The sequence below is a fragment of the Argiope bruennichi genome, chromosome 2 (assembly GCF_947563725.1).
Source record: "Argiope bruennichi chromosome 2, qqArgBrue1.1, whole genome shotgun sequence".
NCBI lineage: Eukaryota > Metazoa > Arthropoda > Arachnida > Araneae > Araneidae > Argiope > Argiope bruennichi.
Window position 1 is genome coordinate 1,548,625 of NC_079152.1, and position 144,179 is coordinate 1,692,803.

Here is a 144,179-nt window from a genome sequence, read left to right on the forward strand (position 1 = left end):
ACTGTATATCAAATTGGATCCATCTAGCTGAAAGCGTTTTTGGGTTATTTTTGTCTCAGACAGGCATTTTCCAAAAATGTATTTTTCGAACTGAGGGAGATCTAAAACTTGGAGATTCGTCAATCCGAATTTTTTGGCAGTTACAATATTTTCTTTAGACTTCGTATAAGAGAAAGAAAAAAAGTTTTAATTTTCTATATAAAAAGATTTATATGATGAAAAGAAACTCCGCTGATAAAGGCCTTAATATATGCATATTCCATATTAAATTTTCTAGTTAAGTGAATGTCACTGTGTCTTTAGATTAGTTTTCCATTTACAAAATTGTTGAAACTGGCAAATTTGACTAATGTTTAAGAAGAAATATTCAAAAGCTGCGATATACCACAAATGGAATGAGAACTTTGCGCCATTACATCAGAATGAGATAAATTTAAATACAGCTTTTCGTTTCACATTAGAAAAGAAAGAAAGAAACTTAATTTTCGAAAAAGAAAAGGTTTTAAATTAATAAAAGAAAAAGATCCGTGTTCCACTGCCGTAAAATATCAAATGAATACAAGATCATAAAATCTTTTGAATTGTAACATCAATGGATACTAAGCTATATTGTCAATAAGTACTATTTCATTCGAATCTTCAATAAGATTTCTATTTTTTTTTATGTGATTCGATTTTACTGCCAAATTAAATCTGTCATGCGATTTAGTTGAGTAAAGCATTTATAACGTGTCCATTGCCAAGTTTTTCCCTCCGTGGTTCATTCTGCCACCGAAAGTTTATGAACTGTCTATGAGTAATTGTGAACTAAAAGAATATCACTCGACTAATTTTTTTTTATTCATGCTTCAATAGAAGGTAGTATAAGTGTTCCGATATTGTTTCCTCTATCGATAATCTTACTACTGCAACTTTTAATTAACAAAACTAAGCGAGTCGTTATAATACCGTGAAACTTGCATGAACAGGACGTTTATGTTCTTAATAGTTCTGTGATTTCATTGGATGGGTCTCCATTAGAAAGGTTCATGGTCCCGAAATACAGAACTCAAGTAAGGCAATTAAAATAACACGGCTGTAATGTCAGACAGTTTGACGGAATCAGGAGCAAGGAGATTACACAATACTTTGCGAACCAACTGGTCGCCTGAAGGGACTAGTAAAGAATAAGAAAGTGAAATTCAGCATTGCGAAAGAGATGAACCGTACAATTAAGTTTTAAAATTATGCGAATCCATTAGGATTGTTAATACATTGAATAGAATACGTGTAACGCCAAAAAGTAATGCGGCTTTCATGTATGCCACGATTTAATGCTTTAAAATGTTTTTGGGGTTCAAGTCATGAACATCTAACTACTGTTCGCTTCAGTATCTTGAGATGACCACTTTGAGAAAAGCTGTGCACATTTTCGAAATTTACTTTATTGTTAAATGAAAACATCTCCTCTTTTCATCTTTTCTCTCATCCCTATTTTGTGGAATTAAACCCATCTTAAAGCATGCGCAAAAGCGCGAAGGGTTTTAGAATCCGTTGTTAAGCAATAATAAGCATAAGAGATTTAATTGAAAGCAAAATATTCTGGGCGAACTGTTTTTTTGTCTCGAAAGACGATTGTATATGTTTGTAAAAGAAGCGAAAGGAAGATTCTCCCAAGAGAAAAATATAAAAGAAGGCGATATATTATTTTACATGATAAAGCCGAAGGGAGACAATTCCTTCGGGTTTCTTCTTGGTAGATGCCCAATTGATTCCGAAATTAAAACACAATGTGATATTAGGGTGTCCCAAAAGTTTCTTTCTAATCGCTCTATGAATGGTCTTATCTGGCTCTGCTTGTGCAAACATTCAGGCTGTCTATTTGTCGTACCAGAGCTCAACTACATCCCAAGCCAGGACTACACCCCAAAAAAGGCGCAATTTTCTACGAGCTCCTTCCTCGAGGGGAAATATAAATTCTACGAAATACTGTCATAAACGGGATCAATTTAAAGCTGTCATAGCAAAAAAAAAAAAAAAAAAAAAAAGCCAGAATTAATGAACCGATGAGGCGTTGTTTTTCATCATGACAACGCGAGACCACATCATTAGTTTACGAGAGAAGCTCCTACAGTTTGAGTGGTATGTTTTACCGCATCCTGCATATTCCCCAGATCTCGCTCCATCTGATTATTACTTCTTTCTGTCCTTAAAAAAATTATCTTCGCGATTAGCGCTTTAAATCCATCAGCAAACTAAAAGCGCACCTAGAGGATTATTTCTTGTCCAAAACACAACAATTTTGGAAAGAAAGCATGCTGCGGCTTCCTGAGAGATGGAAGAAGGCAATAGAGTAAAAAGGTTCGTATATAACAAAATAAATAATATCTTAAGCTGTAAAAATTGTGTATTCATTTCATATTAGAAATAGGAAAGAAACTTATGGGACATCCTAATATAAATCTACGAATAGGGAACTTTATAATTCTTTGAAAAATTGCAGTCTTTAGTATTTACTTCATTTCCAGATTATTCCATGCTAACAAAATAAAAATTTCAATGTTAACTCTAAAGAGCTGATTCGTATTTTCCCCTCTTCATTTTTTATTCATCTCCATGGATTTGCAGCAGAGGTCACCGCGCGATTGTTGAACGCGTCCTTACCTTCCTGCCGGTCGTAAACTCAGTCGGAAATGCCGAAATGGACGAATGGGGGGGGGGGGGAGACTACAATGACCATTCGGTGCCGGGAACATTTCCCTGCCCCTTCCTGTTTTTGAATGTATATGCTGTGGAAAACTGCTTTTGAAATCGAAAGGCGTACTGGTGGATTTCTGATTTTTCAAAAGAGGTGGCTATTAGTTTATTAACCCTTTTACTACATGAATTTGTATTCGCAGTTAAAGCAGCCAAAATAAGTAAAGAAAATAACGCCACCTTGAACCCCACCCCTTTTTTTTTTTTTTTGCTTTCTCGTATTTGAAGTATAGAGAATATATTGTAATCGTCAAAAAACTCGGGATTTTGACGCATCTCAACGTTTTAAACCTCCATGAGTACGAAAAACACGTTTTTGGAAAATGTCCGTCCGTCTGTCTGTGACAAAGATAACTAGAAACGCTTTGTGATAGACGGATGAAATTTGGTATACGGTCTTTACATGAAACTTTTAGATTTTTATCAAATTTTGGAAAAAATTCGTTCAGAGCAACTGTTGTCTGTCCTGCTGTTCGAATATAAGTTAATACGATAACAACAAAACGAAGAGAGCTAGACGAATAAAATTTGGTAAACAGGTTTACTGTAGTACAAAATTTCGGACCAGATTCAAGGTGGGATTTGATGTCTGTCCATTTGTATTTTCAGAAACATGTAAAAATGTAACTCAAAACCGCTGTATCGCTTCTCGCAAAACCGCTGATTTAAATGTATCGAATTTGGTATGTGAGTTCTTGATTACAAGTGTAGTTCTGTAGCAATTTTTTAGAGGTAAGAAAAAAGGCGTCTAAAATACAAATTCGATTTTCGAATGCTATTAACTACATGTCAGGGATTAATGGCCAAAAAAAATCTCTAAAAGTCACATGATAGATTCAGTGAAAATTCAATTAAGTTTTCTTGGGTTTCGGCAACTTTTTTTTTTTTTTGCTTTTACTTTATTTTCAACAATAAATTACATTGTTGCAATAAGATTTAAATCATCTTTATTGTTTCATCGAATATTTAATCGTGATTAAATATAATGGCGACAGGATTTTCTAACTCGTTTAAATGCTAAGAAAGCAGATTTCTATTTAATATCTGTGAAGTTAGAAATGAGTCACGTGTCCTTCTATTACGTTTACTTGTCATTGTTTTTAATAGTCTACGATCTCATGGACAGTGAATCGATTAAGTTGTTTTATATGCAGAATGAACAAAATAAGTAATGCTATTAAAATAAACGACTTTAATTGTCACATTTTGATACTTAACACTTTCACTGCCATGAGCATAACCCATGGTTTACACCTACTTTCTAATTGTGCCAAACCATGTGTGTCATTAGATGACACCTTCTTTTTTATTTCTTAATTATAGTAGAGAAGTAATAATATAATTGGATAGATGGTCCAATGGCTTGAGCCACGGAAATAAATGTATTAAAAATATTTTCTAGAGAGAATCACAAGAATGAGATTATGCCTAAGGTATTTAATTTACATTAAATACAAGCAATATTCTTAGGTAACCAGCTGGTCTCAAAGACTATTAATTTATGCTAATAATAAAGATGAATGTATGCGCGTGTGTGTTGGTACTCTACAGGCCAGACCGTGTGACCAATTGCTACCAAATTTGGCACATGTTTGGAGGTCGAGAATGTGAATTTCAGGGTGAGTTTTTCAAAATTTTAATTAACTAAAAAATAGTTGAATTTTGATGTTTTTTTTCACAAGTTTTCAAAAATATTATCACAAAAAAGTAAATTTTACATTTTTTTTTTAAGATTTAAAAACGATACAATTTTTATGAAATCAATTTAATAATTGTGCAAATTTTCCAGAATTTTGGCAATTTTTAAAAAAATATTTTTTTTTGCTTCTGATTTTCAACAATAGATTATATTGTTGACCTGAAGCTCAAACTGTCTTCACTTTTTCAACTCGTTTCTGACCGTATGATTTTTTAAATTCTTGAAAACTAAAGAACAAAGTTTATGTTTAATGTCTGTGTAGTTTAAAGAGAAGTATAAAAAAAATAAAGTTATAATCTCGCTAAATTTAGAAAGCTAAAACGGATATTTATGTTTCTAATAGCAACATCATAGGACTGACCTCTGATACAAATATGCATGTACTGAATAAACACAGCATATGTAAGAAACAATTAAAATAACACGGCTTAATGTCTGATAATTTAGCAGAATCGTGAGCTTGAACTTATATTTTCACGATTTAAAGAAAATTCAATACAACCAATATTCCCAGCAAACCGGCTGGTCGCCATAGGCAAATAGTATTCAATAAAAATAAAAATAAAAAGGTTTACTCTATTATGACTAAAAATGAACCAGTGATGAAAATTTGAATATTACTATTTTATTGAAAAGCAGGATTTTAGATGACTCAGCAACCGTCTCAAAGAAGATTACGATACCACGCCAATCAGTGCCCTGTTTCCCCACGACTGTTTGCCTTAAGATTACGAAAATGTCATTTATTCTAAAGCTGCAATATTCAGAACTTCATAAATCGGTCAGATTAGATTGTAGAAGATAAAAAAGCTTATTTATATTTGAAAGTGTGAATGTCAATATTTCGCAGAATATGATTTTTTAGCACCAAAGGACTGTATCAAATTTATATTTTATAATTTCTTGGAAGTATATTTAAAGACCAAAACAAAACGCAATATTATTATTTGCATCATTTAAGTTTAAACTAGAAACTGAATTTTATAATGAATCAAAGAAGTTTTTAGTGAAGTAGAGAATTTTAGAGATATTACATAAATCGCTAAAATTATTCTGTAGTGCACATAAAATTTCATTGCCAAACGATTATATTTTCTGAACTCTTATTTTTCAAAAAAAAAAAAAAAAAGAAAAGAAAATGCTTGGCTTAAGCAAAAAATATTTTTTTATTAATTGTAGTTTATTTATTCCAATTTAATTTAAAATTCAAATTTGTCAAGAATTGACAGAAAATTAAAAAGATACATAGCATAATGAACCAAGAGTCTTAAAGGGTCTATAATAATCTGAGTTATATGACTATCCAAATTTAAACATATTTTGCTGAAAAACTATTAAGACACCAAGTTACATAAAATATTTGATTAAAAATTTTGGCGAGCATTCATCCCGACGAACCATCTGGTCGCCATAGGCGGCTAGTGATACATAAAAGTAATAACAGAAATTTGAATGGCTATTACTGTTTTGCTCGAGGTGAAACAATTTATGATTCAATCAATCATTGCTCTGCATTTGCGATAGAAAAGGAAAGTCTTAAAACAAATTCCTATTAAGATACGTTTTAAACCAACCACTGCATGTTCTGATAATAAGAATGACCTTCCGAAAAATAAGGTTCATAGCCAGGTTTATTTCGTTTCAATTTTTGAAAAATTCTGAATCATACATAGAACATTCATTTCTGGTAATTTAATGAGATAAATAAGTAATCAGTCAAAAAATGGTACACGAAAAAAATAAAATCAGTCGAAAATTCTTGATTATTCCAAGCAATATTTGAATACATTTTCCAGTTTTTTTTTTTTTCTTTTTCTGAGAATTTTTTTTTTCTTTTTTGTTTTTAACAACCATTTCGGGAGATCTGCTGATTTGCAGAAATGAATAGTTGCTAAAAATTTCAATCAAATAATTTCTGAATTTAGTTCCAGTGATTTCTTTAGCAAAGAATTTTTAAATTTCTATAAATATATAAAATAAATTAATACATTTTGATCGATACACAACTCGTAATATTTTAGAATCTTATATCATTCCGTTCATTATGCTATACCACTCCCTCATTTTTTGTCTTCTCACCTAAAATTTAAACTCTAATTTGAAAAGGAAATAATTAAACTTTAATCTTCTAAGTTTCTTGCTTAAACTAAACATGGCACAATAATAATATAAGCATGGAAAGTAGAATAGTTCAGTATTGGAATTCTGCATGTACTGATTACATAATTTATCAGTACATACATTAAAAATTTGCAATCATTGCATAAAATCAGTACGTTTAATAAAAAATTGTCTGATTCAACAAAAAAAAAATCAGTGTACTTAAAAAAATAATTTTGCACTTAAAAACTTGTATATCTTTATACATCAATTAGATTGCAGAAATGAGCAGTAGAGTTTAAAATGAGTTGGAATTTTTTTTAAAAAAATTCATCACTGTTTACTTGGGAAGTTAAAATTGAATGAAAACAAAATTTCAACAAATATATTAAAAGCATACTTTAAACAGAAAAGTACTTGAACAAAGAAAACGATTTCAGTTTCATTTTAATAGTGAAATATATTGCTGTAAAATAAGCTTAAAAATATTTTTACAAAATAATTAAAAATAGTCAAAACGCTTTATTGCAATCCATTTCATATTATTTAAAAGATACTGCTTTGGATTTTAAGATGGCGTTAAACTCGTTTCTGTGTTATATTTCCAATAATTGCCGGCGGAGTATGATGAAATGTCGCTGAATTTTTATTAGTTAAAATCTCAAAAGATCTCTCGGAGGTGTACATTTCCAAAGTCCATCTGTGGGAAATTTTTAACTCTAGATCTCATGATCTGTTTGATAGAAATCATGACACACCCACGCACAACTTTGCTGTAAGTAACCATATAGTTTTAAGCTTTTCAGATCTTCATAAAATAAACATAATTGCTCGAATTCTCTAAATGTAACACAGAAGCATTGTTCCATTAAAGGAAGCAGAAGCAATAAAAATGGCAATAACCTTCCACAACCGATCATCATTTGATGTAGTTTATTCTGTTTCATATTTACAAATTCCAATACTAACCGTGATTTAAACCAGAAATTTACAAGATTTCACTAAAATCTCTAATACCCAGAAACCTAGTTCCATTAGCACACAAAAGGAACGAAAATGGTAATTGAGTAATTGATAAGCGATTCTTTGATGCTGTCGGATGCTGATTAGTGAATTGATGACGGTGTAAAATGGTTAGGTTTTCTGACCTTCGATAGGATTAGTTGCTGACCTAGAGGTAGCTTTTGAATTTTCTGTCATAACTGATTAATTAAAACTTTGTCTCAGTTCAGTAGCTTGAAACACAACAATAATAACTCGCATCTGCAGAGGAAATGTGGGAAAAAAATACCACAAAAACTTGGCAAGTTGTCAATCGTTCTGATCTATTGAAAAATGGATGCAAAGGGTCTCATGTTCTGACCGGAATGTAGCTGCACAATCTCCGGGAAATGGTGCTCCATACAATTGGAATATCCATTTTGTTCCAAGCTGTCTGACCTAATAGTCACGCCGGAAGTTGCCAGGTTCACAGTTCTTTATTCTTTGCTTTATTTATTTTGCCTATTTTTTCGGTTTGGTGACTCTGTAACAAAACAAAAGCTTTTTACAGCGATGTTAGCACAGGTTTCACCATTGCCTCGAGTGGACCATAGAGTTATCGGACAGTGCTCTTTTTGGAAAGAATCTGGCAGCATGTTTGCGAGTTTTGTGTCAGCTCTGTGATTGGGACAGTTTTCGTAGCGACATGAAGGTAAGAAATACGATTGCATGCTGTATTAATCAGTGAACAAGGTTAAGGTTCCGATTTCATGTCAGTGAGAAAAATGACTTTATTAGAATTAACTTTTATTTTCTCTTCCATTTCTTAACCTTATTTCTTTTAAATTTTCGATTCCTTTTTTTCTTTTCTTTTGGTTAATTTTAACCTCTTATGCACTTTCAAAATGAACTGAACTCAGTTGAACTAAACAAAATTTGTGCGGCATTTTCCTAAAACATAATGATGGGAAATAATAAATGTTCTCTAACTTTGATGAAAAATAAAAAATTTAATTAAATTTTGCGTATGATGCAGTTTTATTTTTCCTATTTAACTCTGATAGTAATTTTATAAGCAAGTTAGTAAATTTATCAAGTTAGTAAGCAGGTTATTATAAGTTTATTATTTATATTATAAGCAAGTTTTAGAAATGCAGCACTTTGTTACGTAAATTTTAAATTTCAAAATTTTAGAAAAATCCTAAATATTGCTATTTTATTCTGATGTTTTATTTATTGATTTATATTAAATATTTTTCGAAAATTTTTTAATAGAAGTGTGAGGTTTTTTTTTTTTCAAATTTTTTTTTCTACTTGCTCGAATTTGAAATTATAACTAATTTATCACTTTTGATCTCCACCTTGTTTACGCGGAATATTGATTTTTCTTGGTCATCCAATTGCATTCACTTAAAATTCATCTCGTTATTTGAAAAATATGAATTCATTGAAATCGATCAGCTACTGCTTACTGTGCGTGCAAAATGAAAAGGGCAGGAAATGATGCTAAAAAATTCATGATGCAAACTTGGAGGGCAGGTAGAAAACAAAGATACGAATACTACTTATATAGGAAAACCAAGTAGCAATTCATTTCTTCAGTCATAAATACAGGGCGTCTCAATTTAACGGAAACAAGATATTTTGATTCTGGCTTTTGTACCCATTTATCTGAAAGTCAATTTCGGGATATGATGGACTGGGCGCGTTGAACCATTCCCTTGGCCATTCTCATCTCTCAATTTATCGGACATCGACTACTTTTTCCGGGATACCTGAAGAGTCTTGTTTATAAAACTCCAGTTGAATCAGCTGAAATCTCGTTCTCGTAGCTGCTGCATGTGTAAACACCTGGCATCTTTGGCAATGTGCACCAGTCGCTCTGAACATCTCGTTTCAGTTGAATTGAGATACTCAAGATTTAGAACTAAAGAAATGGAACTGTGAACTGGGTTTTCTATGCGAATGTTATTCTTATTTCTTTCCTCTACCTTCCCTCCAAGACTGTATCATGAATTTAGAATCTGTATATACACTAAAACCCCCTGTATATACACTAAAAATAAAAGTGAAAATTTACTTCAGAGTTATATCCCAAAGATAGCACTTTTTTCTGTAGTTTTGGCATTGGCAAAATGAATTATTGAATGGTATAATTCTATTCTATGCTAATTTCATTCCATTCTTATTCTATTTCATTGTTCTATCTGATCATTCAATCGCAACAGCGATTGAATAGTTTGATGGAACAAAGTTTGAATATATATATATATATATTGCATACAAGAAAGCAAAAACATAGGTACCTTTTCATCACATTCATAACATGAAAAAAATATGCGCTCAAAAATATAAAAATGCCAGTTTTAGATACTTTATTAGATTTACATATGATCATATAGCTGAAGTGTAAGAAAATCTATTTGCTTATCTATTAGTCTGGAATAAAAAAAACAACATCTGAATAGATTTGAAAACAAATTATAATTATTTCTGTAAAGGAAAATATTAAATATATTATTTTAAGTCTAGAAGGTTTTGTAGAAGTAATAGGATATGAGAGATGCTTAATTTATTGCTGTGCAGCAAAGTTAGTCCACATATTTTAGAAATCCTTATTTTTTTGTGATAAATGCTAAATGATGCGATACCAATAAAGTCATTATCGTTTAAATATGCAATAATTCATTGTTTTTGTTTAAGAATTGAGAGGAATTTGAAAACAATAACTGAGATGATAAAGAATTTACCTTTGCCTTCAAATTTGCCCAGAAGAATTTTTTTAAAAATTTTATTTCTCATGTAAGTTATGCTGATAAATAGCAGAATCCTTCTAACTTGGTTGACACCAATGAATCACGCGACTAAATATCTGATGAAATAACGAGAACGATTTGAATTTCAATTCAACAAATGAAACCTATTGCTAAAAAATGGTAAAAAATTTTTTAGTTGTCGAAATTTCAAGAAAAAAATGAATATGATGTTGAAAAATATAAATTCCCATGATAATTGAAAAATATGAAATTTAATTTCCAATGATATGAATGAATACAATTAATAATATTATTGAAAATTATAATTTTTAAAAACTTTCAAATGGTATAATTATGCGTCATTTTATTTATGGAAATTATATAATTGCACAGTTTTATTTATGGAAGTTATATAATTGCGCAATTATATTTATTGCGTTACCACATGCACTATTATATTTATGGAAGTTACCACGAAAAAAATGCTCAAGATCTCGAGAACTTTTCAATAATTAAAAGTTCTAATTCAAATAAATTTTAAAAAAATCCCTCTCAGGTGCACATTCTGATCCTGTAATGAATATTTGTACCAAATTTGGCAACTCTTCATGAAACAGATTGTCCTAACCATTATTTCCACTATAGAAGAATTTTAACTTTAATCATTGTAATTTATCATTTTCTATTAAATTGATTTCTTGATAAGAAATAATAAAATAATTTTGAAAAAAAAAATTCCTTTATGTGTTTTATGATTTTGATTAGATATCGGTTAGTTTCAAAAACGAGTTGGAACCGCACCCGGACTCCATTTGTTAGGCCATACTATTCTTTTTTTGTACCACATTTCATATGAAAACCCCAAATACGCACAGTAGAGGTTATTTTGAATTATTTTCTCATTTATTAAAGGAATTAATTTTATGCCACTACTTTACTTTTTACATAATTTTTCTAAATTTCACCGTTTTTTGTTATTGTTTTTTCCCCCTACCATATCATTCTGTTTTTCTTTTTAAAAAAAGTGTGATTTTTTTAAATATGTTATAATATTATTTTAAATATGTAACTAATATTTTTAGAATTGTGAATTTTTAAATTTCACAACCTTCTAAAGGGGTAAATTCAGTTTAAAAATTTATACTCCCCCCCCCCATACTTATGAATAACTCACTACATTCGAAATAAGTTCACAAATTAATTTTACAGCAATCCCAATTTCCATATCGTACTTTTTTGTGTAATTTTTTATCGTTTTTTTTCAAACATAATTTTTATTAAATCCATTTTTTTGCTCAAATTAGAAGGTTATTTCATCGTTTAATCACGTATGTCAGTCGCCTCGCTGCTGCTACTATTTTCTGCAGATATTTTCATTTTTACTTTGAATACATAGAGCAAAGGTGGGTTTACACTCGGCCAGTTATAAGACAGCCAGTAAGACAACGCATGCGTAGAAAAGGACTGATTTATGTTTCCAGAATGACATAAAACAGATTCAGGCATTCCATACTTGATTATAAATTGCTCTTTTGGCGTCCCTGAAGTTTTCTTCCTCACTGCGAATCTTATTAAAATGATGGATATTTACACAAAGAAACACGGCAAAAATAAAAAGGTCAACATACCTAAATATAGAAAACTATAGAAAAAAAATAACAAAATGAAATACACACACACACAGACACACACGCATGTACACACACAACCTCGCGTTAGAAAGAACAAAGAGCAAAAAATGTCTATGTTATAATTTTTTTCCCGCCAAAAAAGAAATGGAAAACAAAAAACAACCCAAAGTCTACAAACGCATGCGCAGTAAGAAAATATACAATACAGCGACATATTGTCCCGTAGGGACAAGTAGTTGCCATGGACCGAACAGCATTTTTCAGCCTTTCTACGCATGCGCTGTCTACTAACCGTCTTATAACTGGCCGAGTGTGAATTCACCTTAAGAGCAAAAATTTCTGCACATGCAATAATTAAGTTGTCTTTTAAAATTTGTTGCAGTTTCTTTACCTACTTGGCATAATTTTGTCTCATACTTCGGCTCTTTTAAAAGTTCTGAGTTCGTGGAATAAGATTTTATTTCACTTGTTAAGCTTCTCAGTTTTTATTGCATTGTTATGTGTCAGGGGGCGAAACTAAAACTGCCTTTTTCTAGAAAGCTTTTGAGTAGTCATTAATTAACTATCATGAATTAGGATTAAGGATTCTAACACGTTTAAAATAGTTGATTGCAAGAATTCGAAATCTGTTACACATATTTTTTTTAAGAACAAATGAACGGACTCCTGGGTACTGAGCCTAGTATTAAATAAGATAATGGTACATTTATTCAATAAATATATACATGATGTGATCTGTCTCAGAAATTCAGGTTATCATTACGATACCAACTGTCTACGTGGAAAATGGCATTTTCCGACCCTGTAGGGCAAAAAAAAAAAAAAAAAAAAAAAAAAAAAAAAAAAAATATTGCATTTAATTTCTTTTGCCGCTGGATTTCTACATACGCATGTTACAACTATGTTAAATGCATTTGTGTGCGTGTGCTCGTTATCAATGCTAAAATCAAGAGTTAATTTTTAAAAATAACATAAAGATAGACGAATCGAGCCTATTACTTTCTGTGCCACATTGTTTCGAACTAGAGGTTTGAATTTCCTTAAGCATTTTGCTACAATAAAAGCTATATATCAAAATGTCTATTTTACAGTTCTTCACTAGAGATCTTAATACAATTTATTAATATGTCGTTTATTCAAAATCGGATATTCACTTTTACAAAACTTTGATGAATATTAAAACATCTGTTGTTATTCTTCCTGATAATTCTTTAAAAATGAGCTTTCTTTCTGAAGTTTTCTTTTAACATTCTGTTCTTTCTCTCGCACAGTGCTAGGAACAAATGAGAAAGATATCGAATATTCGCGGAATGTGGTTAAGTTTCAAGTCGCACCGCAATGTTATGCATTGCGCAATGTTGTGGTAAACCACCAAAAGGAATGCGCTACATTTCGAAAATTAATATTTTCTTCTCCTCTTTTAAAATTATGCTATATTGAAAAAAAAAAATGATGACATCTTAACTTCCATAGTATTGACAAAAAAAAGTGGATTATTAATATTTTGAAAGTCAAACATGATAAAGACTACACATAATCTTAATATGAATGAAAATTATTGTGAATATGTATGTATGAATGTGTGTTCCACATCTACTCCGGAACGTGCAAAAATTAATTAAATATTTATTTTATTAGAAATGAACCGAAATTTTGCTGTTTCTTCCTGTGGAACTTCGAATTAAATTAATAGAAAAGAAAATTTTTAATACCACCTTGAAATTCAAAATTGTGCTTCTTAAATAATACCAGTTTGATTTCACTATAATTTGCCTTCAATTTTTAATATCTTTGCAGAATTTAATGAATGATTGAATAGACGCAAGCAATTTTGAAATATGAAAATTTGTAAAAATTCTGTTGCTAATCAACATTCAAACTTGAAATTTTTCTACCTTTACTTTTTTTGTTGTTGTTGTTTGTTTGTTTTGTTTTAAAAATATTTTTCAATGTTTTATATTAATTGGTTTTGAAAGAATGCAAAAGTTTGTTTGCTAAAAATAAAATAGAAAGATTTTGTGTTCTATAATATTTGAATTAAAATATTATAGAACACTTTTGTATTAAAAACAAATTATTTAAAAAGCGTTTATTTATGGACATGTTGGGATTTATGGACGTGTTAAAATTTAACTGGGAAATATTGAAATATAAGCTAGATTTTAATGAAATTTTTAAGATAATAAACTGAGTCGTTAAATTTTTTTATTAATAAAAAAACATGGAAATTTCCCATCCAGCAGTTTGAATATTTTACTATAATATCAATAAAGGTAATACTCCAATATATCGCGAGTTTTTTTCAAACTGTAATTATCTCAATTTTAAATTTATTTCATCAAAATTTTCCTTTCCTTCATTTAATCTTTTAGAAAAGAGGTGGGTTTAATTTTTTGAGGGGGGGGGGATTTTTTTTTCCTTTTCTGTAAATTCTACATAAAGAGGTATAAGACATTCAAGAAAAATCATCCAAATGTTTAATTTTGAGATTTATCTAAAATTAGAATTAATTGAAAATATAATTTTTTAATTGCAGATTGCATAATATTTCCATAATAATTTTCTTCTGCAAGTAAAAAATAAGTATATGAACTTAATGATTTCATAAATTAATTATAAAATTTAGTGAAAATGGTAAAATAGTATTGTAAGTATAAATCATTATTTTTTAAAGAGTGAAAAGTGTTGAACAATTTATGTTTTGAATAGATAAGTGAGAAATGGGAAAGAATGTTCTGTTTTATTTCCTTTCTTTTTCTTTTTTTTAAAATTTAGTTGTTGAATGTTCCATAGATGTGTTTCACTGATTTGAGATAAAATTTTCTCATATACTTATTGTTGAAGAAATTGAATGGATTATGGTGTATATCATATTTTTGTTTACTTACAGTGGGGTTTTTTTTCTTAATTAAACCAAGTATCTTTCTTTTTTTATCGTTAGTGTTTGTTCAAGAACTTACGAATGAGCATGAATAGTGCTAAAAGAAAAATGGAATGTTCCGCTGAATTTTTTCTTTAAAATAATTAACAAATAGAAGGAAAAGCAAAATAATAATAATAATTAACGCATTTTTTTAGCAATTTTCAAGTGATATGTCTTCCCTACATGTATAAATTCCAAAAATGAATTGCGAGGTACTGCTAAGCCTAAACTATCTACTTTTTAAAAATAAATTCAAAATGTATATTACAGAAAATATTCGTCTGACGTATAAAAATTTATATGTAAAAATGAATTTTCATTAGATATTCAGCTTTTTTTTTTCTTTTAATCTATTCAAATGAAGTATTATTGGGCAAAGAAAAGGAATATTTTCTTAATATTAAAGAAGCATAAATGACAAAAATCATGAATTTTTGATAATGAATATCCATTTCTCGCAAATTTTAAAGATATGATTGTAATCTATACTTATAATAAAGCTCAATGTGTGTGTGTGTGTGTGTGTGTTGGCGCTCTACAGGCCAGACCGTTTGACCTACAGCTACCAAATTTGGTACATGTATACCTTGGAGGTTGGGAATGTGCACCTGGGGTTTCTTTTTTCGAATTTTTAATTAGAATTTTAATTATTAATTAAAAACTAACTTTCCCGCCAAAAAAGTCTTCCATTTTCCCCAACGCCAACTTTTCCGCCAAAAAAATCTTCCATTATCCCCAGCGCCAAACGAGAAAGGCTTCAGTTTTTTTTTTCTCCCAACAGTAATGAGGCTAGGGTTAAACTTTTTCGTCGGATTATTTCAATCGGTTCTGTTTATTTTCTTAATGTTTGATGCATTTAAAATTAAACATTGTTAATGAATCAATCTTTCAGATTCATTCTGAAGTACTTTTGAATTAAAAAAAAACAGAATAAAGGAAATTAAAAATTTCTAATACGCATAGCGTTACCCCAACTGGCGTAGAAAAAATCACGTATTTGCGTTACGTAACCGGCGAAGAAAATTCACGCATGCGCATTCTGTTCTGATTGTTGACATGACAACGTTATCAATGGATGATTTAAATTATTTTTGGGTTAGTTGCATGCTTTTGTAAGTAAATTGTATTTATGTTAGTTATATATTTTTTGTATATGCTTATAGTTTTAAGTACATTGTTTTTTAAGTAGTTTTTTTAAAACCTGTTTTCAACAGTTTATTTTAAACGATTCGTTTTATTTTCTTAGTGTTTGATGCATTTAAATTTAAACATTGTTAATTAATCGATCTGCTCATAATGAATCTAAGAAAATTTTGTTGACCAACTCTTGAGATATTACATAAATTTAAAAAGATATTCTTTAGTGCCCATAAAGTTTAAACGCTGAGTGACTCTATTTTCAGTAATCAGATTATAAAAAAATGCTTTGTTTCAGTAAAAAATATTATTATATTAATTGAAGATAAATTCTTTCCACTTTAATTTAAAGCATAAATTCTACGGGTGCTAACAGAAAATGAGAGAGATACATATTACGTTATGACTGAAGGCCTTTATAATATTATGAATGAATTATATGATAATCAAAATTTGAAGTTTTAAAATATTTTGATGAAGAAGCTATTAAAGTAGAAATTGCATAAAATATTTAATTATTAAAATTTTAACGAACATTAAGATTGGCGAACCGGCTGGTCGCCAAAGGCGGCTAGTACAGAAATAAAAGTGCAATGAATAGATGGCATTTTTAACATTCAAAATAACTTTGCGTTTAATGAAAAAAAAAAAAAAATGGGGTAAATATTTAATGGAATAACCTGGAAAATAATATATGTTTATCATGCCTTTTGCAAATATGGCATTACATGATGCAACAAAATAATCAAAAAAGTGGCGAGTATATATTTAAAAAACTGTTGAAGAAAATCAATTTTTTTCAATGTATTATGCTATAAAAAAAGGGGAAAACAATATTATAATAAGTAGTCCAAATTCTTATCAATTCCTTATCGAGGAAATCCTTTTCATTTTTAATAACATGTCAAAATCAAAGCATAGACATTCATATGTTTTGCTTATTTCTATAAAAAAATTATTTGATTTAAAAAAAATAATCTTCATTCTAAAATTCTCTACTGAAAATGGTCAAATTTGTAAAATAATGATTATTACTTTTATTACTTTTTAAATATTCACACAAGAATAATTTTGGATGCTGCCAGGCTTTGTATAATTTTTAACAGTCTCTAACCTTTCACTAAACTGAATAAAACATTCGTATTAAATCGAAAACACAAAAAAACTTTACAGAAGTTTTCCATTTTTTGAATGCTCACACATATAAAGCCTATGATTTCCGTTACATTATTTTAATAAAATCATTACACATTTCCTATTTTATTAAATTCTTTTATAATTGCGATATAAAAGTTTGATTTGATTTTATTTATTTATAGCTTTAAAAAGACCTATTTCACCGTTCTTCGATGTAGAAATTGTAGAATTCAAGTTATATAGCAACAGTCAATGCATTCGCCATATTATATATATATATATATATATATATATATATATATATATATATACGTACGAACATTTCCCATTGGATTAAAATGCATGCTGTTAAATTATTTAATCAAAAAAGTCTTTATAACTTTTTAATACAACCTACATGGGATGCAAACCATTTTTCAAAGGATGTGTCTTTTTTTTATTCCCATTTTTATATTCTATATCAAATAATTATAATAAAATAATTACAAATTTACCCTAAGAATTAAAAGAAATTAAACTAAAAAACTGTACTTCATGCTTAATTTATAAATTTTTATGAGACAGCTATTCTCCTCCCCCCTTGCAATATTCACCTTGTCTTATCGCCTTCATTCAAATTCAGTATTCAAAAATTGCCATCTAAGCAGACGCCATTTGTTCCAAACGCGCGTAATAAAATTGCTTGGTTTCTCACTTTCATATTTATATTACTCAAGCAAAACAAGCAGGTGTTTAAATAAAAAAAGAGTTAAAAATCGATTTGCAGCTAGCAGTGTTCCTTTGAGTGAGAGCAGAGCTCAATTCGTAATGAAATTTCATGTAGTTATAAAATCGTTTGCTGGAAGAGGGGGAAAAAAATCGATAAATGCATGTGCACACACACACACACGCATGTGAGTACTCAAAAACTAACTTTCGTTTTAAAACCATTTAATAATTATATGGCCTCCATTCTACAATACAGCGCCTGAGAAAAGGCTGTTCCTCTTGTTCTAAAAATAGAAACAAAGAACACATTTTATTCATCAGCGCATTCGACTCATCACCGTTGAAGTTCTCTTCTATTGAGTGAGAGGGGTGGGCAGAAGGATGTATGTCATCTCTTCCCCGGAATAGGTCACAATAATCAATACGCGCTGGGGAGGGGGATTTAGGACGGGGGGGGGGAGTGACGCATTGCTTTTAAATGAGAAACCCGTCTGCGAAGAAAAACAGAAAAATGGAATATTTCTCGCTCTGATGGGATCGCGTTGATTGCAAAGATGGAAGAGCCATTCATCATTATTTTACGCATCGAACTTGGAATGGCAGCGCTTTTCAAAGCGCTTGGAACGATGTTTCTGCTGGAGTAAACAAATCTCCAATAACGAAAAGCCTACATTTAAAATGTGTTGTTGTTTTTTTCAGGAAAGAATTTGAAAAAATGATTCTTTTTCTCATATTTCCTCCCCTGTTCTGTTTACGTTTATGAAATGCAGAAATTCAACGATAGCTTCTTTCTTTATATATGAATGTTTCCTATTTATATACCTAACCTTTTTAATACCATTAAATCGGGCTATTATATACCTATTATTATTATTATTTTGTCATAATTTGTTGATTTTATCTCCGTTTTGTAATACAGGAAGTAAAGGGAATCATGGATTGCACGAAGGAACCAACATATTAAATTAATTCGCAGCTCCAATCATTCATAACATTTATTTATTTTTATTTTTAATAATTAGAGTCATTCACACGATATAAGATTTTGTATGCAAATATTTCTTTTACAATATTTGAGTCTTCTAGATTATATACTTTTCTGTAAACCAACAATTCTCTCCAAAATCTTGACACTTTTCGATTATTTTAAATTTGTCACCTGTGTTGATGAGTTGATTTGCTAGGAATATTGGTAGTGTGTTTGATTTCAATTAAATCTCTTAGGCAAAATTTGGTGTTCATGATTCTCTTCATAAAAAAATCAAGTATCAAGCTGTAAAGATATAAATGTCGCGTTCTTTTAAAAATTTTATAACACTTATTTTCGAACAGCTGCTTATTTTCTAAATGAAATCATGTCTTAGGTCATCAAAGTACCAATAATAACTTCAGTGTCGGCATTTTTTTTTTTTTTTTCAAACTGCTTGTTGCTTTTTGTGTAATATAATTTTATTTTATGATTATTTATTTAAATTGTAAGAAAGAATGTAAGCTGAAACTGCCTTTCTTAGTTTTAAACAATGGGAGAAATTCACACCATCAAATATTTGTCGAAACAATGAAAAAAAGTTTGAAATTCACTGGAACTATGAAATCTGATGTGTTCGAAATTATGTGTTTTTGAAAAAGTTCTGACAAAAATTTAAAGATCGACGAAATATAGAAAAAACTAACTAAACTGGTAAAGAGACATTTTTTAAAAATTCAGATGGTGCAAAAATTCGTTTTGGGCCCGAATATTGATTTATGATATATATACATAGATATAAAAAAAAATCATTCTTCATCTCTCTTCATTCAAAATCTCGTTCCATTTTTAATTAGATAAAATTTTAGTTAAATTTCCAAAAATAGCGCAATTCTGATATTTTCACACGTGTTGACTTAGGTAAGGGAAAGTTAAATATATTTTAAAAAGATGCGTAGGTAAGGATATTTTTTCCTTTCCCTCCCGTCACGGGAATAAATGGAATCAATAATTTTGTTAAACGTGTGTTGGAAATAATTAAATAAATAAGTGGGAATTGGATCAGGGAAAAAAAAAAACCATTTTGGAATGAAGTTAACGTAGGCTAATTGAAGATAAAAATTAGGAATTTAATTAGAAATAAAATTTATATATATATTTTTTTTTTATTTCTTGCACAATTCCCCTGATTTATTTAACACTAGCCGCCTTTGGCGACCAGCCGGTTCGCCAATCTTAATGTTCGTTAAAATTTTCATAATTAAATATTTTATGCAATTCCTACTTTAATAGCTTCTTCATCAAAATATTTTTAAACTTCAAATTTTGATATGCATATAATTCACTCATAATATTATAAAGGCCTTCAGTCATAACGTAATATGTATCTCTCTCATTTTCTGTTGGCTCCCATAGAATTTATACTTTAAATTAAAGTGGAAAGGATTAATCTGCAATTAATATAATAATATTTTTTACTGAAACAAAGTATTTTTTTTTGTAATTTGATTATTGAAAACAGTCACTGAGTGTTTAAACTTTATGGGCACTAAAGAATATCTTTCTTAATTTATGTAATATTTCAAAAATTTGTCAACAAAATTTTCTCAGATTCATCATGACCAGAGTGATTAATTAACAATGTTTAATTTTAAATGCATCAAACACTAAAAAAACAAACAACCCAATCGTTTAAAATAATCGGTTGAAAAAAACTACTTAAAAGACGATGGTCTTAAAACTATAAGCATACACAAAAAATATATAACTAACATAAATACACTTTAATTACAAAAGCATGCAACTAATCTAAAAATAATTTAAATCGTCCGTTGATATTTGTTGCCATGTCAACAATCAGAACACAATGTGCATGCGTGAATTTACAAAGCTAGTTACGATAACGCAAATGCGTGAGTTTTTCTAAGCCAGTTGGGGTAACGCTATGCAGATTAGACATTTTTATTTCCTTTATTCTGTTTTATTTTAATTCAAAAGTATTGCAGAATTAATCTGAAAGATCGATTAATTAACAATGTTTAATTTTAAATGCACCAAACATTACGAAAATAAAACAGAATCCTTTGAAATAATCAGCCGAAAAATCTTAGACCTAGCCTCATTACTGTCGGGGGAAAAAACTGAACTCTTACTCATTTCGTGGTAGGGAAAATGAATAATTTTTTGTCGAGAAAGTTAGCTTTTAATTAATAATTAAAATTCTAATTAAAAATTCAAAAAAAGGGACCCCAGGTGCACATTCCCGACCTCTAAGGTATACATGTACCAAATTTGGTAGCTGTAGGTCAAATGGTCTTTTCTGAGGAGCGCCAACACACACAAACACACACACATTGAACTTTATATATAAGTATAGATGTTTTTTTAAAGCAAGCGAAGAGGGGAAAATAACTATTCTAAAAAATTGGGTAAAGCAGGTGTTCTTATTAAATAAGTAATTTTAAAAAAAAAATGAAACGAAAAAGGGGAAAAGTTATTCTATAAAATTGTGTAAAGCAGATGTTCTGTATTAGAAACTTCTTTTCCCTTTGCAGCTGTGTTGCTATAGAAACCGGCGCACAGCTGTTTACACGTTTATGTTTATCTATTCAGATTTTGTAACATCTAATCAGAGTAACGGTGAATATCAGTGTGTCCGTGTTCGTCAATAAATGTTAATTTTTTTAATAACATGATTAACGAAAACAGAGTCACTGAGCATTTAAACCTTATGGGAACTAAAAAATATCTTTCTTAATTTATGTAATATCTCAAGAATTTGTCGACCAGCCGGTTCGCCAATCTTAATGTTCATTAAAATTTTTATATTTAAATATTTTATGCAATTCCTACTTTAATAGCTTCTTCATCAAAATATTTTAAAACTTCAAATTTTGATAGTCATACAATTCACTCATAATATTATAAAGGCCTTCAGTCATAACGTAATATGTATCTCTCTAATTTTCTGTTAGCACCCGTAGAATTTATGCTTTAAATTAAAGTGGAAAGAATTAATCTTCAATTAATATAATAATATTTTTTTACTGAAACAAAGCATTTTTTTTATAATCTGATTACTGAAAATAGAGTCACACAGCGTTTAAACTTTATGGGCACTAAAGAATATCTTTTTCAATTTACGTATTATCTCAAGAATTTGTCAACAAAATTTTCTTAGATTCATCATGAGCAGATCGATTCATTAACAATGTTTACTTTTAAATGCATCAAACACTAAGAAAATGAAACGAATCGTTTAAAATAGACGGTTTAAAACAGGTTTTAAAAAAACTACTTAAAAAACGATGCACTTAAAACTATAAGCATATACAAAAAATATATAACTAACATAAATACATTTTAATTACAAAAGCATGCAAAGAACCTAAAAAAAATTTAAATCCAGTCCGCATCAGTTGATAATAATTCGTCAACACAATGCGGAATTCAGAACACAAAGCGCATGCGTGAATTTTCAACGCCAGTTACGTAAAGCAAATACGTGATTTTTTTTTTTCTACGCCAGTTGGGGTAACGCTATGCGGATTAGAAATTTTTAATTTCATTTATTCTGTTTTATTTTAATTCAAAAGTACTTCAGAATGAATCTGAAGGATCGATTAATTAACAATGTTTAATTTTAAATGCATCAAACATTAAGAAAATAAGCAGAATCGTTTGAAATAATCCGCCGAAAAATACTAACCCTAGCCTCATTACTGTTGGGAGAAAAAAAACACGGAAGCCTTACTCGTTTGGCGGTGGCGAAAATGGAAGATTTTTTTGGCGGAAAAGTTGGCGGTGGGGAAAATGGAAGATTTTTTTGGCGGGAAAGTTAGTTTTTAATTAATAATTAAAATTCTAGTTAAAATTTCAAAAAAAGGGACCCCAGGTGCACATTCCCGACCTCTAAGGTATACATGTACCAAATTTGATAGCTGTATGTTAAATGACCTGGCCTGTAGAGCGCCAACACACACACACACACACACATTGAGCTTTATTATAAGTATAGATATAGATTAACCGCCTTTGGAGACCAACTGATTTACCAGAAGTAATTGTTATATTTGATTTAAATCTTTTATACATAATAGTGATGAATACCTCCTCACAGCAGTTTCAAGCATCGGTTAAAAAAGGCATTCTTTTAACAGTTTTACAATTATTCTGTTTATTACGCACATGAATCTTTAATCGAATCGAGTGACTAATCTACATCAAATTGTGTGTCATCTCCTGCAGTACTGTAGTTAATTCTATAGACAACCGCGAACACTTTAGCTTCCTTGGCTTTTAACAATGGAAGAAAATCACGAGAGTAAATATTTCATGAAACGATGAAAACGGTTTGGAATTTCATAACAAAGTTGAAACCCATTGTTGAAAATTAAGAAAATAAGATTAAAATCAATAGTTAAAATTCAGGAAAGAAATTGCATGGAAATAAAATGAGTGTCATTAAAAACACAATTGTTTTTAAAAATTAAATTGATGTAAAAATTTATTTTGTGCTATACTATTTTCATTGCGGGAGAATGTCAGATTCTCTCTTAATTTTTAAATAACTGTAATTTATTTTTCAAAAATGTGACTTCAAAATGCACCTTCCCACCATTTAAAGTATATATGCGCCAAATAGGATCAAACAGTCATACAGCTCTAATGCACACACATTCCTTCTCTTCCATTATTAGCAGAGATTGTTTTCTTTTTACAATGGAATCATTACTGTTTGTTAACATTATTAGAATAATTCTATCGAAGTCACCGGATTGAGATATTTGAGTTAATAACATATTTAGGTCATTTTACTCAATTTGCTTATTAAATAACTTTTAATAAATTAATTATTGTATATATTAAGCATCCACTGCACTCATATTTCTAAGATGTACCATATGGCCCTGGGGCACAGTAGCAGTCAGATTTGGAACCAGACCGAAAGACTGTCTTGTAATCATTTCTGGTGCACGTCAAATGTATCAAGAGCAAATTTTCACCCGATGAAGTGAACATTTTGAAAGATGAGTGTCCGTTCCTAAATAACCAGCAAATGACCAACATTTCAAACTCCAGCTTTATTTTTTGAATAAATTTACAAAAGTTATTTGCTAATTTCATTTCTCCTTCTGTAACTACTGAAGGGGAAAAAAAAAAAAAAAAAAACGTAGAAAGACACAGTTTACTTATATGTTTAAATTTTTAAAATAAATTTTTGCTTAAAATTTATGTAGGAATTTCATCAGTGTTTAGAATTATTTAATGACATCTTTTAACTACAAACAAATAATCGAAGATTATAGATTCCCCCCCCCCCAGAAACTATCCGCCTTTGGCGCTCAAACGATTCCATTGGATGAATGGTTGCTAAGAATTTCAATTAAATATTAGTCTTCTCGGCCAACTATTTTTTAATTTCAACTTTTGACCGTTATAACTGCTACTGTTTTAGAAGCCTGCACCTCTCCGTTGATTGTTTGATGAATTTCCCCAGTTTTCTGTCCATACACTCAATTAGGTTGCGTGGCCAGAGCGGACGTGGCTAGAGCGGACGTGGCTAGAGCGGACGTGGCTAGAGCGGACACATAAGATTTCGTGGTTAGAGCGGACACATTTCCCCCCCCCCATCTTAGAACAGATAAAGGGTGCAGATAAATAAGTAAATAAATACTTTTAAAAATCACAAATATAATTTTAAACAGTATTTTAAGTGGCAAATCTCTTTCACGTGGGATAACATTTTTTTTACCGAAATTTTCGGTTTTTGCACTCGATTATCAAATTACAAGGATAAATACATTTTTGCCAATCAAATTTGATTATTTATATTATATTTTAGTGCGAATGCATTTTAAACATTAAAAATTAATAGTAAGTAACATTATAATGAAGGGTATGAACGAATTTCAGGGATTTTGTGAAAAACTGTAATTTAGAGTCAAATAAATATTAGAACAGGTGCAATTGCCATAAAATTAATTAGTTTCATTAATGTAAGTAAAAATAAATACTAGAAGTAAAATATATAAAACAGATACAAGTATATTAAAAAAATACAAGTAAATAAATACTAACTAATCTTTATTATAAAGGCATAAATATCATTTACCATTGGATTTAGTCCAACCTAGTTACAAAACTTTCTAATTGTTTATTGTGACATTTTTCTAAATTGTTTGATGTTTCGAATTCTTTTAGGATGTTTTCAATTCTTTCATTCAATTTTACATATGCTTTTTTCCTTTTTATTCCAGGGTCGCCTAATTCTCAGGATTTCAAATTAAAAAACACTTTTTGTGTTTCTTCTTTTAGTCTATATGAATCATTTCCACTTTGCTTTTTATGAAAGATGGATTGCTCTTCAATGTATTTATTCAAAAATGTATGATAAAAATCATTAAGGAATGATATTTCTTCTCATATAAATAGCGTATGCACTTCGAAATAATAATAATTTCTTCTAGTTTTTAGATATAAAGGCATTACTTTACATAAATATAACGTTTTGCATTAAACGAAAGAGTTTGCGTTTCAGTTTTTGCTTTATTTCTTCTTGCTTCGTTTATTTATTTCAATAATTTCGAACATTAAAATATATGTTATTTAAATATAGGCACTTAAAAAAAGTTGTTTATTAAATTTAAAGTACAATTAAATGAGGTTAGGGGTATTGGAATGATTTGTAAGGAGGGAAAAGTTGCAAAAGCAATTCTTGAAATGCCGTAAATAGCAAGAAAAGCTTCCAACTTCGGATGTTAAGTTTCCATGCTATATCAGTTTTTTTAAAAATTCAGTTTCGAGAGTAGAACTTACAAATTTAAATTTTTCTATTTATCGTCTTAGATTTAATTTAAATGTTGTTACATTTTTTTAAAAAAATCTGTACTCTGATAAATTATTTGTTCATTACATGACTTTGCATTTTGTATATGAAATATTGTAAGTATACGGTGCATAAAATAAACAGCGTACTAAATCAGAAGTATATTAATATTTTGCTAACTGATCATTTGTATCTGTGAAAATTTGTAGGAGATATTAGTTGAATTCAAATTTAATTTTCTTCTAGTTGCACTTTTATTAAACCAAAATCCAAATACACTGTTAAAAAATAAAATAGAATTGAGAAAAATGAATTTTACATTAATATATGTAATATATGTTCTTCAGAAACTTTAATTTTATTGAAGATCGTTTTTATATGTACAATAAATCATAAAAAATAGTGTTGAATGAAGTTCTAGTAATACACTCTTCAACAATATACATCTACACCTTTATTGAAATGTTTACTGATTAGCTATGCGTTTTTTCCATATTTTAAACAATGTAATTATTTCTAATTTCAGAAGAATTCATGGCCATTTTAAACCTACCAGGGGCTCTGGGATAATGCAAATCTCAAAACCCCATTTTCTATCCAAATTTTTTTTATTGATTTTAATTTAATTTTTATTTGGCAATTTTAATAGTAAATTTTGAAAACTGAAATCGCAAGTCCCTTTCTAAAAAGTCCATTTCAATGTTGTACAAATAAAAAAGTGCACAGTCAAAACGTAAAATTAATTTTAAGCAAAATATCGAAAACAAAAGACAACTTTCTATAACACTCTAAACAATATTGTAAAAGGGGGGGAATATATTTTTTTAAACTGTAAAGCTCCAAATGTTTTAGAATTATAAAATAGCATAACGAATAGCTTGTAAATGGTAATTAGGAATATTATTAGAATGAAGTTGCAAAATTAATTTAATCAATACTTGATTATGACTTGAATAAATTTGACTGCAGGGTTCTCTGTCATTAACTGAAAGTATAAAACTAAATACCTTTCTATTCTAAAAATTATCAAGAGCTGAGGGTATTTTTCTTTTTTTAACTTATCACTCTTTGTTAAGTCCTTTTCATTATTTTAAGATTATTTTCTCGCCAAATACAATTGCCAACAGATAACATATGTTTTAGCAAACCTAAACGAATCACTCTCTATCCCCTTTTTTATAAAGAGCTACGCAAGATTTATTGGCCTTTTATGACCTGTACGCAAATGTTCGTATGCATTTCTCCCGACTGATTAGGGAAACAACACAATAGCTGCAAGAATGTCCGCTCTGCCCACCCAGCTCCTCTCACGTGTCCGCTGTAGCCACTGTCCGCTCTGACCCTTTATCTGTTCTAAAATGGGGGGGGGGGGGGAAATGTGTCCGCTCTAACCACGATGAGTTTCGGAGTGTCCGCTCTGACCACGAAATCTTCTGTGTCCGCTCTAGCCACGCCACCCTCAATTATATCACAGGAAAAAGCGGCAATATTTATAAATGTGTTCACTTCGAAAATATTTCACCGTTACAGGATTATAACATTACACCTTCATTTTAAGTATAACAAAATTTCAAACATTTTATTAAAATCCCACTTTGTACACCACGCGAAAAAGTAAGCCAAATCCTTAAATCTTGGATCTCACCATTAGTAATCTGATCATTCTTGTTAATTGCATTGTGTCAATACAAATTTTTTAGATATCTCTCCTCCCTCAAATAATTTATTTATTACAAGATTATTTTATCTCTTTAAGAATTTTAAAAACTTAGTACAACTCTATCGTTAGAGGTTTCTAGACCTTTATTTTATAAAAGAAAATAAATTTATTTACTACGAGCCGCCTTTAGCGACCAGCTGGTTCGAGAGAATATAAGTTGTGTTTAATGACCGCCGAATCTCTTTTGCATACATTTGGTATTCAAAATTCTTCCAAGAGAGCATTTTTAAGTATGGAATGATGACAGACATTATAGTCATATTATTTTAATAGCCTTACACTTGTTATATACATTGTGTATATGAACCAAACTAATAAAGTCAAGCCCCATGATATATTAGTGCTATGCAACTGTTTGGATAATATATTTTCGAACTTTTACGATACTGTAATGTCAATTCCTCATTCGTCCTGTAAACTATGCGGATATTAAACAAAATCCTCAGCTTTCAAGAGTGGGGGGGGAGATCCTATTTAATAAAAGATGTTTGATGTTTAATAAAAGAATAGAAACGGTTTAAATATTAGCATAGCAAAATATTTTTTAAAAGTAGACAAGAGTTTGCTCTTCTTTTTAATTGGTATCATAGATAAAAAATATTTTTTTAGTTAAACAGTGTCACTATTCATTCAATTTTATTTAATTAACTAATTAATCATTCAATTTTATTTAATTAGCTTTGTACAATAATATTTTCAAGAACTATCGCGGAAATGTACTAAAATTTTGCTTCATTTTTATTATTTAAAATTTCCAAAATATTTCTCTGAGGTTCACGTTTTCACTTTCCTAAGTATATCTGAACCAAATTTGGTAGGTATGCATCAAACAATCTGTCCTGTGGAAAATTCACCCTCGCACCCTTTTATTATAGCTGAGATTAAATGAAAGTTCAAAAGAAAAACGTTATACAAAACACAAGGGAGAAAATTTCTAAACTACGAATAAAACTTTTTATAATTTGTACAGAAATATATAAAATTTATCTTAATTTTATTCCTCACTAAATATGCATCGCGGAAATATTTAAAATGATTAATTCTCGCCGCCCTTTTGAGTACAGAAATGATGTGGAGTCAACTACCCCTAATGATGGGAGGGGCCTTCTATTGGAGAGGTAATACCGTGGCCGGTGATGGGCCTTAAGACTCAGCCTTAGCTCCCGCCTATGCTGTCACGGCTTCCTATCATTTAGATTTTTCCGTATACTTTTGGACGAGTCGGAGCATCTGTCTATGACTTTTTCTTCTATACTACAAACAATTCACATTTTTATATGTCACTTATTTTATGTAATATCTATTTAGGTTTCATTTTTACGAGCTACAACACAGTAAAATAAGGAAGGTGAATTAAAAAATTAATTGCACGCAAAGTGATCCAAGGTACAAGGCAGTCTTGTACTTTGGATAATACCATTTTATACCTGGGATCCTATTAACGTCTACACAGATGTTAGTTCGAATTCGAGATGCGAAAAAGAGGAGAAAAAGGCTTAACCTCAACTTCAGTTTTCGAGATTTTAAAAGAAGATTTACCTGTTGGTTGGGTTACCGCAAAGAGAAGCAACCTTCAACCTGCTATCTCGACAGCACTCATTTTTCCACAACACATTTCACGACATAATGATCAAAACATTCGCCAACCAACCATCAGAATCTCCTCTTTTTAAAAATCCTAAGCATCAAAACAACCTTGACTTCTCCTTGTCATCTTTAAATTCCTTTTTCTTCTCCTTGTAATCTTTATGCGGGAATTATGGTTGAGTCCTACTGGCTATCACCTGCCTGGTGTCGGGGGCAAATCTCGCCATTGGAGTTATGGTGATTCAACCTCACACTTTGATTTGCCCACCAAGGAAGAAAAAACCCCAGCCAGCATTTCCCTTGGTAGGTTGAAAGCTGTTGCTCCTGATAAACTTGCCTTTTCTGGCTTTTTAATGGATTATTTTACAACGTATTTTGTCTTAAACAGTCTCAACCATTTTTCTCATCTGCTCCCCCCCCCTCACACACACACATACTTCATTGCTCTTGAGGGCTGATTTTTATTATTAGCCTCAGCAATAGTAATTAAATCTCCATTCTTCGCCAATCCGTAGTTCATATTTACCATTTTATTTTTGTATTGCCTCCAGCACAGCATTGCTTTTTCAGAAATTTACTTTTCTTGTGTCATATTGAGCATCCTATTTTAATTTATCTTTACCGGGCTTCTTAAAAAGCGCCAAATGCTGCATGAATGTTACAAATTTGACGTTGAATACTTTACATGCTTCTCTAATTAAAATTTCCTTCTTCTTTCAATACACATAGTTTCATTTTTTTTGGGGGGGGGAGGGGGAATCAACATTTTTACGCTTTGCTGCAAGACCTGCATTCTCGCGCCTTGCTCTGTGGCACATCACTTATCTTAAATAAGTGCTGCATGATGTAGAGTGTGTTTATGATCCAAACACACAGTATGCCTACAGTTCCAACGTATGGCAACTGGCTGTGTTTGAACTTATAAATAATATTTAGTTTTTGCTTATCTAATTATACGTACGGAATGAATGTCGGGGAAGTTTTCCATCAATTCTTGAAGCTTGCTAATATAAAGAATTTAATTCTTCAAACATTTCGGTTTTTGAGCAGGAAAAGTAATTTAATAACTACATTCTTAAACGAGATCTAAATGGTAAGAGATTAATATTTTTCTACTCAATACTAGTGAGTGTTGCTTCAGGTGTTCAGTTTTTCATGGCGGAATGACAGCACATATTTCCTAAGTTTGGATGTGATAAATCTGTCAGGATACACTTTGGAATGTTTTTGCTATTTTTCAACAATGAACTCGTCTTCCTTAAAAATTTCACATCAGTCTTTTTTTTTATTTTTAATTTTTTTATATATAAACCACTTTGCCACTCCGTTCTTTTAGGTTATTTTTCTGATTATAAATGATATTTGAAATTTTCTTGTAAATATTATTAATTAATTTTGTTAGTCTCGCATTTCTGGAACATTCTTCGCATGTTCAGATCTATGAAATATCGAATTTCATACATCTAGTTCTTTCCGTTTTGTGTTTATCATTTTAACTTATGTTTTGAAATAGCCGGACAAACAGACTTTTTCTGATTGGATTTTACTTAAAATTTGACAGAATACGAATTTGGTGTAAAGACCGTGTGCTACATTTTATGCATCTAGCTGAAAGCGTTTTAGAATCATCTTTGTCACAGACAGACATTTTCCATAAAAGTGTTTTTCAAACTTAAGGAGATCTAAAAGTAGAGATTCGTCAAGTTCGAACTTTTTACTGATTACAATGCTTTCTCTATATTTCGTATGCGATGTACGAAAACGTAAAAAGTTAATAGAGAAGAAATAGTGCGAATTCTCGCCCACCGAATTCGCTGCAGAAGAATTAAAATGATTGACTAAATTCATTAGTAAGCCTAAGTAGTTTCTTAAAAAATTCGAAATTGACCTCACATACCACAAAACTAAAAACCAAATTTAGTTGCATTCATTTGTCTAATTGTTTGTTTGCATCACTAATAATACTAATATGGTATATTAATAACAGTATCAATTGGCTATTTTTGTATGATATATGTTGGTCTTTATTTTATATAATTAAATGTTCAATCTCGAATAAAAAGTTTATTTATTCAGATATTTGAGATTTTTTAAATTAATATTTTCCATAGATGTATAATATGTACAAATTTACCATTGTCAAAATTTGGTCATAAAATGTGAGATATTTTATGCGATATCGTATATATGTTATGCACTCAAGACATTTTTTTGTTTCCATGAATACGACATTCTCTTAGATATATTTCAGCGAATAAAAAGGTTTCTATTGTTATACCCGAAACGGCAATAATAAATACAAAAAAAAGCATACATGAGAGTATTAATTCCAATTTATTATAAAGGAACAAAAGAATATAAACGGAATCGGAAAAAATGTGTTTTTTCCACCCAAATATTCATTGAATTCCCCAACGGCAGAATGTTTTAGTAATTACATTTATGAATAATTTATTGTAGAAATTAGAGTTAAAATTTTTCTGTTGCTAGCTTCTTATTTCGGATCATGTTTTTACTTATCGTCTTGAAAATTAAAATTCCAATCCAAAAAAAGAATTGCATTTGAAGTTTTGAGTTACTGATTCCAAAAATGTATCAAAATGAAAGATAGCTGCCACAACCATTAAACTAATCTCTTCATTCGCATTCCGATATTTCATCAAATCGTCTGCACACAGACGTGGAATGAATTCCGAACTAATTATTCATTTCGGTAGATTCCATGTCATTCTGTGGTCGTTAAATGAGCGGAAAGCATTCGCTGCCTCCATCCGGCGGGAGTGAATGCCATTGAGTCCTGACCATCAGTTCTGCTCTGTTGGGCCTGTCATTCCCCGATTCAATGCAAGGTCCCTTTTTTCCACGTAGTCATGGCTGTCCGATTCAGATGGCGAACACGAAGAGGAACTGAGAACAAAACGGCCACTCTCACTTTGGAAAGATCATAAATAAAAAACGACGGTGTGAAAAGAAAACATGCGAGTTGTAAATTTAGCCATCAAAGGTAATTTTTGAGCGAAACTTCAACTGCAATCAGTTGGTCTATCTATAAAAGCTCGAAATATGAAACGCCTGATGAAAGGTCTTCGACCTGGACGCAAACTTCTATAAAAGAATATAAAATAAAGTACTTAATCTATATTTTATCGAAAGTTCATCTGATATAAGAATAAGCTATATTAATATATGAATAACGACACTTTATTCTACTAAAAGGCACGAATCACAGGTAGAATAGAACGTAACAGAAATCAATAACACTCATATAAATAGCAAACCGTTATTAAACAACAACAACGTCACAATTTTGCTCTGAATGCAGCTAGAGGGCTTGCTCTACGGTTAAAGAGAGAATTCATTGTATACATTCTATAACATTCTCACGTTTGTATAGGTTTCCTGACAATGCTTAGGATTTTCTAGAAGAATTTTCAAAGCTGGATTCCTAATATTGCTATGCAAAAATTCCTACATTTTTTAGAACCTTCAATTATGTAACTAACGACAACAAATGATCTTCAAATTTTCCCCAAAAGTGGAAATGGGTTAGAGCAGGGGATCATAAATGATGTATCCTTAACTGTCCTATAAAATAAAAATTGCCGAAATATGTACACTAGTTCTAGCTATAGCACTGCTTCTTTGTTTTTGTCAATTATTTTAAACATAAAGAATGCTCAACTAATAGCTCGTCGCATGAAGAGGCTATTCTATATATTAAAAACTAGCTGCCTTTGGAGACCAGCTGGTGGCCAAGATGAATGAGCGCTAAAATTTTCAATTAAATACTTAAGTACCTTGGTCTCCAAATACTTTTTGCAGCAAAATATTTTCAAGATACAAAATTTGATAGTCACATAATTCATATTATTGTAGAAAATTTAACCCATTCTGTTCATTATTCTGTATATCACTCATTTTCTGTCAGTTCTCGTAAAATTTGAACTTTAAATTAAAGTGGAAATGATTAAACTTCAATCAATATTAAAAAAAATTTGCTGAAACCAAACATGTATTTTTTTTTATAAATATGAGAACATGAATGAAAGTCTCTTATGTGCACTACAAAATAAATTTCAGAATTTATGCAAAATTTCAACTACCGGTTCAATAATAAATTTCAGAATTTATGCAAAATTTCAACTACCGGTTCAATAAAAAATTCTCTAAACTATGCAATTTTTTTTCGCTTTACTTTCAAAGGGATTTAAGGTATTTAAATAATAATATTTTATTCGCTTCGGTCCATAAATATACTTTAAAAATGATGAAATCTGAATTTTATAGAGTCCTTTGAACCTAAGGAATCATAGTGAAATATTCTTGACACTCCAACTTTTAAATAAATAAACGATTTTATCTTATGCGATCACATCTGACCGAATTTTGAATATTAAAATCTTAGAAAAATCAGCATTTCATAATCTTAGGCCAATCAGCCTTAGGAAAACTGTGGGTGCTGATGGGCGTATCTTCTTTGAGATGGTCGAAGGAGTGGTTTAAAATCTCGCATTTTTATATAAGATTTTTATATAAGTTTTTTTTTCTTTATTACATTGTTAATGAGTGCAAAACTTATGAAATGATGGCGATTTCTTTGAAATGGGGATTGTGTTGATTGATAATGAGATGAAAATGATTAAAATGTTTGCCATATTTCATATTCCGAAAGCTTACTTTCTTTTCCTTCATGCAGGTGTTTATGGATGCGAAACTGAAGTTTGCAGCTCTGGTCCTTGTGCTTTTAATAAGTGAAATCGGAGGACAAAGTTCTTTCGATAACTATTTCGAAGGTAAGAGTTTTTATGTTGGAATTTTTCATTATTAGTTCACTTCCGGTTCCAATCCATTTAAAGAAAAGTGAAGTAATTCCATTTTTTAAGCTATTTATATTTGTATTCTCTTACAATTATATTTAATGTAAGTGAACTTTATGTTTAGGAACTATTATTTTTATGATAGTTTCGTCATGCCGAAAGACTGAATTTAATTTCATCAGTCGGCTCAAATGACTATGTATGCAAATTAAAAAGTATGCATATTGTGAAATCAAAGCGGATGTGAAAAATCCTGCTTCGGAGTTATGATTCAATGAAAGCACTTTCTTTTTTTTTTTTTTTTTTTTTAACAATGGCAAAATAGCGCAAAGGAATATTTTGTATGAGGAATTTAAATTTCTGCAAAACATTAAACACATCATTATAGTTTGTTTATTAAATGAAAATTTAAAGACGTTAAAATAAAGAAAAAACGTGCGAAAATGGCATGGATATCATTAAAAACGTCCTTTTTCACAGATTTTTGATGCAAAACAACTTTTTGTGAGATAATACTTTTGGAAGACATGGCATCCATTGTCATAGGGATGAGTCATTTCGCGCTCGATTCATCTTTCTGATCCATGCCTATTTCTTGATTTCTATTACATTTTCTTTGCTTCGACTAAATGGAATTTTTCGGGGAATAGAAAGGATCACCTTCAAAGCATATCTAATGACATTTTGCAGCTCCATTGATTTGCGAAGCACTGAATGAAGTGCAGCTGTAAAAACTGTTCATTAAAACAATCTGAAACGTTCGTCTAGAGATTTGTTTACATTTTACTGTTGCCATTCTGCAAAAAGTAATTATAACGACTTCTATACCATGTACCTTAGTGTTTTATATACATCGATAAATATTGTATGGGGGCTGTAACTTTGCAGCCCTAGTGAATTAACTACTCATTTATGTAACTCGATTATCGTAAATCATGTTAGATGTTTAAAAGATTATCAAACATCTTAAAAAAAGAAGGATTACTATATATATTTTATAGTGCCTTAGAATAAAATGATCTTTCAATGTGCTATTCTTCAGGGGTGGAAGACCTTGTATCTGAAACCGAATTTCGATCTGTGAAGTTACAGTGGCGTTACCCATCGAACAAAGAACCGATAGGATTCATCATCACTCTATGCGAAGTGACCACTTGGTCCAAGTCCGACAAAGACTGCTTCGAACGCCACCTGCTTCTGGGAAAGCGCAGCGCACTGAACGGGTATGACTCGCTGAAGACGGATGGCCAAGGTATCTATCAGGCCACACTGTTTGGTCTCCGGATGTTGACCAATTACAGTGTGTCCGTGCAAGCGATGGACGACCAAAATCAAGTGGGCGCTTCGAACACAGACGGCCGACGAGCCAATTTCCAGGATAATGAAAGGATTCTTGTAAGGACTAAAGGATGTAAGTATACACAGAATTTTCTTTCATCTTCTTCGGGAACAATACCAATAACGTAGCTTCAAAGTCTCACACTTTCTTGCATAGCTTCAAAGTCTCACACTTTCTTGCATAGCTTCAAAGCCGATATATATCTCACACATGACTGTTGTGGTTTATCCCACCTGGTCGACAGTGACATCAAACCAGGTCCATGAGCGCGAACGCCTTCAAACAATGTAGCACAGCCTCGCAGTGTGCTCATTGTCTCTTAATCGACGGGTCATGAGAAAAGGGCTTAAAATGCAGCTTCAAGAGGTCAAGGACCCAGAGGTACCAAAGGCTGAAGTCTGACTTTGCCTCATGCTTGCATTGCATTTAGCTGAGCATAATGGAATGGCCTTCACGCTTTGGGTGACCCTACCAGGAGAATACTCTCCTGACGTACTTCGCCCATTCCGCCCAGGACCCCCCCCCCCCCGCCGCTATGAGGCAGCAATGCAGGACTTTAGGGGAGTACAGATGACTGAGGCGTTGCATCTGACGCTTCTGAGCAAAGGAAATTCTCGCATTCCTTATGAATGAGGATTTAAATATTCTGAAGCATATCCTATAAATAATAACTCACTTTTGCACACACATTTATGTGCGCGTGTGTATGTGTGTGTTGGCACACTACATGCCAGACGGTTTGACCTACCAAATTTGGTATATATAGAGCTCGGAGGGTTGGAATGTCTACAATGAAGCGATGTTTTTGAAATTTTAATCATCATTTTCATTCATTTAAATTCCAAAGAAATTTCAGCGGTTTCTCCCGATAATTTCGGAAAATATTATAACACAAAATGAACTTCTCACCATTTCAAAATTAAAAAAAAAAAAAAAAAAAAAATGTCTTTTAATCACATCAGTTTAACAGGCTTGGAGAATTTTTCTGAATTTAGTCAGTTTTTGCAGTTTTAGTTTCTGAATTTTTGTGCTTAAATTCAAACCTTTCTCATTATTTCATCAAATATTTAATTGCTGGATTTTCTTCCGCTTTTGAAAGCAAAGGATGTTCTGTTTGGCATTTGTATAGTTAAAATCAGGAATAAGGAAGTGAGGCTAAAATACTGTGAAAATTTGAAAATAGATTATCACGACAGTTATGTCTTTAATAGGGCTATAATGTAATGGAATTTGACATTATTAGGATGTTTCTTGTGTACACTGAACTTGTTTTGCACTTGTTTGTTTGCACTTGTTTCTTGTGTACACTGATTATTATTTGTCACAGCTTAAAAATATTTTCATGAAGGAATCATGAACTTCAGATTATGAGTAGGAAATTTAATTGAAAGTAAACATTACCAATATTCTCGGTGAATCAAATAGTCGCCAAAGGCGGACAAATATAAAAACGTTTTTGTTATTTCTTTTTCTTTCAATATCCCTGCCATTGCAAATCATCTTAAATTCGTAGATTTTCTTTTTGTGTGTGTGTTCAGTTTCGATGTCATCTACAACTGTTATCGATGTCATCATTTTGTCGCCAATCCTCTCTTTCAGTTTCAGCGTACGCCACCAACTGTCTCGCCAACTCCTCCGACATCGTCGTGCATACGGGGCCCTACTTCGGAGGAAAGATCGCAGTGGAGGGATCTTCGGATGACCGATGCTGCCTCTTCGGAAATCGAAGCAGCTCCCAGGACACCTACACGCTCAAAATTGACCATCAGATCTGTGGGAGTAAGACTGTGGTGAGTGACGAATTTGAACGTTTTTGATGAGGGTTTTGGAAAAATTCTGTCACCCGAATGTCAGTAAAGTATATTATTTTATACTTTTATATTATACATTATTTTATATTTTTCAAAGCGAAGTCAGAGCATTTAGCACTCTTAAAATAAGGTGACGGCAAAACTCGTGCTATAATATGAAAGTTAGGAGTGTTTGATAAAAACCGTGTTGACAAAATATCTTTGGAAAGCCATAGTATTCAAGGTGGCTTCTACGAAGGGAATGGGGAACTTGCGCTCAATAAATGATCCCCCACCTTTGTCTTTACCGTTTGCATTGTAGGTATACTGGGATTGGGACCTTTGGCAAGAAAACTTGGCGTGCATCTAGAAGGGTGACGGTTTATTCCTAAACCCAGTTTTGCATATTTAGCTGCATTTCCGATCGGGCTAATGGATGATAATGGAATTTCAGAAGTAAAATGCACAGCATCCTGTGAAAATATGACTCCAAAGGAATCAAAGCTAAAAAATTTCCATTTTGGAAATTAAATAAAGGTAGAAATACAAAAATAAATAAAAATCACAAATATTATTTTCAAGTGCAGGGCCAGAGAAAAAATTAGAAAACACAATAATAATGTTTTCGTAGCTTTTTCCCCTCTGGATAGATATTTTTATAACTGTATTTTTTGAATATATATATAATTCAGAAATCGATGCTATTTTGTCTGAAAACTGGTTCCTCCCCGCCCCTTCTTTTCTTTCTTTTATTTTCTACAAGTTTCGATGCATCATAAAAAAAAAAAAAAAGGCAAACCAACAAAAGAATTTTTTACCGAAAATTCCGTTGGACTATAAATTAAATTTTGGACATAATCACCTCGAAATTCATGTATTTGTCATATCGATGAACCAGGTTTCTGATCCCTTCTTCGAAGAATGTTCCCTCCAATTTTATGAGATGGGCCTAAACTTTCCTCTGAAGCTTCTCATTAGTTCAGAAGTTTTTGCCTCTTAGCCATTTTTCAGTTAAAGAATAAAATTTTTAAAAATTAAAAAAAATTTAACTCGGCTCTATGCCACGTTCTCGATTTAGAGAGACAAGAAAACATACAAGACGCAACGGCATATCTTATTTAACAAGTTTATCAAGTATTTGAAAAAAAACCGAGGATGCTACAATTTTATACAATGAGCTGGTGAACCAGAAGTAGAATAGGTTTCTTATTAAACTGCCCATCTTTTAAGTTCAGTTAACACGTTTGTCACAACGCAACACTTTGTCTATCGAGGTGATCATATGGTTGAAAAAACAAACAAACAAACAAAAAAACTGAAAATGTGAAAATCCTTTGCAACGAACTGGTCGACCATCGGGGCATAGTTCCAGATTTAAAGGACGATGTTCCTACTCCACGTGCTTTCCTTAAAAGAACTTTTGAAGACTTCTTGATTAATGAGGAGCTTCAAAAGATCGTTAAGATCTCTCTCACACTGCTGGTGACAACATTCTTCGCAGAAGGGATGAGAAACACGGTCTGTTGATATGAAAAATCTTCGCGACGATTGTATTGAAAAGTAATCATGCTTACTTAGCATTTTATAAAAATTTCATTTTTGTTCTCTACATTTGTCTTTTCGTGTATTTGTTCCATCGGAAACTGCCCATGTAAAAACGTGAATCTGAATCAAAGATCCAAATATTTAATCATTTTATTTACAGATATAAAATAGAAAAGGATAAACATGCCGTTATGATGATTATCTTAAATGAAACTGTATTTTGGAATAATTTTATTGGAATCGGAAGTCAACTACCAAATATAATCTCTTACCCTATTATCCGATTGTGGCGAATTATCTTAAAGAGATAATTTGCCTCATTCATTCAAATTCTGCTTTATTTAGCATTTAATTTAGATTCTAAATATGCCCCTTGCAATGCATAGATCCGATCGAAAAAGTGAACCATCCTTTTGCTAGATGAAAGGGGTACAAATGTCACACAAGCAAGTCTATTTTGATTTGAATCGGTTGAAATGGTGAAGAATCTTGCTGAAAAATCCAATTCTTTTTGGGAATATCAGCATCTGGCAATAAATACATATCCATTAAGTCCTGTTAATAATATTCTATATTGAATTTACTATTTTTTTTTTATCTCAGCATCCCAAATTATAACAAAATTCTTGTTCTGAAGGTGCTTAATAGTATCAACAATTTTTTGGGTATATTTTAGAAGTTTACTGAAAATGTGACATTATTTTTAGCATCACAGGAATACGTAAGGCATCATAATTTCTCAATGGAAAATATTATTCTACCGACACTTTTTTACCATGCCAGTTCAGCAATTCTTTTTTATTATTATTATTTTTCTGATATAATGATAATTTGTGCGGCAATCAATCCTTGAATTGTTTGGGTTTACCTACGCCTGACTTTATGATAATTTACATGGTTCTGTACATCATGCCCCTTTTTTACATCCATTTTATTTTTAAATCTTTGTAAATTTCAGCACATTTATTTACGAATTCGTTTTTACATACTATCAAAACATATTTAAAGATAATTTATTAAAAATAAGGCATTTTAATTGCTTAAATGTGCTAAAAAAGAAGCACGAAAATCTTCTAATTTAAAAGTTTATCTAATGGCATCACCAAAATATTTCATAAATGAAATAGATTACATTTTTCCTGAACTAAGCTGCATTTCTGTCCAATCTCGAAATACTTGAGTTTCATGATAAATGACACGACATTTTCAATTTTTACAATTTGAACCAACTGTACATTTTTTTGATTAACAGACGGGTTGCTCTATACTTGAAGAACTGAAAACATATTGAAAAATTATTATGCAAATCTGAACAAAAAAAAAATCTGTGTTACAGTTTTATTTTTAAGGAAGATTTTGCCAATATTTAAATTTGATAAACAGCGTTGAAAGAGGAAAATATTCGATGCATCTAAAATGAATACATCTTTCGAAAAACAATTATTTGGTTATAAAATGAAATGTCATCTCCCAATGTATAACTTTAAAAAAAATTTAAATGCTTTTATTAAGAACTCTTATCTATAAATAAAGAATGTTGAATTAACCCTTTCTAGGGCCGTGGGAAGTATGCTTCCCACCAAATTTATCAATCTTTGTATGAAATTACGTAGGTTGGCATAAGTTCTGACACATTTTTTTAGTAAGTCAGAAACTTAGATGCTTCAGTTCTTTATTTCAGACAAAATGATGTGTCTTGATTTGTTACTTAATTATTAATTAACCAAATTAATGAATGAATCAAATTTAAAAATTTCTAATAAGCTAAATGAATCCCTTTTCTTATTCTAATGTCAAGCCCAAAAATATTTTAACATAATATGACTAGAAAAAAATGGCCCTTTAAAGGGTTCAAGAAATATTTTAGACAAAAGCAACTTTTTAATGATGTCACCGACATTTCCCCATGAAAAGATATTTCATAAAAACAATTCGATATTTTTTCAATAGGAAGGTGTTGAATGGTTCATTAGAGATAATTCCTTCTTCAATGTTGCTTGGAAGTAATATTAGGCTAAAAATACAAATAGTTCATAATATTTCGCGCAAAAGTTTCTCTTCCATTCAATTTCAAATAACTATACAGATTTTATTTTTTATTTTTAGAATGATTCCAGGATAGATACCGTTGTGGTTGTGCATGAAAGTAGCTCGGTGGTTACTCACAACTCAAGAAGATTTCTGGTACAATGCACTTTCTTGCCGGAAACGTTTACCATCAAAGCAGCGTAAGTAGCGCCATGAAAATGACAAATTTGACGCATTGCAAATAGACATCGAGTACAAAATATCATATTTAGCAAGAAAAACGAATGAACTTCATCAATGCCAACAAATTTTAATGAAAGTGTAAAATAAAACAAAATGCACTATGTGATGATATAGTACCTTAAGTAATGCCTCATTATTTAAATTCCTGTTTCTACTAATAATAAAAAGGAATGTACGTGTGTTGACAAACTATCTGAGTTACCGCTGGACCTATCAAATTTGTCTCAGAAATACTTTGGTGTTATTTCGCCAGTTCTACGCACACATTTAATGTAATTCACAACACAAAGCAGATGGCAGAGACTTTAGAACAACTCCATTTTATTCGCGTGCTTTCCACACTTTCTCTCTCTCTCTACACAGCCACTCTCGCGTTACAGAATTATTTTCGCTTCACTTCGGGGGCGCCACCATACAATCATTTCACAACACCGAACATCCACCCCCGGGTTGAATGATACATTCAAAAACTTAAAAGTAAACAACAACAATACAAATGAACACATACCACTTAATACAATAAACAGTATACAACATTGCAAAAACAAGAAATACTCAATTTATCAAATATACACAGTTGAATTCACACAAAAGGTAACAAGTATAATACTCAAAAACAACCAGTGATCATAACACAAAGAGAAATTTTCGCACAAATTATTCATTTGGGATGGGTAAAATACAAATTTTAGTAATAGGACGTTTAAAAACTCCATTTTTAGTTTTCACTAACACTACTCTGATTTTATTATCTTTACCATAATACACTTCAAGAATTCGACCAAGAGGCCAGTTACACACAGACAAATTTTCTTCTTTCAAAATTACCATATCATTTATTTTTACATTATTTTTCTCAAAAAAACATTTATTTCGATTTTGAAGTGTACTTAGGTAGTTGTTTGACCAACGTTTCCAAATCTGTTGTACAATTTTTGTTAGTTTTTGCCATACCTTTAACCTGTTATCAGGCAGTTCAGTTAAACTCGGTTCAACAATTGCTGAAATCGGACGACCAACAAGAAAATGACCAGAAGTCAAAACATCAAAATCGTTAGGGTCACATGATAAAGGGTAGAGGGGTTGAGTTGAGAATTCCCTCAACCTGGTTAAGAATCGTTAAAAATTCTTCATAAGTGAATTTTAAATTACCCATAATTCGCTTTATATGATATTTGACGGCCTTGACTCCAGCCTCCCAGAGGCCTCCATGATTTGGTGCTCTTGGTGGAATGAAACTCCACTCAACACGTTCATCACACAAAAATTTACTCATATTATTGTTACTATTACTCAGAATTTTTCTCAGTCTCTTTAACTCTAATTGTGTGCCTACAAAGTTGGAAGCATTGTCTGAAAATATACGTTCAGATTTTCCTCTTCTACTAAAAAATCGTTTTTAAGCCGCAATGAAGGCTTCGCTAGTTAGATCTGAAACTAATTCAAGGTGACATGCTTTTGTGACCATGCACACGAAAACACACACGTAAACTTTATTGAAAACACCTTTTCTCTGATTAGGATATTTAATCCAGAAATGCCCACAGAAATCTACTCCCACTTTGTTAAAAGGAAAATTTTGAGAAATTCTCTCGGTTGGCAATTGACCCATAATTTGTGAACAAGTAACGGGTTTTGCTTTAAAACAAATTGTACAGTTATTAACTAATTTCCTGCACATATTACGACCATTTAAGGGCCAGAATCTCTGTCTAACAATTAACAATAAAGTTTGTGGACCTACATGCAATTGTCTCTTGTGAGTCAATTCAAGAATCAAATTAGTTAACTTGTGATTCTTAGGAAGAATTATTTGGTGTTTTTTGTCATAATTTAAATTACTATATGCCAGTCTACCTCCTACTCTTAGTACCTTTTCAGAGTCTAGAAATGGAGAGAGATTTTTTATCTTACTTTGAGGGCTAACCATACCCTTAGTGGACAAGTCCTTTAATTCTGATTCAAATTCTACCTGTTGCACCAACTTCACAAGCGTAGTTTCCGCTCGTTGGACTTCGGATATCTTCAATGGTCCAATTTGTTTGTTAAATGGTTGCTTACAATTATCGATGAACCTGTAAATATAACTAAGAACACATAAAATTTTTTGGAAATTATTAGATACAGAAAGAATTTTGTTCAAAAAACTATTGTCCAAAGTCACAGCCAAAGTTTTTCTCTCAGACGATTTTAGTTCTTCCTGACACACACTGTCATCACTAAGTATCACGTCATCATTTTTAGGGAAAATGTTTTCTTCATGTAGGAAACTCGGTCCTTTCCACCACTTCTCCCAGTTCAACAGTGAGTCGGCGCTGATGCCTCTCGTAAGAAGATCAGATGGATTGTCCTTTCCAGGACAATGGTGCCACGTATCTTTGTTTGTCAAGGATTGTATTTCCTTCACACGGTTGGCGACAAAGACTTTCCATCTGCTGCTGGAACCTTGAATCCAACTCAAGGCTATAGTGGAATCTGTCCAAAAGTGGTTGGTTGCTGGTATTTTCTCACTGAGGACTCTTGATACTTCTTTTGCCAATCTCGCAGCAAGTAACGCACCCATTAATTCCAAACGTGGAAGGGATAATGGCTTTAGAGGAGCCACACGGCATTTTGAAGCTAAAATATGCACACAAATTTTGTTAGGAGTTTTCAGTCTTAAATATGAGACAGCTCCATACGCTTTAATGCTAGAATCGGAAAATGTGTGTATTTCACTCTCTGGGGGACTCTCACTATCACACTCAAGGACATATCTAGGAATCTGAAGTTTACCTAAGAAAGACGCTTCTGAACACCACTGTTCAAACTTCTCATTAACATCTGGCAGTAACTCTTCGTCCCAGTCTGTTTTACTTTGCCAGATTTCTTGAAATAAGATTTTAAATCTTATAGTGAAGGGGGATACAAATCCAATTTGATCAAATATTCTGCCTGCGGCCATCAACAAGAATCGTTTAGTATTTTTCCTTTTCAGAAGGAAGTGCAATAGACCTTTTAAATTAAGACTAATATAGACATTTTGAGGACTCCACGAAAGTCCCAAAACACGATGTGGTTGGTTCACGAAATCGTTAATATTTAAATGGTCGAAATGTTCTGTCTGCCATTGTTTCATTAAATCACAGTCATTTGAAATCCACTTCCGCAAATTCATCCCTGCATCATCCCTGATTTTTGCTGCTGTGTTTGACAAGTCAAATGCTGATGATACGTCGTCTTCACCAGCGACGAGATCGTCCACGTAAAAACAACTATCGAGTGTCCGCACAGTAACGGGATATTGTTCCTTATATTTCTCAATATGGGTTTTTATAGTTGCGGCCAATAGAAATGGAGACGAGTTCACACCAAAAAGATCTCGATTGAATCTATACACTTGAACATCGTTTTCACTGTTAGCCACAAGAAACCTAACTGCGTCTTTATCTTTTGGAGTCAAAGAAATCTGGAGAAAGGCTTTTTCCATATCAGCTAAAATGGCTATTTTGTTCAAGCGAAAGGATATCAACAAATCAAAAATGTTTGGATTTAAATTAACTCCTTGATGGAAACAATCGTTCAGCGATAATTGTCCTATTTCATGTGCACTAGCATCAAAAACTATTCGTAATTTTGTTGTTAGAGATTCATTTTTTATTATCACTTGGTGAGGAAGATAAAACACTGGGTTATTTGTTGAAGCAAACGGATTTGTTACCCTCTCAATTATCCCCTCATCTAGGTAACCCTTTAAAACTTTACAATACTCAGAATACAACACCTTATCATTTTGCATTTTTCTCAAAAGACTGCTGAGTCGTCTTTTTGCTAAATCAAAATTATCGCTCAACTCATTACTATCTCTTTTCCACGGGAGTCCCACCTCATACCTACCATTTTTAAAACATATATTTTCCTTAAACAATTCTAAATTCACGTCCTCCTCACTAGTAATACCCTCGTCCTTGACACCTATTGATTCTAACTCCCAAAAGGTCTTTTAATGTTGTATTTAAATCACTATCTCGAATTAAACCACAGTGCATTTTGTTATTCACCTCCTCATCTACACTTCCGCTAGCGACATATCCGAACACTGTATTTTGCAAAAGTATTCGATAATCTCCTGTATAAATTTGACCTGGCCTAAGCAATTCATAAAATATTTCGGCGCCTAATAAAACATCAATTTTTCCAGGAATATTAAATTTGTAGTCTGCCAGCTCAATATCGTTAGGTAAATCAATTGAAACATTAATCATTCTTGACGGAATTAAATCGGTTATTTTTTTGACAACTAGCAAATTAAGCTCTTTTTTAAAACTCATATCAAGATTATTTATGGTTGCCATAACACACCCATTAACCGTCATTGATGAATCATTTAAACAAGATACAAGATAATTAATTTTCTCATTCCTCAACTGCAATCTATCCGCACAATCCTTCGTTATAAAATTTGACTCGCTTCCTCCGTCTAGAAGGCACCTCACTTCATGTCTCGCGCCGTATCTGTCTCGTATTAAGCATCGCACGGTACTCAATAAAACTGTTTTTGTTTTGTTTTGCAAAAAACTCGTAGCCACTACTGATGCATTTATCTCGCTCTCAATTTGGGGGAAGGCAATATTTGCTGACCCTCCCTGACTCTGACTGACGTAAGCATGTGCATTTGGATTCAATGGCGTCGAATCATTGGCTCCTGTTGCAGTTTGTGTCTGGGCGGAAGAGTTATCTCTTTTGGGATAATGAATTAATCTATTGTGCGGTTTCCCACAAAAACAATTTTTAGCTCTACACGGCTTCTTAACGAAACAATTTGAGGAAAAACATATATAACATAAGCAATTAGTTTTCACGATATCTATACTTTCGTCAATGCTAAGAGATTTGAACACAGGACACAAATACAGCGGCTGGGATTCTTTTGTTTTACAACTATTTACAATGCATTTCGCATTTTTAACGGAAGACAGATAAACACTTGAAGTATTTTTTGACCCACGACTATTATTTTGATTACTGACATCATAACGCCGCGGTTCATATTTAGATTTATAATTAGGTATTAAACTTTGTTCTTTAATTTTTCCCTTCGACGATATGAAAATATCGCATTCTCGGCCTAACTCATGTGGTTTAAACCACGTCTCTCCTTGTTTTACGCCAATATGAGTAGTTAATTCTCTATCCAACGTCTCGATTATTTTATCTGACACTATTAATTCACAAATTGATTTTAAGTCTCTTACCTCCCGTAACTGACAATAGTATTCAAAGGTTGCACTCAATCTAGATGCGAACTGCACATAACTTTCATTGGGTAACCTTTGCGCCTTTTTAAAGTGATTTAGACATTCTTGGGGTGTTGGTTGAAACTCCTTTAACACTATGGCTTTAAGTTTATCATAATTACTCAAATCTTCTTCTCGAAGATAAACCATTAAATTACACGCTTTCTCTCCAAGGATATTTAAAAGAATTTCGGGTTTTAATTTCTCGGGAACATCTTTGGTTTTAAATGCCTTCTCGATCGACTGAAAAAATAAATTAAATGACTCGGCTCTCTGAGGAATCGGAATAGTTAGAGTTTTAATACTCTTAATCAAACTCTACATTACACTCTGTTCCGATTGTTTTAATGTCATTTTGTGATGGCTCACTCTTTCGAGATTGTTCACGCAATTTTGCAATTTCTAATTCCCTTTCTAACTGGGACAGTTTAATTCTCTCAAATTCTAGTCGATTTTCGTTTTCTAATTTTTCCCGCTCAAGTCGATTTTTGTTTTCTAATTTTTCCCGCTCAAGTCGATTTTCGTTTTCTAATTTTTCTCGCTCAAGTTTATCTTTTCTCTCGTTTATTTCCTCAAGTACACAGTCAACAATGGTTTGATACGATTCTTTATCTGTTTTATAAATCTTACTCTCCTGTATTAACTCTCTTAAATCTAGAACTTTAGCATTATCAGGTATAGGTAATTTTAACTCCTCGGCAATAGCCTTTAACTCCTCTTTTTTAAACTTAGTAATACTCATTTTCACAAAAATTAACTCAATCACAAATGAAATTAATAAAACACAAATTAATTACGTCTTAAAACACTAGATATAACAATATCAATATCATAAAATTTGAATAACTAACCTCTCACCAAGTAACAATAACAACTGAATCTCCGTGAAACCCAAACTTGAACTCTGAACAACACAAGACTATCGCTTTCGTTTTCAATTAATTTTCGATGCACTATTTTCAAAATTTTTTTTCTTCGGTCCCAGCCACCTCCGGGTCGACGGACCATGTTATTTCGCCAGTTCTACGCACACATTTAATGTAATTCACAACACAAAGCAGATGGCAGAGACTTTAGAACAACTCCATTTTATTCGCGTGCTTTCCACACTCTCTCTCTCTCTCTCTACACAGCCACTCTCGCGTTACAGAATTATTTTCGCTTCACTTCGGGGCCGCCACCATACAATCATTTCACAACACCGAACATTTGGATGATAGTAGAAATGCGCACTTTATACTGATTTGTTTGAAATTTTAATCAATATGAATTAAGTGAAATTTTGATATATTTTTTTACCGCAACTCCTGTAAATAATACAGTACAAGAATGATTTTTACACTATCTTAAAGTATCCGAAAAGTTGCGGAGGCGAATTTTTATAAAATAATACATACATTTTTTTATTGTACCAAATAGTTAAAACATACTTGAAAAGTCACTATTAGAAGAAAAAAATACACTCATTGCCTTTAGTTTTTGGGAAGAAAAAAATACACTCATTGCCTTTAGTTTTTGGGAAGAAAAAAAACCCCTACTTATTTAACGAAAATTTAGCAAAATTTTCAATGCAAGGAGACACATAGTAAATTAAAAAAATAATGGAAATATTTAATTTTTATTTCATCTATATATATCTGAAGCTACGTAAAACGTAACAAACCACAAAATAAGAATTGGTTTAATAAATAAACATTTTTATGAGCATTTGAAGTTGCAGTTAATGAATTTTTGTCACCATTTGTCTATGTTTTGAACTTAAAGTGTGTGTAAAACATTCCTTAAATCCGTAGTACACCACACTCTCAAAGGTATTGGATACATGCATACCCAATTTCAGGAAATTTTATTGCATTGATTTTGAGATATCATGTTTTCAGCAAACCAATCACTGCGAAATATTCATTCTTAAGAAAATGCGTTTAGATATTGTAATTGCAAATTAGTTCATTTCAATGCGCGAGAAACAAATATAGTTTTCACGCTTTTTCAATAAAAGTGCCAAAAATAAGCAAAAACGGTTGTTGAATAGGTAGAGTGAATAAAAACATATCAAATATTATTTTGGAGAATTTTAAGGGTAAAACTAAAATAAATCACTTCATTTCGGTTAAAAGTACCACTGTTTCCGATTTCATTCATTTGTTGTGTTTTATTGAAACGACTGTTTTTATAATTCTATATTACATATATTAAAAGCAAAATTTGATTTAGAATATACGAATTTTGCACTTTATTTTCAGATCATAAAAATCACATTTTTCTGGAAAACGCGTCTTTTTAACATCGTCGGAGGCCTTAAGATCCAAAAAAATCTTTTCAACGAACCCATTTTATTGTCGTAAAATTTTGTGCATGTTTTTTTATGAATTTTTATAACTATTTTTAAGGTTATTTTTAAACAATATTTTTCACCGCTGAAATAAAACTCAGATCATTTTTGTTGTTGCAACAAATATCTGAACTCGAATTTTTCTTCGAATGTTTTGTTCGTGAAGATATTTTTTTTTTTACCATGTGCGATACAATTTTTGTTTAAAGCTTCATTTTAATAAATTTTCGGAATTTGATTATGCGGTGGAGCCTCGTTGAACGAGCATCATTCTTTTTTTCGTGATCCGAAACATTTTTTTTTCTTCATAGGAATGTCCTTGTAGAATAGTATAATGTGTTCCATTCCGAAAAACAAAAAAATACTCAAACACATTTATAATAATTCAATTATGCATGTTTCTTTTTTGTAAGAAAATTGTCTAAGGACATTCGTCTTTGACTATGTTTCACAGTTTGAGGAAAATTAGACTCAATATAATCCTAAATGAATTTGTAGCGTACGCAGCTACTCTCTTTTCAGGGTGGTGCTTCTCAACATACGATGCAACAACTCCCTTATTTCACTGGAAGATGGTTGCTCTGTTGCGCCTAATATTTCTTCCTTTTCTGACCTAATCTCCTCCGCAGTTTTCATCTTGGCACAGAATGCAGCTGCATAAGCTAGCTGTTTGATAGTTGACTATGCTCTTCCAATACCTCATCGATGGCATTCTTCTAGCCCCATATTCTTGGCCGGAGACAAAAATCTCGTCAAGTAAGGCTCCACAGACACTTGTTCCAACCCTTCGTTTGACAGCGCAATCCTGTCAAGACTTCTTCCATGTAAATATAAGGCTTCCAACGAGCATTCAGTACAAAGTGTTACAAGCCCATTCAACATGAGACCAAAGTATCTCTTTCTGCGACAGAAAATGAGAGCTAACACTCTGTGCCCTATTTTGTTTAATGAATAGAACTGCATCAGGCTTCATAAACTGTGCCAGTTCCATGTCTTTCAAAATTTGAAATTTAAAAATATTTCGCTGGCTAGTTTAAGTTTCAAAATAGAAATGGCATGAAAATGAAAAATAACAAAAGTAATAGTTATTAAATTTTGTCCAAAATTTCATTTCAGAAGATATCACTGCAATGAATCCCATCAGTATACTTCAAACGCAACTTTCATATAGAAACGGATGGATGTAAATCTGTATAAAATTTTGCTATCTGGACTGAGAGCTAAGCCTAAATTTCTACTGATCATAAAGGTGAACTCATTTTGACGGCTTATTTGCAAGACCGTTTGACCTAGAGATGCCAAATTTGGCATACATATAAATACTTTGGAAGCTACAAATGTGCACAATGGAGCATTTTTTTTTTGAAATTTTAAATAGAATTCAACTAAATTAAAAATGAAGTTGATTCGTGTTTTCCCGAACTCCTTAAAATATATTTTGCACAAAACTAACTTTTATAGCATTTCAAAATTTAAGAAATTTTCATTTTAATGATACTTATTTATGGAAGAACAAAGTTTCCTTGAAATTATGAAAATTTTTGCAAAATTTCCTTTTTTTTTTGAATAATTATTAATAATTGTCGCCAAAAAATTCAAATTATTTCATTGTTTCTTAAATAGAATTCAAATTAATTAAAAACTAAATTGATTGGTGTTTTACCGATACTCTTGACTGGATAATTTTTAATAATTGTCGCCAAAAAATTCAAAGTAGTTTCTTTGTTTCTTAAATATTTAAGCCATTAACTGCTAAGATTTTTTTAAATTTTTGGCCGAATAAACTATATGTACACAAAAATTGTGCAACACTATAATTATATTCAAATTACATTATGTTTCGAAAATATTTGATGTTCTTAAAAAAGGGTATCATTATAAAGGGTATGTATGACCAATAAAATCATTTTTATATAAAAAAATAGATTAAGTAACAGATCGCTACTATAACTTCTAAATTACGTATTTATGTACGGTATTTCATCATAATATAAAAACCGAACCGAAAATATTATGCTTCAAATATGACAGCTCCGTTCCGTTCAACTTCAAGACGAATTTCAAATTTGTTTGCTCATTGTAAAAAACGAAGCACAAAATACACACACACTATTGATTTATGTATATATATATATATATATATATATATATATATATATATATATATATACATATAAATAAAACTAATAACTGATTACTAACCATATTTTTGGCGTAAAGAGATGTACGTCAAATTCAAAATTCCCAAATAGGGATCGTAGCAGCTAACAGGTTGATAAAAAAATGTTGAATTTACATTAAAATTTATTTTCTTTCAAAATTTCATCTTGGTAGTTCAAGCAATGCTAATAAGTTCTATTAGAGTTACATAACGTTTCATTTCGTTAATAAATGAAAAAAAAAATCTGCTTTTATTCTGGGATTTATTCCTATTTCTATTTCTATTTTTCTATTAAATAATTCTATTTTGGGAAAAGTTTTATGTCAAAGCGAAATTCAATAAAGATGAAGTTTTTTACTAATTACTATAAGCTTTAGCAGAAGTTTTTGTAAACTTTTTACGATTTCTTTGTTTGAATTACTATTCTTACTATTACTACTCTTTATTTGAATAATATTTTAATTGATAAAATCACATTATATACGCGATTATATGCAAGAAATCTAAAATAAAGATGCAGTTTAAACATGAAGAATGCTAATTCAGAATGACTCTTGTGTACTTTAAAAATAATTGAATCCTTAGAAAAGGAAGTTTTGCGCAATAACGAGAAAGCTGTACATTTTTTAAAAAATTCGAAATTTAAATTGAATATTTTGTGTTTCAAGATATACAATAATTTCATCCCTTTTCAAAGTTAATCGTTAGTTTTGTAGCTTCGATAATCATCACAAAATTAAATTTCTATATTCGTTTGTTAAAGAACTTATTGGACACTTCAAAAAGAGGTAGCAGCCTTTGGCGAAAAGCTTATTCGCCCAGATTATTATTTTTTTAGATCGTTATGCAACTCATACTGAATGCCTCTTTTTTTAAAATTTCATTTTATTATTTGATAATACGAAAAGATGCGACTTTAATTAAATCAGTCTACTATGAATGACTCTGGGTGAAAATTAAAAAGTGTGTATGGAACGAAATAAAAGCAAAGGAAAAAATTCTATTTCGGTATGGATGTCCAAAGGAAACAATGTTTTAAATATTAATTTTAACATTGGCGAAAGCATGCGATTGAGTTTTTTGATGGATGAGATGGAAGCATCATAACATTAAAAACAGATTGCACACCAAATACAGAAAATCAGTTGTTGATACTTAAAAATAATTTATGCTTGCTTAAATATATTAAGAATCCTTAAGACTATTTAATCGCACACATTGATGCATGGCATACTTTTTTCAACTATCAATTGGAATTGTAGTAGTATTTAATGAATGAAAATTTTGCTGAAAAAAAATTGAGGAATAATATTATTATGAATCTGTAATGCCGTTTTTCTGCGGTCTTATTTTTATGGTGGGAGAAAAAGATTTACAAATAAATTTAATGGATGCCAAATCAATGACCTTTGATCTTCGCGATTCACTTGGCTAGCTAGTATTTGGAGAATTTGGGGACGTAGATGTAGGTTCTGGAAAATGCAAAACATCATGGCTGCATCTTAATAAGACATCAAGATTTGAAAAAATTTCCATCGGACTTAACATTTTGTCAGAAAACGTATATAAAGACAAAATACTAAAGCAAATATTATTATTATTATCTTTCTGCAATTCATTCTGAATTGTGAGTAGGTAAGCTACAGACACCGAGTGCTTTTGATCGTACTGTTGCTATTAATTGATAATGTATTGTCATCTGCTTGTGGTTGGTGGTTTCTAAAAGTGTTAACATCTTCGCTCCATCTTTATTATAAGCACTTCGTGTTTTCTGGAAAGTTCCTGAAATGAGACGTCACTTTCCTTTATCCAACTTGTCTCCATACAATCACTGACTATTTTCTTAATTTTTATCTATTTTTCAGAAACAAATTATTAACATTCAGCTTAAATTCCACGAATTTATCGTTCCGTTCTTCCCGACTTTTCAGGTTTAACGTTCCACAGGAGGCCGAGGCAGAGAAGAAGAACTTCAACTACAAACAGTTGGAGGAGGCTCTCAGAAACTTGGACTCGAACGACATCTACACTTATGACCACTACAAAGAGAACCACGTCAAGGACTCGAGGATGTCTTCTGAGCAGGCGCAATCGGTCCTGCAAGGCAGCCTACCCGGATATGGTAAGCGGATCAAAGAAAGGAGATTTTAGTATGTTGGCTGCCGCCTGAGTCGCCTGTGATGATTCGCACTTACATTTCAATTAGAGGACTCTTTCTTTGTTACAACTAAGCGCTAATAACCAACGTGGGTGGTCTCCCCAAAACTTTCTCGTATATTCTTTAATACAGGTGTTATTCAGAGAACGCCTTGCATGGTATTGGCGTATCACCATTACGAAATATTAATCTTTGGCATAAATTTATTAAATCTATCATATGATCCTCGGGGATTTTTTGGGAGTGATTAATTCTTAGAATGGGGTTAATTGCATACGAAAATAGAATTTGCGTTTAAGATGCCTTTTTCTCAAACGATTAAAATCAAAATTCGACACGAAACTGCTCTTGTAGTCACAAAATTGATATACCAAATTTGAAATATTTGTCGTTATATTTTTTATTACATACTTCTGAAAACATATTCAACTGCTTGTTGGATTTGGTTCAAAATTTGATAGGTGCCTTGGTATAAAAACCGTATGCCAAATTACATTCATCTAGCACAAAGTGTTTCTGAGTTATCTTTGCCACAGACAGCCAGACATAATGCTAAAAATGAATGTTTCGATCTCAGAGAAGTCTGAAACGTGGTGATTCGACAAAGTCTCGCATTCGAATTTTTTGACGATTACAACACTTTTACTGTGCTTCGTATACGAAAAAGTAAAATATAGTGACATTTTCTATTTAAATATCTCGAAATTATTGAAACTGATAAGAACATTTTCTTATGAACAGAAATTATATTTCTGACGATCGCAAGACATCATCTGTCATATACAGAAATGAGACATTTTTAAAAACTGGGATTTCTAAGATAGATTTTTTTCTTCTTTTTTTACATATATATTTTCCTATTTATATTATATATATATATATATATATATATATATATATATATTGTCTATCCCAGATATTTTGCATCTGTCTTATGCAGATGCAAAGTCAAGTTTCTGGACCCAAATTTATGAAATGCTTTTTTAAACATTGTCTCCATTTATGTCGGTTCTCTATTTCTAGACAACATATTGTTTTTATGCCTGCTTTTGTTCTTTCTCTTTGTCACTTTTTTCTACCATTGTTTTATTAATTCTATTTTTGTAATTAGTTTAATTTCAATTTTATATTTGAGCTTATTCTATAAACAAGATTTGCCTATTGGCTTTTATATTTATTTTCCCTTTTTATATACGTAGTATAGAGAAAGGACTGCGATCCTCAAACGCGAGATTTTAATGAATCTCCCCGATTTTAACCTCAATGAATCTGAAAAACACATCTTGGCAGCATAAATTCACAGATGCAAATTTGTTTTATGGCTCTTTCATAGCCAATGTCTTAAATTTTCTCTAGGCTGTACACTGTGATGTATGTCTAATAGATTTTGAGACATGAGGCGAGTTCCTCTAGCGCCTCACCCCAATATATTGTTTTAGAATTTTTGAAAGGATTCTTCGATCTTCACCTTTTGAAATTAGAAATTTGCCTTTAGGAAGACATTATAAATTCCTCAATCCACGCAACCTTTTTGATTTTAAATTATTGCTAAAAGAAAGTCAAACATCTTCTTATTGAGGGTATTTTAATAACAAAAACTACAAAAAAGGGGCATTTTTCGTTGTAAATAAGGTCTTTCCTAGCGTCTCTTTACTTTCTTTCATCGGCGCCCCAATGATAATCACAATCAACCAACAGTCAGTGGGCCCTTTGAGGGATTTCGACCAAGATCAGATATATTTCTACATTTCGGATCATAAAACTACATTCGAAGATCTATTTATTTAAATCGCTGTACGTTTTATTTATTATCCTCATATGTATATGGGCGAAAGGACGTACAGACTTCCTTGAAAATTTATCAGAATTGATAAGATGATTTTGAGAATTTTAACGTAAAGACCGAATTTTATTATGTTTTAACTGGAAAAGATTTACTAGTGGCAGTTAGGACTGGGGAGCAACACGATTAGCAGATGATAGAAGCCTCGACGGTTTTGTTAAAATAAAGAGGAAGATCCTGATCATTTAATGGTTTAACTTTTATACTAACTCCGAAGCAAATCTAAAATTTCTAATAATATAGCATCTTTACAACTCCTAAGGGAGAGATTAAGCGACTAACGAGTTTTCTTGTCGGCGACCTGGCCTAGGGGTAGCGCGTCTTTCCCGTGCTCTGGGCGTCCCTGGTTCGGGCATGGATGTTCTCTTCCCTGTGTGTGAAAGAACCCCTCCCCCCTTGTAAAAAGGGGTTGCGCAAGCGGTTGCGTGAGTGTCATCTTCATATGGGCTAGAAGTCAGACTTCTGCCCTTGGGTGCTCAGGGACTACTGCACACTCGGCTTATATCACTGACAGCTTGTCAGTGGACAACAACAACAATATTAGTGTTCTTATACACGAAACTTGTAGCCGTAGCCTTCTATTATATATTCTACGAAAGAATACTATCTGATATTTTCCAACGAATTTTATTCTCACAAAAAAGCTAAATCAACGAGATTGGTCAACTCGAAATATTTTTGTACACTCTCTAATACAGATATTATCTCCCATTTACCCCACATTTTAGTTGAGGAAATCGGGAATAAACCGTAAATGCCCAGATAGCCGTCATACTCGGATTTTTATAATCCTGGAAATCAGAGTCTGGAGCAAGGTGGAAAGGTTACAAATACAAAGTGTCTTCCTCTGACTTTTTACTCGCTTTTAGAATAACAGAATTTTCAGCATGAGCTTTGTATTTCGTATTCTAACACTGAACTTTGTACAGTTTTGTACTTTGAAGTATAGTAAAGAAAACTATGCATTTCTGGACGTCTTATTTCCAAATGATTGAAGCCGAAGAGGACACAGAAGAGTAATTAAGTACAATTTTAATAACAAGACTACGCGGCAATTTCATTTTACTAAATCATTTTTGTTTTTTTGAGTTACCGTGCTTATATGCGCTCTAATATGCAGACCAACAGTCAATGAAACGTGTGATGGATTGAATCCAAAATTTACCGCAATTTTAGATTTCTATTGATAAAACTGTGAACTAAATTTTGTTCATCTAGCTCTTTGCGTTTTGAATCATCGAGTTCGTATAAACTCGGCTAGATAGACGAACAAAAAGCAAACTTCCTTGGAACGGATTTCGAAAAGAATTTAATAGCAATCTACGAATTTGATATAAAAGTCACGCACCAAATTTCAATCGTCTAGCTCAAAACGCGTCTATTTATTAAATTCATAGACTGGCAGAAGGAATCTGAAAAAAGTGTTTCATAAGACGGTGAGCCCTGAAAAGTAAATTCATCAAAATCTCGATTACTTTGATGATTACAATTTTTTTTTCTGTTTACTTTGAATTCGAGAAAGAAAATAGTTCCGAATCATAACATAGTGCAATGCAATTTGAAAGTTTATGACTATCTGCACTATCCAACCTTATCACTTTTACATAATCTTCATGAAAATTTTGAAAGAACCTGTGATAACATATATTTCTGTGAATTGTTTTCGCGTTTTTTGCCACAATCATGCCTTTCTCTTTCTTTTCAGAATCGCAAATGCTGAGTTTATTGATTGTCATCATCGTTTTAATCATCGTCATCGTAGTGGTGATCGGCTTCAGCTTGTGGTGCTACATTCATAGCCACCGGCGGCGATCGGACAGCGCGGACATTGAGACGCTTTCCACTTCTGGCTCTTCCTTCATGGCGTATCACGTCGGCGACAACGATGCCCTGGTGCGGCAGGCACCTTGCGGGGACGACGGCATGCCCGTTGCCATCAATGAAAGCATCTACGGTCCGACATTCCCTCGCACAGTGAACCCTTTTCTTGGAAATCAAGTTGCACTGGTGTCTCTGAAGCCTGTGAAAGAATTGTACTGATTTTGTTGCTAGAGTTATCCATTAATGAACATCTTACTGTAAGGGACTGAATTAGTTATTTAAAAGCGCTCATTTAAAATTTCTAATTGAAAAAAGAATTCATTGGCAGATGTATCTTTTCCCAGTAAAAATATCTCGGTATGCTAATGTTTTGTAATGAATTGTACATAAGTTGCTTTTTCTTTTCTTTTTTTTTATTCAATGGAAACTTAGTAGTCTCAAAAAAAAAAAAAAACACTTTAATTTAATTGGATCTTTTATGTATCAAAAAACAGTCTCTTTAACTTTACTTGATTACATTTTCCTTATACTATAATAAGAATAATTTGTGGGTTATTTATGGTGATCATAAAAATACTAACTTCAGGTATTCAGTTTTTTTAAAAAATAATTTACATAATATAATTAAATAGACAATAATATTGTTAAAAATATGCGTTATAATATTCTTGTAACAAAAGAATGACATTTTATTATTTTATTGAAACGAAATTTGGGACTGAATCCAAACTTCCTGTTGTACATCTTATTTGTGTATCTTTGTTGCTTCTTACAAAGATTTTTATTCCATTTATTTTGGCATTAAAAATACTTGATATATTTTTTGGAGTTGGAAATATTTAGTTATAAGATTTATGTGCTATTCATTTGAATGTTCTTTCCAACATCTTAGACTACGGCTTTCGATGTTTTTGATAATAAATTTCTCAGCAAATACCATTACCCATACTTGAATCTTTAATCCGTATCATAATAGTTTCCCCTCAAAATTTCAGAATAAGATTCATTTGCACGAGTTAAAAAGTATCATCATTAACTCTAATCTGTATTTTCACATACAGCGAAATATTTATTAATAGTTGCCAAAAAAATCTTTACTGTGTAAGGGCTCTACATGTGTTTTTACTCTAATTCCTCTTACGGGACATATATTTCAAGCATTTATTTTTTAGCCTAGACTAGGGGCGGCCTTTTCGGATATTTTCTACAAACTATAATCAATAATTGAAGTTTGTACAAACGTTGATGGAATTTCTTTTGCTATCGTATCTTTATCTTATGAAGCGACATTTGCTGTACTGGATTTCAAACAATTCAAATGTTTTATTTCCCTAAGATCTTTATTCGTTAAATCTGCGTTTTTAGAAAAAGAAATATTTCAAATTTGCTCTCCGTTTTTTTCATTTTTTTCTGTATTCTAGGAACAAATGATTATAGGTCTACGTACGATTCATGGTCATTTTCGTCATTTATAATCATTATACATGTTAAATGCTTGCTAGCATATTCAAGAATCTGCTAAGAAACTTCTAACACAAATTCTTTTAAGAACACAGCTTGAAACTTTTCCTTCTTTGAATACCTTAAAGTGGGCATTTCTTTTTCCATTTTATAATTCTCCATTTTATCCAATTAATTTCAAAATTTTAAGATTTCAAAATTTAAATGAATGTATTAAATTGGCACTTGTCTTTAAATGCCACAATTTAAAAAAATCAGAATATGGAACTCAAATGCAATAGAAGATACTTACTTTCAATAAATGTTTTATTTTTCAATTTATTAGCAATTGTGTGTTCAACCCTCGGTTCGCAAAATAAAACAACCCATTTTTAGAATTGGTACACACGATATGACAACTTCAAACATGAGTTTTTCAAAATTTATATTATCTATACAATGTTAACAAGTTCATTGTGCTCTATAATATACAAATGAAATATATTTACATTACACCAAATTCGTCATTTAACTAAAAATGAATACAAAACTATTTACAATTATTAGTTACAATTACTATTTAGAATTTAGTTTTATTAAAAAACAGAAATCACTTTTTGGAACAAAACATTTTTCAAACTTCAGTACATCTTTTTTAATCAAAAGCTTTCTATTTAAAAAAATTAATCTTATTTTTCTATGAACTCGTCGTAGTTTTTAACTCGTATTAAACATTTTCTTTCGCAAACTTAGCGTCGCACCGCGCTCACTTTTAATAATTTTTAGGCTTTAAGTTCAGATTCCTATTAGACATTTCCGTGCTTTATATTCACCATTCCTTTTCAAATCATGGCTTTTGGGATATATTTCTGACATTTTTAATCCTTAAAATATAAAGGCTTGGGAAACACACATCGAGAACATTTTTTAATGCAAGTTGAGAAATGTTAATACTCAATGTGGAAAATGGATGCAATTTGCTTTATAAATTAAAGTAAGTGTCTTAAATTGTTATGCCACAGTTAAAAAATTCGGAAAATGCAACTCATATACATTAGAAGATACTCGCTTTAGAGTAATACTCCATTTTAAAATTCGCTCAGAATTGCATGTTCATTACTGGGTTCACAAAATAAAACAACTTATTCTGAAAATTTATACACTCGGGATGAAATTTTTAAACGTGAATTTTCAAAGTAAATAACATTTACTTGTACAAATATAACATGTGAATTTGAACACTACAACATACAATTCAAACATATTTCCATATTTTATGCTCATCGATTCATTAAAAACTAATACAAAACTATTTACAATGAACTTTTTGGCATATTACACCAACAGACAATATCACTTTTCAGAACAAAACATTTATCGAACTTCATTTCAACATTTTTTTTTTAATCTACAGCTAGAAATTTCAAAACAAATTTTATTATTATATACAAAAGCGATTTTTTTAAAACTGATACTAGACATTTTCACTCACAATTTAGCATTTTCGAATTCAGTAATTATTATTTTTCAAACTTACCTTGTATTCCTGTGGGACATTTTCGTTCTTCATACTCATCATGCATTTTAAATAGATGATTTCAGGGCGCTGTTCGAACCATTTCAATCATTGAAGCAGAAAGACTTGTGAATTATATGTCGAAAATATTCCTTGAACACAAGTTGACCAATATTCGATGATCAAAGTGGAAAAGCTTTGATGAACATTATTTGAGCACTTTATTCTGGCAATTGTTTTTCTAGAAACTATTTATAATCAATTTTCAAGGAAATTAATCTTGACCTGTCAAACTTCAGTCAAATGATTCATACCTTGAAATGGACGTTTACGAACATAATTTTAACATTCTTTAAAATTATAATATTTTTTAAATCATGTCAGATAATTGAAATCTCAAATTTGGTATTTCCACTCCTCTCAATTTCAATATTCTTTATACTAATCTTATATTTTAAATCTATGGTAGAAAAGTTTAGGCCTCTATTAGGACAATTTATTCATTCAAGGAACTAATAATTAAGGAACCATGTAAAACATGTTGTCATGTGAAAATGCAGTTTAATGTCTTACAGTACTTAATTTGAGAACAAAATCGTCCTGCTCCCATGTATGTTACCTTTTCATAGGTTACCTTTTTTTGAATAATTAAACATGAACTGGACTTTTTTGACGATTTAATGGAGCACTTTTAATTTTCAAGCTTGTTTGCCCAACTCAATTTGTGCATCTATTTAACACATAATAGTCTTTGAATTTATGTGATGTCTTTTCCTCAATTCGATAGCATCATTTTAATCACTCAAGTAGAAATTTTTTAAAGATACAAATTTAGAAATTTTCTTGATGCTGAGTTGGTCACTATTTGATGTCATTTAAAAATGCACAAGTTTTTAGATAACTTTATCCTTACATACTATATTCTGCTATAGAAGGCACATTCTTAGCATTCTTCATTCTGCTACTAATATGAACGAAATTCCCGAGAATGAACAAAGTCATAATTTTTGAAGTATTCGGCCTTAGACTGACTGAAAAGTCACATTTTGGAATTTTAAAATGAACACTTGATTTCAGATTTGCCATTTCCAATCGCAATTTTATATTATATTTTAAAAGCATACCATTGTGAAGAACGAAAAAGCTTTTCATATATTTAAAACCCTTTTTAAATATTTTTGAAATTTGATGAGGATAGTTTTATTCATTCAATCAGGAAGTGTTTCAGAGAACATGCGAAAACCTGTCCCTAGCATGCAACTCATAAGAGTGGAATTCGCTTTCGATATTCACAGCGAGGTTTTTTTCGTACTTTAAAAATAATAATATATTTTTTTTATTATTATCATTTTGTTATCAATGCCAACAATTTTCTCAAGTACAAGGAAATTATTAATTATTATTATTATTAATTATTATTCAAACATTATTTATAGGTGCGTGTGAAAGATGTTTGTCAATTCGGCTAGAATATTTTTTTCCCCCTAAAAACTCTTGTTCAAAGGAACACTTACTGACTTGGGTCCTTTTAATAGCCTAACCGATTCTACGTAGCTTTCTTAGAAAGGAAAGCAGAAAAAATACCCTTTTCTGAGTCATCTTATCTTCAACACTTTAATATAAAATAATTTACTAATTTTTAAAAAGTTGCTTCCTTTATCTAGAGATACAAAAATGAAATTCATTTTATATTTCTGTTCATGGTTTATCCAAACATTTCAGCTAAAAACAAAATACAGATTTCATTTTAGTTATAAAATCATTATATTACAAGAACAAATATCAGTAAAATCAGTCTTTATTATAATAATCATTTTGATTCTAATCAAATATTCTGCTATTATCAGGAAATACTATTTATATATTGTAATTTTTGAATATATCTGATAATGAACAATTCAAATGACTCTACACTTTCACAAAGAAATTTAAGTTTTCTTTTAGAAGCACAAATGACGAGATCTTAAATTTAAAAATTATGATCTGAATGTTTCTTTTTTCAGATGGCGCATTGGCAGCTAAAATTTTTTTATTAAAAAAATAGAAAAAGAAATTTCCTTACAGATCAAAACTAAATTAATGTCATAATTTTGATACTCCAATAACATTTATATGAAAAAACCCAACAAAATTATATATATATATATATATATATATATATATATATACTTTAGAAATACAATTTAGTAGTGGTGTAAATGCTTTCTTTTTTTGGCTTCTAAAAATGCAGTACACATTTCAGTAATTACAATTAAAACAATATTAGAAAACTGTCCCCGATATTCTTTAAAAATATATTTAAAAATTAGAAAGTAAAACGATACTGAAAAGAATTTGTTTTCTGTAAAACCTTTCACTTTTTCCAAAAATTCTCAGTTTTCAGAAGTTTTAAATTTTTTTTCTTCGCCACATTTTCTTTAAGCCGAGACTTTCTTATGATAAATCATAAGCACATATTTTTACGATGTACACTATTTTTGGAACAAAAATTTTCCATGAAAATTTCCTTTACACAACTTGGAAAATAAACATCTAGTTGGGTTTGTATTTCGATACAAATAATAAGTGTGAAATTTTATCTTTTTAAGTAAATTTGAAAATATGAAAATCTATTATTTATTTCTGGTCATCCTACAGTTGCCTTCAACACACGTTTGAACAGATCGACCATTTCAAGTCTTTTCCGAAATATTGTAGGTTATTTTATGTTAAAGCTTTCGTGAAATAAATATTAGAATTTTGCTTTTCTAGCGAAATAAGTATTAGAATGATAAATACACTTTCCTTTATAAGTGAAATATTTAATCATTTATACCAAGGAGTGAACAAAATTTACATAGAATGAAACTACATTCAAATGAACCTTTAAAAGGTTTTTTTTTTTAATTAACAGTTTTTTAACTAAACATTCGACCTCTATAACAATACATAGTAGAAAAACTTTAATGCTTCTTAATATTACGCCGCTTAGACATAAGGTTTGAAATAATTTTAACGGGTGTTGACCTATCTGAATTTCGACTGAGTTTAAAAAAATATATATTATGCGCATCTAATAAATTGCAACTATATTTGGCTGATACTTTTTCATTATGAATGAACTGTAGCAACTGAAAAAGGAATTTGCATCGAATATTGGTTATTTTTGATTCCTTACATGAAGTTTATGGGAAACATGTATTATGCTGCTTTGTCTCCAATTCATTCTCATTATGCCGTGGGATAAAGGACGGAAAAAATGTGAATGGAGATATGAAACCTTTAGAGTCGCTCAACTGATGCGTCATTTCCTGTCATTTGCATTTGCTGATTCCACATATTTTGTTAAAATATCTTTAAAACATAATTTCTTTATATTAAAGCATTTTCCAAATAAAACTGATCATGGAAATGATATTTAATCTAATGTCTGTATTCCAGATAATGGTTAAAACTTCATAACTTTTCTAATTATTTAGCAAGAAAAAAAATCACTTATTGGAATGATTCATGAGAAATTCCACGGAAAGACTTTCGTAACTTTTAAAAACATTCATTTCATTGATTGAGAACTAAAGGTTCACTTTTACCGTTCCTAATTCTATTTCGTTTAATATTTATTTAAATATTTCTCATATTTTAAAAAATATTTAGCTATTAAAAGCATGAAAACATTTCTACCGAATCTCTACTAACTTTCTACTACTTTCGTGCCCATGTTTACGGCTTGAATTGAATGATATTTATAAATCAAATTTACAAATTTGAAAGCATGTTTAAAGAACGAATCATTTAGACAAAATTTATTTAGGCATTAATAACTTAATTTTTTTAAATAACGCCATTAACATGTTTGAAATCCTTCTCATTTAATCCTTCTGTTTTTATTTGTTCATATATTTTCTTTTATCAGTTATTGTCAATTATCTATGCTTATTACATTTGTTTTAATCATTTCACAATTTAAATCAATTATCTTTTACTTAATGCAATTTATTAAACCTCTCGGATCATTGACCTTGACTCTGAATGCGAGTCAACAATCATTTAAGATGAAATGCACTTAATGGCTTCTCAAGCAACAAAAGGGATGAAACGATACGATTCGTCGAAATATTAGCTATGTAAAAAATTCATTTTAAAGTTAAAGATAAGGCATATTTAATCGATTCATTCTATCCATTCTTCCCGACTTCAGAAAGAAAGGAAAAGTGGAAACAAAAATCTCTCTTATATTATATATTACTTGTGTCATAAAATTCTCTTGCATACCTTAAAAGATGTCGGATCAATGCATTAAAATCTGCTCGCAACATTTTTAATTACGAAATTTCGAGAAATTTAACTTCGGTAAATTAACTCATTTACTGAAACATACTATTCCAAATCGTGAAAAAAAATGTATATCTTTGAAATATCATATAAAAAGTGTTCCAGGTAACTGCCGAAACATGCCATTGCAGATTCATTTGAAAAATATATATTTTTTTTATTTTCTATTTATAAACTGCTTCTAATTTTGAAAGCGCAAGAGTTTTCAGCAACCTGCCTTGGCATATGGGTTGACCAAAAACGGCATTTAACAAGACAAGGGATTTAACAAGGGAAAGCGCGATAGCCCGCTTCCCTTATGACATGGCCTATGAGACTGACTTTCTCTAAAAATCTAAACAAAGCCCTTTGAACATGAACACATGGTCCATTCAATCCATCTTAAAATGTTCAAAAGCATACTCGAATGCCACTTACAATTTATTTTGTGGTATAAAGTTGCAATGAATATAAATGGTTTGCAGTCTAGAAAATAAATAATTTCTGAACTCCCCCCACAAGATTCATCTAAAGCTATCTCATTTATCCACTCAGATTTTATCCTCTAATGAAGAATGCTCGTTAGCATATCAACAAAAGAAATTGCTTGAAAGAACTGTAAAATAAATACATCATTTTCTAAATTCTATTTATTTTTTTAGATTTTATGGATCTAACATTTTATCTAAGAAATATATCTTTGATAAACTATTGAAAAAATAAAGATAGTTTACTGTGTTGAGAGTTTTACGATATTATCAGTCTCTTAATGCTCCTAACAAAATGATTCAATTTATTTTGCAATTTGTTTTTATCTACTTGAAGTTACTAATATTTAGTTAGTTATTCAAATTTATAACTAAACCTAATGCTAATACCTAACTAATTATTAATAATTAATTGTAATACCCTAACTAAATATGAATAAATAAACTAATTGTAATACCTAACTAAATATTAATAACTAAACTAATTGTAATATCTAACCAAATATTAATAACTAAACTAATTGTAATATCTAACCAAATATTAATAACTAAACTAATTGTAATATCTAACCAAATATTAATAACTTTAATAAATATAATTTTTTTTTAAATGTTTATTTCTTTTATGATTTGAAATTATTATAACCAGTTGAATCAATTACAACATTTTATATTTTTTTATGAAAGTTAATAATACCTACATACGCCATCAATGGCCCCCTGCTCTAAAACCCCGATCATTTTCGAGGAAAATCTCAAAATATGTTTCTCTGGGCATTTTTTGAAGGGGAAACTCTTGAAAAAATCCTCTAGTCCCAGCCATTAAATAAAATATCTCGATTTCATCAGTTTTTATTTCATAGGAAATGTCATGATTCCTAGATACGTCATCAAGGATCATGTGCACTCTCCGCTCCATTTTAAGAGAGTTGTCGCAATATAAAGCAAAAATCTCAACATCATTCAGAGGATAGGTTTTACCAATTTTCGTCGCCAATTATTAGTTTCAAAGAATATATAAGATACCTAAATACTCTATTAATGTTAATTTTAAATACCATTTGCTTTAAAAACACGTATTTCATTAAATTTTGTGGGCAAAACTATATTAATGTATTCATTTACATCGGGAATGAGGTATTCAGATTTTTTAAGCAAAGAAAACAACAAAAGTGAGAGGCAACATTTCCCAAAATGTTATGTTATCCGCTCCATAAAAAATGAAATGGGCAAATGATTGGAAATGAAATTTGAAAATTTGTTGAAGAGTGAATGATAATTTGTTGAAGAGCACCTTCAATTGCATTCACATGATGATCACTTGAAGAGTTTTTTTATTGAATTAAATGGATCTAAAGTTAGGATTTTTTAATGTGGAAAAAGTATACTGAGCGACTGTACTATACTATACTATACAACTGCGATACGCTAAAAAAAAAAAAAAATCAAAATCTAATTTTTGTGAGTCAAGTTAACAGCTTGGAAATTTAGAACAAAATTCTTAATTGCAAAATTCAGAACCAGCAGAAAAATGTCCCAGAAAAAGAAGGCGAAGAGGAAACGCAATGAATATTGATTGAAAACGAATGACCAGATGGCCAGAAAAGTGAATCAAGAAAGATCTGCGGGAACAAGGTAGAGTGACTGAAGGGGTGTCTATCTGAATCCCTCGGTATCTTCCCATTATCTAGAATATCCCAGCTTTTCGGCTTGCTCGCAACTGAAGATTTTTTCCCTTCTTTGACGAAGACGGAGATCCTGACAAATAGTTCAAGGAATACGAAAATATGACACGATTTAACCAATGGTATTATATGATGTTTCTTTTACCTGGCCTGCACACTTGTCAGTTATATAAAAATACCAAACTCGAAATAGTTATATGGGATTGGTTTACAAATGGTTTAAAAGCAACTATGGCAATTGAAAAAAATGAGAAGAGGATAAACTAAAACATGGAACGCAACGGCCAGGAGAGACATCTCAATCCTACATACAGGACATTCTGGGACTTTGCCACCATGTTCACTCCATCATCAAGAAGATGACAAAGTATATCGTGTATTAGTAGCAAACACGATTGCGACAATAAAAGATATTATTACGTGATGCATGCACATAGAAATGCTCCAACAAAGAACAATGACTCGCAACCTTTTACCAGGCTCTCTAACGTCACGGCAGTGGACATATCAGCGAACAAAATGATCCTGCAACACTCGTCCGGCATATCTTAAGAGAAAAAATTCAAAAGATTCGTTATACTTCATTTTCAATCATTCAACCGCAGAGCTTGGAATCAATCCCTCGGGACGAAGTAGTGCGTTCCCCAAACTCCCATTTAATAAGCGTCCTCTGACATCTCTGAAGAAGCGTCTATCCAAAGTTATGCCGCTGTAATTGAAAAAAACTCCGAGATATTCACAATCATCATAATGCCGCCATCAGCAAGATGGATCATACGATGCACATTCAACATCAGTTAATATTTCTCATCAAAAGACATATGTGGAGAACAAGTGGTAACAAACCAGTGCGTTTCCAGTGCAGATGACTAGGACATGTCATGCATTACTGGGCAACAGGTATTTCAAGAATGCAGGATGGATCACACAAACAGGTAATAGCAGACGAACACTAGAATCTCATCACCTAGTCTACCTCCAAGAAGCCCTCTCATCTAATCCTAGAAATCGTTCGCTAACTCTTCGTGAATCATCATCATCATTCCGACAATCAAAGAAAACAGGCTAGTTCTACAGACGATATATAACGATATATTCTGAGCTTTACTCTCCCCACCAACTCCTTTACATTTATTTTTCGAAGTTCCAATAAAATCAATCGAATGAGATGTCATAAAAATTGTAATATCGAAAAAAAATATGAGAGCTATTCAAGATGGTAGAAGATGGAGACGTCACGATTGCCGAATGTCCAATGAAGGCATGGCATCTCAATGTGTAACGAAATTTTACAAAGGCATTATGTGAGTGAACAGAAATACAAACATTATATAATACAATATGAGGGCGGATTACAATTTCAATAAAATGTTATAAACGCGTTTCAGTCTTTCCAGTTGTACGATATATATATATATTTTATGAAAAGCTTATTTTCTTTCAAATAGATTATTCAAATAAAGGTAGCCATTTTCCTTCATAGCATATAATAGGTATTAAAGTAAACTATAAAAGATAAATAAATTTTAATCTTTTTTTTCTCGTTTTTTATTCTTCTATTTAACGAGTTTTCTTTATAAGAAATGTTTTCTGTAAAATGACGAGACTACATCAAACTGGACGGATAATGATTTTATTGAAGTGAATCTGCATAAACGCCCTCCTATGTATGGAAGTTGGCGACTATGAACTTAGCAATTACACCTTTTCATGCCAAAGATCTAATCAGCTCTTATGCTTCACCAAATGAATAATATTCTTTATAATATCTGAACTCATCACCAAAGACTCAAAGAGTAGCACCAAATGGAAAGCCTCAGAATCGTTCCTCGCAAGTTCACGTGAAATAGAATACACATTTTCGATTCTCTGGGGTTTTTTTTTTTTTTTTTCCTTTTTCTTTCTCACAGTGCTTTGAGGAACTGACCATAACCTCTCAGAATTAGCAGCCTGTCTACAAATGAATTTGATAAATTTAATTAACGTTTTCTCACAACTTTACGAAACGAGTTTCTAGAGATTGATAATTTTACTATGTCCTTGAAATACTTTTTTTGCGCTTTTTAATGGCTTTAATGATTAAATGTTTACAACTTTTGAATTCTTTTGAATTTATTCCAAACAGTACTTAAGCCGGAAATTTTGTTGCGTAGATTTTTTTAAAATGCGGACTCTAAAAATAATTGCGAAATTTTCGCCTGAATACGATATGATCACTGAAATGCAATTTTATCTCGAATCCAATAATAATGAATGACAAATGGAATAATAAGAATAAGTCAATTATTCTATTCGTCAAACCACAAGACGAAATAATTGAAACTGCAAAGTTTCATTCGCTTTTAATACCAAAATAATAAGATGCTCTAGAAATATTGCATAAAGATATAATTTGTAAAAACGTTAAAACAAGCTATTAAAAATCAGAAACTCATTTGCTAAAAGTGAGTTATTTTGCAAAAGGAAATTGTTTGAAAAGAGTTCGGATCAATGGATTCAGATTAGTTTACGATTCTATTATGTTCGTTTTCAGTCCACTGAAAAAATTTAAAGCTTCAAGATGCATGCGAATCGGACTTAGAGAATAAGAAATGTCTTTCAAAATATTTTCCTTGGCCACATTTTGTGCAATTTTTTTAAATGTCCAAGAATGAAGAAGAGGAAGAAGAAATAAAGAAAAAAAAATTCAATGGTACACTTTCAAAACTGAAAACAAATGCGTCTCTCTCATATTCATGGAGCTCTTGCTGCAAAAACTACCAAGTCCCGCCTTCAGAATTTATGTTTTAACGAATTGTTCGAGTGCCATTTCATTTTCAGGTAAAGAGCAAACAGTTTATTAGCTTAGAAAATATTCACGTTACAAATGTAACGACTGGATAAAATCCTGCAGGCCAAACTTATTTAGCTTCAAAGCAACCTGTCATTTTGTTCACGGGATTGATATAAAAACGGACAATTCTTATCGAGCAGTGGAATTTTTTAAAATCTCATATTTATTAACATTCATTTTGGTTTTTAAGGAAAGTCTTCTATATTTCTATGATCACTAAAATAAAAATTCAGTTTTATTTTTCTCTCCATTTTAATTATGGAAGAGATGATTGCTTCTTTGTGAAAACTCAAAAGTTACGTTTGCTGTGGCAAAGCGAATAAAACTGAAATGTAACATGCCTTTATCTTTTCTAAAAGTTATTATGCTTTTTCTTTTATTACCATAGCCTTTACGAATTACATTGCATTGTGAGCCAAACAAAATACAACTGCGAAAGAATGCAGTCTTTTACTAACTAGGAATCTTCATTCATTTTGGAAAATCAATTGAGTCGCCTAAAAATGTCGGGTAGTAAACATTCAGACTAAATGAAATTTTTCATTCTCATTTTAATCTTGAGGTAAACAAGGTAATGGTATGAAATGTCGCTGGATGCGCGCGATCTGACAGATGATTACTAATTATTTTACTGAGAAACATTTACTATTTCAATAGTTTCAGAAATAGAGCCCTTTCTCAATAGAAAAAAAAATATTTTTCTACCTCTGTCTCTATAATGTAGGACTCATCTATAAAAGAGACATCCATATGTCTTATTCAAGTAGTCTTCAATCCTTTCAAAAATGCATATAATATATTATATGTAAATGCATATAATAATAATTTTCATAATTACAGCACGATTTAGACGAAATAAATATGCAGCGCTTCAATCACAACCACCACATCAGACACTTTGATTATCCATTACTCTGGTTCAATCACGCGTTTATGATTGCGCCACACCCATCTCTTTTTTATTTTTGGATATTACAAGTATATATTCTCATCGCTGCTTCCATATGAGTTGAGTAGAATTAAAAAAAAAATTATCTTTCAAAAATTCGATCCCATAAATAACTCGGCGATGCGTTACTCTGCAAAAACAACCTTAAAACAAAAACTGCATGAAAACTTGCCTATTTTATATATGATAAAACAATACTTTTTAATGTGCATGGTATACAGGATTAAAAGCAGAAAAAGAAATTCCTTAACGCATTTGTAATCTTAATTGCATATATATTCTTAAATTAATTGCATATATATTTTCACTTATTCTAAAAGTAAGAGAGTAAGTAATAAGTTGTATTCCAAAGTTAGAGAAAAATAACTTGGAATATCTTTAAATCTGATTCAAATATATTCTCAATTTTATATTATTATTATTGTTATAGAATATTAGAGTAAATGTTCACACTGACCGGAACATATGCTCAGATGTTTCAAATTAATTTGTAAGAATTTCAGACTGCTTCAAAAAGTATTAGAAGAAACCACGAGATTTTCTGAAACCAAATGATAGAGTCAAAGCTATCGTATACAACCCGTTCTTTATGCAAAAGAAATTAAATTTATTTCTCATTTTAAAAAATTATCTCTTAGTCAAAATGACTCTAGAAATACAATTGATATTCGAGGGTACTCAGCATTTTCTTTCGGATTATCTCATTTCACCATTGGTCAACATAGATACAAAATTTTTAATATCAAATTTTATTTGTTTCAAAGAAAAAATATCAATAAATTATTCAATCAAAAACAGACTGAAAATTTTACATAAGAACAAATCAAAATTTCAATCCTACGACCGTAATGCGGAGTCAGTCATCTGCCAATGAATCATGGAATTGTTAATATAATTTATCAGTCATTAATATTTTTAAATCCGTTTTCATTGATATAAAATAACGTCACTTTCATGAAACTGTTAACTGCAATGACTCTGAACAAGCTTTATATTGAAGGGATAAAAAGAAAATTAGACACCATAAATGTACTAAAGACATCTGACAAAGAATTGGAATCTAAGAAAATTATCAACATATTTACAACAGAGCACTTCATTTTGTGTACGCCATGTGAAGGGGAAAATATATACAGCGCTATAAATAGATAATGCAAAATGTCGAATTTGCAACCGATGAGCTTTCAAACGAAAACGCAACAGCTCATTTCATCATCGTATGGAATGGGACACTGGTCAGTTCTTTGAAAGCAGATTCATATTCAATAAAAAAAAAAAAAAAATGAAATGCATTCTTCTCCCTTTTTTGCGATAACTAATTTTACTTCAGTACAAATTAAAATGGAATGAACAAAAACTCATTAAACGAATTTTGCACAACAAGCCAGCTTTGAACGTTGATTCAGTTTAATGTGAATAAAATTACTATGCTGAAAAACAGAATGTGAAAAATACAAAAGGGTGAAGAGCTTTTAGATCTAAATTGTCTTTCCTTTACGTTGCATTTTACGCTGAAAAATATCGGATCAGTTTTATATAAAATTTTCTTGTCATTCCACGATCCTTCGCTGATAGAGATCCTTTAATTTAGACAATATTCAATTTTACTATTTGACAAATCGTGCAGTGAACTGTATTTGAAAGGGCAAGGAATCAAAGGACTTGGGAGAATATTTATGATTTGTAAATGTTAATTAGCAAGCATGCATTCATTGGATGTCCGATGCTTCTACATAAAAAAAAAAACTGTCAGAGTAAATTAAAAAAAATAAAAGATGAGAAACACCGTTCAAGTTTCAAAATGATTTCTGCTATTACCACTACTTTTTGATTCCAGATATTTTTTATTCGAAGACACAAGGCATCGTAGTACAAAGTTGTGATTACAGCATTTTAGAAAATATGATTTCGGCAAATGCGTCTTGTTTACAATTATTGGATGAAGAACATACACAAAAAGTAATTTAGAAAAAGAATAAGGTTGCTCAAGTAGTCAGTTCTGACTTTTAAAACTATAGATTATAATTATGAAGTAAATAAGTATTTTAGAAAATTTAATAATAGTTTAGTGTTACAAAATAATTATTTTATCCACTTTAATGCAATATTCATAATAAAATAAATCATTTTTCAATTCAATCATTTCATATTTTTTTCTCAGAAATTGTATAAATTCCATTTTATTCAACTTCATGTAACAAGCAATTGCATCTTTATCGATATAAAGTAGCTTTGAAAACTTTGTTTCTATTTTGTTGTTTAGGAAAAACTTAACATTTTTAAATGCAATCAAATAAAAATAGCATAATATCTATTTAAAGTTTATCGTTATTCTCTTATTAATAATTTTTTAAATAAATATATTTTTTAAGTATTAGTAAATAAAGATTCCAAAATGTTTTCTCAAAAGAAAAAAAATCGTCTGCCATTATACTAAAATCTAAGGGTGATGACATTTTAAAATTATTAATTTCTTCAAGATCTAGTGATAGTACACTATATCCTGCATATTAAAATAGGAAAATTAAAAACACTATAAATATCATAAGTACGTATAATCACGAAATGATAATGATTAATATAATTCAACATGCAGCACAAAAATATTACCCAACTATAGCAATGTATTCGTAATTTTTAACAAGGTTAAATGTGCGGTTTTTTTTTCTTTTTAGCTACTATTTAGCTTGCTTGACTAGAAATTAAGGTAACTTAATACTTATTATGTTGTATCTTCTTGAAAATTTTTATGGCAGGCAATTTTTTTTTTCTTTAACCTGTTAAAAGGGTAATATAACCTTATGTTCAATTCGTTTTGCATTGCCAGTTAAGACCCAGACCAGTCAGACCCAGTTAACAGATTAAGGATTTATACATATATATATTTAATAAAACATATACATACACTTTTTTTCTAATATAACACATCTAAATTATACCATTTAAAAATCACAAAATTGATAAAACATATCAAAATAATTGCAAAAAATTTCATATCACTTAAAGGGAGTGCTTTAATTTTTTTTTTCTCATTTTTTTTTTCTTTTGCATTTTTTCAATTTTTTTTTAATATTTCTTTTTTTTCTTTCTTTTGTATTTTTTCAATTTTTTTTATATTTCTTTTTTTTTAAAATCTTTTTTATTTCTTTTACTTTTTTGTATTTATTCTCTTTTTTATTTCTTTTTCTTACTTTCTTTATTTTTTTAATATCTTTTTTCTTCCCATTATAGTAGACGAAACAATGACACTTTGAAAATTTGAACAATGAAATCTGACAAAATTTTACACTTTATAAATTTCTTTATATTACACTATGCTTATAATAAATTGAATCACATAAAAACAATTAATATCTTAATTTAAAATCACAACGAGAATGCTTTAAACAGTTCCACAACAAAAATATAAATTTTTTACTAGAACTGCATGGGTTTCAGTTTTTAATTTGTCATATGCACAAAATGAGAATTCTATGCACAGTCGACACATTTTAAAATACTAAAAATATTTAAAATTAAATGTGACTTATAAAAGTTGATAGAAATAAGACATTCTATTAATTATCTTTATATAGAATATTTCTGGATTGAAAGATTGTACAATTTCGAAATGATATCCCAGCATGCCCAGAAGTTACTTTCAGAGCAGCTTGGCCCATGCATTCCTATCACAGATTAAATTCAGGAATTCTTTTATTTATTAAGAATTCGAAAATATAATTACAGAACTGGGATACCAAAATGAAAAGTATTTCAATTAAACAAATTTGTAAACGTTTCAGTAAAAAAGTATCCTTAAATTAAAAGAAGAAATAAGCTTTTTTTTAAAGTCGGAAATGCTTATTCTACTTACTTTAGAATCGAATTACAAATTCATTATTATTTTTTTATTGAAACGCTTTGTTTTCTTGTGAGAGTTTAAATAAAATTTCAGTATTTCTATTGTTTCACTGAAGAAAAATCAATATTAATATTTTAAATCGCGCATAAAAATGACACGAGTTCGTTTAAAATTATACATATTATTAAAGGAATTTTTTTGCGCCAATGTATGTTACAGTATTCAAATACAAAATTTTTACTACACGTATGATTACACCTGGAAAAGACGCTCCATTTTTAGGATAAATATTCTTGGATTTTTTTTCCCGCTTATTAATTCATAAAAGTTAATATGTTGCTTGGTGTTAAATACTATATTCTGAAAATCCAATTATTAATACTACCATTTTTGAAAACTGCACCACCAAAGTCATTGCACTATAGAGAATATTTACAACGAAAATCTTTATACATTCATACTAATTATTTCAGTATCTTCAAAACAATTTCCAATGCCAGTTGTTGGTCATAACAGCACGGAACTTGAAGGTTATTGATGCGTTTAAATAACAGCTTCTCATTATAGGGAATAAATGGATATCCATGTGAAAGTTCCTATAGAAGTTTATTCACATCAGTCGTCAAATGAACTGAGAGGTGGATGTTTAATAATTTGCAGACGAATACACTGAAATAAGAAGTATTTGTTGAGTTGGCAACAAGAAATGTCAATGAAGATTTTTTTAAAAAATCTTTTCAACAGTCTTGACGTGGCAAATATCTTTCTGCTGCCCATTTCTTACGACATTGCTACCACATTCTATGACCTCCTCCTTAGCCCAGAGAGGGTGGGAGGAGGGGGTTCACTGTTTACAAACTGAGTACACCGGCAAAGATCAGTGCACAATCAAGCTAAGCATGCGATTTATTTATTTCCAGCTAAATACATAATGCAGGCACAATGACCTCATTTTGTCTCATTTCCAACGACTATTAGAACTGCCTTTGCTATGCTCTCAAAGACAGGTAATAAAAGTCATTTGATCTGCATGTGCTGAGTAGGTAACAGCTTGAAGAGACCCTTTCGATCGGCAACATTGATTTTGTTGGTTTACGAGAAGTTCCGATATATTGAATGCAGATTGCTGGATAATATTTGGCACAATATATCTTTGTACAGAAGGTTGAAGAGGTTCTGCAAGGACAGCAGAGATTCGTTAAGGTGCAATTCCATGATACATACGCAGATAGATACCTTTATCCAAAGTCATCTCGTACTTTCCAGCAGCTTTTGCAACCACTGATGTTTCAGTTCAAGTCTCATATCGGACAATAAAGCTTCTTATGTGTCTCGCACATTTTCCAAGAAAGGCTGCTATTTGGCACAAGCTACGCTATTATCAGAAAGATACATGTTGGCTTCATAGTCTGTCAGTCAGTTGAGGCACGGTTTTTTTTTTTCTTTTCGTAGCTAGAACACGAATCTTGGACTAAGGTGTTACAAATTTATAAGGACATGTAGATAGCCGACAACAAGTCTTTATACAGAAAAATGTCTTTGGCATAGCATGTTTCTCTCTGTATTATGTCCAAAGAGGTCCTGTGAGAACAGGAGAGATTCACCACGGCACTCCTCGATAGATACATTGGTAGGCAGATCTCTTTATCCAAAGGCTTCAGCAGTATATGAAAACAAAGTCAAAGAAACAGATCTATAGATCTCCTTCTAAATTCTGCAACCTTTCCGTGAAAGAGTGCTGCTTGATATTAGTAGCTATGCCGTCATTAGAATGATGCCTATTGGTTTTATAGAGCTTCACAGTTGGTTCAGGGATTTTTTTCCCGTCTCCTGAACACGAATCTTGGACATAATATTCGTCTTTAAGTGGTTATGAAGGACATTTTCTAGTCCGGGATCTTATCGTCCAGTTGTTTCAGTTCGATTAGCACACCAAGTAAATCTCGATGAAAGGTTCCAGTAAAAATGTTCAAGTGACAGTGTACACAGTGTAATATCTTTAGTTCCTGAGCAGTAGTCATTCAGTTTTCCAATAGTTCCAACACTAATTCAAAAGTATTTTAACACAGTGCATGGACTACATCAGCAGACACCGTCCTCTGTATTTTGTAACATTTTTCAGGCCATCAAATAATTTATGATGTTGCAGTTTTCGAAAAAAAGTAGTATTCATATTTTAAATGCATCCATTTTTAAAATTCTAGAAGATATATTTTGACAAACACTAGTGTCAGCGAATGAAGATTTATTTTATCAATATACAAATTATTTTTACTATAAATTTTAAACAACGATTCAAAAGATTTTAAAATTTACAAAAATATTTTAAAAATCATATTTTTTTTTCATAGTTACGATTGTAATTGAAATGTATAACTAACATTTCAAATACTCTCAAAATAAAATATCTATAGTATGTGAATGCGATACAAACGGATGCATGCAAATAAATGTAAAAAGAAAATAGTGTTTAAACACAATGCATATCGTTCAATTTTAAAACATGATTTTGAACAGAATACTTTTTTTGAAGCAACACTTAAGAAGCAGCAGTATTACAAATTGAATGATTGCAGTCAATTTGAGCGTTTCTGAAATATTTCATGCAAATACTAAGCACTTTAAAAAAAAAAAATTCGAGCTCTCTAGCTTTTTTTTTAAAATTTCGAGCTCTCTAGCTTTTTTTAAAAATTTCGAGCTCTCTAGTTTTTTTTTTTTTAAATTTAAAGCTTTTTTTTTAACTTCAAAGCTTGTTTTATTTTGTAAACGCCAAGCTTACCTTTCTATTTTAAAGAGCTTTGTTAAGAGTTTAAATTCTTCAGATATATAATGCTATTTTTATAATTTCACAGAATCAATCATTTCAGTGGCACAAAAGTTATAAAACTCTAATAAGAAAATTTATAAGATACATTGTCGCAAAAAATCAGATTCATTTAAAAAATTCTATATCTTACATTTTGGTAACCCAGCCTTTTTAGGTAAATAATCACACTCGCATTATATTAATGAGCATTTTTATAAAATTTTGGAATCATAACATCATAATTAAAAATTTTTGGAACATTTAAAAATTCTTAAAACAATGTTCTGAGTTTCAAATAGTTTTATATAATCTACTTTACTTTTTAATCTAGAATTTTAATGATAAAGATGCAAAATAAACTATGCTTATTACACAAATATTTTATTATTGTCTATTAAAAAGTCTAATTCTTAAAATGATAAAAATATAAAATTAAAATTAAACACAAAACTATCTTTGGAACTATCAAATTGAACCTTATTATCAGATTTGTAAATTTAAATGAATGTTTGCGAACTGATGCAAATGCGTAAATCTGAAGCAAAGGCCCACTATTTTCTTCACCTACGCCGTTGCAAAACTAAATGAGCAACCTAGTTGTACATTTATTGTACAAAGCCAACCTTAATAATGATAACATACAGTATAATCATGCCACTCATGTTGTCACATGTTATACAGTCCGATTTTCCAGTACTTTGCTAATACAGCCAGTCGCTTTAGAAAATGAATTACCAGTTCATAGACAACTACATCTTTTTAATAGATTCCATAGGGAAGATAAATATTTTCAAACAAATTTTTCAAAGTTTTTTATAGGAAAAAAAACTGCTATTTTTGAATTCAGCGATGTTATATCACTAAATGATATATTGATATAATTATCAGTAATTTTAAAACCTAAAATTTGAAGAAAGATTTTAATGGCAGTAAACAAAAATGACAGATTTTAAAATCGCATTTAAAAAGTATTCTCGTAATATTTGTTTGTTAATATTAATGGAGACATTTTTCTCCGAAAATAAAAGAATTAAAAGAGCAGTATCGCATTGAAGGAGTTTAAAAGGATACGTGTTCCCGGATAGGTCGAATATTAAGTGGATCTTCGTCCTGGGAAAAGTTCAGAATTTTCTTTAAAATATGGTTTAATTTAATTTTAAATTCAAATACAGTTCACTGCAAAATCGTTCGAAGTATAGTATACAACATAAACAACTTCAAATTGCGTAATTTTTATTAAATTTTTACGATACCGGTAAATTATATCTTTAAAACAAAATAATATAAATTGTGTTCCAGGAAATTTCAAACTTTTTGAAGAACTGAAGTTTCAGTAATTTTTTAGCAACAAGTTCAGCAACAACAATTAAATTTATTCCTAAATATCAACTTCATGATTCGTCCAATTGTGAAAATATGAATTCCTTTTGAATGAAGGGTTATATAAGGATTAGACTCAAAAACTCGACTCTTAATGTAAAAAGCTCCATTGCAATTTCGATGTTGCTGGTGAATTAAAATTTTGATCTTTAACCCTTTCCCCAACTAACAAACGAAGTAATCGTTTAGGTGCATTCCGAATTGTGATGAAACAAAGCATCAAGAATGAATAGAAAATGCCCGCGTGTTCCGGAAGCAAGAGTGCGTGCTAATGAAAGTCCATTGCAATCTTTTTTAATGCAGCAGATGCAATTTACAAAGTCATCAGAAAAAGATCCGTCACAGCCGAATAAGTCCAAAGAGAAGAATGCATCATTATCTGAAGATGTCATTAATATTTTACAAAATATTATCTTTGTTACAATTACGTAAAATAATTAGAACATCCTAAACGCTTTGCAATAAACTTAGATTTTAAAAAAATTCTCATTTTTTAGCTACTAATTTTTTTCGGTGAAATGTAATCACTGCTGATTCCCTTTCCTATTGGTCTATTAATGACAAACATTCTTCCGAGATTTCATTGTTGGAAGTTGCCGAAAATCAGGCAGCTTCTCTTTAAAGCCACACTGATAAATATTGACTATGTTTAAATGGAAGTCTTAACTAAAATTTACAGAAATAAAAGCCTTTTCTATTAAAATACAAAAACAGTGAAGAGAAATTCAAGAATACCATAAAAAATTAAGGCCTTTAAAATAATTAAAATCCATTGGCAGATGATGGATGGTTCCAAATGAATGCCATTTTTCCCGATACTTGGGAGATAGTTTTATTGCATTTACAGATAAGAGATGTGTTAAGTCTTCTTTTAAATAAACTGCACAATATAAAAACTGTGCAGTTTTCTTAAAATTCAATTTTCATCGAATGCTTCAGGTAAAAAACTTAAGAATTCCGGGAAAGGTAAAATAAAAGTTTTAAGTATTGTAATTATAATGATAAAGTGGACATTTTGTTCTGAATGTGAAGTATCCAAAAGGCAATACTTAAAAAATGAAGACACAGTTGGTCAAAGGAATTTGAAACAGTTTTCACCCTATTTTATCTTCGTCAGTTTAGAAGATACTTCGTGCATTTGCTTTGAAAAGTTAAAAAGTGGATGTTCTTTTCTCTTATCTCTGCACTCAATTTCAAATTTAGATCAAGAATATTTTTTTTCGAGTTGGAACGGGTTTCAAAATTCCTCACCAAAAGGCAATATTCTCACTTTACTTTTGTTGACGTATTTTTATTGAAAAAAATACGCCTATTATTAATTTTTGTTTTATTTAAAAGATCTGAGTGTGTCAGCATTCTTGCATAGCTTTTGAATGCAAGATAAAACGCATTTGAATCTACAAATTCAAACGTTTTTATAAAACATAAGCAGCACTCTTTTCTAATGGATCACTTTTATTTAAATGAATACAGTGTTTAACAGTTTCTTTTTATTTCGAATATTATTAAAGCTCTACATTAAAATAAGGTTAACTTAAACAGAAAATCCCGATCCGCTATTTTAGATTCATTTTCTTTTAATAAAAATTAAACTTTTGTAGCTCTTCTATTATACTGTTAATTCTTGTGAATATTCTCTTTTGTTTTAAATTTTACTAGCAGGTTTAGAAAAATATATAACAAAGCTGTGCCTGAACTTGCATTTAAATTTTTTACTCTGATTTACAATGAAGAAGGGAAATTTAGAAATAAAAATTAAAGCACATCGCTATATCTAGAAACATACGCTCGAAGTCTTATTTAAGTGATTGTAATGCGCATTTTAACATATACATAGCAATAAATGAGTATCAAAATTTGAAAGCCCTATCTTTATTATAAAAAAAAAACTTTAGCATTTGTAAAATAAAAATATGAAAAAAAAAAAACTTAAATTGGAGAGAAAAAATTCCATTTCAGGTGTCATTTATAAATACCTTTCAATTATCACAAATGAAATCTAACTTTTGAAATATTAAAAGACACGTGTTAATTATGAATAGAATATGCTAAAAAAACTTTTTTTCCCCTTCTAATATTGCGTTCCTTTAAATCTTTAAGAGATGGTTTGAAGCTTCTATTTAGGCCAGTAGTGGAGGGATGATTGCACAATGCAATGAAAAGATCGCGCAATAATTCAATGGAATACACGAGTTTAAATTTGCAGAACTCCGAACAGTTTACAAAATCCCATATCAGAGAAATAAGAGGGAGCATCAGTATTTTATACGAATTAAAACGGGCGGATCTTTCAAAATTCGGGATTTCGAGTTCGCTGGCATTCTCACTTAATGCTACGCAAGACAAGGCTTTATGGAAAAAAAAATCTACATATTTTTGCATCTGAATTTTTGCTGTTTTAGTTATTGCTTGTTTTCCCCAGAAGACTGCTTAGGTAGAAAGCTATTTTAGCAATAAACCTATAATCTTAATTTCCTAGTTTTCATTAAGTATCAAAGATATCAAAATACGTTTTTGTAGAATATTAAAAATTTAAAAAGAATCCCGTTGAATATACTTTGCGGAATATTTCACAAATGAAAAATCTATGATGATTCCACTAGACTGCACCCACGACGCTTTTTCGATTAAACCGCAAGAAAGGAGAGCTGCATTTGAATCTCGTTCGTTTCGAATAAAATATTCCATCATTTCTAGTATAAGTGTTTATTGTTTATTCTGAACTCACTGATCGCAGTATTTAAGACAAATCTATAAATTTTTGATTCCAACCCAAGTCAAAATGGAATCGCGCTTTCCTTTTAGTTTTAACAGCAACATTTATGCAGTAAATTTAAAATTAATTTCAAGAAAATATTCTCAGTTTTATTGGTTTACACAACGAGATGTGGATGACGAATCATTTTGAAGCACGAGATGAGCGGCGAGTTTCAAATTGCTTCTCTGATGAGCCATTCATTATGATCCAATTTTAAGGTTTTTTTCTCAAAATTATAATTATATTAATTACTTAGCCCTATTCATTACTTACTTATTCTATTAGTTACTACGCAATTTAAATGTTTATATATTTTTGAGGTCAATCGTTAAGTGTACGAATATTTTTGACTGCCACTGTCACTTTCAGCAGAAAATTTAAATGAACTGATCATTATTTTATGTTAAAATTCTCACATCATTTAAACAGTACAGTTTTTTCCCAATTTGGTCAACTGAAAAAAAAAGAATTTTTAAAAAAAATCAATTTTACTGTTTCTTTAAGAATAAAACTAATTCTAGTCTGCGGCTACGAATCGGAATAGATTGTGTAGCAATAGCAATGATTTCAAAAATACGTTTACAGTACAATCGAGCGGAGTAGAATTAAAATTTACAGCACTCCATTATTACATCGTACTTGTAGAGACATACGACTTGAATGATACTATGACATGTTCACAGCCAGCTCATGATCTGTAGAGTGGGATATGCGTTATGAATAAAACCGAATAAAGAGATGAATCAAGCCTAAAACATCCGAAAAGAGATCTAAAAAAAAGTTCTTCTCCGTTGTGATGGATCGAAATCCTGATCATCACCAATATACTTAAGTATTCAGTATAAGATTAGAAAGTTTCATTTTGTATATTGCCATTCATTTCGAAATAAAAGTTGGATTTTTTGAGTGTCTATATTGATTTTGGACAAGAAAAAAAATGACAAATGCAAGAACTAACACTGGGAGGAGAATAAATTGAGTTAAAGAATTAGAAATAAATAATTAAAAAGCCACCGATTCAATGAAACCATCCCTATTTTATCTGTGGAGTTCCAAGCTTTATGATCGCTACATCTGAAATATAAACGAGGAGACAATCCGATTCCTACTTTAAGATGAGCCCATATTTAAAGTTTCGGCGTATTTAATGAAATAGGCAATATTTACATTAATCAGATACAAACAAGTGTTACAAATGACAAATAATGACTGCCAATAGTCAACATTGAAGTTGTTCAAAAAAATTTCCCAATTGTGTTATTTTCATTTATTGTGGCAATAAACATTCATTTAATTAAAATGTAAAGACAAAAGGGAACATTGAGTTAAGAAAATGGATTACTAAGCGTGCTAAAGATGGAAAATCTGTATCATAAATATCAGAGTGAGTCGACAGATGTCCTTCAACGGTTCATGACATCATAATACTCTTCAAAACTAATAATCAGCTGGAAAATAAGTCTAAGACAACCAGAAGCAGATGTTATATTTAATAAGAAAAGTGAAAGCAAATCCAAAATGGCTCCAGATATATCAATGGTAAAATTCGTTTCAATTTATCTCATGTTAAATAATTTTTGATAGTTTACGAACTAAAAAAATATCAGTTTTAAAAAAGGATTAAGTAACGAAACACTCAAAATGAGTAAACTGAATTTGGAAGATGAGAAATAAGATGAAATGAATTGAATATTTTCCTCATCATTGTGATTTTTCCTCAAGATAGCAGACTTGACAGAATGCGCGAAGAATTCTCCCATATTTGAAAGAAGTCTTCCGCCTGAAAAAATATTCCCAACAAACTTTCAAATAGTTTAGAAACCTCAGAGAAGTTGGAAACGTTGCTGTTATTCGAAAATAAAGATTTCCAATAAATAAAATGAATTCGAGAAATTTTCTGCACTCGTTTTCGTAGGTGAATTTATCATGCAAAGAATTCAATTCTATTAGTATACCTTCAAAATGCTGTTAATGCTGAAAGCGAAATCTTTGAATGTTTTATTTGAATTCACAAAAACAAAAAGAAAAATGGAGGATGTAAAAATGTGTCGGTATGCTAATGTTTTATAATGAATTGTACATCAACTGCATCAATCGAAACTTTTTCAATCGAAACTTTGTAGTCGCAAAAATAACAACTGAATTCAATTCCACCTTTTATGTATCAAAATATAATTTACCTTATCTCTAACTTTCCATTATTACATCTTCCCCTCACTTAAAAGAAAAGGCACTACATGCCAGTATCTCAAATCATGTTGATCAATAAACAGAATGCCAAACAATTTAAATCATGCAATATTTGAACCAGGAATAATTTAGTGGGTCATTTATGATGATGATAAAAAAATTGTTAAAACTGCAGATATTCATTTTTTTCTAAAGATATTTTACATAATAAAATAAATAGACAATATTATTGTTAATAATATGCGTTATAATATTATTGTTACAGAATGACATATTATTTTATTGAAATGAAATCTGGGACTGAATCCAAACTTCCAGTTGTACATCTTATTTATGTTTGTTGCTTCTATCAAAGATTTTTATTCCATTTATTTTGGCATTAAAAATACGTGATATATTGTGTCATGTATTTTAAATTGATCATTTCAGAATGCTGTTCGAACCATTTGAATCATTGCAGCGGAAAGACTTGTGAATTATATGTCGAAAATATTCCTTGAACACAAGTTGACCAATATTCGATGATCAAAGTGGAAAAGCTTTGACGAACATTATTTGAGCATTTTATTCCGGCAATTGTTTTTCTAGAAACTATTCATAATCAATTTTCAATGAATTCAATCTTGATCCGTCAAACTTCAGTCAAATATTTCATACCTTGAAATTGACGTTCATGAAAATAATTTTAACATTCTATAATATTCTTTAAACTCATGTCAGACAATTTAAATCTCAAATTTGATATTTCCACTCCTCTCAATTTCAATATTTTTTATACTAATCTTATATTTTAAATCTATGGTAGAAAAGTTTAGGTCTCTATTAGGACAATTTATTCATTCAAGGAATTAATAATTAAGGAACCATGTTGAACATGTTGTCATGTGAAAATGCAGATTAATGTCTTAAAGTACTTAATTTGAGAACAAAATTGTCCTGTTCCCAAGTATATAACTTTTTCACAGGTTACTAATTTTTGAAGAATTAAACATGAATTGGACAACTCATTTTAGAAGATCGCTTTTCCCAGCTCAATTTTTGCATCTTTTAAATTCATAATGGTCTTTGAATTTATGTGATGTGTTTTTGTTAATTCAATATGATAATTTTAATCACTCAAGTATAAATTTTTTAAAGACACAAATTTAGAATTTTTCTTGGTACTGAGTTGGTCAATACTTGATATGCACTGTTTCTTGTGAATTTTGAAACTATAAATTTTAAAATTACTTTATTATAACATACTATACTGCGTTATAGAAGTCATATATTCTTAGCATACTTTTTTCTGCTACTAATATGAACGAATTTCCCGAGAATGAACCCAAGTCATAATTTTTGTAGAATTTGACCTTAAACCGAGAAGTTATATTTTGGAAATTTAAATTAAACACTTTTGATTTCAGGTTGGACTTTCCAATCTCAATTTTGTCCTTTTTTTATAAACATTCTACGCTTTAAATTCATAAAAATTGTTCGTTCTTTAAAATCATCATATATTTTAAACTGTTGCTAAATTTATTTTTAAAACTCGATCAGGATAGATTTAATCAATCAAGTGTTTAAGAAAACATATTAAAACCTTTGCTTAGCATAAGTTGCAAAATATTCGATATTGGAGAGATGTTCGCATTTTGAAAATACAAATTAATATTTATTTAATTACTTTACAACAATAGCAACGATTTTCCAAAGTACGAACAAATTCACAGTAATTTCCTTGATGAATATATTCTCAAAATCAAGAAATAGCATTTTATGAAACTTCAGTCGAATATTTTTTATTGCAATTTCCAAATTTCATTTTAACAATTGTTATAGTCGCCATATTTTTGAAACTTATATCAATACATTTTCCTGGTCTGATTCTGAAGACACTGTCGCATATATTTACGGAGACACGAAATTTCCGTGTATCTGGAAAATAATCGAGAGAGGAGAAAAAAAAAAATCAAGAATGATTGAACGAGATGAATTATGAAGCAATGTTTCAAACGCTTTCTTTCTTAATTTTATCTTTGTACTTCGATATATAAATTGGGAACACATACTGAAGACGTTATGTAAAAATTTTAACATGCCAATTTGGAAAAATAAATATAAAATGTTTCCACAAATGATAACTTTACTGAAATGGATTCAGATATCTTATTTCTGGAATTCTGATCAACTTCCAAGTACAGAAATCATTATAAAAAAGTTTTCTTTCAATTTATGCTGGTATAATGGTTATTTTTTAATGCTTTTACTCAAAACTCCGATTACAAACCGAGAATGAGACAAGAGAGACGAGAATGGCGTCGTGCTTACATCTGCGCTTTGTAGAAGTTTAAATAATTGACTGCCACTTAAATATTCACATAGCTCCTTTCCCAAACTGTGGACGATTCGAAAGAATATTTCATACATATTTCTCCTTTACTCTTTTGATTATTACTAACCCTCACTCTTTATGTAAAGTAGCGCGTCTTCTTATTATGAAAGGTAAATAAATGGGGAATTTTGAATGACTCTGTTCAATACATTTATGCGACATCTGTAAATAAAAAAAAGATAGCCGAAGGTGAAAGAAGATCAGCAATGCCACAGAAATTCTCATGTCTGAAAAACGCATTTTGAAATAACATAATTAAATGTTTTGCTCTACATCTTCTAACGAAAGTAAACCAACATTTATTATTTATGAACAAAAATGATAGATTTTTACGTTGCAAATGATATTTCAATACGGAAAAATTAATAATTACAATCATTTTTGAAATGGTTGATAAAATTGCTATCAGCCTGTTTCACTTCGTTTTGCATTCAAAAATATGGATTGAATGCTTTCACTAACAATCAAGAAAACGCTCTTATTTTCATATTAAAAAGGAAATCTGCGGTTCATTTTTCATTAAATAAGAAGGGACGAAAAAGCATCTTGTTTTCATATTTCTAAGAGTTATTCAGAGCTTCAAATAAAGTTAATGGTCTAAGAATAAAAATATTTATTGACAAGCATGGACATTTTTAAGCTTATATTGTCTTGCTGACGTTTTTCAAAATAATCAAAATATTCTACTATCAATGTTACAGCCCCCACTTTGATGATTTTGCGGAATTTTAAATCCTCCAAACCAAGCGACTGTTATGCAGATGTATGAAAAGGCATAAATTTGTTGCTTTCATCTTCAACTGAGCAAGAATAGTTTGTTTTATTAACATTTTTACTTTTGTAAATAGTTTTGAATGACTGGGAGTTTTGAATTACTAATATTACCTTAAGTTCTCCTTAAAACGCACGTGGAAATCGCTGAAATCCTGTATTAAAGGTTAAATAGATTTGAGATAAATATTGTTATCAAATTTTGTATGGAAAAAAAAGTGATTTAAATGCCGAGTCTTGCGTTCTTACCGTTTCTTGATTCCATTAAATGTAGAAATGCTTAATAATCGAAAACCCAAACTCTGCATTATTAATAAGGATAAAACTATGCAAACTTGTTTTTGTCTTAGATTCAGAAATACACTGAAAACTCCAAAGAATATTGATTGCTTACTCATCGGAATAGATTCTGCCAAACAAATTGAACATTCAAATATATTTCGTTTTTTTTACAAAATCAGAGGGTCAAATGCTTATTTTAAAGTTCTCATGAAGCCTTCTTACCGATTCAAATACATTATTATTCAAAATATAAAATGAATACCGAGAGAAAATGAGGCAACTTAAAATACAGAGCATAAGCGACAAGTGGAGGTTCGCTGTTTTTTTTTTCAATTTAAAACTGAAAAATTAATAGTATTCTTAGACAAAATTTATTACATTTCCTTAAAACCGATTAGAGCATACCAGCAAAATTTATTATCTCATAAAGTTTGATTCTACACTTTTGACTTGATTTAAATACATATATTAAATAAATATTTTTTAGACTAACTTAAATTTACTTGATTTTGAAAGGAAAAATTCTCTTGAAATTAATTAACGACCAACAAAATATGGTGTGGATTAAATGCAAATAAAAAAATCTGTACTTAATTTAGATTGATAATCTATCCAAGAATAAAATACTGTCTGCCAATGAATCCTTAAATTTCCTTTAATGTTCTTGAAATGTAATGGAATTGGAAAGCAGCTACTAAAGGTTTCTTTAAACGAGGCAAATTATTATCACTACCCGATGGAGTAGTAAACATAGCGTTAAAAAGAGTACTTAAAACCTGAACCTACTAACACATTCATAACAATGGAAAATGCACGAAAATGCATACACAATACTAGATTCCGAATTGCCTTATGTTTTCGTAAAAACAAATCCCATCAACGCAGTTATAATATTTCGCTGTATATTATAACTGCGAATAACCATTGATTGCCTGCTGGGAAGGAACAATGAACAGAAGTTTTTGTAAATTATAGCTTGCATTATTATAATATAAACGAAATAATACAAATTCGTATTAAACAAAGGAATGAAGAACAAGTCTAGGGTACACACAATTAGAGAAATGGGCTTTAATATGATAAGAAAATTGTTCCCGACATATATGAAAAAAATCTATTGATTCAGGCAATATGAAAACAGCATAAGCCATTATTCTTGCATTCTTTTAAGTCTAAAATATCAGTGATATTTCGAAATGAAATAGCTCTGGAATAAACCTTGTTCTACGAAATTCAAGAATAAAATACAAACCTAAAAAAATATTTCGATAAAAAGTAGTAGACAGCAATTTATATACAACTTATCGAAGTTTCACTGTGTGATGAGAATAGTGCATCTCCTCAACAGAGAAATGAAGAACAGATAATGGATCATCTTAAGTATACTATTATAATTACTGCTGTGAGGAAGATCTGTAACAGATCCATGCTATGCATTTCTAAAGAATGTAGAGAATATTTAAAGATTCTATTAAGGAGGGAAAAAAAAAAGACTTAAAAACGAGTTTTCGAATTTAGTTGAATCGCACTCAAAATTTATTGAATCTAGGCCTTGTAAATTCGTAAGAGAGAGGTAAGACGCGTTACCTAATTCCATATTTATTAAAATTACTTTTTTGTTCTGTTTTTAATTCATAAAAAGCAATTCTTCTAATATTTTAAGTGAAGAAATTCCTTTGAGAACTGGGAATTCAAAGCGTACTCAATTTAAAATTTTTCTATCGTATGATGCGAATCATTCCAGAATCTGATCCACGAGGCAAATCTGAAGCCGCCGAACCTACAGAATTAGGAATCTGAATGCGAGTTTTTTCTTGTTTATCTGTTTTTATGTGGAACGATATGTACTCCTTTGATTTAAATTTAAAAGCATATGGAAATGTTTCAGTGCAGCAAATTTTGAAGATTCCATTGAACTTTTTGTAGGATTTTCTATACAGTTTCCATAGATAGCTTGCTTTATTAGGATTATTTAATTTCAGATTTCTTTTAAATTGTATTAATTAAAATAAAAATGAGAAGAATCGTTTCAATAACATCAGAGATTATTAAAATTGAAGACGAGAAATGTTCCATATAATGATCCGAAACAGTTCTATCTCTCGGTTCTCTCAATTTGTATAGTAAACAAACAAGTCTGAATATGTTAATGCAACTAATAATAGAAGTTGCACAATCATGTGATTGATCATAAAATTCAAGGGATTCTGAATTCCTTGTTGTATCAAAGCGTTATTTTTACTTCGTCCTGGCTGTACTTCTCCACAACAGAAAACTTCGGCAGATTAATTTCCTTAAGTATTTTTGTGCAATGTGTTATTAAAGACTGAGACACCAAAAAATCGTCCTCATTTCTTAGATTTAATTTGTTAATGATGTTCAATGAAACAAACATTGCATTGCATATTACCAGTTTTCCTTTCTGAACACGTTTTAAAGTTAATTTATAAACTATAAAAAAATGTTTATATTATTTACAGCATAATGTAAAAAAAATGAGTTAATCTGCACTCTAAATGCAACTAATTATCCATAAAATGATAGCCATCAGAGAATACGAAAGTCTAAGATTAATTAAAATGAAACTAAGCCGATTATGTTAATACTATTTTGTCTAATTTTATTTGAGAAATACTCTTATATAAATCTTAAATTTAATCTTATAGAAATTAAACTATTTCACAATTTTAAAGCCTTATGATATTTTATTGTTTATCAAAAAAGTAAATATTTTTATGAACCATTATAGGTTAGTTAGTAAATGAATAATTATATACTCATTTAACTAAGTAGTACTAGAGAAATTTCTTATAGCTTTAAAGGGAAGTAAACGAAAGTAGAAAAACTACCAAGCAAAATTTAAATGACATTTTTAAAGAAAACACTTTCATTAAATTAACGTCTGCTATTTAGGAATTAAATTAAAAATGTATGTTACCAACACGCTTTTTCGCTCAAGATGAATGCTTCATTCCTTGCAGAGCTCCAAAAATTATTTTTCCGACTCATGTATGTGTATGGAAGCCATCTTTTACGTTCTTAGAAAAATGGTTCATAAATAAAATAAATATAGTTTTATAATATAAATGATTCCATGCACTAAGCTGCATATTAACAAAATAAAATATCAGTGCAGGAGTGGTTGAATATTTTTGTTTGGAATTCCTCAAAATATAAGCAGTCTAATTGGAAGAGAAATAGTCCAAAAAAGTAAACACCTCCAATAAAGTGGATGAGCATAAACCAAAATTTCTGTGCACATGACAAGCTGAATAAAAGAGGTTTTTTTTTTTTTTTTTTTTTTTTGCTTTTTTCAGCATACGTGCAGTTCAAATAGAAGAAAACAGTTCAATATGGTAGAAGCCTGCAGACACTGATCTGGATACGCAAAATCGGCAATTTCAGTGCACCACTCGCTGAAAGAAATATTTTTTTTTTTATTGCTTTCTTCAGCATACGTGCAGTTCAAATAGAAGAAAATAGTCCAATATGGTAGACGCCTGCAGACACTGATCTGGATACGCAAAATTGGCAATTTCTGTGCACCACTCGCTGAAAGAAAGATTTTTTTTTTTTTTGCTTTCTTCAGCATCCGTGCAGTTCAAATAGAAGAAAATAGTTCAATATGGTAAAGTACCGTAGACACTGATCTGGATACGCAAAATCGACAATTTCTGTGCACCACTCGCTAAAAGAAATTTTTTTTTTCTTTCTTCACCATACGTGCAGTTCAAATAGGAGAAAATAGTTCAATATGGTAAAGGACCGTAGACACTAATCTGGATACGCAAAATTGGCAATTTCTGTGCACTACTCGCTGAAAGAAGGATTTTTTTTTTTTTTTTTTGCTTTCTTCAGCATACGTGCAGTTCAAATAGAAGAAAATAGTTCAATATGGTAGACGCCTGATGACACTGATCTGGATACGCAAAATTGGCAATTTCTGTGCACCATTCGCTGAAAGAAAGATATTTTTTTTTCTTTCTTCACCATACGTGCAGTTCAAATAAGAGAAAATAGTTCAATATGGTAAAGGACCGTAGACACTGATCTGGATACGCAAAATTGGCAATTTCTGTGCACCACTCGCTGAAAGAAAGATTTTTTTTTTTTTTTGCTTTCTTCAGCATACGTGCAGATGAAATAGAAGAAAATAGTTCAATATGGTAGACGCCTGCAAACACTGATCTGGATGCGCAAAATTGGCAATTTCTGTGCACCACTCGCTGAAAGAAAGATTTTTTTTTCGCTTTCTTCAGCATACGTGCAGTTCAAATAGAAGAAAATAGTTCAATATGGTAAAGGACCGTAGACACTGATCTGGATAGGCAAAATTGGCAGTTTCTGTGCACCACTCGCTGAAAGAAGGTTTTTTTTTTCTTTCTTTAGCATACGTGCAGTTCAAATAGAAGAAAATAGTTCAATATGGTAGACGCCTGCAGACACTGATCTGGATACGCAAAATTGGCAATTTCTGTGCACCACTCGCTGAAAGAAAGATTTTTTTTTTTTTTTTTTTGCTTTCTTCAGCATCCGTGCAGTTCAAATAGAAGAAAATAGTTCAATATGGTAAAGTACCGTAGACACTGATCTGGATACGCAAAATCGGCAATTTCTGTGCACCACTCGCTAAAAGAAATTTTTTTTTTTCTTTCTTCACCATACGTGCAGTTCAAATAGGAGAAAATAGTTCAATATGGTAAAGGACCGTAGACACTAATCTGGATACGCAAAATTGGCAATTTCTGTGCACCACTCGCTGAAAGAAAGATTTTTTTTTTTTTTTTGCTTTCTTTAGCATACGTGCAGTTTAAATAGAAGAAAATATTTCAATATGGTAAAGGACCGTAGACACGGATCTGGATACGCAAAATTGGCAATTTCTGTGCACTACTCCCTGAAAGAAGGATTTTTTTTTTTTTTTTTTTGCTTTCTTCAGCATACGTGCAGTTCAAATAGAAGAAAATAGTTCAATATGGTAGACGCCTGCAGACACTGATCTGGATACGCAAAATTGGCAATTTCTGCGCACTATTCGCTGAAAGAAAGATATTTTTTTTTCTTTCTTCACCATACGTGCAGTTCAAATAAGAGAAAATAGTTCAATATGGTAAAGGACCGTAGACACTGATCTGGATACGCAAAATTGGCAATTTCTGTGCACCACTCGCTGAAAGAAAGATTTTTTTTTTTTGCTTTCTTCAGCATACGTGCAGTTCAAATAAGAGAAAATAGTTCAATATGGTAAAGGACCGTAGACACTGATCTGGATACGCAAAATTGGCAATTTCTGTGCACCACTCGCTGAAAGAAAGATTTTTTTTTTTTTTTTTTTTTTGCTTTCTTCAGCATACGTGCAGTTGAAATAGAAGAAAATAGTTCAATATGGTAGACGCCTGCAAACACAGATCTGGATGCGCAAAATTGGCAATTTCTGTGCACCACTCGCTGAAAGAAAGATTTTTTTTTTTCGCTTTCTTCAGCATACATGCAGTTCAAATAGAAGAAAATAGTTCAATATGGTAAAGGACCGTAGACACTGATCTGGATAGGCAAAATTGGCAATTTCTGTGCACCACTCGCTGAAAGAAGGTTTTTCTTTTTGCTTTCTTCAGCATACGTGCAGTTCAAATAGAAGAAAATAGTTCAATATGGTAGACGCCTGCAGACACTGATCTGGATACGCAAAATTGGCAATTTCTTTGCACCGCTAGCCGAAAGAAAGATTTTTTTTTCGCTTTCTTCAGCATACGTGCAGTTCAAATAGAAGAAAATAGTTCAATATGGTAGACGCCTGCAGACACTGATCTGGATACGCAAAATCGGCAATTTTTGTGCACCACTCGATGAAAGAAAATTTTTTTTTCTTTCTTCACCGTACGTGCAGTTCAAATAAGAAAATAGTTCAATATGGTAAAGGACCTTAGACACTGATCTGGATACGCAAAATTGGCAATTTCTGTGCACCATTCGCTGAAAGAAAGATATTTTTTTTTTCTTTCTTCACCATACGTGCAGTTCAAATAAGAGAAAATAGTTCAATATGGTAAATGACTGTAGACACTGATCTGGATAGGCAAAATTGGCAATTTCTGTGCACCATTCGCTGAAAGAAAGATTTTTTTTTTTTTTTTTTTTTGCTTTCTTCAGCATACGTGCAATTCAAATAGAAGAAAATATTTCAATATGGTAAAGGACCGTAGACACTGATCTGGATACGCAAAATTGGCAATTTCTGTGCACCATTCGCTGAAAGAAAGTTTTTTTTTTTTTTTTTTTTTTTTTTGCTTTTTGTAGCATACGTGCAGTTCAAATAGATGAAAATAGTCCAATATGGTAGACGTCTGCAGACACTGATCCGGATACGCAAAATTGGCAATTTCTGTGCACCGCTAGCTGAAAGAAAGATTTTTTTTTCGCTTTCTTCAGCATACGTGCAGTTCAAATAGAAGAAAATAGTTCAATATGGTAAACGCCTGCAGACACTGATCTGGATACGCAAAATCGGCAATTTTTGTGCACCACTCGATGAAAGAAATTTTTTTTTTCTTTCTTCACCATACGTGCAGTTCAAATAAGAGAAAATAGTTCAATATGGTAAAGGACCGTAGACTCTGATCTGGATAGGCAAAATTGGCAATTTCTGTGCACCACTCGCTGAAAGAAAGATTTTTTTTTTTTTTTTTTTTTTTTTTTTTGCTTTCTTCAGCATACGTGCAGTTCAAATAGAAGAAAATAGTCCAATATGGTAAACGTATGCAGACACTGATCTGGATACGCAAAATTGGCAATTTCTGAGCATCACTCGCTAAAAGAAAGATTTTTTTTTCTTTCTTTAGCATACATGCAGTTCAAATAGAAGAAAATAGTTCAATATGGTTGACGCCTGCAGACACTGATACGGATACGCAAAATTGGCAATTACTGTGCACCACTCGCTGAAAGAAATATTTTTTTTTTCTTTCTTTAGCATACATGCAGTTCAAATAGAAGAAAATAGTTCAATATGGTTGACGCCTGCAGACACTGATACGGATACGCAAAATTGGCAATTACTGTGCACCACTCGCTGAAAGAAAGATTTTTTTTTTTTTTTGCTTTCTTCAGCATACGTGCAGTTCAAATAGAAGAAAATAGTCCAATATGGTAGACGTCTGCAGACACTGATCCGGATACGCAAAATTGGCAATTTCTGTGCACCGCTAGCTGAAAGAAAGATTTTTTTTTTTCGCTTTCTTCAGCATACGTGCAGTTCAAATAGAAGAAAATAGTTCAATATGGTAAACGCCTGCAGACACTGATCTGGATACGCAAAATCGGCAATTTTTGTGCACCACTCGATGAAAGAAAATTTTTTTTTCTTTCTTCATCGTACGTGCAGTTCAAATAAGAGAAAATAGTTCAATATGTTAAAGGACCTTAGACACTGATCTGGATACACAAAATTGGCAATTTCTGTGCACCATTCGCTGAAAGAAAGATATTTTTTTTTCTTTCTTCACCATACGTGCAGTTCAAATAAGAGAAAATAGTTCAATATGGTAAAGGACCGTAGACACTGATCTGGATAGGCAAAATTGGCAATTTCTGTGCACCACTCGCTGAAAGAAAGATTTTTTTTTTTTTTTGCTTTCTTCAGCATACGTGCAGTTCAAATAGAAGAAAATAGTCCAATATGGTAAACGCCTGCAGACACTGATCTGGATACGCAAAATTGGCAATTTCTGTGCATCACTCGCTAAAAGAAAGATTTTTTTTTCTTTCTTTAGCATACATGCAGTTCAAATAGAAGAAAATATTTCAATATGGTTGACGCCTGCAGACACTGATACGGATACGCAAAATTGGCAATTACTGTGCACCACTCGCTGAAAGAAATATTTTTTTTTTCTTTCTTTAGCATACATGCAGTTCAAATAGAAGAAAATAGTTCAATATGGTTGACGCCTGCAGACACTGATACGGATACGCAAAATTGGCAATTACTGTGCACCACTCGCTGAAAGAAAGATTTTTTTTTTTTTTTTTTTTGCTTTTTTCAGCATACGTGCAGTTCAAATAGAAGAAAATAGTCCAATATGGTAGACGTCTGCAGACACTGATCCGGATACGCAAAATTGGCAATTTCTGTGCACCGCTAGCTGAAAGAAAGATTTTTTTTTCGCTTTCTTCAGCATACGTGCAGTTCAAATAGAAGAAAATAGTTCAATATGGTAAAAGACCGCAGACACTGATCTGTATAGATGCAAAATCGGCAATTTCTGTGCACCACTCGCTGAAAGAAATTTTTTTTTCTTTCTTTAGAATACCTGCAATTCAAATAGAAGAAAATAGTTCAATTTGGTAGACGCCTGCAGACACTGATCCGGTTACGCAAAATTGGCAATTTCTGTGCACCGCTAGCTAAAAGAAAGATTTTTTTTTCGCTTTTTTCACCATACGTGCAGTTCAAATAGAAGAAAATAGTTCAATATGGTAAAGTACCGTAGACACTGATCTGGATACGCAAAATCAGCAATTTCTGTGCACCACTCGCTGAAAGAAGGGGTTTTTTTTGCTTTCTTTAGCATACTTGCAGTTCAAATAGAAGAAAATATTTCAATATGGTTGACGCCTGCAGACACTGATACGGATACGCAAAATTGGCAATTACTGTGCACCACTCGCTGAAAGAAAGATTTTTTTTTTCGCTTTCTTCAGCATACGTGCAGTTCAAATAAGAGAAAATAGTTCAATATGGTAAAAGGACCGTAGACACTGATCTGGATACGCAAAATTGGCAATTTCTGTGCACCACTCGCTGAAAGAAATATTTTTTTTTTTTTTTTTTTTGCTTTCTTCAGCATACGTGCAGTTCAAATAGAAGAAAATAGTCCAATATGGTAGACGCCTGCAGACACTGATCTGGATACGCAAAATTGGCAATTTCTGTGCACCAATCGCTGAAAGAAAGATTTTTTTTTCTCTCTTTAGCATACAAGCAGTTCAAATAGAAGAAAATAGTTCAATATGGTTGACGCCTGCAGACACTGATACGGATACGCAAAATTGGCAATTTCTGTGCACCACTCGCTGAAAGAAGGATTTTTTTTTTCTTTCTTCAGCATACGTGCAGTTCAAATAGAAGAAAATAGTTCAATATGGTTGACGCCTGCAGACACTGATACGGATACGCAAAATCGGCAATTTTTGTGCACCATTCGCTGAAAGAAAGATATTTTTTTTTCTTTTTTCACCATACGTGCAGTTCAAATAAGAGAAAATAGTTCAATATGGTAAAGGACCGTAGACAATAATCTGGATAGGCAAAATTGGCAATTTCTGTGCACAACTCGCTGAAAGAAATATTTTTTTTTTTTTTTTTTTTTGCTTTCTTCAGCATACGTGTAGTTCAAATAGAAGAAAATAGTCGAATATGTTAAACGCCTGCACACACTGATCTGGATACGCAAAATTGGCAATTTCTGTGCACCGCTCGCTGAAAGAAAGATTTTTTTTTTCGCTTTCTTCAGCATACGTGCAGTTCAAATAGAAGAAAATAGTTCAATATGGTAAAAGACCGCAGACACTGATCTGGATACGCAAAATTGGCTATTTCTGTGCACCACTCGCTGAAAGAAAGATTTTTTTTTTTTTTTTTTTTTGCTTTCTTCAGCATACGTGATGTTTAAATAGTAGAAAATAGTCTAATATGATAAAGGACAGCAGACACTGATCTGTGTAGGCACTGTCTGCAATCCGTATGCAGGACTCGATAATGATTTCTTTTCTTTTTTTTTTTTTGCTTTTTTCAGCTGATATGGAGTAAGAACAGAATTGATACAATTCAACCTGGTGACTTGGCGACACGATTTCTATATGCACAATCTGGAATTTCAGTGCAATACTTGCAGAAGTTTTTTTTTTTTTTAATTTGGTATCTTTAGCATGTTTCCAGTATAACCAGTAGAGAAATAGACCAATAATTTAAATTTCAGTGGTTATTGTTTTTCACATACACAAACTGCAATTTCACTGCAAGCATTCTAAAGGGATGCGTTTTTTTTTTCGTCAGTAAATATCCTTCTCAAATTCAGAAGAAAGAATGCAGTATATTTTGAATTTTGGCTACAAGTCGTTTTACAGATGAACTGAACCATAGTTTTGTATCTACGGTTTTTCCTTTTTTTTGCTCGCTTTGTTGAATATGAATTTTTTTATATTGAGCTTTCCCAGAAATTAAAATTATAATTTAAATTACTTCTGGAATTTTGGCCATATTTCTGCGTAGTACCATCTATTTTGAGAGATATTCTTTTGGCGTATTAACATTCAATTTAAGTCCTACAGATCATTTGTGCTGTCAGGTAGAATACTTAGTGCAGTCTGTGCTGTTGAAAACTGTTTTCTTTTGTCATAATTATATATTCTTCTCCCGAAGAAGAAAATGAGTCCCATATGGTAAAATCCAGCTTGCATTTTTCTATATAGGTACACAATGTAGTTTTTGTGCTGTATTTGAGCGTTGTATTTCTCGCTTTTCTGCGTCCGAGCATGTTCAATAAAAAAGACCAAAAATGAATATTTTAAATTTTTTTATGAATTCAGACTGATTGTGCAGCAGCATTTTCTATTTTGCAGGTGCATTTTAAGTAGCTAGATCCGATTAACGCTAAAGTTCTTTTTTGCAGCGAATTCAATACAATGACGGCACATTTTCGTCCGAAGCAATACGTTTACCCATTTCAGCCAAAGTCTTATTGACAGTAGGGTAGAATTTTGCAAGTTTCCGACGTTGACCAACATTTTTTCTTTCCATGTTTCTTGTTCACTGTAATACTGAGATTCATTTTCCTTTTGAAATTTTTGAAATGACTTTTCATAGTCATTAGAAGTTTCTTCTTGAGAAATGACTCGAATACATTTTCCTCCTTCTTGCATTGAATAAACTTTTCGCCACGTCAACTCTGCCGATCTACATTGTAATTGTCTGAATAATGGGTGTACCTGCTTAATGGTTAACTTGTCAAGAGATACTTCAAATCAACACGAATTATTTGTGGAATTTCAAGAAGAAACCCTGAATTCTTTTTGGAGAATAACACATCTCCAGTTGAAACTCACAGAAAATATACAGCAATGCAGATGACTCCAGATAAGAAATTCCACTTTATGCAATGCTTTGAAAACCAGATACAAGAAATCATCTTCCATTCATAGTCAGAAAGAAAGAGTATATGTGACAAACAACAACTTTATAAATCTTATCAAACAGACTATTTTTAATTTAATTGTCAGTTTATTTAATATCCTGTTGGTTTGGAACTATAACTTAGAACTGTATAAACTATGTTTTCGTTAAAATTGTATTCAATTTTTTAAAAAAATGACAGATTTCAGTAAAATTGTGAACGAATTGTTAGACCCTACAATGAGCTTCTTGTAATAACAAACAGAATTTTATAAAATTTCCTTAACATGTTTATGTGAATTTAAACTTCACCATATAACAGAAACAACTACGGAGCTTCGAAATTATTTATATACATAAAAGAAATATTTCCGTAGAGATGGCTCAATGTAGATTTTTGTTATACAAATATTTCATATTCACGATTGTCAGTCGAGAGGACAATCATGTTTCAACAATGATGCATCGTATTAAAAAAAGTGGGGAAGAAGAATCGATATTCACTTTCTGAAGAACTTTGAAAAAGTTTTTTTTTTATTGAATACCAAAAAAAAAAAGATTTATGTAATAATAATATAGTCAAGCATTCATGTGAAATAGTTTGCATAGATTTTACAAACAGGGTATTTAAAATTATCGTTTATAAAATATTATAAGACTGTTTTTAATTCAGTGCATGAATTTGTAAATATCAATTTTTATTATTATTTGATAAGTTTTTTTTTTTATTACTATTATTTTGGCATTTCCGATGGCTTCATTTTTATCATCATTTTTAAATAGTATTATATTCATGCATATTTGATTATTTCACCGACGATTATTTTTTTTTTCAATTAAATACGGGACGGTTTCGGAGCTTCCAAAAGAGTGAAATTAAGATATTTAAAGATATATATATATACGTAAGTTTTCAAGCCATATCGTTTTGGAGTCTCAGTCTTTCTAGCATTGCATTCTAGAATTAATTCAAATGCAACGCATTTAATACCTTTTTAAATTTTAATATAATTTATCGCTGCAAGGCATGGACATATAAACATTAATTCAAAATAATTCCAAGGATTAATAGAAACAAAATATTGAATTTTTAGGTTCCATCATAAATATGAATTTGGAGATTTCAATTTTCTAAAAATTAGTGCCACACACACACACACACACACACACACACACACACACACACACACACACACACACACACACACATTTTTACCAAAGTATAATTACTCAAAAACAGTCACAAATTTAACCGAAATATTAAACATTAAATTTGTGCACTCGTACTTTAAGAATCTATTGATAATTTTTTAAATTTCATATCAATTGATAAGTAAATAAAATACACAAATTAAATGATAGATTATTCCTTACTTTTCTATGCATGCGTGTTCAACATTTTCCAAATTATTGAGAAGTTTACTTCATGTTCGGTATCAGATATTCGTTGTAAAATTTGATGTAAAAATAATGGATATATCAAACTGGAAAATTCTGACCTTGAAACTTCTGCATGGAATTATATTGCTGAATATTAACCGAGACTAAACTTTGACTAAAACTAAAAACTCCATTTTTTTTTCTTTTTGCTTCACGTCATTCGAGCGGCTTATGTCAAATGCTTTTTATTTGCAAAATGTCAGCTTTTTGACACTCAAGCCCTATTTTCCTCAATTTCAGTTTGAAGATGGCACTCATGAGATACTGCATGGAAATTGGAAACGGATGGATTCAAATATTCAGACTTTTCATTAATGTAAAATGAAAAGCATTTACATATTTTAGATCTCGTAAGCAAAATTAAATTTTATTTCAATTTTCGAAACGGTAAAATTCGTTTCGATTTACCGATCAGGTAAAATAATTTTTCAAAAGGTTACGAACTAAAAAAATAAAATTTAAAATTGATTAAGTAACGAAATACTCAAAATGGGTAAAATGAATTTGGAAGATCAGAAATAAATTTAAATGAATTGAATATTTTCCTCTAGATAGCTGACTTGACAGAATGCGCGAAGAATTCTCCGATATTTGAAAGAAATCGTATGCCTGAAAAAACTCAAATATTTCCAACAACCTTTAAAATATTTTAGAAAACTCAGAGAAGTTGGAACGTTGCTATTATTCGAAAATAAAGGATTTTCAAAATGAAAGCAATTTGAGAACATTTCTGCACTTGGTTTCAGGGGTGTTTGTGCTCCGGGGAAACCCCGGAATTCCGGGGATTTTGAACTTCGATCCCCGGAATTTCCGGGGATCGTCGTTCAAAAGGAAGTAGGAATAATAATGAATTATTTATTTTGATCTGGGTAATTTTGTTTGCTTTTAAAGCAGAAAACGCAAGGTCAGTGTGTGTGGTGAAAACTTTTCCTTTCTTTCTCCAAAGGCAGTGATAATGCGTGAAAAGGGGGAAAAAACTTTTTTGTTCTTTCCTTATTGCGAGTTATGACTCATTCCCCCGGTTCTCGGACATTCTCTTCTGGATTCTTTTCGGCAAGTAGGCGCGGCAGAAAAAAAAGGGGGAGACTTCGTTCGACCAGATGTGCGATAACGTGACTCTGGGTTCAAAGGTCTTATCTCTCCTGGCGTGGCGCCAATAAGTAGAGAAGGGGGATTTTTCGCCGTATTAGCTATTTGTCATTGATCGCTTCGCAACTTTTTTTTCTCCGCTGTGTAAAATTTTCGTTTCATTTATTGATGCACGTGTAAATTTTTCGTTTCGCTTATTGAAATATTTTTTTATTTATGTACGCAAGAGAATTTCATTTAGAAATTTCAGCATATGAAACAGAAATTACCCCTTAAAAATTCATATCTAATTAGTTTTACAGCATTAGATCCAGAGCTAAGAGGTAAAACCAGTACAATATTAGCTTTTGAAAAATTATCATCTTTTATGTCCCATATTTTTAGTGATAATGAAAAGTCAAAAGTAGAAGCTGAAATAAGGTTATACCAGAGTGATATTGATATCACCAAAGAAATGCTCTACACATCTGATGAAAGTGGAAATCAAGTCAAGTGTACAATTGATAAATATTGGTCTAAAGTTTTTAATTTAAAAGATGATTTCACAAATGATTATAAGTATCCTACATTGGCTAAATTGGTCAAAGCCTGCCTTAGCTGCTTCCATGGCCCATTAGTGGAAAGTGCATTCAATTTAATGGATACACTTGTCACTGACTATAGAACCTCTCTTAAGATTGATTCCCTAGATGCAGTGCAGACTATTAAATATGATTTAATGGCTTCTAAAGAAACCTCATGTGAAAAATATGGCTCAAAAAATCCAATGACTGATCCAATTCACAAAGATCTCTTACTGAATATGAACAGAAGTTGGAAAACATATCAAGAGGACTTAAAAACATGTATTTCAGATGAGTCACCTATAAAAGTCTCTGAAAAACCTTCTACATTAGCAGAAAAGCAAACTGCTTCTACCTCTGCATGTGCAGTTCTCGAGGAAATTTCTTCAACTGTAAATGAGGAAAATAAAAGTCAACCTTCCTGCAATTATGAAGTTCACCACAAAAGAAAAACAAGCCCAAAAACATCAAAAAAAAAAAAAAAAAAAAGCAGCAGAAATAAGATAATTTTTTTTAAAAGAATTAATTCAGGTAATTTAAAATATTTGCATAAAATGTAATAGTTTATATGTTTGAAAATTTATGGTTATTAATTTTGCAAAAAAAGTAATTCATTGAACTTTTATAATTAGGTCATTCAATACTTCATAATTGTAATTTTTCTTTTCTCCCCCCCCCCTTCTCGAAACTCCAAAATGCCGGTAGTAAGTCCGTAAAAGTTTCAGGGGATTTTTTGGGGTCCCACAAACACCCCTGTGGTTTCGTAGGCAAATTTATCATGCAAAGAATTCAATTCTATTAGTATGCCTTCAAAATACTGTTAATGCAGAAGGCGAAATCTCGGAATGTTTCATTTCATTTCACTAAAACAAAAAGAAGCACTGATGATCTATAAATTAAATAATCTAATTACTTATGCTTTTTTTTTTCTAAAAAAGACTTTCTCCGACAAAAATTTCCCGAGTAAATTTTCAATAACAGTTTTTCTGACTGAAATAAGAATTCATTGGCAGATGTATATTTTCCCTGTTAATGTGTCTCGGTATGCTAATGTTTTATGATGCACTGCATATTTATAATCATTATATATGCTAAACTCTCTCTAGCGTATTCAAGAATCTGTTAAGAAACTTCTAATCATTCAAGCACACAAGTTATTTTTAAGAACACAGGCTGAAACTTTTCCTTGTTTCAATAATTTAAAAGTGGGCAATTTTTATCAATTTTATAATTATCCGTTTCATTCAATTAATTTCAAAATTTCAATAAATGTCTTAAATTGCACTTATCTTTAAATGCCACAATTTAAAATATCAGAAAATGCAATTCAAATACAATAGAAGCTACTTGTTTCAATAAATGTTGCATTTTTCAATTGACTAGCATTTGCATATTAATTCCTGGATTCACAAAATAAAATAACCCATTTTGAAAACTGGCACACTCGATATGAAAACTTCAGCCATGAATTTTCAAATTCAGATTATTATCTATACAATACAATTATTATCTAACAAGCTCATTGGTGTTATTCAGCATACAAATGAAATATATTTACATTATGTCATATACAACAGTTAACTAAAAATTAATACAAAATTATTTACAATGAGCTTTTTTAGAGAATTATGAAAAAACCCAAATCATTTTTTGGAACGAAAATTTTTTCGAACTTCAGTACATCTTCTTAATTCCAAGCTTTCTATTTAAAAAAACTAATCTTATTTTTCTATGAGCTCGTCATAGTTTTTAACTCTTATTAAACTTTCCTTTCGCAAAATTAATGTCACCCACTCACTTTTAACAATTTTTAGTATAATTTTTAGATAGACATTTCTGTCCTTTATTTTCATTTATTTTAAATTGATGACTAATGGAATACATTTTTAATCCTTAAAATATAAAGGCTTGGAAAATACATAGAGAACTTTTCTGAATGCAAGTTGAGAACTATTTAATACTCAATAATGTGGAAAATAGAGGCAGTTTTAAATTTTAAAATCATATTTGTTTTTAATACAATGCTTAAATTAATGCTCCATTTTTAAATTCACTCACATTTAAATGCTCATTCCTGAGTTCACTAAAAAATTCCAACTCAATTTGAAAATTTTATATACTTGGTATGAAATCTCTAACACGAATTTTCAAAGCAGATAACAAATACAAATAAAACATGTTAATTTGAACACTACAATGTACAATCCAAACATATTTACAAATGTCATGTTCATCAGTTAATTACAAACTAATACAAAACTATTTACAATTAACTTTTTAGAATGTTATTTCAACAGATGAAATCACTTTTTAGAGCAAAAATGTTCAACACTTTTATATTATATAATTCAACAATTTTTAAAAAACTACTTCAATTATCTAGAGAAACGAAATTCACTTTATAATTGTTCATATTTTATCCAAATATGTCAGCTATAAACCTAAAATACTGATTTCATTTTAGTTATAAAATCATTGATTTTACTGAATTGTTCTTGCAATATAATCTTTATTATAATATTCATTTTGAGTCTATTCAAATATTCTGCTGTCATTAGGAAATACTATTTATATATTGCAATTTTTGAACATATCTGATAAACAATTCAAATTATTCTATATTTTCACAAAGAAATTTAAGTTATCTTTTAGTGGCACAAATGATGAGACCATCTTAAATTTAAAAATGTATTATTTTAATGTATCTTTTAATCAGATGGTGCATTGGCAGCTAAAAAATTTTTTTATTAAAAATAATTTTTACATAACTTTTGAAATTCTATTTTTTTATATTTTATAGATCTATTTTATCCAAGAACTATATTTTTGATAAACTATTGAAAAAAATATCTTAAAATAGTTTAAGGTGTTAAGATGTTTTACGATATTATCAGTCTCTTAAATGTTCCTTACAAAATTATTCAAACAGTTAATTCAATTTATTTTGCAATTTGTTTTCATCTTCATCAAGTTATTAATAATTAACTAAATATTACTAACTAACCTATTATTACTAACTAACCTAATATTACTAACTAACCTATTATTACTAACTAACCTATTATTACTAACTAACCTATTATTACTAACTAACCTAATATTAATACCTAATTAAATATTAATAACTTTCCGAAGATAAATAATTAAAAAAATGTTCTTAATCATTTTCTAGAAATTAATGCCTAAAATTTAAGGGAAGTTTTTGTTTACAGCATTTGAAAAAAAAAAAAAATGCCCAAAATAATCAATTTCGTTAAATTTATTTTATTTAAAAGTTTTCTATAAATAAAGTGAGCTTTCATAGCTGCCAATGACCATATTGCCACAAAAAAAAAAAAAAAATGCTTTAAAATTAAAAATTTACCTGAATAAAAAATAATTCTTTTTCCGTTTCTTTATCGATTTTTTTCTCCAAGATGAATGCCTTTGGTGACGAACAGGTAATGACAAACTAATAGGTGATGAAAAGTCAAACATACAGGTGACGCAAATCTAAATAAAGGAGGAAAGAAAAATTTCAGAACCACCATAACTTATTTGTTTTCTTGCATGACAAAAATGCATAGCAATAAATTTTCGGTTGAAAAAGAAAGTTAAGTTGATTTCAGTAATTTAAATACAGAACAGGACAGGAAGGCATTATAGCATTTCAAAGATAATTTATTTAAAACATATTCCAAGTGACGGATTTCACCAGTACGTTTCCACAGGTGCTAAATTATTTGAAGGGAAGAAAAAAAAGACCATTGATGAAAAGAAAAAAAATGTGAATCGAATTCATTTTTATTTTTACTTTTATGCTTATTTCCCCATATTCGTCATTAGATTTGGATGCCATTTTTAAACTATTGTTCATTGAATTCATAATGCTCGTTTTCCTTTATTTATAGCAAATTTATTTCATTATTGGAAAAATATAAAATTCTATGTTATTTAAAAAAAAATGATCAGATAAACATATGAAGTATTGAAGTGGATATTTTATGTTAAAAGTTTATTACGGGTAAAATATTAAAAAAATGAATAAAATCTAATCATTAAATGAAAAAAAAAATTAGATAACACGATGATTTAAGTAAAAGAACACAACTTTTTTTTTTTTATCAAAATAATGATCTCCGTTGTTGCTTGGCAACCAATATTGCCATCTTACAAAAATTAAAATGTGCATAAATTAAAAATAAGATGAAAAGGGAAACAGAGGACTCTGAACTCATTCCCTTCCCAGTGAAAACGATTAGGAGACAATCTTTTAAATGGGGTGGAAACCTGACGGTCCTTCCACTGCGTGTGGTATGGTTGTGATTGACCGGCGTTGAAATTTTTCCCAGCGGCTCACATTGAATGTGCAGATCTGGATAATCCATGTGCCTGTGGTTTTCAAGAGGCTGCTCATCATTGTCTTTTATGGTAAAACATGGTTTTAGTCTATCAATCGAAATTCTTTTGACAGTTCCATTAATTTCAGTGTCAAAATACTTCGGTGCTCGGTGTTTGACAGCAAAAGGTCCACGATAAACTGGTTGCAGTGGTCGCGTTATTGTAGACGAAAACATGCGAGCCATTCAAAAGGTGTTTTGAAACGAATACGATTGTATTGCGATGGATAGACGTTGCAGAAGGTTTCATGATACGGATAATATTTTGTAGCTTTTGCACGAATTCTAAGTGTATGATATTAGGGATCGTGGTGACAAATTCTCCGGGTAAACAGAGGGGACTTCCGTAAAGAAGCTCAGCGGAAGAGTATCCTATATCTTCTTATAGTGCCGAACGTAATCCGAGAAGAATCAAAGGTAAAGCGTTTACCCAAGATTTGTTTTGTTGTAAGTGACATTTCAAACTTACCTTTATAATCCTGTGTTGTCTCCCAATCAATCCGCTCGATTGCGAATGATATGCTGCTATTCTGGATTTTTGAAAACCGAAGTATTTGCTCAAAGATGAGAAGAGTTGACTTTCAAACTGACCTCCTTGATCAGACGTTATACGCTGGGGTATTCCAAAACGAGAAGTCCAGGTTAAGAACATTCCCTTTGCAACTGTTTCAGATGATTGATCCGTCATGGGAAGTGCTTCATGTATCTTGAAAAACGATCAATCATCGTTAGTAATTATCTGAAATCTTGACATGAAGACAAGAGACCAACGATATCAATGTGAACGTTGTGAAAATGTTCCGGTGGGGCCTTGAAGTCTATAAGAGCCGACTTTGTATGTCTTTGAACCTTAGATAGTTGGCATTCAATGCATTCCCTACACCATAACTGGCGATCTTTATTGATATTTGGCCATATTAATCTTTTCGTGATTAATTTTTTTTGCGCTTCTAATTCCGGTATGAGATAAGGTATGAATAGAAGAAAATATCTGTCGGCGAAATTTCAAGGGGATGTGTGGGCGGTTACTGTTTGTAGACATCACAATAAATCGATTTGTCGGTGTCTGGAATGGGAATCTGAACCATTCTCAACCTTGGGTTGTTTTTTAAAATTGTTAAATATTCATCATCTTGAAATTCTGCAATAGTTGCGTAATCATTTGGATATGGTATAGAAATGGTATCAATTCTGGAAAGAGCGGTGATATTATTAAGGGCCCTGTAATCTCCACATGGTCTCCAATCAGCTGATTTCTTAAGTGTGAGTTGTAGGGGACTGACACAACAACTTTTTGATGGTCTACAAAGACCTTGTTGCAACAGAAACTAAAATACAGCTTTTGCTGCTTTTAATTTTTCGGCTGAGAGTCTTCTGACCCTGGCCGCAACTGGGGCGGGCCCCTTTAGTTTCAATGAAAGGCTCAATATTATGACTTGATTTTATTATTGACGTGTGTTGGCGGCAAAAGATCTGGAAATTGTTTGAGGATTCCTTCGTAAGGACTCTGCACTGCATGAAGCATTGGTGAAACGACACCAATAGAGGACAATGAAGTGAGGCCATTAATCAATTTACGATTTTGCTGTCAACCAAAAAGTGAAAGTGAGACAAGAAGTCAAGAAATATTACTGGTTTATTGACATCAGCTATCACAAAAGGTCAATCAAATGATCTTCTCAGTCCCAAATCCAATTTTAGCAACCTTTGCATATAAGTTTTAGTTTTGGTTCCCTTTGCAGTGACGAGTTCCAGCTTTGCAACAGAAATTTTTCTTTCGGTAATGGTGGAATTGCAGAAATTTCTGCACCAGTATCGATTAAAAATTGGCAGACGCTCCCCTTCTCACGAATAAAAAGACAACACATCTCAACCCCTTGGCCCTCTGTCATCTGCGAGCGTCGGGGATTTAGTTTTCCTGTGAGTGAACGTTGGTTTTGTTAGACCAATTGCAAGGATTATTGCATTGGAAAGCCTTATTGCCAAACCGTGAATGACAATAAAATATATTTTCATTTCAGCTACTACGCCTTTTAATAGAATTACTTCTAGAGCGGGATCTGGACTGTTGACGCCTAGAATAATGTCTTTTATTCAGTTCATTAACTTGTGTGTATGTCTCTGGAATCTGTTCTTGTAGTTAACTAAAACCTTGTTATCTCTTCAGCAAACTACAGTGGTAATCTGATGAAACGCGGATTTTATCTCCCACATTTTAGCGGCCATTGTCTCCAATTTGAATAAATCGTCGCCACTGATGGATAAAATGCTCGAGATTTCCGTGGGTAATCTTTGAAGCCAGAGAGTTTTCAAAAAATCTTCCCTTATTTATCTGAAGCTAAATTCTTCATTTTACATAACTGCGAAGGTTTTCTATCGCCTAATTACATCTCAGTTAATAACTTTTGGGTCTTGCGTTTCTATTTCAGTGAAGATAATAGTCACTAATAATAGTCACGTACTTGTCGTCCCTTGTGGATTGGTCAGAATGTCCGACACTTGTGATAATATTTCAGCGTCAGTCGAACTCGCGACATAATCGTATTTCGTTTGATCCGTCGCAATTGCAGCATTTCGAAATTGAGCTTCCAACTGAAGAAACCGTATCTTTGGGTTTGTTTTCCAAAACGCTGAGACTTTAATACTAACTCGAGCGATCAATGTTTCGTCTACCATTTTCTATTCTTGAGTTTACGTCCAGTAGTCACCAATGAAGTGGATCCTTTATGTTAAAAGTTTATTACGGGTAAAATATTAACTCTTTAAATGAACAAAATTAAATGACACGATAACTTAGAAAAAGAACACAATTGATTTTTTTATCAAAACAATTATCTCCGTTGTTGCTGGGTAACCAATGTTGCCATCTTACAAAAATTAAAAATAAGATGAAGAAAACAGAGAGAACGCTACACATGTAACACAGTTTTAAAGTATTTTTTTATGTGTACTGTTCTGAGTATTTTCTATAATTTTTTAATGTTTCCATTTGTTAAATCTGGGAAAAATCTTATGACAATTGTTTTTGGAAAACATTTAAAAGCAATATTCACGACGTGTAGTTTGGAATATCAGAAAATGCACAGAGGTGAGCCTTAGCACTTTCATTTGAATAATGATCATACAGAAAGCATTTAAAATTGTGAAGCAACGTTAAAGTTTTTTCGCTCCAATAATTTAAATAAAATATTTATAACCTATTCGACAAACCTCCTGCCTACCGTTTTTCAAGAATCGGTTTACGAAAAACAATGCTGATATCTTTCTGTAATTTTTACCCGATATTCAATCCAGAATATCATGTACTATTGAATTTTTAAAATCTTTGCTCAAAGGAAAAAAAGAAACTTCTGTTGATAAAAAGATATAGCCCAAATTTCAGACATTTCACTCGAAGCTCTCTCGAGTTTTCATGCTCATATGCGCATGAACGACAAGTAAATAAATTTTCCGTTCACGAATTTCGCTTGAATTTAAAAATCCAACTCGTTGCGTTCACTTTTGTCATTGTTGTTGCATTTACTTTTGCGAGAGAAGGACTAAAACGTGGAGAAAATCTAATTGTAGTTTTTTTTTTATGATTACCCTACTTTTCTTCCTCATAGGAGAAAAATATGCATTCAGTGTTGGACTTCTTAAAAGCTTCATATAATCTCCTGGACAATAGTATAGAAGTCAATGAGAGATGTTGATTTCCTATAGCTTACATGTTCGAAATATGAGAAACATATAATGATCGAGCATGGTTAAAAACGCTGTTTAGTTTGTTTTTTTCGATCGATCTTCGTTGACGAATTTTCATTCAACTTCATCGGTAAAAGTTGTCCAGTCCATTTGTAACGTTTTCCTCAATGGCAATTGGCATTCCGACCAGCTGTAGAATCGCAAAATACAAATGGCCACAAAACGGAAAAAGAAAAATGTAAAAATGAAAACAGGGGAAAATCTCCCTAAAGATAAAAGACCTTGCATTCCTCGTAAAGGCAAAGAGAAAGAAAGAAATGATGGTATTGCAAATGCTAAAAAAGCAAAGAATGTGGATGCAAGTGAAAACGAAATACCAGAGGAAAATAAGCAACCCTTTGGACCACTGGGAATATTGGAAACATTTGAAAATATTATCAGTGAATATAGGATTGAAGGTAACGCGGCTGAAGAATTGAGAGACTTATTTTTGAAAGTTTTGTCAAATTCTTCAGCAACCAAAATGAATTCAACAGATGATAATCATGGACCAACATTCGCAAATGTGGTGAAAAATCTTAACAGTGATGGTATAGCGGGGAAAAAAATTCCATTAAAACCAGGTTTAACGTTTATTAGAAGGATCCAAGCCTCTAAAAAGCTGTTGGGGGAAGAAAGGAATCAAATTCAACAAGAAATAATTAACGCGAATGAAAACGATAATAAAACAACACCATTGCTAAGACCTAAAGCAAACCTGCCTACACTGGTGGTTAGACCAATTACAGAGTCAATAGACTCGTCGATTAAAATGAGAAAGATATTAGAAGCGAATATCAGCCCAAAGGGGATGGAAATTAAAATTATGGGTTTGAAGCCAGCAATGGGAAATGGAGTTCTGATTCAAGTTGAAACACCGGAAATGGTAACAAAGTTAAAAGATGCTATTAACAGTCATACAAATTTGCAAAATGTATGCAAGGCTACTACTCCACAGATAAGAATGCCTCAAATCATTATATATGATGTGGAAAAGAGTGATAGACCCAGGGAGGAGGAGGAATTGGATTTTCTCAATCAAATCAAGCTAAGCAATGACATAGTAGGGAATATGCGGGTTCTATTTAGGAAAAAAGGAAGAGGCAGCTCGTCTCACTGGGTTATAAGTTTAGACCCCAAAGCGTTCCGAATAATTAAAGATAAAGCAAGATTACAGTGTGGTTTCGGATCGTATAGATTTAGAGAATTTGTGGAACCCCTTAGATGTTTCAAATGTCTCAAATTTGGGCATGTTCGATCTAAATGTATGCAAAAAGAAGATAGCTGCTCCAAGTGCTTGGAAATGCATAACTATAAAAATTGCACAAAGCAAAATCCAGAATGCAGAAACTGTAAAGAATATCGCAAAAGAACAAAAATTATGATTCGAACGGATCATATTGCAACATCGGAGCATTGCCCTGTATTTATCAGGGAGAGAGATCAGTTGATTAAACAGACGAACTATGTATAATAAGCCTTTCAATGATTACTCTTTGCGTGTTATTCAACATAATATAGGTCGGGGTAAATATGCAACAAAGGAACTCCCAAATTTGTTTGGGGACAATATTCCAGATGTTTACTTGTTACAAGAACCATATACAATGAAAGGAAAAATAATAGGACTTCCCCTAGGATGGAGAATAATTTCTCACCCTTACGGGAAGGCGATTATAGCAGTAAGAAACCAAGATATTTCTGTTTTGACAAGATTTACTAGCGAAAACATAGTAGCAGCCAATTTATCAGTGGGAAATAGTGAAATTACTATGGTATCGGCATACTTCCCACCGACTCACAATAAAGAAGAAATCTGCATGGAACTTGGAAATCTGTTTGAACAGTTGGGGACATCATCCATACTTATTGGAGGAGATTTCAATCTTCATAGTCGACTGTGGGGAAAGGAAATTCCCGATCATAGACCACTAGATGAAGCCGGCTCGTTTATAGAATTCATTTTTAAGAAGAACCTTGTTATTTGGAATGATCCAAACTCATTGCCAACTTTTCAATCTGCACGTGGAAGAAGCTGGATTGATGTCACCTTATCAACTAAAGACCTGCATGACAAAGTGATGGGCTGGAAGGTAATCCAAAGTACTTTGAGTGACCATGGCTTTTTGGATTTTCAAATTAATATGGGTGACAAGGTTGTTTCAGCAGAAAGATTTAAATTAAGCAAGTGGAAAATTCGAAAAATTAGTTTTCAAGTGGCTGAAAAATATGCTGATATAAGAGAAACAATGCAAAGGATAAAGACTAAAAAAGATTTAGAAGTATGGGTAGAAGAATTTACAGAATTCATTCAAGGAATTAGCCAAAGATCGAACAGTAAAGAGACAAATCATCTCAGGGTCCCCTGGTGGGACACTGAACTGGAGAAACAAAGAAAACTGACAAGAGCCTTGCGGCATAGATACCAACGATGTAAAAACACTGAAGAGAGAATGAAGAGAAGACAAATTTATAAAAAGAATGAATCAATATACAGAGGGATGTTAAGAAAGAAAAGTATTGAATGCTTTGAAAAGTTATGTAGCGAAATAACGAGAATGAACCCTTTTGAGCTACCTTATAAATTAGCGGCAGATAAAATGAAAAGGAAAACAGTTTTGCACGGTGTCAAAAAACAGGATGGTACAAAAACCAAAAATACAAAAGAAACTATAGAAACTATTGTGAGATGCCTTTTCAAAGAGGAACAATCCCAACAAGAAAGTAAAAAGCAGAAGAAAATGAGGAAAAGTATTGAGTTATATAAAACAAAAGAAAAAGATAAAATATTTACAATAAATGAAATAAGCACAACGATTAATAAAATGGCCAAAAAGAAAACACCTGGATTAGACAACATCCCAATGGAGATGCTTGCTGAAATTAACAGAAAGAATCCATTCATTCTTTTAGAGTTATACAACAAGTGCCTAGAATTAGGTGCGTTCCCTAATCAGTGGAAGGTAGCAAAACTGATTTTAATTCCTAAAACTAATAGAGACTTAGAGGATCCTAAATCCTATAGACCAATTTGTTTGCTAACAACAGCAAGTAAAATCTTGGATAAACTGATAACTCAAAGAGTACAGCACTTATTAACGGCACAAAATAGACTGCATCATGATCAACATGGTTTTAGATATAACCACTCTTGTGAAACAGCCCAAAATGCACTATGGAGTAAAATAAAAGGTGCGATGAATCAAAAACTAAAAACAACAGTTATATCTTTGGATGTAGCTGGAGCATTTGATTCCGTATGGAGGAAAAGCATTTTATATGATCTTATAAAAATGAATTGCCCGAGCAATCTTTTTGAATTGATTAAAGATTACTTAAATGAAAGGAAATGTATTTACCAAGATGGAGAGAATAATTGGGAATTTATAATGGATAGAGGAGTGCCACAGGGCTCGTGCAGCGGACCGTTATTCTTTAACTTGGTTATGAATTCTGCATTTAAAATCAATCTTCCAGTGAACTGCTTTATGCAGGCGTATGCCGATGATGTGCTACTAATAATCTCGGGAAGAACAAAAGATGAACTGGAAATTAAAGGAAAACAAATAATTCATAGGCTAGTAAAATGGGGCAAAATTCATAAACTTGAGTTTAATGAAAGGAAAACAATTCAAATGCCTATTACATTTGGAGAACGTTTAAAATTAACAGATCCGCCTAACATAAAAATAGGCAATAACAACATAAATGTGTCAAATCAAATTAAGTACTTGGGAGTTACATGGGACAGTAAATTAACATTTACGTCACATTTTAATAAGGTCAAGAAAAAAGTGGATGTATTAACATATAAACTAGTGACAGTTGCGGATAAATTTTATGGAAAAAGGAAATACCATCTAAGAAGAATCTACACTGGGGCCATTGAGCCATTTGTTCTTTTCGGGCACGGAGCATGGGGACATAGGCTAAATCTAAAGAAAATCAGAGAAACATTAAATTCAATCCAACGGCGCCCTCTCATCATTATGTCTGGGGCTTATAGAACCATTTCTACAGAAGCCCTTCAAGTGATAACGGGAATTTTGCCAATGGACCTCAGAGCAACGGAAATTTTCACTAAATTTCAAATAAGAACTTCTAGTAACAAAGTTAAAATAGGAAACAAATGCTTCAGCAAAAAAGATTATGAGATGTATTTTGACAAATTCGAACAACATCCTGCAGAATGGTTTATTCACGGTTTTCAAATTAAAATCCCAGATATGGATGGAATAGAAATTTTTACAGATGGTTCAAAAGATGAAAATAAAGTAGGAGCTGCAATAGTAGTATACTACTATGGGAAAGAGATCGATAAAAGTCTTGTGAAATTATCGAACCATGCCACAAGTTTCCAGGCAGAAGTGCAAGCTTTAAAGATGGCCATTGAATATTGTGAAAGGGTGGAGGACGGACAGAAATGCTCAATTTTTTCAGATTCTCTCTCAGTCCTACAAGCCATACAATCTTCTCACAATTATAATAAGGAAATATGGACGATAAAAGAAAAGATAAAAAGTGTAAAAACTAACAAGTGGATAGAGTTGAATTGGGTTAAGGCCCATATTGGGATATATGGTAATGAAAAGGCGGATCAATATGCAAAGTTGGCGGCACAGAAAGAGGGTGTTGATATGGTTGTCCCCAAATCAAATGGTGTCTTAAAATGGGAATTAAGAGAAGAAATAAAGCTGCAATGGTTTGACAGATGGTATATGTCCAAAAACGGAAGAGTAACTTTCGATTTTATTCCTAATCCAGAAATAAAAATAAGAAGATACCATCCACTGATAATTCAAATTATATCAGGACATGGGAGATTTCCTGCATATTTCCAAAGATTTGGAAGAATGCAGGACAATAAATGCATTTGTGGAGGAATCGGTACTGTTTACCACTATTTAAAGGAATGTATTGAAATTTCGGAGTTAAGAAAAAATCTGAAAATTATAAATAATGACTTAAGTACAGTACTGATGGTACCAGGTAATCTTAAAACTCTGAAGGACATGATGTCAAAACTTGTCAGTTTTTTACCAACTATTTGAGAGTTTGTAGATAAGGCAGAAGGACAATAATTGACCACTTTGTGGCCAATTACCTCGAGGAGAATGTCAGTTTGACAAATCGGTCAATGCAAGGATGGACAATACTCAAGATAGCAGTCGGCCACAACAAATCCTGTCGATACTGCTACGTTCAGTGGTGGCGGGGTGGTCGGCTGTACGCAACAAGCTGTAGAATCGCCCGTTTTCCCACACATAGTTAAGTGCATACGAACCGCCAAATGTGGATCCTTTTCATGTCAAGATATCCAGATACTAAACATTTTTTCATGAGCCAGAGGGGTCAGCCACAAAGATGGACCCTTAACAGACACTTCCACAATCAAGTGAAGACCATTGAGGAAGTATTGCTGATCAGCTGTTGAGTGATAGGTAACCTAAGTTCACCAATGAGGAAACCTGAGGCGGATATCTCACGGCGATAAAATGCGGTATATGTATTGTTAAGACAGAGAGATGAGAACAGCGAGAGGCTTCGAATAGAATTCGGAGAAATGTCGGTGTCCCGAGAAATTGTTCCTTACTTTGTGAGAAGGTCCGTATGATTCGGTTTATTGTGTTTGGATCCAACCCGATAAAGACCGTTGGATTTCTGGAATGCCCCCTGGAATAGCCGTTTAGAGCTAACAGCCTGTTACCGGTTTTTCTTTTCTCTTTCTTTTGGCGACTTATTTTTCGATTTGATCAAGGAGCTATTTTGTGATTGAACTGTTATTTGATATTTGTAAAAAATATTGATCTAGATGAGAACAAATTGCTTTTTTTGAAAATACATACGGTTGTAAATATATGAATGGTTGTTTCACCTAATACAATAAGGCACCTGTTAAAAAAAAATTTCATTTGATTCGATCACATCAGAAAAAAATTTTACTTTTTCTCCTGGCTTCTTGAAGGTTAGTTTTCGGTTGCATTTGGGTAACTGAATGTGTTTATACTTATCCAAATTTCATTTGATTTGTATACTGATTCGTATATGTTGATGCGACATACTAGTAGTATACCGCAAGAGCAAAGTACAGCAGACTGCCAACTGCTTGTCTGTACTGCATATTTATTCTTTGGAAATAGCGATCAGGAAAACGGTATTTCATGCCAGAATCCAACATAGTTGATACTCCTTTAGTATTTTTCCCATTCTAAATTTGTTTAGTATTTCTTCGGCATAGGATGATTGATCTGACGTTAACGACCCCTTCAATTTTTTTTTTATCAAGTCTAATGGACAATATCTACATCGTCTAATCTCTAAAAATAAACGTTTTGATAAATCAAAACGTTTTTTTTTTTATTTTTGAAGTCTTTAATTTTTGCCTTCTTTCCAAGGATCGGGAAGTCGTCTTCATGTACTCCAGTCCCTCAAGTTCCCTTTCTTAATTACAATAAATATATGGATCTGCCATGGAACATTTCAATCCAAATTGTTTGCACCCAAATATTCCAGACTCGATTCTCGCAATATCTTCAAACGACAAATAAGAAGGGCTTCTTTCATTCCCTTTTCAGAACTACCTTCAGGCTGAGTAATATATCTTCAGAATACCAAGAATCTGCGAAGCAGTAATGTCCATCTGATGCAGCTCAATCTAATTCAATAGCAAATACCATCAGAATGCGAAAAGATTTGATTCGATTTTCATGGCTGTTGAAAATTCATTAAAATAAGTACCAGGAATCTGGAAATAGTCCTTAGTAAATAGTATTGCATTTAAGAAGCTTTCTGCCTCGTCATATTTCCTTCGAAACACCCAGCTACAGCCGACGATTTTGGTGTTTGGGATTAGTTGCCAGGTTTGAATTCGCTTCAAGCTGTCTATTTCCTCATTAATAGTTTCTTTCCAATTTTTAGCATAGAAGGAATCCATAGCTACTTTCAAAAATATAGAATCCTCTTAATCTAATATAGAGGGGTTTTTTTTTACTTATTTTTACGATCTCTTTTATATCGTACAATATGTAATCGTCTCAATGCTTTGGCGATTTACGGATTTTATTATTTTATCTAACTTTATTTGTAGCAGTTATACTAGGGAGTCTAATCCATTTCTTCTCCGATTAGATCAACTAGACTCATTGCCTCGTAATATTTCAATTCTTTCTTAATCACTTTCAGAGAGTTCATGTTAGGGGTCTAAAAAGGAATACTCCTTTCATAGACAGGTAGCATAAAACTATTTTTTAGTTTAGTACCCAAGAAGAGTTTTCTTTGTATTTAAAACACGTTATTGAAAATTCACACTTCTGCTGGTAAGAACTTAACTCTTCTCACATTCAATGGCTAAAATCTGTATCCTTTCACGCCTTCCACATATACAATCATCACACATTATTCGGCTTTGGGAACTAATTTCTCCTTAATTTGTGTTCTATTTTGTCTGGAATGTACTTTGTAACCAAATGCTCTTAAGTGCTCAATATCTGATGTTTTAATAATATAAATATTATTAGATTACGATTCAATGCTGTGGTTGGTCATATGTATCTAGCTGTGTTTGTTGCATCAGCCCAGAGATTGTATGGAGCTTCTGACAGAGTGTCATATAGAGAATTTTGTTAATCCTCTAACGATATTATTTTGTGTGCAATTCTTGGCACCGTCTTTTGACGAGAAAGACTATGATTTTTCAAATAGTCAGCAAATATTCTACTTATGTACTTTCCGCCGTTGTCCCTATAATAGTTTAATTTTGTTAATATTTTTTTACATTTATTCTGTACTAGCCGCCTTTGGCGACCAGTCGGTTCGCCAATCTTAATGTTCGTTTAAATTTTAATAATTAAATGTTTTACGCAATTCCAACTTTAATAGATTCTTCATCAAAATATATTAAAACTACAAATTTTGATAGTCATATAATTCACTCATAATATTATAAAGGCCTTCAGTCATAACGTAATATGTATCTCTCTAATTTTCTGTTACCTCTCTTAGAATTTATGCTTTAAATTAAAATGGAAAGAATTAATCTGCAATTAATATAATAATATTTTTTACTGAAACAAAGCATTTTTTTTATAATATGATTACTGATAACAGAGTCACTGAGCGTTTAAACTTTATGGGCACTAAAGAATAATTTATGTTATATCTCAAGAATTTGTCAACAAAATTTTCTCCGATTCATCATGAACAGATCGATTTATTAACAATGTTTAATTTTAAATGCATCAAACACTAAGAAAATAAAATGAATCGTTTAAAATAATCGGTCGAAAACAGGTTTAAAAAAACTACTTAAAAAACGATGTACTTAAAACTATAAACATATACAAAAATATATAACTAACATAAATACAATTTACTTACAAAAGCATGCAACTAACCTAAAAATAATTTAAATCGTCCGTTGATAATGGTTGTCATGACAACAATCAGAACACAATGCGCAAGCGTGAATTTTCTTCGCAAGTTACGGTAGTTGCAAATGCGTGAATTTTTCTACGCCAGTTGGGGTAACGCTATGCAGATTATACATTTTTAATTTCCTTTATTCTGCGTTATTTTAATTCAAAAGTACTTCAGAATGAATCTGAAACATGGATTAATTAACAATGTTTAATTTTAAATGCATAAAACATTAAGAAAATAAACAGAATCGTTTGAAATAATCCACCGAAAAATGTTAACTCTAGCCTCATTACTGTTGGGAGAAAAAAAAATCGAAGCCTTACTCATTTGGAGGAGGGGAAAATGGAAGATTTTTTTTGCGGAAAAGTTGGCGGTGGGGAAAATGGAAGATTATTTTGGCGGTAAAGTTAGTTTTTAATTAATAATTAAAATTCTAATTAAAATTTCAAAAAGAAGGGACCCCAGGTGCACATTCCCGACCTCTAAGGTATACATGAACCAAATTTGGTAGCTGTATGTCAAATGACCTGGCCTGTAAAGCGCCAACACACACACACACATTGAGCTTTATTATAAGTATAGATAAATCAAATCTTTCTGTCATTTGACTTTTACATTCCATTCGTTTCACATTTAACGTTGATACGTGCCAATAGTAATCGGCACATCTTGCATGTTCGATTGCCAAAGCATGATAAGTAATCTTATCTGTAACTGTTCTTGTTGTAATATCTCTTGTGTTCGCAGCCTCCATTAAATATATTTATGTATCTCCCCTATGTTAATTTAAATTAAAAGAGATAAAAGAAATTGATTCTTTTTTTTATAGCAGGATAATTTGCCATAAAATAAAACGTTAAATTTTATCCACTAAAAAAAGTAAATGAACTTGTTTTAATAATGTGTGGAAGCATTTTTCTAATTATATTGTATACGAAAAATCTAAAAATCCATTTGCAAATCTAAATAGGATGCTTAAACATTTAACAAATATTCAAACAACTAGCATTTGCTTTATAATACCATTTTCTTCACTTGAACTAGACTTCACTAGACTAGATCGATGCAAAAATGGATGCATCGATATGTTTATTTTAAATTTAAGGTTGTCATTTATATATCAGCAAAAATAAAGTGCAAAAAGAAAAAAAATTGCTATTTAAGTATAGTTGATATTACCTTTGTTTGATAAAAAAAAGAAATGTCTCATTTCACCATAACGTTAAAATGTATAATAAATGTTGTGGTTAGCACTTTGTGGATAGGTTCAAGTATTTCTTAATTTCAACTATTTTGCATTACTTGATAAACAATTATATGTAGAGTTATATGCTTCTTTCAAAATATTTGTGCTCATTGTAATTTAAAACTATTTGAATTTTTTCAGAATAAACATTTTTTTTTTAACAATATATGTTTAAGGGATGATAGTTTGCCTTTTTTTAGGAAAGACATTATCACTAGAGAGGGCGCTGATAAGGTGAAATCATCCACAAAAGATAAAGATATTGCACTCACTTCAGCGACGTCCACCCATGGCATCCTCCAAGCTGGCGAGGAGGTCAAAATCTTCTCTCCGTACTGTCACTCGCCCGGCTTGTTGGGCTAAGCTCAATGCGCTTGAGAAGTGCTGGCCAATGTGATCCTCGCCAGCATACTGCATCAACTCTATTGCTTCGTTTTCTATGCGCAAATCCCCATTTTGCTCTGCAAGCATTTTTCTTATTATGCGCCTAAATGTAGCACGAGGAATATCAAGCTTCTCTCGCACTTCCGGCTCCTAAGATTGAAAAAGGCAGAGTCAAAACTAAATAAATAATTAGCAGACAATTATAAAAATGATGTGTTCATGTGTTAGAAGAAACTGAAGAGAGGCAAGTGCCTTCTTACAGAGATATATTTAGTGTATATTTCAGCACACTAAAAAAAACCCTTACATCAGAAAAAAAAACTTGGAACCTAGCTGTTTAATCATGCCAAAAGATTCCATTTTAAATTATTATTTATGTTTCATTTGTTGTTTTTAATAACCTACATTTTTTAAATCTAGTTCTCACTTGCATACAATTTTAGTTTAATACATATAAAAAAAATTCTGCATAAAAAAAGTTTTCTGAATTCAGAATATCATATGTAACAAAATGCGTTAAAAAAAGTTTTTGAAAATAAATTTTTGTCAAAATGTATTATTTGTCATTAAGGTTATGAATCTTTACAGTTTTTCTTCTATTAAGAGACGACAGAAGTGAACTTGATATATTAATCTTTTAATTAATTTAATTCTATTTTAATAATCTAACCCATTAAATGAATTGATTAAACTCCGAAACTATTTAAGGTATATTATCATGAGAAAATGAATTTTCGATATTCCCAAATTCTAGCGCTCCTGAAAGTAGGCGAATACTCGGTTCTGAAATCCCACATTCCGAAATAATAAAACAGCCTCAATACAAAATCTATGTAAAACCATAAAACTTCAGTCTGGAATCACAAAAGGAATTCGTGTGAACGGGTTTTATTCAAATTGAAAAAACGCCTCCAATGAATTATTATTACTGCGCATTCATTGCAGAATTTTTAATCGGGAAGAGGATAATTTAAAAAAATGTATCGAACAATGAATTTCTACCAAAATAATGAGATTACCAATGTGCACTCGGAAATTGCCTGCATTTAAAGGTCTTCTCTTTCATTATAACTACATTCATGCACTAGGTTTTGACAGAAAAGAAAAATCCCTCCATTTCAATATTCCAAGTATCATTCATATAGAATAATGAATGACATGAAATTTGCCACTTTTCCCGTTAACAGAAAGGGAAACAGGATTTTATTTTTGAAAAGAATGCTACATGTGATGAACACAGGAAAGAAATGATGAAAGCCTACTTTTAAATATACCTTGATCTCAATATAAAGTATGCTGCGCTTTGAAACAATGGATATGAAAGTACTAAAAGCGTTTAAAATATTAAAATTTTGAAATGAATTGCATTTCACTTACTTCTTCGATTTCCAGGCACCTTCTGATGTTTATTCGGGCCTGTCTGGCAGCTGCTCTGGTGGCCTGAAAGAATAATTATTTTCATCAGCAAGATTCAACCATGAGCGCCAAATTTTTAATAAACTACCTATTCGTGTGTGTGTGTGTGTGTTCTTTAGTGTGCACTTATCTTATACTATTCGGCTTAAAACAAATTAAAATATCAAACAAATTATAGAATCCTGTTAATACTGGCATCCAATATGCATTTAAACATTCTCTTTGCTCATTATCTATTGAATTTTTATGCCGTATTTTAAAGAAAAAATACAAGAAAAGTTTCAATACGAAAACTGCATAAGCGAGAATTCACGGAAACAGCCCACGGACTGGGAATTCCTGCTTATGTTGTTTGTTTCGCGCAGCCAGATGGCAATTTTTGAATAACAGCTTTGTGCAATGTCTCAAAATCATGTTTTACTAGTATTTAACTGCTTGTCGAGAAATGGGTCGATTGTACAGTGGCACATTATAAAGACCAATGGAAAATTTCTTCAACATTTCTCAAAACATAATTTTTGATTTCTGGTTCGATTCCAAACCACTGGAAATATAGGAGTAGAAGTTGGAGTGGTGATTGTACAGGGTGCGGCACAAAAACTTGGACAAAGTTATTACATCATAGAATAGAAATTAATTTTTTTTTGTTCATATCTTTTTATTTTAGTGGGACAGATGCGTACGGGTCATAAAAGGCCAATAAAGCCTGCATAGCTCTTTCAAAAAAAGAGGATAGGGAGAGATTAGTCTAGGTTTGCTAAAACATATGTTACCTGTTGGAAAGAGTATTTGGCGAGAAAATGTATTGGTATTTTAACTGAATTTTGATGCTCAAACACAAGGAAAAAACTTTTGTCTCTATGTGTGTATGCTGGTTCTGTACACACCAGGTCGTCTGCCTATCAAATTTGGCAAATATATACTTTAGAGGGTAGGAAAGGATTTTTTTTGGATATTTAATTAGAATTTTAATTAATCAAAAATGAAGAGAAATATTGACTTTTTTCAGTGATAACTTTCTAAAAATTTACAGTAAAAAATAGTTTTTACTGGCCAATCATATCAATTTCCTGCATTATTCATTCACAGTTAAAGTATGTTAAATATAGTTCTCAAATGAAAATCAATAAACTTTATAAAGAAAATCTGAAATAGAAATTCCATTTTAAAAAAGGACACCTGAACTTAACAATTACCATCTCAAACGATTCCAATTGTTTTAACCCTTTCTAGGGCCGTGGGAAGTATGCTTCCCACCAAATTTATCAATCTTTGTATGAAATTATGTAGGTTGGCATAAGTTCTGATAAATTTTTTTTAGTAAGTCAGATTCTTAGATGCTTCAGTTCTTTATCTCAGACAAAATGATGTGTCTTGATTTGTTACTTAATTATTAATTAACCAAATTAATTAATTAAATTAAATTTATCTAATAAGCTAAATGAATCCCTTTTCTTATTCCAATTTCAAGCTTAAAAATATTTTAACATAATATGACTAGAAAAAAAATGGTCCTTTAAAGGGTTAATATAAGTGGATCATTTAAATGTGCATTTCAGCTAATTAATAGCACAAGTCAATAACAGAATTTAACAGTTGATATATTTCCTATTATTTGAAATTAAATCTGTTAAAAGCTTTTGATAAATCTGGTAATCAAATAAATAATTCATACACACATGAAATAACTTAACAAGCCTGGTATGGTTATAAAAATACATCTTATTTTATATTTAAAAATCTAGTATTCTCGTTTATATGAAAACTTTATCTTTTCGTTAGTTTACGTTAAAGATAACTTTTTTTTGTATTAATATTTTTAAATTCGCTGAATTGCATATTCCTTTCTCAAAAATATACGTGTTACTGAGAACCAAATGGCTGTATTTTTATTTGCACAAAAGTTGTTTTTAAGTTCAGAAATATATATATATATATATATATATATATATATATATATATATATATATATATATAAAAGAAAGCTCGTTCTCTAAAATCATATTTTAGAGTTAACAGCTCCATCTGAAAGTTTATTTGTAAACTTTTCCAAACAAGCAAATTAGATTCATGCAATTTTCTAGCGTAGATTTAGTATAGCAACTATACGAGTTTTCTGCATTGCAGAAAGCTTATAAAATAAAATAAAAAAAGGTTATTCAAAAGAGATGAAGATTCTGTGAAACATTGTAAAATTAGAATTAAGCCTTTTTTTCAAATATGTTTTCTTTAATAAATCCGTGATTGTTTGGAACAAACTTTTAAAAATGTATATCTTAATAAAAATAATATACATTTATATACAAATCAAAGTGATTTCTCTAGAATATATTATGAAAATAAAACTCGCTGATATACCATGTTTCATTAACTATCAACATTAAATAAAAGGTTATTCTATGTTAAAAGAAATACATTAAATACTAAATAAGCTTTAGCTACTACATGTGTTACAAACCGAGTTTATTTTGCTAATCTTCATTTTGTATCCTTTATCTTCAAATTGTATTTTGTTGTTGTTGTTTGCATTAGGAGAAAAGGGGAAGCATTTCTTTGCGCAAATGATATTTAATATTAGTCATGTATAAATTTCATAATAAATGAATGCTGAACAATGGTAAAAATATTTTTATACTTTAAGTATTTAGAACATTCCTGGTACGAGGTTATTTCGGTAATTTTTAAATATACAAGAAATAATAACAAGAAATAATTCAAATTATTTTTTTGTGGATAATAGAATTAAAGCTAAAGAATAATGCTCTGTTAAATATTCCTTCAATTCCAATACTAAACCACCAAACTTTTAGCCTATGTTGAGAATTAAATTATAACTGTTACATAAGTATTATAATGCAATTCTTTTATTTAGCAATATATAAGTATGAAATTATTCATTTCATTTTAATAAAACGATTACAAGTTTCTATAATGGAAATATACTTAATATTTAATCAAAGTTTAATGTATTATGAATGAAAGTAAATTACAGAAATAGAAGTGAATGTACACTTATATAGTTACAAAGAAATAAAACATATCTTTAAACATTTCTTTATGTTATAGCAAGAATTTTTCCTGCAATTCAGTAACAGAAGTATAACTTTATTTCTTTTAATAAAGAAACTAACGTTCTAAATTCATTTGCTCCTGAAAATCTTATATTGATCTCGACTGGACTTCTGAAAACTATGGGCTCCTTGTGAGATAACCAGACTTTTGCCCATAGCAAAATACCTGCAACTTGTGCACTGTTTCACCGAAAAAAAATCGCTTAAGAACATCCGAATCAATGGGCACATCGAAACATGCCCTTGAAGCCATTTTTATTAAATATGATTAAATTCACAAGAAATTTGAATCTACTATACAGAAGCTGTATTGCCAACAGTCCAAAAATTATTTAAATAATTCTAATCAAGGGGGGGGGCAAGATTTTTAAATAGGCAATTGCCAGCTCTTGATAATTTTTAATATTTGTAGAAAGGTATTTAGTTTTATACTTTCATTTAATGATAGAGGGCCCTTCAATCAAATTTATTCAAGTCATAATCAAGTATTGATTAAATTAAATTTAGAACTTTATTCTAGTAATATTCCTAATTACCATTTACAAGTTATTCTTTCTGCTATTTTCTAATTCTAAAAAATTGGAAGCTTTACAGTTTAAAAAAATATATTCTCTTCTTTTACAAAATTGTTTAGAGTGTTTACAAAGTTGTCTTTTGTTTTCAATATTTTGCTTAAAATTAATTTTACAATTTAACTGTACACTTTTTTTTTATTTGTACAATATTGATATGGACTTTTTAGAAAGGGACTTTCAACTTCAGTTTTAAAAATTTACTACTTAAAATTGCTGAATTAAAATTAAATTCAGCAATTTTAAGTAGTAATAATTCAGCAATTTTAAGTAGTCAGTATAAAAATTTGGAGGGAAAGGAGGGCTTTGAGATTTTCGTTATATCAGAGCCCTGGAAGATTTAAAACGGCCATGAATTCTTCTGAAATTCGAAATAATTACATTGCTTAAAATATGAGAAAAAACGCATAGCTAAGCAGTAAACATTTCAATAAAGGGGTATTTGTATATTGTTGAAGAGTATTACCAGAACTTTATTCAACGCTATTTTTAATGACTTATTGTACATATAAGAACGATCTTTAATAAAATTAAAGTTTCTAAAGAACATATACTACATATATTAATAAAAAATAATTTTTATTAATTTTGTTTCATTTTTTAACAGTAGATTTGGATTATGATTTAATAAATAGGGCAACTAGAAGAAAATTAAATTTGAATTCAGCTAATATCCCCTAAAAATTTTCGCAGATACAAATGATCAGTTAGAAAACTATTAATATACTTCTGATTTAGTAAGCTGCTTATTTTATGCACCGTATACTTACAATATTTTATATACAAAATGCAAAGACATATAATGAACAAATAATTTATCTTCATAAGAGTACAGATTTAAAAAAATGTAACAACATTTAAATTAAATCTACGATGAATAAACAGAAACGTTTAAATTTGTAATGGCGTTCCACTCTGGAAACTGATTTTTTTTTTTAAAAACTGATATAGATAGAAAGTTAACATCCGTAGTTGGAATGTTTTCTTACTACTTACGGCATTTCAATAATTGCTTTTGCAACTTTACCCCCCTTACAAATTTTTCTAATTCCACTAACCTCATTTAATTGTACTTTTAATTTAAGAAATAACTTTTTTAAATGCCTATATTTAAATAACATATATTTTAAAGTTCGAACTTATTGAATTAAAGAAACGTATCAAGAAGAAATAAAGCAAAAGCTAATGAAACACAAACTCTTATTTATTTATGTAAATTAATGCATTTATATCTAAAATCTAGAAGAAATAACTATTTCGAAGCGGATACACTATTTATATGAGAAGAAATATCATTCCTCAATGATTTTTATCATACATATTTTGAATAAATGCATTGAAAAGCAATTCATCTTTCATAAAAAGCAAAGTGGAAATTATTCATATAGAATTAAAACGCACGAAATTGATTAATGAACGTATCGTTAAGTATTCAAAATTGTGTCAAACATCATGCTAACTTTTGCCAAATATGGCACTTTTAGATAACGTTTAAAATGTTGTAACCTCTTCTAGAACTGACCTTATCAGTAGCACAACCGCATAGTAAACGAGACTATTGATTGACAATTTCATGACTGGTACGCAAAGTGTACTGCATGCAAAAGTCATACAACCACCACTTCAGTTGTAACATATTTTATAATGTATCTTTTAGTTTATGTACTGATTTTTGGTCTTTTCACAATGCCAAGCAAAAGATATGCTATTTTAAAGTTGGGAAAACGAACAGTATGAAGTCATTCATTTGCTTAATGTGCCTCGGCAAACAGTGTCTGATGCAATCTATCGTTTCAAAGAGCTTGGCAATGATGTTAAAAGTCCAGGAAGTGAGCTAAAACATATGGTGAACACTTTCAGTAGCCGTAGGTTATCAAAAAGCGAGTTCAATGAAATTCGAAGGTTTCTATGAGAAAGATCGCTCGTGAACTGGAAATAAGAGACAGATCAGAGCAACGAATGGCAAAATCAGAACTTGGTCTGAAGCCTTACTAGGTCCAGAAAGTTCAGCTTCTCACTGAAGAAAACAAACTCGTGCGGCTCGAAAGACGCCAAAAACTTTTGAAACGAACCGCTTATCAGAACTGAGAGATTCTTTTTTACTAATGAGAAGCTCTTTACCGCCCAAAATTTCGTAATTCCAAGAACTATAGGATCTGGTCCAAGCACTACACCAAGCACTTCAGCAGTTGGTGAACATCGCAAAAATCCAAAGTCGGTCATGGTCTGGGGGGGGGGAGGGGGGGGGGAATTTGCGAAAGTTGCAAAATATCTCTGGTTCTTGTAGATGAGGGAGCTAAAAAAATTCAAAAAGTGTAGCAGTGGGACTTTCTAAAAGATGTTACATTTCCGTGAGCCGAAACACAAATGAAAAATGCGAGTTTCAACAAGAATTTGCATCAGCTCACAAGGCTCAAAAGACAGAAGAGTGATGGAAAGAACATTTTCTGGACGTGATATCATCTGGAGAATGGGCACAATACTCGCCGAATCTCAATACCATGATTAAAGTGTATGGACCATTTTGAAGTCTAAGGCTTGCACTAAACGACTCAAAAGTTTGGTCTCTCTAAACAAATGTCTTCTACCTTTAATCTATCCCGTTTCCGCAGACTTGCGGCCCATTTCTGAAAATTTTAATAAACGTTTGCGCCTCTGCATCACTGCAAAAGCAGGCCACTTTGAAACCAATTAAGTTTATTTATCAGTAAAAGTCTACTCTTATTATTATTTGTTGTATTTTGTTAACTTATTAATTTTTAATCAAGTTATATTAAAATTTGTTCGGGTTTTTCTACCGCATCCTGTCTACGAGATGCAACTGTATCAATGAGCGTAATATACCTTTAACAGCCAATTCAAATAAGAAAAAGACAGCCGCTTATATGCAAAGAATCTTTTTATGACGGGAACACGATACAAGGGGGAAAAAATTAGAGATTTGTGCTTTAAAAATGATTTTTGTCCGATGACTTGAATTGAAATGAGTCCAGGCAAATGCTCAAATATAAAAAAAAAAAAAATGTCGTGAACAGCATGTCTTTCTAACATGAAAATAATGAAACATTTGCGAGACATTCTTATGAAGAAGGGTTGCTGCTTGATCAAGAACTCTTCAAACCGCTCGGGAGCTTTCAAGGTAAACGAGAATGGCAGTCACAGAATTTATAAATGTCATAGCAAGTTTTTGTTTCCGGAGAGACGACGTGCTCAATTGAAAGCACATAAAATTGCAAAGGAGAAAGGTTTCGACTGCCTGCTTTATAATAATAAAAATATTGAAATCTCCACAAGTATAGAAAACTAAGATGTAACTAGCATGTAGTACAAGTGTTTAGATTAATATTTTTTATAACATTTATATTTGGAATTTTTTAATACCCAAGATTATTCCTTCTGAATGCTCAATGAGTATTTTAAAAGTAGATCAGAGCAGCAAATACTGGAAAAGAAATGGAAAAACTGATATTTTTCTGAAGGCAAACAATTAGATTTAGCCTAGGAATATGTTTACCTTTAAAAATGACCATAACATGGAAGAATCTTAAAATTTTACTACTTCAATGAGGAAAAGATGGCATAATGACTGCAAGCCCATTATGTAATATTTGAATAATATTATGAATATCTGGGAATACAGAACACTGCAAGAAAGATATTGTAAAATATCTGACCAAAGTTTTAAAATCCTAGATTTTCAAAAATATTTTAAGGACTTGTACATAAATATTGATTTTCACGCCAGCTATCATTTGATTTAAAGTATTATATAAAAGAATTCATGTAAAAAAACTATTCTTTGCAGTGCTGATTATTACTTCTTACTGTAAAATACATGTAATACGGTAAAAACGATATATGAATTCAACGTCTATCGATGTTGCATAAAATGCGTTTGATAATATAATGAAATAAATATACGAGTGCATTAGAAACTAAAATTTGACTTTCAGTATTGTAAAAATACATATTTTAAAGACTCCTCAAAATACACAGAAAAAGAATCAAAGATGAAAAATTCTTAAGTAAGACAAAGTTATAGTTAAAATGCAATTTTTCAAAATAAAATAATTCTGAAATGAATTTATTCTTTCTGCCAAAAGATGACAGTATACCCCGTTAGAAACAAAATTCTCCACAACATCTTCCATGCCATTCGAAACGCCATAAACTATCAGGAAGCATTATTCTGCATCTTGTGCTAAATGAATGTGCCAAGTATGTGGCACAAAACTATGAAAACAAAATAAATTCTATGTTTATGGAGCTTCATGTATGTGTTGAATAACGTACCGAAGTGAATACGAGACATTTTAAATATTAAAAGTGCCGCTTAATGCACTGAAAAAGAAATAAACAGTCAAATTTATCTGTGCATTCTGTTATGTTGAATATTCTATTATTCCAAACTAAATTCTAGTAACATTTTTAGTTTTCAAGTTACCAACTCCGAAAATTATTCTGTTCAGTTAATGCAACAAGACTCCGTTTCACAGAGAACCATTTCATCTCTTATAATTAATACTGAAATTTCCCTCTTTATAAAATAAATCAAAAGTAAAAAAGTACATATGACATAATACATTACGCTTTTAATAATTTTGAATGTAAAATTCATAATTTGTTATAATAAGCTGAGAAATTCTCTTTTCTTCCCCACAAAATTTCCAAATTAACAAGAGATCATTACGGAATTAAAACGTCTACTTAAAATTCGATAGGAAAGCGCAGTCATTCCCTAAACCCCCGAATTCGGTAACCGATATAATCTTGGTCTTTCCAAACCTCAATAATAGGATGTCTAAGATGCTGATTAGCTTGTCCAATTTCGATACTCTAAATAAACTTTTCTGTTATAATAAGAATAGCGGCAGGATAAACGAAAAGTATTATAAAGAAATATTACGAATGTATAATTTTTATTTTCCTTTTAATTTACATAAAGGAAAATCACAAATTTTCAATATTGTACAAGATTTAATGCAGTATAACATTACCCGATATTTAAAAATATTACAGTATTAACATTTTACAAGGTCAAAATACTATATAATATACACTGAAAAACAGTATAGCAGGTCGTATGCAAATAATGGAGATGTTTCCCCAATCAGTCTAGAGCGATGCGGTCAACAGTGCGTATATAAGACAACAGGTGTCTGAGGAAGCTATTGCATCGATTCTTGCTGTTACAATGGCAGATTATCAAGATTTAAGGGATTTTCAAACGGGATTAATCGTCGGCGCACGAGAGATGGGGTACAGCATTTCCGAAGTAGCGATGAAATTTCAAATTTTGGCACACGGCTATTTCAACGATATGCCGCGAATATCAGGCTTCCGGTAAAACTTCAAATCTCCGACAGCGGTGCGGCCGGAAATAGATCTTGACAGAACGAGATCAGCGACGGCTGCAAAGCATCGTTACACGAGATAGACGTTCAACACTTAATCAGATTGCTGTGGATTTGAATGCAGGCTCATCAACAAGTGTCAACGCATGTACTGTGCAACATACACTAATTGATATCCGTTTTCGCAGATGCAGACCATCTCGTGTACCGTTGTTGTTGTCTCAGTGGCATAAAGCTCTGCGCCTTGCCTGGGCTCGCCAACATCGTCATTGGACTCTCAATGATTGGAGAATCGTTGTCTGACAAGTCGCGTTTCCAATTGTATCGGGCTGATGACCGTGTACGATTGTGGAGAAAACCAATGAATCCTTGGATTCCTTTTGCCTACAAGGAACTGTTCAAGCTGAAGGAGGCTCTGTGATGGAATGGGGCGTGTGCAGTTGGCATGAAATGGGACCGTTGATACGTGTACACTCGATCATGATAGGTCAGAGGTACGTGAACGTCCTTTCTGATCACCTGCATCCATTCGTATCATGTGTGCATTCCGTGCATATCGTGTGTGGACAATTCCAACAGGATAATGCACCACCCCACCGATCTACAGTAGCTATCGAATAGTTCGAGGAGCACTCTTCTAAATTTCATTCCCTCTCTTGGCCACCTAATTCCCCTGACGTGAACATTATCGAGAATACCTGGGATGTTTTGCAACGTGCTGTCCTTGGAAGACCTCGCGCTCCCATGTCTTTGTGAACTGTTCTGTAGGTGCCTGTTCTGCAGCAGACCTCTTGGTGCTACAGAATATCTTCAGAAATTAATTGAATCCATGCCGCGTGCTCGTGGGGCTTCTACACGATATTAGATTGGTGTGCCAGTTTTTCTGGCACTTCAGTGTATACAAGTCTTATATTTAACATTGATTCAATAGTGGGGAAAATATGCGACATATTTGCTATTTCCAAAATTATTATTATTATTATTATTATTATTATAACTGCACATCTCATTTTTACTGTTGCTTGCTGATAACCTAGAAGCATCAAATACGTCAGCACTAAAACCTTTCAGGAACAAGCGGTGCAAATTCAACTCAATTATTCGAAGCAGTCATTTCCTTCCAATGAATCGAAAAGAGAGAGAGAAAAGAGTGTGTAATGAATCCTTGAATGAACGAGGATTTTGATTAGTTTTATTTTTCATCATAGAACTTCTTTGCTATGGAAAAACAATGATTTGTTTGGCTAATTTTTCATAACAAGGGTCTTCCTTTCCGAGGCATATAATAATCCCCAAAGAGGATTAGAAGGCGCAATAGACAATTCAAAAATGACATCAATACAAGCGGAATTGTTCTTATTTTAATCATACGGGGCCAGTTCAATGCACTCCATGCATTGTAGCATAAAGAAAAGTTGATTCATGCATTTCAGAAGTTCGTCTTTGGTCCGATTCTGCACCAAATGTTTCGACATGACTGATCATTTGCTCAGATTCAGTATCCAAAGTATCAAAATTCCAATGATCTGAATCATGTCATTTCGAGTTATAATTGTCAACAGCAGATGTTCACTAACACCCCTCCCCTTAATATTTACATCTAATTTTAAATCAGTATTAAAAATGGAAATAGAATATGAAACCTAACAAACAACTCATTAATTTGTACAACAAGGGATGATATTTTTGCCTGTTTTAAGCACTTTTTCTTCTCTACTCTGGTTTTCAGCATTATTTTTGGGTTTTTTTTTTTTTTTTCCTTCGCGCACCCACACACAAATACACTAGCTTTCTTAAATTTTAAATTTAAAAAAATGGATTATAAATTATGAAATTTTGAAACTACATTTTTATTTAAATGTACTACCAAGTTGCAACACTAGTATAGAATTGAAATTCAGGTATCGAATTGGAATTAATATAATTACTAGTTTCATAAATTAATTAATAATTATAATCAAAATATTTTGAAAGAGTATTGCTATTGGTAATATGCAAATGTACAAAGTTCCATCCTTATTAAAATGAAACTAATCAAATTAAAAATGTATAATAAAAACTACTCTTACTGTTTGTCGAAGACGCCTAGGTGAAGGTTGCGCTGCTTGTGGACTAGCAGGAAATAGCTGCCTGCGTGGCCGGGGGGGTGACGCTCTTGGTGGGGATGGAGGCGGCACACTTGCGGGAGACATTTCCGCTGTGAACACACTTTCGGGTGTCCCGACCGGTGTGGGCCCCCTTTCGGATGTCCCGACCGGCGTGGGCCCCCTTTCGGGAGTCACGACCGGCGTGGGCCCCCTTTCGGGAGTCACGACCGGCGTGGACACCCTTTCGGGAGTCACGACCGGTGTGGATACCCTCAAGGGTTCTGAAACCAGCAATGGTTGTGGTGTTGCTGGGCGTGTCAAAATCGGCGATTGCAGAGCCGATTTTTGTTCCAGCTGCAGGATGGTTTGCTAGAATTAATGAGAACAAATTAAAATTTCAGAATTATTATGAAACAGAAGAAATAGAATAGAAGCAATTTAATCTTCAGAGATAAATACTGTCGTAAAGAAACCAACTGCTTTTGCTTAATTAAATGAATAGGTATGACTATTCGATTAGTTCTGTTTGTTTCTCAGAAATTAGAACCGAATTTCGATTTCATTTCTGTGTTATTCGATTGCAGTTCACAATTAAGCACTCATTAATTCCCTAAAACTAGAAATATGTCCTAGCATAAAACATACTTTAAATGATATATAAATAATTGTGTTTCATGTTTTAATGAATAAATGCATTGATGAAAAATTTGGAGAATTTTACTCGGCCGACTCTTGTTGGAATTTAGTAAAATAACACGGTAACAATTTAATCAAAAATGTATCACTCTTCTATTAAAACTGTACGAAATATCATGATTTGAATTTCATTTTTGAACAATTTAACAATCGCCTGAAGGAAGAGCTGTGAAATGATTGCGGATATTTCTTAAGTCTTTTAAGGTCTCTTTTCCAGATATATTCAAAAGTTCATAATTAGAGAAATTTAGTCTCAATAATGAATCTTTTTTTGCTCCAAATGCAAGTTGAACAAGAAATTATATAAATTAAAAACAACAGCGGACAGACAAACAAATTTAGACTGCCAGATTTTTTTCAACATTGCCTTTAATGATTTTACGATATAATTGTTTATTTCTCTTAGAGTAATTTTTTCAAACTAGAAGTATACGCTTTATCAACTATGAGTTTGGAATTATTTGAAACTAAATTAGAGAAACAGTGCTTGACCACTTGAATGATTTGTCTCCCTCCCACCCCTACCCCCCAATCGGTAAACATCTGCCACCACTTCAGAAGATACATTTTCAAATAAAAAAAATTATTAAACTATGATACGAAACTAAGTACTTTTTTGGTGCATTGCTATGTGACAGCACGTAAAATATCAAAGAAAGCTAATCTGAGAACATGTATGAAAAGGATGAAATGATATATTTAATTTGTCGCACTATAGTTTAGTATCTACAAGTAAACAAACCAACATAAAAATGAATATTATATTTTAAATGTATAACTAGCCAATACAACAAATATAAACACACCTAAAAATAATATATCCCATTCTAATAACTTCTCTAGATTATTTTATGTAGACGCGTAAGTAAAGAAAACATTTAAGTTTTCATTGTCAGTACTTTCCAAATTTCGTTGTCTGCAATAATTTTCCTTGGAAGTGTTTTTATTCATATCTGAACACTTTATTAAAATGTTTAGTCATTATTCCTTTCACTGGAAGTTACCAAGGTTCAATAGACTTTTACAATTCTTTTGGAAAAATGAGTGTCTAAGATATTGTACTACGATATTTTATCGACGATCCAAATAATTCTGGGAATACGATATTCTCCCCATTTGAAATGAATGTCTCTTTGCAGAGACACGAGTTCATCAGAATAATTCGAGACCGGCATCGCATCGGTGCTTATAACTTCGCATCCAGAAGTTGAGTCGCAATCGGTTCACTAGAAACTTTCAGATTCTAAATACATTCTGTATCTGATGAAATTTCAACTTGAAGAAAATATACATTCGAAATTCCAATCGTGAAACTTTTCCTGCATAAGAATAGTATGACGTACGAGCTCATCAAACGAGACATTATAAAATCAATTTGATAAGTTTTGAACGAATTCTGTAAAAAGACTGTGCGAGGTGCTGAACACGTCAAATATCCTGAAACGGCTGACATCAGTTGCGAATTATTCATGAAAGGAAGAATAACCACCATGAAAGAGATGAGAAGAAATGCATTTCGTTTGCGATAGGAAGAACGAAGAATCCTTCGTGTTTGGTTTCAGATTAGAGTGTGGTCTTTCATATAATTTTTCGAAAAGATTTAAAAACAAACTGGTTTGAAATTTCCTCACGAAAGCGCAACACGATTTTTTAGAATACGGCTTCATTACGTTCTTCCCTGAACTTACGAGCACTAAACTCCATCTTGAAATTATTTTACTTTTATTCATGAAATGATATACATGTTCTCTGTTTTAAATGATATAAATCATGTCAAAATATGCGGGAAAAGTGCGGAATGTTTTGCGGCGAAAAGAAGTCAATGGTGGAAATTGTAATTTTCATTTTTCTTATTACATAATTTTATTTAAAAAGTTTGTTGTCATCGAATAGATGGAACAGATAGCTCCTAAATAAAATGTGTGGTCAAAATTTAAATTTGAAGACTAAAATCCTTTTATGCATTTTGTAATTTTCTAAATATTGAAATTGTTTAATTCTAAATTTAGACATTGTTTGAAAGCAAGGATTTCATCAATGTATGATTTAAATAAAAAGTTGCATATCGCAAAATTTATCACAAGATTAGACTTGCTGAAGGAGACTTTGCCACACTCATTCACGATACATTGAAGGTAAGAATAATAAATACTGATCTAATGTTGAGGTAATTAGAATACCACATTGACATTTTTCAAAGTATAAAAAGATACACTGAAGTTTACTAACCTCTGTTCTGCGACATAAAATCAATCACGGTAATTACGATTTGCAAAGATAATACATCCGAGTGTTGTAGTTTCTACACAATATATTATATATGTAATGATATCTCTTAATTAAATTAAAAATTAGTTATTTTTATTTTTAATTTGTCCATATTACTTTATTCTACAATTCTCTTATTTCCTGATCCAAATCTCACTTTTCTTTTTAATTCTAACATGTACTCTAATAAATTTCTAACTAATTCTCAGGTTTCATGCAAATAAATAAAAATACCTAATGCTCACGCAATTCCTTTGAAAGATATCCAAGATTCCCTATCCTGAATTGACATGTGTTAAAAGGAAACCGTATAACTCTCCTAGCAAAAGCACCAATTTAATTTCTCATTTTTAGCTTGGGTCCTGAGGTGAACAAACGTATGTCATTGCTTCTGCCCGAGTACAAACCAGGCCCTCTCATGCAAAAATAAATTGAAGTTAAATCCCAAATTTGGTTCTTGCCCGCCACGTATATTAGATCAATAAGCAGAATGTTATTCAAAAAAAAAGAGGGTATAAATGCGAGATTTTAAATTAAAGACAAACAAAAATGCAATGCATAACTATATAGAAAAATTCGAAGATTTATTTAAAATCCAATAAATAAAATGTAATGTTTTCTTTAATAATCAAAGGATTTATTGATTGTTGCACTGCAGCATGCATTTCATTGTTATGCTAACATCCGCATCTTTATAAACAGATTTACATCTGATGCAAGAAATTCGTAGAAGATGGGTGAATGTGGAAAGAGATGGTTTCATTCTTGTCATCCTTGCATGCCAGATGGAACTGGCAAGCTTATCGGAACTGCTTTCGAACATATAATGCACAAAACATACAAAAGCAGAGAAAACACGAGCTTTCGAATCTACAGATACGGGGTGTATTTCAAATCTATCTAATCTGCAAAATGAAACTGTTACAACAGTGAATTCAATAATCAGGGACCAGCAATATTTCATCAGGAGAAAAAAAAAATGGATTTCCGATTTCACTTTGCCGAGTAATAAATTGAATTCAGGTTAAATGCATACAATAAAACTTCAAAATTCCCTTTATTCAGTAATGTAACTCATGAGGTTATCTATCAGTTATTGTTCATTACAAATAAATATTTTAAGTCTATTCCTTTTTTAATAATCCTGTATATTATATATGCATTTTATTTTATTTGAAAGATTGAAGTGAAAAACTTTGCACCCACCCTAAGCTTTGAGTTACAAAGTCATGCTGCATTTACTGATACTCGACCCTCCATTTTTACCATTTACTAGCCCCCTACCTCTCCCCCTTAGGGAGATGAGATGATTTACTCGAACTTTTTAAATCCTCCGAATATTGTTAATTCATATTGAATTTTATATCTTATATTTTATGTATGAGTATGATAGGATGTTTTTTGAAAATAGTATGTCATTTCTTTATCCCACTTTCAATAAATGATAGATTTTAAGAAAAACTGAGGAGTATTTAGGATTTTAGTAGATGTTTCTTTTCGTTGCCGACACCAGAAAGATTTGAAGAGCATGAAGGAATTTATTATTTGTCATAAACAAGGCGATATCTTATAGTAATAATGTTAATCATTTTTTTTAAATCGGTTTCCTTTCGCTTTTCATCAACTACTCGTGTAAACTTCTGTATCTATTTTTTTCTGTCCTCACTTCATCATTTCTAATTTTAACTTTTGAAGTTAAGAAATTCTTTAATGCTTTTTGTAAATAATTAAAAAAAATAGAAATAGTTGAATTTAAATATATTATTATACAGTATTAAGTTATTATTAGAATGTTTCTTTATTCTCTAGAATTAAAAATGAAATTAAATAACAGTAAAATGATTGTCAATTAAAATTAAACTAACAGTTCAAGAATAGGGATTTCGCAGTGGCCACTTCACGTATTTTTAATGATCACGTATTTTAAATAAGTCTATAAGTAAATGCAATTTCTTTACCATAGATTGTATGTTAACTAATTGAAAAAATACAAAAATTAGATTACCGAGAGGTGCGATTGAAAATTTTAAATGGTTAGTGAATGGTTACGAAAGCTCTGGAAGAAGAGTGAGCGAAAGTAACCGAGATTTAAAAGCGCCATGAAAGCAAAACAAGCGAAAATTAAGAAGAGTATCGAAATAAGTGCTTGAAAATTCTATACAGAAATCCGATTGCTTTTAAATGCAGCATGATTTTGTAAAACAGTTGTATATGCTTTTTAATCTTTAATTTTATTCTATAAAATGTAAAAAATGCATATACAAAGTTAATTGAACATTGTTTCCTCATCTGATCTTAATAATCATTAAAATATTTTCTATTTCAGATATAATAAAATGGTTAAAAAATTGTGAGCAAACTATATTTTCTGTTATAAATATTATTAAAAACTGGAATTCTGAAAATTTTTCATTCGTTAAAAAACAATTTCAAATTTCGACAGTTTATCTTTTTAATAATTCAGGATTGCTCTACGGAAATCTAAAAAAACAGTTTTCATTTTTCTGGTTTTCCATTAAATTTTTCAAAAGTTGAATAAAAATGAGTATTTTTTTTTTTGTCAGAATTAGCACAGCATGAGTATGAGTTCGGCGCTTACACATTGGACAGTACTCAATGCTTCGAACCCTGAAGTGTAAGTAATTGTCATATGACTGACGGTATACCGATTCTATTACACAGTCAATTATTTAATATGCAGTATAAATATATGTTTTCATACACCAATTTAAAGCAGCTTACTTGCAGCGTTCTTATTGTCCCTTGGGCGTCGTGGTATTTGTTCTTCCAGAACAAAGCCTCGATTTCCAAGGCTTGGATCCTCTAGAATAGCAAAAGATAAAACATCAGAAACATATTAATTTTGAAAGAAATTACAAAGTTTTAAAAATAATTCGTAAATTTCTGGAAATATATCAATTTCAAATTTACATATAAAATAAAAATTGCAACAATTTGTAAAATTGTATGGAAATGGTTCGATATTTCATGCTGCTAAAAATCCTCAGGAATTAAATTTGCATTCAAGCGCAGTTTCATGCAATTGTCTTTTTCATTCAATGAGAGCCGTTTCATTTCTTCTGCAAAGGATTTTAATAATAATTATTTCCATTCAGAGGAGCGATTCTCGTTGCAGGAAGACTTCAAGAAGTTTTAATCATTAATTAATATCAAATGCATTTTTGTATATGGTTTCACAGTAAACATAAAACTTTTATATATTCTTATATTTTTTATTTTATTTATTTTTAGAGATCACACAAATGGCCTCGAGTTTAGTATTTAATTATAATAGTTTCAAATTTAAAAAGCTTTGAGAGTTTTTCAGAACAGATGTAGTGACCTAACTTTCTCGCCTAACTTTCGTATTTCGCCCTTGGGAGAATATTTGCTCCACGAAATCGGATTTAACTTGCATCAAGTGAACTCTTCAGCTCACAATTCAAGTAAAGTAAGAATTCCATTTTTATAATGAATTAGAAAATTTTAAAATGATAGAAAATGCTGTTAGCGATCAGAACATCGTTTCGCACTTCCGTCTTCGGTCACTGACGGTTTAATGGACGGGACGAGGAACATTTAAAACGAGGATTTTTTAAATAACAATAAAGAAAATTGTAAACAATGGCTACAATTTTCTTTGCAAAATGGAAAAATAATTATCTATGAATTATGAATTTTAAAAAAGTCAGTTGCCCAGTGCTTCATTTGATTGTTACCATATTGAGGTAGATAAAAATCAGAACCCATTATAAATTAGAAAAAGAATTTCAACGATAACTACTCAGAAAATAAATTTCTTTTATAATGATAATAAAGATGAAAATGAATATGGAAGATGTAGTGCAGTTTCTTTCCTTTATTAGCGAGTGTGCGACGTTCAAGACCAAAGAGATACGAAGAGATCTATTTTTATAGATAAATGATCCTATGATTTTTTTTCCGTGAGAAGTGGATGAAAATTTTTTTCAGCAACTCTTTTTCGAATTTAAGTTATGGACATTTGATCCGTTATTTGGCTGCAAGAACGCACTCCGTAATATAGAGAAGTGCCATAACAGTCCGATCACAGTTACATTGGTCATTGTCCGAAACAATCCTGATATCAGAAAAAATGTTATTTCACATTAAATATTTACATTTCTTCATCAAAATTAATTTAAAAGTAGTTTAAAAATGATAATTTTAAAGATTAAAACTGCATAAACTAAAATGAGATACGTTATCTACGAAATATATTTAAAATAGTTTTCAACCAAAATAGAAAAAGGTAAATATCAATGCCATGACAAAATTTTCAAGTTCTTTTTTAATAAAAAAAGAAGCACTTATGAAAGTAAGTTAACATACCGTTAAATTTCCCATAAATTTTTAAAGATGACAATATATTAAAACCTAATGCCAAAATTTATACCATTTAGAGATTGATTTTTTTTTTCATATCTTTACTTTAATCGTTTTCTTACAGTTCTGTTTATTCTTTTTCGTTTATTCAATTTTCATTTTATGAATGCAGGACTCCTCAAACTATACTGGTATCTTCGAATGCGCAATAACAGCTTCTTTCGAATACTAATGAAATTGAATCGATTTGTGGAATTAATTTCTCGTTTCCTCCCTTCTTGAATTATTTGGGGAAATAAAAATAATCATCAAATCAGTATTATTTGTCTAAAATAATATTTAAAGTCTGCCGTTTGTGAAAAATTTAGCTAGTATGAATTTTAATAAGATGTACATGAACAATAACCATATTTCTCCAGATCAACAGAAAAAGCTACATTTTATTTTGTGATAATCATCCGCTCTAGTGACACAAAGAATTCATTTACTTTATTGAAGGAATGAACAAATTTTAGTAAGCAAATCTTAGTGTAAAAAGTTTTACTGCAACATTTATACATACCTGCAACAAATCTGTGTCACCCCCTGGAAAATAAACAAACATTTATAAGCATTTTTTTAATAAAAGCTTTTTAAAATTAAAGAATGAAACTAATATACTGGAATTATAAATATAGGAAAACAATTTCTGAAAGTCACTAAATGAATGCATTTCCATTAAATGATTTCAGTGAATATTAAATTCCGACAATAAAATTAAAATTATAATTATGTTTTGCAACATGCTTTCATTAGTGTACTAAAAAGTACCAAGTACACTAATGAAATTACTTTTATTTTCTGCTTTTAACTCTCTACTTTGCAATTAAATGTTATAAATACTTCGGAATCTTTAAAATCAGTTTTTCTTAAATTCGTTATAAAGTAGCTGTTCTATTGCATGAAATTTTAATTTGCTAGATTAATTGGTAATCAAATTCTGTAAATTTTAGATAGAATACTGCTATCAAAAACACAAAATGATTACAAATTAAAAATGTCATATTTGTAAAACCCAACTCATCAGGAGGCTAAAAATATAGAGATTCCAAAATTCTATTGTTATAGTAAAAAAAAGGAGAGTTCACAAGTACAATTTTTCTAATACGTATAATGAATGAGTCAGTTTTCTAGGTAAAACTTCTGCACAAACCAACGCCTTGTTCTTAGACTTTAAAAGATTTTACTTATCATTGATTAAGTCGGTTAAATATTCCGCCTCACCTACGGGATTTATAAAACGAAAACGATTGCATTGAATTTCTTTCATACCTTTCATTATATATATATATATATATATATATATATATATATATAATAAAGCTCAATGTGTGTCTGTGTGTTGGCGCTCTACAGGCCAGACCGTTCGACCAACAGCTACGAAATTTGGCACGTGTATACCTTGGAGGCCGGGAATGTGCACCTCGGGGTTATTTTTTCGAATTTTTAATTAAAATTTTATTTATTTAAAAAATAAGCGAAATTTAAGCGTGTTTCCGCTATAACTTCCGAAAATATTACCGCACAAAAAAGATTTTTACATCAAGTTAAAGATCAAAAATTTATCTTTTAAATGATACCAATGTTTTAAACTTAAAATTAAATTTCTATTTTTAATTAATTTTTAAATAAATAATTTAACTATATTTTTCAACAATTTTTTTCGTACAAAGTAAAAATAAAATTTAAGCTGCACGAGCACGTTTCGCATTCATGGGGGGAAATTAGCTTTTTTCAAAGTGTTGCCATCACATCGATTAAAGCTCCATTTAAAAATAAATTAAATCTTTTTGGAAATGAAATCTGCAAAAATATGATTTTCGTCACGTGTCTGTAGGAAATGAAACAAATATGAAATATTATTTTTTTCTAAAAAATAAATTCAAGAAAAATTATTTTATCATCTTTTACACTATCTGTATTATTAATCCAATAAATCAGTTTTATTTTAAGGCAAGTTTTGTTTAATATGAACAGGATATCCATTCAAATCAGGGCCACACTGCTAATTTGTAAACCTTTAGTAATAGACACAGATCTGCTAAAATGGTCTAAATGGAAAATGATTATATTTTATGTAACTTGATCCAATAAATACTCTAATATATAACGAATTTTTGATTTTACCTTAAGCTTCTGCTGTGGAAATCACGTTTAACAAAATGTTCTTGAAACACTAATATTTTAAATTAAGAATTAATTTCCAATCAACAAAATCAATCAGTTAAACTGACTGATTTATAAAAATTTAAATATCACTATTCAAAAAAAAAAAAAAAAAAGAGGATAATTTTAGATTTTTCATCGATCGTTTTAAAGAAAATACGCCAATCTGCGCGCAGGTTTCTCAAGATTAATTGGCCTAAGATTATTTTTGAAATATATTTATAGGCCGGAACAAAATATTATTATTGATTTCATTTCAATCCCTTTGAAAGCAAAACTAAAAACTGAATTTTATGCTGAATCTGAGAAATTTTTGTTGAATTATTGTTTGAGATATTACACAAATTATGAAAAATATTTTGTAGTTCACATAAGACTTAAATACTGAACGATTCTGCTTGCAGTACTCATATTCAGTAATAATAATAATAAATAAATAACAACAAAAATGATAAATAAAATAAAACGCTTGGTTTCATTAAAAAATATCTTTAATTGCAATTTCAGCATTTCCACTTTAAATTAAAGTTGAAGTTTTCCCGGAAATGACAACAAATTAGCAAAATATATATAGTAAATTGAACGAAACGATCTAAACAACAGTATAAGTTTGGTATGACTATCAAAATTTGAAGATTAAAAATATTTTGTTTGAGAAGCTATTAAGAGACCAGTTACTTAAAATATTTAATTGAAAATTGTAGCGAGCGGTAATACTGGTGAACCGGCTGGTCGCCAAAGGCGGCTAGTATATATATTCATGTAGTGTACGGAGCGTCCCCCTAGCGGCGTTGGCGGTACGGAGCGTCATCCTAGCGGCATTCGCGGTACGGAGTGTCATCCTAACGGCGCACGCGTCGTCACTCAACAGCCAATAAGAAGATAAGAAGCCATCTGATTCCCGCTTTAAAAACTGTATTCAGTACTGTACTAACGTTCATCGATGTAAAGCGGCTCAGCTGTTCGCCCAGTTCATTAAATTTGTTTATGTTTAATTAGTGTGTGATTCTCTTAATATGAGCCATCTCTACGCATTCATCTCAACCGGGCTTTCCCCTAGGGCCCGTGAGAGATATTTAATTTGATATATAATCCGATTAGTAGAGGCATGTTTTTCGAGCCAGAGTTAACATTACATACATATATATATATATATATATATATATATATATATATATATATATATATATATATATATATATATATATATCCTCTACTCTCTATTTAAGTGCAGCAGTAGCACTTAATCATGATTGTTGTTTACGTTGGTTAAAGTGGCTGCCCGATAATTCCAGAGCCATCTCGAGGCGACATTCGGAACCTGTGTTCACTTTAAAAACAAGGAAAACTCCATTTCGAAATTGTAAAGTATCATTGATTTGATAAGAAATTTGTGTACACACTATTGCTTGGAAGAAAACGCATGAAGTGTGCGCATAACCCCCGTCTTCTTTCACTAGAATTATTGGAATCATTCAGAAATTCAGAGGAAGTGACTCGGCACTTTAACGAGAAAATCATGCATTTTAATGTTAAAATTAGAATATAAAATAACAATGGTATTCGTATGCGTAACTTTGTATAATAAGATACTATGTGGTGAAAAAATATCGAAATTGGGCCACAAATAAGCTTTTGCAGTATGTTCCCTTTGTATTTCCTGTAAAGCTAAAATAAAAAAATCTACAGGAATGGACATCTTCAACCATCCTGCGTTATTAGAACAGAACTATCAAAATAAAGAGATTCGTGCCGACTGGCAATTTATATTACAGATAAACGTTCAATAATGTTATTACAACATTATTGAACGTTTAAAAAAAGAAAGATTTAGAGAAGAAGTTTTCACACTTCTTAATCCGCCTTGGCCTATTACTAAATCTAATATTTTTCCAAGTCCCCTGAGTAAAACTTCAATAAATTTTTGATTTCATAAAAACAGTTAATTATTGTCATTTAGATTAGATTAAACAAATATTTCAGGTGACACAAAAATTTACCGAACAAACTTTAATAAATATAATTAGTTCTGTTTGAGGGAAATCAATGTTTAGGATAGAAGAACCATTCATTCCTATTTATTTTCTTAAGGTGTAGAATTAAGATGACAAAGTCTCTGCAGTTCTTTTTCTTTATTGATTTTCGAGTGAGACAGCAGCTGCCTATAATTCAACTTAGCGCAACCAAAAAGTAGAAAATTCTCTAAAATTTGACTTTTTCTATAATTTCTTAAATGGCTTGCAAAGCGAGAAAGTCAACCCTATTAGTACAAAATGCCCAACGACATTATTATGATATCTACGCGATATTGGAGAGTATTCAAAATGTTGGATAACAGTGTAGAAATATCGTACAATATCTTCTGCTAGTAGGGGAAATCTCCTAGTCCTATATTATCTCATAATACATTACAACGTTAACTTCAATAAATTTTAAAATCTCTATTCAAATTTTATAATTAAAAGAATGCCAATGAAAGAAGTGTGCTCAACAACAGTTGTATTAACAAGATCTAAATGAGAATCGAAAATAATCCTCATCAACATTTAAATTCATACTCAATTCTAGGGATATACTGTTCGATTAAGACTAGGTTTACTTTACACTGTTTGCAATGTGCTTTTATTCTATCGTTTCTTAAATTATTTTTAAATAATTCAAATGAAATTTCGGCCAAATTTACTTTTTTTGTACATACATATTTTATTTGATATACAGGATGTTCATAGTTAAACGGTCCTATTACAAAGCTGACTACAACTATTGCTCAGGAAGTTACGAAATTTAATAGGACCAATGAAGGGATGATAATTTTATTGATCTAATAATAATTTAGTTCAAAATGTCGTCACCAGAGGACGCTTTAAAATTGCACATTTAGCATTTACAATTAATTATAAAAGTTATTTACTATAGAAAATGTTTCAAGACGGCAGGCAGCATTTTCATCTACTAATAGAAATCGTAAAATAGTGTTCCACCAGCAATGAACTCTGGGGATAGAGGTGTCACTTCCGCTGCCCTAACACCAGGGTTGGCAAGTCTGCTCTATAGAAATGCTAAGAACAAGTCTTGAAATGTCATTTTAACGATTAGATAAAGATGTTTCAAATGCTCCCATAGGCAAAAGTCGCATGGATTGAAAACTAGAGACCAGGGAGGCCACAGATCGCGAAACTGGTGGCTGATGACACGTTCTTTTGTGATTTTTGAAGACATCCTTAATCCTCTTATCACCAAGCTTAAAAAATCTTTGCGCACTTTTTTCTCCATTCCTAGTTCCAGAATGTCACAATGAAGGTCGCTTATAATCGACATACCCGAGATTTCCCAGTTACCACACGACTCCGTTGCATTTGAGGATTGCAATGAAATCTGCAAAATTGAACGCGGACATTCTCAAATTCGGCAGTTGCAAACAGTCATCGAACCCTCCAAATGAAAGCACGCTTCTTCAATCCAGATGATATTCCAAGGTCATTCTGAAACAACCTCAAAGACAAAAAGAAACTGAAGTATGAACTGGTGTCGAGACTTGAAGTCGTATGGATGTACCCTGCCGCGCAACACGATGGACTTCGTGCTAGCCTGTACTTCAGAAATTCTGTTTTCTTGCTTTTGGAGCATCGAAAGAAGCGAACTTCGATATTGTTTCTGCGGGAAAAGGTCCCCCCCCCTCCTCCAAAATAAACATTAAACGAACTTTTTTCTTTTCAAATTTCAACTCCATTAAAGAATGATTTTCAATGGACATTTTTCGCATCCTATTCCGATTCCGATATTTCAGTAAAGCAACTACTGCTGAATTATCGCTTTGATAAAACAATTGAACTACAAAAAAGGACGTTTACAAATATTTCGGATGAAAATTAATAATCTAAAAAGTT

At 31.1% G+C, this 144,179-nt stretch overlaps 1 protein-coding gene across 1 annotated transcript; it reads left to right on the forward strand.

Moving 5' to 3' along the window:
• Nucleotides 1-8,115: 8,115 nt before the first annotated feature.
• LOC129989237 (uncharacterized) lies at nt 8,116-56,629 on the forward strand. Its single transcript, XM_056097627.1, has 7 exons — nt 8,116-8,228; nt 33,608-33,704; nt 34,771-35,139; nt 36,667-36,857; nt 40,509-40,630; nt 52,374-52,564; nt 56,149-56,629. Exons 1-7 carry the CDS (start codon nt 8,223-8,225, stop codon nt 56,481-56,483), a joined length of 1,311 nt encoding a protein of 436 aa, XP_055953602.1. The 5' UTR covers nt 8,116-8,222; the 3' UTR covers nt 56,484-56,629.
• Nucleotides 56,630-144,179: the final 87,550 nt, after the last annotated feature.

Bases quoted from the DNA above. Each gene is read 5' to 3' on its own strand.
- LOC129989237 (XM_056097627.1), top strand. The intron at 35,140-36,666 runs GTAAGTATACAC...CCTCTCTTTCAG, and splicing joins TCTTGTAAGGACTAAAGGAT to TTTCAGCGTACGCCACCAAC. The intron at 40,631-52,373 runs GTAAGTAGCGCC...CCGACTTTTCAG, and splicing joins ACGTTTACCATCAAAGCAGC to GTTTAACGTTCCACAGGAGG.